This window comes from Globicephala melas, chromosome 13, assembly GCF_963455315.2.
Source record: "Globicephala melas chromosome 13, mGloMel1.2, whole genome shotgun sequence".
In the NCBI taxonomy this organism is placed as follows: Eukaryota; Metazoa; Chordata; class Mammalia; order Artiodactyla; family Delphinidae; genus Globicephala; species Globicephala melas.
This window is the reverse complement of record NC_083326.1, coordinates 71329087-71450097: the sequence shown is the minus strand read 5'-3', so window position 1 is coordinate 71450097 and position 121011 is coordinate 71329087. Positions and strand designations below refer to the sequence as shown.

Below are 121011 nucleotides of genomic sequence, written 5' to 3'. Positions count from 1 at the left end.
CTTAAGAGGAGGTCAGCCAGCTCAGGAAAGAGAGGCGGGTGCAGTAGGCAGTGATCACACGCATAGTCTCTGGAATGAGGCCAGGTTGATTGGGCAAATAACTTTTCCTCTCTGAGCCTCAGTTTCCCCATCCATACGATTCGGAGTGTGGGGAAAATGTCTTGCAGGGTTGCATGAGGATTCAATAAAATAATCCATGTCAAGAGCTTATCACAGCATCTGGACAATATTACATGACCCCCAAAGTTGCTAGCTCTCGCCGTTGTAATGTTTTATTCCATTTTTTCCCTTTTACTGGAGCTACCAGACTGCACTTGCTTTGTTATCTCTGGGGGCCGTGCCTAATTCAGACCATTGTTCCAGGAGGCTGTGCAAATCTGCTTAAATTACGTATTGGGGTTGCACCTCGAATGCTTGCTGCAATGCTGGTGTGTGAAGAAAATGTAATTTCTTTGTCTGCAGCTGATCTGGTCTTCCTTATGACATCTGTCCCAACTTCTCCCACCCCCCTGCATTGGCAAAAAACAAAACAAAAAACAAACAATTAAGCTTTACCCATGTTGTGGGTTGAAGTGTGTCCCCCAGGTTCATGTGTTGAACTCCTAACCCCCAGTTCCTCAAGATGTGACCTGCTTTGGAGATAGAGTTTTCACAGAGGTAATAAAGTTGAAATCGGTCATTAGGGTGGGTCCTAATCCAATATGACTGGTGTCCTTATGAAAAGGGGAAATTTGAACACAGACACATACAGAGAAAAGACAACATAAAGAGACAGAGGGGGAAACAGCCATGTACAAGCCATGGAGAGAGACGTGGAGAAGATCTTCCCTTCCAGGCTCTCAGCAGGAACCAACCCTGCTGACACTTTGATCCTGGACTTCCAGCCTCCAGTTGTGAGACAGTGTGTTTCTGATGTTTAAACCGCCCAATCTGCGGTAATTTGTTACAGCAGCCCTAGCAAACGAGTCTAACCCCGTTTTGACATTTTAGTCCAGGTGATAGTTATACAGGTTCCTGAGGTTAATTGTCCTCCTGCTTTTCTCCTGGGGTGGTTTTGGGCATGTGGAGGGCGGGGCTTGGTCTGATGGTCCCAGGGGATTGTGGAGGAGTCCAGAGCTCCCGACGGCTCCCTGACCCAGTGCGTGTGGAGAAATGTCTCCATTCTCCCTGGTCCTGTGTGTGTGAGTATAAGACCAGGGAAAGAGGATCTTGCCCCGGGCTTGCCTGGTTGGCTTCCCCGTGGCTCCCCTGAATATGAACCCCAGCACCCCTCCTCTGCCCTCCTCCCAGTTTGGACTGAGGTGAGGCATCCCAGCTTGTGTGAAGGTCACCTGGTCCTGCCCCACATCCATACCACATGAGAACTGAGGGTGCTGAGAAAGCCAGTGAGATGAGGCTGTGATCTAGAGAGCCCCCCTGTCCTCACTGTACCTGGGGCAAAGCTGCAAGAAGGAAGGCCAAGCAAATGTCTAGGCAGTCCTCTCTCCTGAATCCTTCTCCCCTTCTCCTTCTACGACTCCTGGCTCTGGAAAAAGAAGCATCTTTTCTTTTCCTCTCCCTATGTTGTATTCCCCTATCATCTGGTGGTAAGCCTCGGAGTTGTAGCAGGAAGGGGGTCTGCTCTGCACCCTGGCAGAATCCAGGAGCTAGGCTTTCTTTTGTGTGTTACAAGAAGAGAATAAAGGAAGTTGGAAAATCCTTCCTCAAGACAACAGCCGGCCTTTAGTCCACAGCTTTGCTGCAAATCCCATTGCGCGTGTCAGAGCAGAATATCCCATCATTCTTCCTCTTATACAACAGGTCCAACTCTCCCCTCACGCGCACAGCCTCTCAGGGCCAATTGGACAAAGATGTTGCATTTGGAACACTAATAATAAAAGCTTCCTTTTATTATCGTTTCCGGAAGAGCCACCTGTTACCATTACTTCTTGACTTTCTGCTGCTCCCAACAGGGTTTGAGTCTTAAAAAGTGGAATGAAAAAGTCATAATGATCACTATTAAGATCATTATTAACAACTTTCAACAATTATTGACAATTATTCTACATTTCACATTCGGAGGAGGAATGGAGGCTTGGAGAGGTGAAGTCTCTTGACCAAGGTGACTGGGTTGGGGAGATAGTATGGGGATGGGAGTTGAACCCACCTTTGTCTGACTTCAAGCTGTTTATCCTTGCACTAGGAAGAGTGCATCACTGCAGCCCAGGAATGGTGTTGCTGTAATCAGGCTCCTGTGCACAGCCGCATGTGATTTTCTGCCCACTTAGGTGAGCTGCTTCCCAGATTTCCGAGACCTGGGACTCAGCCAGTGTTAGTCTCCTAATGCATCTGTAATAGGATTAACGTTGCCTGGAACCCTGGGCATCCTCTCTCCCTTCCTGAGCTCTCTGCATCCCCTGGGTCAGAGGGTTGCCGGGAATTAGAGACCCATCCTGGATCTTTGGAGACTACAAGAACAGATGCTCAAGCCATTCCCCAAATGTTCCACGTGCAGTGTTGTTGGCAGCCATTCTGGCTTACAAGAGGCTTTCACCTGCCTGACCTCACTGCACCCTAAAAGTTTACTGGGACAAGGGGGATGAGCCCCAATTTTAATGAGGAGGAACCAGGTGCTCAGAGAGGTCAAGACATGTGCCCAAGCAACACAGCTAAGGAATAGCGGTGCCAAGACTAGAGTTTAGGACATGGCGGCTGCCAAGTTCTTGGGCTCAGTATTGAACTTGATGACCTGGTCACCAAGTGTCTTCTACACTTTGTGCCTCAATTTCTTTCCTTTTTTTTTTCATCTGCAAAATGGAGAAGCAGTGCAGGTTCTGAAATGAGGTGCTAAATCAGAAGGCAAGACACTTGTGTTTGCGTCCTACCTCTGTCACGGGGTCTCTGTAACTTTGAGGTGGTCATGTTCCCTTTCTGGATCTCAGCCTTTCTTTCTGAAAAAATAGGGAAGGGGAAGGAGATGGGTGTTGACAGGAATGCAGTTATCAGAAGTTAGCCTATAACAGGTGCCTACTGTGTACCAGGTACTTAAGACACACATCACTTCATCGAATCCTCCCCAAACCCGGGGAGGCTAGCATGGCTATACACATTTTATGGATGTGGAAACTCACGTTTGTGTGTTTCCAGAGGCTTGCTCTTGGCCAGACGACCTCTAAGGACCCTTTAAGCTCTGACATTCCAAGATTCTAGGCAGAGGGTTTAGACAGATCAGGACTCAAATCCTGCCTTTGCCACTTCCCAGTCGTGGGACATTCTGGACTACCAGCTTCACCTCTCTGAGTCTCAGTTCCTTCATCTGCAAAATGGGTCCATCGTGTCCACCTGTCGGAGTTACTGACATAATTGAACGATACACTACATATAAATCCACCATCCAGCATGTGGTAGACGTGGACCTTTCTGCCCTTTTCCTGCCCACACTCACGGAATGTTTGAAAGGAGTAGGAAGAATCTCTCCTCTCCCCAGCAAAATCCTTTCCCCTCCCTCCTTCCCTTCTGTTCTGCTCTACCACACTCAAGTTCCAGCAGTTGCGCTTAATTGGATTTAACTTAATAGTTTTATTGATGCCTTTTGGTTCAGAGGACGAAGAGGCCTCTGGGTAATTTGCACATTTTTAACAAACCAAATAAAGAGCTGATAAGCATAAACAAGTGCGTTTTAATTGGATTAAGGGAAAGCTTTGCTTGGGGACTGCAAACCACAAAGGAGCTGGAGAAAAAAAGGGCTCTTGGAGATTTCAGACTTTCTGCTTCCTTGGACCTCCAAAGCACTCCGCACAAGGCTCTGGTTTCTTTCTAATAAACTGCGTTCTGGTCTATTTGTGTCCATGTCTTACTTCCTACATGAGATGGCAGCATCTTTCCCCCACCATCCTTCCCCACCTGCTGCTATGCGCCATGTTGACAAGTGGTTCAAGCCTCTGCCTTTGGTCTCAGACCCACCAAAGTTCAAGCCCTTGTCCTGACTATTCCATGCTTCTCTTGAGCAATTCATTTAATCCTCTAAGCCTCAGTTTGCTGTGAAAGGGGTTAGTGGTGTTCTCTGAACTGTAAGGTTAGTGTGAGAATTACATGCTGGGAAGTTGCCTGCTTCTGAATAGGCCCAGCAAAATGGCAGCCACTAATAGCAGGGGGAGGGATCAAAGTCCCTGTTCTCATGGGGGCTCACATATCTGTGAGTCAGATATCCTAATACTTATTGTCCAAAACATCCCCAACTGATGGGGCAGGGGATTGTTTTGTCATGTGAATCCCTGCACAAAATTTAAATATGCAGACAACTAAATTCTCATACACTCCTGGAGGGAATACAAAATGGTGCAGCCTCTTTGGAAAAGTTTGGCAGAGTCTCTTTTATTAAAGTTAAACATCTATTTACCTTGTGATCTGGCAGCAATTCCATTCCTAGGTATCTACTCAAGAGACTGAAAACATTATGTTCACACAAAGACCCACATGTGAACATTTGTAGTAGCTTTATTGATAACAACCAAAAACTGGAAAGAAGTCAAATTCTATAAATTGGTGAATGGGTTAAAAAAAAAGAGTACTCGGAGTACTACTCAGGAGTGAAAAGGAATGAACTATTTACATATGCAACATTGAGTATACATCTCAAAAGCCTTATGTTAGCTAAAAGAAGCAAGACTTGTATGACTCCATTTACATGAAATTCTGGAAAATTATAATGATAGAAAGCAGACTAGTGGTTGCTAGAGGCTATGGGGTGGGGGGGCGGAGGGAAGGAATCGACTGCAAAGGGCATCAAAGAATTTTCTGGGGGGAAATGGTAATGTTCCATAGCATGATGGTGATGGTGGTGACATGATTGTATATGGTGATGGTTAAAAGTCATCAAATTGTATAGCTGAAATGGGCAAATTTTGTTATATGCAAAATATATTTCAATAAACCTGATCAAAAAGCAAAAGAAAACATTGAGCCCACGGTGGAAGACATACTGATATTGACAACAATAATAATTAAATTCCTTCAGTGGGTCGGGCTCTCCACACACACGTCTCACTTTCTAGACCAGAAAACTGATGCTCAAGAACATGAAACAACAGTTCTAAGGCCACACACCTGGGAAGTGGCAGAGCTGGGACTTGACCCTGGGAAGGTGAAGGCACCTCATCCAGGCTCCAAGACCAAAGAACTGGCCATCCTGTGGCTTGGGAATCAGGCCATTTGCTAGGGAAAGATGCAGTCCTAACACCTGAGGGGGCGCTGGTTTCTCCTTGGGGATTAGCTAACAATGACCGAATCCATGCCACCAATGAGGTGGAAAGCAGCCTCTGATAACAATAATTAGCACTGAAACATTGCTTTTAAACATTAGCTTGCTTTGAAGGTGTGTTTATTAATTAAACACTTTCCACAGCCCTGAGAGGCAAGAGAAGAGTGGATAGCTGGCTTTCCAGGGCAGCAACCAAGAGGAGGAAGAGGGTGTGATTTTCCCCAGGTCGGGCTCCTGCCAGCCTCCCATCAAGACCCAGTGGCCTTAGTCCACTTAGCCCATCAACACACAGAGAGAGGGCACGTGGTGGGTGACTGTTCTCCGAACCATAGTTTTGACAAAAGGGAACGTAGGTGTGAAATACAGTTTGAGCAAACCTCTTTCCCCCTCCAGACCTTGTTCCCAGTGGGTTGGCTTGTGTGATTCTAAGTTGTACGTATGCCCCTAGTTGTCCTATCCTAGGGATGATTGGATCATTAGGGGATCGCCCAGTTCAGTGCTCTGGTTTTACACAGGGGCAGGAGACTGGGAAGTCCAAGAGCAAGGTATCAGCAGATTTGGTGTCTGTTGAGAACCCAATTCCTGGTCTGCAGATGGCTGCCATCTTGCTGTGTCCTCTCATGGCACAGAGAAAGTGATCTAGTGCCTCTTCTTCTTTTTATAAGGGCACTAATCCCATCACGAGGGCCCCACCCTCATGACCTAACCTAATCCTAATTACCTCTCAAAGGCCTTATCTCCTGGTACCATCACACTGGAGACTGGGGCTTCAAAATATGAATTTCAGGAGGACACAAACAGATAGTTTATAGCTGTTCTTGATCCCTCATGTTAGCCAATGGCAGACAATTTTCCGGGTTATTACAAACTGAATTAATTCTTCATTTGCAAGAATCTTCCACAACACCATGAATAATCATAGTAATGATAATAAAGAGAATACGTTTGCACTTTTTATTCCCTCTGTGTATAGAGTACTGTGCCCAGTACAAGAAGTCCAGTAGTTATATTCCATGATAATCTCCAGTTTAGAGATGAGGAAACTAAAGCTAAGAGATCTTTGGCAGCTGGTCCCAAGTCACACAGCTGAGTCCAAAGGTAAGTCAGTTTAGTCTGATGCTGGAGGAGCTCCATACCCCGCTCCCTGCCCATTTCACTGAATGAGTGAATGAATGAATGAACAGCTCCCCTTTTATTATATTACACCAGGGTTTGCCAGCATTATTTTGGGACAAATCATTCTTGGTTGTGGTGGTTGTTCTATGCTTTGTAGGATTTTGAGCTACATCCTTGGCCTCCACCCAAACCAAAAATATCTCCAGATATTGCTAGGTATCCCCAGGTTTAAATCCCCCTTGATTGAGAACCACTGTATTAGAGATTAGGAGTTCACATTTGGTTTTGATTGAAGATAGGGTTCCACTGCCCTACTTTGGAAACCACTGGATTACATGATTTTTAATTTCCTACTTTAGGTCCCAAAGAGCCTAAATGTTCCTTGAAACTCTATGCAAAACTCTGCATGCATGGGTATATGTGTATGCTCACTTTTTTCTGGGGAGACAGTTCATGGTTTTCATGAGATTTATAAGCTGATTTGACACCCCCTTCCCAGTCTGATGATTAGACCTGTGAGGTTTTATGCCCCTCTTTGTTCTTTCTTTGGTCCCCCCACTCAAATTTCTCCTCCATCATCATCATGAAAGGGTCTCAGGCCATTTCTTCTCCTCCAGCACAGTCTGTCCTGGGGAAGAAGCCGTCACCCTGCCTCTGTCGGCTGGGAGGAGTGGTAGTGACAGAGAGTAGGAAGGACTTTCCAGAGAATCAGTGAGCTGTGGAGTAAGAGATTATTGCTTGGCAGTTGCCATGGGAACCTATAAACCAACCTTGCTGCTGAGAACCCAGACTTGTCTGGAGCACCAGCTTCCGGCCTTGTCTCTATCTCCTCTTCACCCGGTGGTTCCTCAACCCCAGAAAGGCCAATCCTCTGCATGATGTGTTTTCTTCCCTCATCTCCCATTGCAGCGATCTCCTCTGTGTTGACCCGAAAACCACCCCTTCCTTCTCGGCTCTGTGCTCATTTCTCCCCCTGCGAGGCAGCATTGTGGCTAAACATATGGACTCTGAAGCTAGACTGCCTAAATTCAAAGCCCAGATCTATCATTTCCCAGCTGTGTGACACTGGGCAAAGTAGTCAACCTCTCTGAACCTGGATTTCCCTCACTGTAAAGTGGGGAGACTAAATGTCCCTGTCTCCCAGAGTTCTGGCGATGATTCATACCTATGAAGCTCCTAGTACAGCGCCCAGCATACAATTAGTACTAAATAAATATTAGCTACTATCATCACTCTGAATAGTTTTTCATTCTCCTGCCTCCCTGGCCATTGTCTGGTCAGGTGGATCCTTCTATCCACTCACCACGAAGTCTGTGATAGCTGAGAGGCTGGTGGATGGTGTTAAATGTAATCGATGTATTCACTCTTTCACTGGGTCAACGTTTGCTCATCTGGGCTAGGAAGCACGTGGAAATCCAGAGGCGAAGACAAGGTTCCTGCCCTAACAGAGCTCATGCCCTGAGCACTGAGAGAGAGAGACATGCACCAGCTTACTGAAGAGATCACAACAATGGCCACGTCCAGAGTTGTTAGAGGAGGAGTTGAATTTGGTCTTTGTGATCAGGGGAAGCTGCCTGGAGGAGGAAGATCCTGAGCTGAGTCTTAAGGAGGCTTTCCAGGTAGAGGGGGCAGCATGAATAAAGGCATGGAAAAGACTAGAAATAGCACATATGTGCCTGTGTGCTTTGGGCAGTGGTGTGCTGGCAGATACTTAACAACTCTCCAAACAAAACGAAAAAACCACTCACCTGATTTGTAGCAGTTGCCAATTTCCATGGTGTAAATATTCTCACCATGGCCAATTTCAAGCTACCGATGTGATGTCACTGAATGTGAATTTGAGAAGAGATGTGCACAATGGGCTTTTGAGAGCTAGTATAAGTGGGCTGCACCACACCATCGGCTTTAGGGGCTCAGGCTGGGGGTGAGAGAATAGAAAAACAATTCAGTATTACTGGAGAGAAAATTCAGGGCAGCTAAGGGCCTGCTTTGGCTGATGACTTGTGGTTTTTCTCTGAATATCCTTTAAGAGTCCGTGATACACTCATTCAGAAAATCAACAAGCATTTCGGTCACACCTGCTGTGTGCCAAGCACTGTGCTAGTTCTAGGGATACGTAGATCACGATGCGTGAAAAGCCATGGATGTAGGGATGGTAACAACGAATCCTTTGAATGCTTCTACCATAGAGCATAGATCGGAGCCAGTAATTATCAACAAGGCAATTGTAAATACGACTTTGCCTTCCAGCAAGCCCACCAGATCCTTCACATCCACACCTGGACTCCATCTTTTGGGAAATCTGATCCAGAAGGTCTAGGATAAGGCATGGGCATTCCACGTTTTGGAAGCCCGGGGAACTCTGACTATGGGTTGGGTGCCTAACTCAGGTCTTGGAAGAGAATCTGGCCTCTAAGTTGCTTCCTGTTCCCTCTCAACCCCGACATTAGGACACACACACGTCTTGTCCCCCCCTTAGATCGACCCCCTCTCTCACTTCTGGAGGATGGTTCATTCCCCATAATTGTTTAGCAAATGACTCCAGAATACACAAAAATCATTTTGTTGCAACACATTCCGTTCTATAATGACATCATTTCAATTAGCTGGCAGAGGCCTGAAATAGAGCTGCACGGTACTGCTCGGATAAATCACCACCTTGGTTTGAAAGTGGATTTAAGACAGCCGGGGTGGGGGGTGGGGGGCGAGTGGACAGAGGGGATAAATATTTCATCATTTCTTCCCTTCTTGATGTTCTGCCAGTTTGTTCTCATTTCCACGCTTCTCCCCCTGCACGCCGGCAGATTGCAGACTGTAAATTTGAGGGGAAGTAGTAAATGTGCAAACGTGATAAATAAACATGTTGGTTTTGCGGGGACGGATATTATCATCATCCAGATTTACAGCTCTCCTCGCCTGCATGCTTTATTGCATTTGGGGAAAAGCAGAGCGAGGTTTTCATGTTACATTGATCAACTTTCTGCCCTTCGCCCCCGTAACCCGCTCTGAGTCATCTAAATATCAACCTAGGCCAGGGACACAATCCGTCTCCCTGGGAGTGACTGCATCTTGACAGGTGTTTTCTTTGGGGATAGTTATAGCTGCAAAAGCTATCATCCTGCAGGGTGCTTTTGTTTCCTCCCTCCCCCTTTGTCATTTCTCTAAAACTGAACATATTTTTGTTTTCCCAGTAGGAAAAAGTGCCAGATGGATGATTTAAATCTCTCTCTCTTCCTGTCTCCTTCTCTGCCTGTCTCTTTATATTCTACCCTCTTCTGTCTTCCATCTTCGGGACAGGTTCTGGATCCTTCGAATCCAAGTGTCACCACCAACTTTTGGGCCACACGATCAAATGACTTACCGTCCCTGAGTCTCTCACCACCCTCGGGGCCGTGCTTTTTTCTCCGGGGCTCCTTGTTGCCAATTTGTAGGGAGAATTGAGTGGGATATTTCTGTCTGTTGCCACCTTCCCTCCCACAATGTCACCCCAACTAGATGGTGAACTCTTGGGGACAGGGAGCTATGTCAGTTTACCATACCCCCACCCCCACCTGCTCCTCTGCCCCCTGTTCTCCATCTCACTCAAAGGACCTCCTTCTGGAGATGCACAGACAGAATCTTGGTGCCCCTTTACCTTCCTGGCCACCTCCCCTTCCCTGAATCCAGCCTGTCACCAGGTCCTGTGGACTCCTTCCCCAGCTGTCTCCACTCTCTCTGCCTCTCTCTGACCCCACAGCCCCTCTATTTTTTTTTTGAGTGTCCCCAAAGTGCCAGGAACCGAGCTGGTCTCTGACCGCTGTCCCCTCTCAAGAGGACCAATATAGCAGCGTCTATAGCAACTGCCCCATCTCCAGGCTTGCCCCCCGCCCTCTCAGTACTTACTGTAATAGCTAAGGGATGGGGCAGTGGAGCGCGTGCCTGCAGATTCTGTTGCTAAGGAAACCACTTCCTTGGTTACCGGCCTGGGTAGCATTTGTCTCACTGGGTCTGGATCCCACTGAGTCGCCCCCACTCTCCAGGAAGATGAGGAGGAAGAGGTGGGAGAGAACACCAGGGGTGGGGAGGACGGGAGACAGGGAGCAAGAGACAGGCAGAGACACAGAGATTAAGAGAGACAGGGAGAGAGTTGCTTGCACAAAGAGAAGCAGAAATCAAGAAAGAGATTACGATGGAAGAGAGAGAGAGATTCAGGGGTGGGAGGAAGGAGGGAGAGAGAGAGGAGAAAGACAAGAAAGAAAAGAGGTTTAATGAGCAGCTGGAAGAAATAAAAGAGACCACAAAGAGAGAAATTGAGAGCAGGAGGCAGTGTAAAGAAAAACAGTGACGGGGGTGGGGATGGCCAGAAAACAAACCAATGCAAGAGAGATGGGGGGAAGGGAAGAAAGCCTCTAGGAGGAGCTGGGTCCCTGTAGGACCTTGCCCCCCACCATCCCCTTTGCCTCCCCATCCTTTTCTCCCACCCACATTGTCTACCAGGGATATGTTTGCAGCGGCCTCCAGGGTTCCTGGAGAAATCAGGAGGAAATCCCAGCCGTCAGCAGATGCTGGGCCCTGTTTGTTCTCCTTGAGTTCTGGAGGTGTACCGGAGGTGACAGCAGGATGAGAGCCTACGTGTCCCGGCTTGCAGGCCAGGCATGTCCCCTGCCCTGGGGACCACTGGAATGCAAAGCTTTCCTTCCTCCTCAAGTGCCAGGGTTTGGGTGGCACTTTTTGGAGAGGGCACACAGACACATCAGACACTGGGCGGTCATCACACCAGCCTGGGGGATGCAGCCTCACCACACAGAAGGGCAGTTGAACACAGAGGCAGAGACAATGTTACACACCAAGATACACAGTTCTCCACAGGCAGTTAGAGTTGCACAGACATCAAAGCAATGATGCTCCCAGAACATTCTCTGTCTCTGTCTCTTACACACACACACACACACACACACACACCCCAGAAAAACATTCCATTTGTGACCTCGCCTTACATGACAGTCTATCACGTGGTAGAATTATCAACAAAACTTGTTTTTAATGATGGTGTTGACCTGAGGAATCTTCAGACAGAGGCTGGTGGCCTGAGGTGACCACCAGCAAAGAACTGGCCCAGGTCTTGGGCCAGAGTCTCCCAGAGAGAGCTGACCTCTAAGAGGGAAGGGAGGCCAAGCCCTCTAACTGCTTCGTGAAAGAAGACTAGAAATTTGCCTGGGGGAAAGAAACACGGTACAAAATACATTCAGAGCCCCCTGGCTGGGCCCCGGGGTGGCCCGAATCCTACAGATGAGGGGCTCAGGGAAGAGAACCACAGGTCCAATCCCCTGGCCCTTCTCTTTGCATGGCCACGTTCAAAGGGGTGGAATGTATTAGTCATATTCCTCTTAGAAAAATATATCTCTTTACACTCGCCTTCTCCACAGTCCCTTGGCTATCTGGGAATGAGCATTTATTTGCACCCCAAGGCTTCAGAGGTGGCTGCTTGGGGGGCTGCTCCAGACAGACTAGCAAAGAGCTGTGACCTATGGCTTCTGCACCTACATGGTGGGGGGATGGTGTAGGTGCACACATGTGGGCTGGATGTGAAATCACTGTACCCAAGGTGGCGGGGAGAGATGGGCTCCTTGATCTCAATGCTTTCTGAGATAGATGATCAGTGATTCAGGTCCTTGGGAATCCTTTGGTTTGATGTCTCAGCATCAAAAGAGCAGCGTTTGTATGGACATGAACCACCACCCCACTCACCCCGTTCCTTAACCCCCTAAGAGAAGCTGGCCTATGACCAAAGGGAGGTCTATGGTCTGGGAAGGTAGTGGGGGTCCCTTTCGCTCAGGGTTCCACCTGATTTGGAGCACTCTTGTTCTCTCTCCTGGATAGCAAGGGACCTACTGGTAGGGGTCAGAAGGGCAGTGTCAGATCAACGTGTTGGACCCCACGGTGGGGAGGTGTGTTACCAGAGCTCTCATTCTCGCTCAGATTCTGCATGTGGCTTGTGGCCGTCCCGGTGAGATAATGGTTGGTTCCTGAGGACCCTGGAAGTGGGCCACCACCTGGATACAGCTGGGGAAGAAAGGGAAAAATTCCAGCCCTCGAGGTGGACAGGAACCGGGTCATTTCTCAGGAGCACTGTGACCTGGTAGGGGGGTGGATTGGGATGTCAGTGACCCCACGCGGTGGCCCCAGTTAACCTGTTCTGAGCACCATTGCTTCCCTGACCCACCCAGAATGTCAGAAACCTAAGGCCGCAGAGAAACTTCCCAGCAATCTTTCTTCAAACAGAAGTGGCTGGGATAAACCCTGGCGTCAGTGCTTCCTGGGCGGGGCAGAGACGGGGAAGCTACGAGTGCTCAGCTCAGCACGGAGCAGAGTCTGGGCCACATTTTTCCATGTCATTCTCTTTAGCTCTTGCACCAGGGTCCTCAACACCTGCGGTGGGGCACCCTTGTCTCTGGGACACCCATCAGCTCTCCTTCCCACAAGTGGAGCCCAGAGTGGTGGGCACAGGGACACGGGAGACAGAGAAGGGTCCACGTGGCTAGAGCTCCCTAACCCAGTTGCCCCCTCCATCTCTGGGGGCGCGGTGTGAGTAGGCGGGGCGTGCCTGCACAGTCTCTTCACTTGAGCCTCCTCTGTCATGCAGGAAACTCAGCGAAAGGCAACAGCAGCCATGGGGATTGTCCCCAAATCGAAGAGGGGACTGATGGGTGTGGGCCCCCAGGGGTCTGGAGTCCCCAGGGCCTGCTCGGTCTGGACTGCCAGCTCCCCGCCCCGCTCCGACCCATCATCTGGGGTAGTAGTCGTCGGGAACGCCCGTGAGGTTCCTCCCTTTAAGGGCTGCATCCACCGTCTTGATGTAGGCAGAGATGGTCTTCTGCATGTCCGCCGTGTAGGGGTCGTACTCCAGCTTCCGGAGCCCCGAGCGCTTGAAGTTGCCGTCCTTCTGGCTCTCCACACACAGCAGTCGGTCCTCCCTGACAGCCACACCCAGCAGCCCGACCATCCGGCCCAGCTGGACGAAGAGGTCCTGCTTCAGATCCTCAAAGTGCACCACCAGCACCTTCTTGCCGAACTTGAGCCAGTCCAGTGTGTGCGTGGCCCACCACGGGGCGTAGTTCCTTACGAACTCTGGCCACTCTGTGGACAGAGCAAGGAGGCCCAGGTCAGCGGGAGGACACAGGTCAGATGGCGTTGGCTATTCACAGCAGCGCCACCACTGTTAACCCTTAGATCACCAAACTCGCCTCCCTCCTCCCACCTCGGGGCTGCTGCTTCTGCCTGGAATCATCTTAGCCCTTCCTTCTCTCTGGGGAGAATGACATCTGTCTGGTGCTTACTCCATGCCAGGCACAGACGTATATAAATCCTTGTTACTCTATTTTTATATTTTAATATATATTGATCTTAATATAGAGTGCAATAAATATACTAATAGAGCGATCAATTCACTTATTCCTCACAAGAACACTGTGAGGCAGGCATCATCGTTTTCTTCATTTACAGAAGGGGGAATTCAGGCACAGAGAGGTTAAGTAACTTGCCCAAGGTCACGCAGCTAATAACTGGCAGAGCCAGAATTTGAAACCAAACAGTCTGGCATCAAAGTCTGGGCTTTTAACTACCAAGTTATCCTGTGTAGGAACAGTTATCCTGTGCAGTAACAGTATCTTCTCACAGGATAGTAATAGGGCCTTTGTACAGAGAAGTGGAAAAAGCATACAAAATTTTCAGCATGGTGCCCTGTACCCAGTAGGTGCTCAGTAAACGTTGGCTATTATTACTGTGATTATTCTGTTCTCAGGTGAGATGTCATCTTCCCTGACTCCCCAGGCTCAGGCAGGTATCTCCTCTGGGCTGAGGGCAGTTTAAATCAGATTATTTACATTGTCATTGTGACACCTTCCTATCCTATCTTTCTTTCTTTGCTTTCTATTGAAGTATCACACATTGTTTCTTTGTGCTGTTTGTTCCCTTGCCATGGTAAAAGGACAGGATGGATTTTCACCCAGATTGGGAGTGTGTGTTTGGGATCCCCTGACTCGAGAAAGAGACAGGCTACAACAGAATGTGGGAAATTCACCAGAGAGCCCTGGAGAGGACCTCAGAGAGACAGCCAGCCAGCCAGCCCCAGGAGCTGTTGAAACTCTGATAAAGGGGAACCCAGGAGGGGGGTCTTGGAGGATGTTGGGAACAGAGAGAGGGATTTGCAGCCTCAATTCTGAGCCCCAGCTGGAGAATCACGGGGCCTGTACTCCGGAACCCTGAAGCCATACCCCCTGCTTCTCACAGGGGCAGCACCACCCTGCACCCTCCAGATGGATATGTTTACTGAACGAGGCTCAGTGAGTCTCCCAAGCTGCGCTGGGGAGCCCAGCTGGTTCTTAATAACTAAATCCTCAACCTTTGCTGGATGATGGATACCCCTTATCTCATTTAATCATAGTAACTACCCTGAAAGGAAAAGACTACTGTTCATTTGTCACCAGTGAGGAAGCTGAGGCTCAGAGACGTGAAGTAATTTGCCCAAGGTCACACAGCCGGGAAGCATAATCCAGACCAGGCCTGCCTGATTCCAGGCCCCCATCTTTCCTAGGCACCAGCAGCCTCACCCCCACTCCCTCCCACTGCCTCACACCCAGCAGGGCCTTAATAAATGGTTGTTGAACTAAATTGAAATTCCCAGCCGCCAAGCTGTGATGTGATAAAGGGCTCCTCTTTCTTCGCAGAGCACATCAGAATCTGTGGTGAGGCTCCTGCTCCCCCAGTGACCCCCTGGAATACCACAGCCGCTTGGGAAATATTTATGCTGATGACAAAGATATATTTTCTTTTTGCGGTACGCCGGCCTCTCACTGTTGTGGCCTCTCCCGTTGCGGAGCACAGGCTCCAGACGCGCAGGCTCAGCGGCCATGGCTCACGGGCCCAGCAGCTCCACGGCATGTGGGATCTTCCCAGACCGGGGCACGAACCCACGTCCCCTGCATCGGCAGGCGGACTCTCAACCACTGCGCCACCAGTGAAGCCCCTGACAAAGATATTTTTTATCCTTCAAATAGATTATTTACAATGTATCTAGCTAACTGGGCCCGTACTGTTATAAGACCAGATGTATCTGTGTGATTAGGAAAAAATCTAGCATGTGTATACTCTGCTTTACTTTTTGAGAAAGAATGTCCCCATTCCTGAGTCATCTCACAGCATCCCTGGTGATTCAGGACAACTGCCGCTCCCATGGCAGAAACCCAGATGGATGCGGAAGGCACTCAGTTACTCAGTCCATCTGGATGGACTTCCAGGCTTAGCCACTTGTGACCATCTCAAGAGGTGCCTGGAGGGTGGTCCTCAAGAAAAAGGAAGGGCCTGTCTGCATGATGGCCTGGATCCCCCAGGTGGTGCCCCTGGCCTTGGACACAGGTGGGGGGGAGATGACATGGCATCCCTGTGACTGCAAACTTCCCTGGGGTGGGAATGTATGTTGCCTGAGCACCTACTGTGTGCCAGGACTGTGCTGGGCACTTTGCACGCACTACCTCGTGCAGTGCCCCTTACAAGAAGCCTGGAGAGTAGGAATTACTCTAGCTCCATCTTACACACGGGAATGAGCCTGGCTCCTGCCCTCCTGGCAAACCCTTTAAGAGCACCTGATCTGACCATCTCCAGCACTCTTCTCGCCCCAGATCCTAGTCTACATCCGCTTACCTCACCTTCAGGTGTCATCTAAGACACGGGTCTGTTCACTGAAGACTTTGGAGTCAGACTGCCAGGGTTCAAGACCCAGCTCCTCTCCATATTGGCTGTGTGAACTTGGGGATGTCAGGAGGTCTCCTTGAGCCTCAGTTTACCCATCTGCACAGTGGCAACTGTGCCAAGAACGCCATCCTAGACATGCCATACAGATGGAATGGAATAAGATTTGCAGACCCTGGCACCAGGCCTGGGACACAGGAGGCGCTGGATAAATGTTGGCTACAACTATTCTCGATGTTGGTCCCCAGCATCTCTGAGATGCCCCAAGTGGCCCACCATTTTGGGGCAGCAGATACTCGCCCCCTCCCCACCCCTTCCTAGAGCAAAGATCCCTCACTTGGAGCTCCTGAATGACTTCGCTGGAATGAAGAACAAAAATGAAAATGAAAAACAAAAGCCCTCATTTAGCTCAGGATTCCCGGTAACTGATGGCTGCCTTCAAACTGGGTAATAAAGGCACACTGTGCCGTGGACCACTGGTGATGAGTGCTGGTTCTGCCAGAACCGTCCCCCACAAGGGCCCGGCGGGACACGCGCTGGCCACTCTCTGCTTCATCTTCCTGTCAAAGGGAGGAACCGGGGTCTGATTAATAGCTTAACTGTATTTAATTCTCCACGGAATCATTAAACACGGTCTCTGTTTCATTAAACAGATCCAGGACAATTCACCTTGTGTAATCGTATCACATAAAACTTTGCTTTGGGCCCACTCCAGGGATATCATAAAATCAATGTTATGGAAACAAAAGCCGGGGGTGGGGGGTGGGTGGTGGTGACACGAGCCTCGATCCAGCTATAACTGGGAAGGGACACGGGTGAGTGACCTCTCAGCAGGTGAGTGACCTCTGCTCTTAGGTGGGAGTAACCCTCACATTCCCGGCCGAGGGTGTCCTAAAGCAGTGATTCTCAAATTTGAAAGCTCACAAGAAGCTTCTGGAAGGAATCTTGTTAAAATGAGAATTCTGATCCAGTAAGCGTGAGGTGGGACCTGAGAATCTGCATTTCAAACGAATTCCCAAGTGATACTGACGCTGCTGGAGCAGGCAAGGGTCTCAAACTCAAGTGCCTACAGGGTCAGATGTTAATGCAAATGAGAGGACTGAGTGGGTGGGGTCCGTGGGGATGGGGTTCTTTGGGGAAGGCTCTCAGGCAGAGCACTTGAAGACCTGGGTCAGGCCTGGGAGGAAGCACTGGGAGAACGTCCCTCCCAACCCAGACTAATGAGGGGGCCCCAGGCCCCCCATAGGAGGTGTGTGTCCTGAAATCTCCTCTTTCCCATCCCCTGCAGCCTCTGGGCTCAGCCTGTCCTGACACCTCCCTTATCTTCGGTTTTAAAGCTCCCAACTGTCTTGAATAAGGAAGAGGCAAGGTGGCTCCTGGGAATTAGGAAATTGCCTAAACCTGAGACGAGGGGTTATGCCAGGAGGGGGGAGCCTCTGAATGTACCGGAATGTCAGCAACACCCCGAGGTGAGAGACAGCCTGGTAGCTAATGCCTGGGTTTGGATCTCAGCTCGCTCAACTCCTGGGGCCTCCGCCACATGACCCGCTCCCTTCCTGGGATGGTGATTGTGGCAGCCCTTCTTACCTCCTCGGGTAATTAGAAGATTTAAATGAGATAATTATTGCTAAGTGTCTGGTCCCATATGAGCTTCCCAAGTGAATTCCCTCCCTTTTTACTTGGGGCAGTAGGATGCCTGGGAGGTGGAGAACTGGACTCTAGTCCTGTCATTATGTGCCCGAGTGACTCTGGCAGGCCCTGCCTCTCTTGGGCCTCATTTTCCCCATTAATAGAGAATGAATCCATGGTTCTCAGGCCTGCCTGCACACTGCTTTAAAAAATACCAGTGCCCAGGCTCCACTCCAGTGATCGTCTGGGGTGCAGCCTTGGAACTGGGACTTCCCCACATCCTGGGATTCTGATGTGCTGCTGGGGCTGAGGACGCCTGGGTTCAGCGATCTCCCAGGTCCTTTCCAGCTTGACAAGCAGAACATCTGCTCCTGGGACAGGATCCTGCCGTTGGCACCTGCAGACTTCTCAGCCTGGCCCCAAACAGTGGTCATTTTTGATTGTTCTACAAATAAATAATTCAGAGGTCTCTTTACCCCTGGGAACAAATGTCATCCCCTGTCCAAGCTTCCACCCCCTCACTGAGAGAGGGGGTGAAGTAGGGGAAGGGACAGACAGGCCCCTTGAGCAAACTGGGAACCCAGGGCACAGTTGGTCAGGCAGGCCCAAGAGTTTCCATCAGTGACATCAGTGCTGAGAATGTGATTGGCTGAGTTAATGTTGTCCTGCCTGCTCCAGTTCTCTCTGGGGAGGGGCTGCAGCGTGGAGCAGCTGGGGGCCAGGGGGAGGGTTTGGAGGAGTGGGAAGCACCCCTGGGCCTAGAGGCTGCAGCAGCCTCGTTCCTTGAAGGTGGATGAGGTCGGCTGGGCTCACGTTCACAGAGTACTTACTTGGCATCAGGAGCTCTGAGCGGGGGGATCTGTAGCCACTGACGTTCAGTCTAACTCATTATCATAGCTCAGTGGTTAAGGGTGTGGGCTCAGGAGCAAGACTCCCTGGGTTCAAACCCCTGCCCCACCACTTCCTGGAAAAGGGCCTTCACCTCCCTGAAACTAGCTTGCACCATACATGACACAGGGTGAACTGTGTGAACCTAACCTAGGCATTAGCTACCAGGCTGCCTCTCACCTTGGGGTGTTGCTGACATTCTGGTCACGCATGGAGGTGACTTTCATTATGGTAATGGAGATATGGGTGATAACTGACATGGGATTTTGAGGAGGTTGGGTCTGACTTCGGAGCTCTCCCCACTACTGTGGGCTGCTGCTCTGTACTGAGACGTTCTTCCATTCTGGAATCTACTAAGCACCAGAGATGAACATCAAATTCAGGTCATCTTAATGAAGTTTAGTGCTCGGAGACTGACACTGTCACTTCCCAGCTATACCTGGGGCAAGTCATTAACCTCTCTGAGTTTTCCAATCCAGAGTAGTGGAGGGGGTTCACAGAATGATGATCTTAGGAGCTCATAGGTGACCTCATGGCCACTCAGCCACTGACCTTGGGCTGGATTCAGATCCCAGGAAAGGGCTCTTGAATACGAGGGTCCACTGAGTGTTTTTAAGGGTGAAATTCTTGGATCTTACTACCTCCACTTTATAAACAGGACAATCTAAGTTCATGGAGGTGAAGGCGCGTTTCTAGGAAGTGGTGGAGTTGGGATCTGAACTCAGGGAGTCTTGGTCCGGAGCCCATGCCCTTAACCACTGTGCCACGGTAACAACCTGGCTCACAGAGGGTGATGCTGGTGGGTATGGTGGGACGTGCAAAGCATACCTCCTCATCTGTAAGAAGGACCTGGACACTTACACACATGCCTTCAAGGATGCCCTCCTGGATTCCTGGCAGGAGACAGCACTAGCCCCTCGCACTGCCCTCTGCACCCTAGGGCTCCACCCCCCCACTCCAAAGCAGTACCTTTGCCCTTCCAATGGGCGTGGGCAGCGAAGCCGATGTGTCCGCCATACTTGCGGTTGAACTCCGCCATGAGGGCCTTGTAGGGGTTGCGGATGAGCAGGATGGCCGCGTCGAAGGCCTCGATCTCCTTCTGGCCACTCTCATGCGTCTTGATGCAGATGGTCCTCCCGCTGCGCCAGTGGTCCCGCTCACCTTTAAACCCTTCCCACAACCAGGGGGTTAGGGAACGTGGCACTGAGCCGAGGGAGACAAGAGGTCCACTCCACCCCCTCCCGGACCCCTTCAGGAATCCTCAGACGTTCATTTATCTACTCATTCATTTACTCACGTACTTACAGAGCACCTACTACATGCCAGGCACTGTGCAGGGAGAAAATGATTTACAGAAACATCCATGGGTCTTAGTTTTTGAGAGATAATTTGAATAGTGACATAGATGAATGTAAAGTCACTGCTGTGGTTAGAGCTACAGAAGAGGAGTCATCATGCCTACGTGCCACAGGAGGGGCCTGACAGTGATGTGCTGGAGGATTCCTCTTTGGGTGGAGTCTACATCTCTACCCCACTGATGCTGGGCACGCCGTATGACTTGCTTTGGCCAGCGGATAGGGCGGAAATGGGTCTCTGCCAAAGTCTTAGGATGCATCACATTTCTGTTCACTCTGTGTGTTTCTGCTGTCACTGTGAGAAGGACATGCCCTGGAAGCCTGTTGGCCCCAGATGGTGAGAGACCCATGGAACAGACACGGGTCCAACCTGCAGTCTGCAGCTGAGCAGCCCAGCCAGCCTGGCCAAGATCACTGACCTAGTCAGGCAGCATCCAGAAAGACTTCCTGGGAGAAGAGGTGCTTAGGCTGAGAACTGAAGGACGAGGAAGAATTTACCAATCCAAGTGAGGAGGGAAAGGTGGTGGGAACAGCAGGTGCAAAGGTCCTGTGGTGGGTGGCAAGAAGTGTGTCGCACATGAGCGACTGGTACAGGAGAGCAGAGGGCAAGAGGGGGTTGTGATGAAGAGTTTTAGTACTGGACCAGAAAGACTACACAGCCCTTAAAAGGAATTCAGCAAAAGGAAGGAGGGACCGGATCAGGTTCTCATTTCAAAAGCTGAGGAACTGAAAGACATTCTGGGTAGCTGGAGGATGCTTCTATAGCACCGACTCCATGCTGAACACTGCTCTGAGCCCTTTTCATGTAGTAGACAACTGATCCTTTCAATAATCCTTTGTGGGTTTTATCTGATAGATGACGAAACTGAGTCCCAGGGAGAGCAAATAACTTGCCCAAGTTACAGAGCTAGCGAGAGGCCCTTCCAATGGGCATGGGCAGCAAAGCCGATGTGTCCGCCATACTTGCGGTTGAACTCTGCCATGAGGGTCTTGTAGGGGTTGCGAATAAGGTTCAAAGCTAAGCCATCCTGCTGCCCAAGACTGTGCTCTTCTCCATCTTGGCCTCCCATGCCCATGAGAGTTAAGGCATTTGGATGGGCTCTTCGAAGCCAGTTAGAATGCTAATGTATCAATACTAGACCTTCAAGACACTGGCTGTGTGTCCAACTCAAATGAGTGATCTGGGACATTGTGTCACGTCTTTGGGCTTCAGTTTCCTGTATGAGGTGCCCAGCATACAGTAAGTGCTGAAGGAATGACTTAAATGGAGGGAAGGTCCCAGGCACATAGTAGGTGCTTAATAAGTGTCTAATGTTGACGGAAGCAGGTGAGGTACCCAGGACATGATACTCAGGAAATGTTTGTGGGATGTAAGTGAAGGGAAGGTACCAAGCATATAGTAGGTCTCGATAAACATGCCTAGGTGAGCTGAGCAGCACACAGTAGGTGCTCAGGAAGGGGTATTCCCATGCCCTCCCAGGGGGTCCTTCCCGAGCTCCTGCCCCCGTTCCCTGTTCCCCTCCGCCTCCTCACCTTTGTTGTAGAGAGAACCGTCGAAGTAGTAGCTGCCGGTGTAGAAGCCGGTGGCCAGCTCGATGAGGTGGCGAGCCCACGTGTTGCCGGCACCTGGGAAGCTGGCCAGAGCGATGAGCTGCTTGGACTTGGCTGGAAGGAACCTTCTGTCCATGCAGCGGTTGTCTGCAAAGGGCAGGGCACAGACAGGGGTCAGTGACAGGGGCACAGCAGAAGGAGCCTGTTTAGAAGGGACCAGGGTGTGAGTCCCATCCCTGCCACCTCCCAGCTGTGCGACCCGGTGCTTTCTGGGCCTGTCTCCTCATTTGGAAACGGGAAAATAGTTATATGAGATAATATATGAAAAAGGATAAGCACATGGTAGGGATTCAATAAAAGTCAGCCAGGAGGATGAGCCTTCTCTCCAGCCTCAGTTTCTCCCCTGTCCCACTGAGTCTCTTATCACCCCCACACCTGCCTCCAGATTAAAACTCACAAATGCCGTCCATCTGCATGGGACTGAGTCCAAGGTTTTTATCTTGACCTTCAAGCCCCGTGTGGCCTGGCCCTTGCATCCTCCCGGGCTCACGCCACCCACATGCTCTCCCCTCAAACTCCCCCACCTGCCAGCCACTTGGTTCACTGTCTCATCCGTGCTCTGCTCCTTCCTGACTTGGCAGCTTCAGGTGCACTGGTCCCTCTGCCTTCACTGCCTCCTACCTGTCTTTGACTGCTTATTATCCTGCTCTCTGCTGAACTGGACCCTTCCTTCCTCCCTTCCTTCCTTCTTTCCTCCCTCCCTCTCTTCCTTCCTTCCTTCCTTCCTTCCCTCCCTCCCTCCCTCCCTTCCTTCTCTGACTCCCTGGGCTATCATTAGTGTACTATGTCCATCTCTCTTGTATTACTTTCTGCTACTGTAATTCAAATCATTATTTGTTTAGTCAGAAACCCTGCCCATATTGTCCTTTGCTGATTTCCTGGCACTTTCCATACTATCTGGCATCCACCTAACCATCCATCTACCCATCCATCCAAGAAACATTTATTATCCTTACTTGCTTTCTCACAATAGCGCTTCAAGGGAAAAGTCTGAAGTCCTAAATTTAAATTCCAATTCTGCCATCTCCTTGCTGGGTAACCTTGGAAAAATGATGGATCTGAATAAACCTCAGTTTCCTCACCTGTAAAATGGGAATGCTGATAATGATGACATCCTGGGGGTTGGTTAGGAGGGTTAGAAGAGAGAATGGGTGTTGAGTGTTAACACAGGGCTCACATGCTGTGAGCTCTTAGTATTGATGCTGCTAGCCAGAGACCAGGTCTCTTTCCCGTCATGCAGGTTTAATCTGTTTGTTCAGAGGAGAGCAGATTTTGGAAAAAAACAAACCAAAAAGCATCTTTATCAAGCCAAGTAGGTGTCTGGGAATGGTCTTCACGGGAACACATTGCAAAAAGGAGCCTAGATGCAAAACTTTCTGGAGAGTGGTTATGTTTTATATTTTGACAGGGGTGTGGATTTCATAGGACCCAGTTGGCATCAAATAGTACACTTAAAATTTGTGCATTTCACTCTATGTAAATGCTACTTCAAAAAATCATAAGTGGGGCTTCCCTGGTGGCGCAGTGGTTGAGAGTCCGCCTGCCAATGCAGGGGACATGGGTTCGTGCCCTGGTCCGGGAAGATCCCACATGCCGCGGAGCGGCTGGGCCCGTGAGCCGTGGCCGCTGAGCCTGCGCGTCCGGAGCCTGTGCTCCGCAGCGGGAGAGGCCACAGCAGTGAGAGGCCCGCGTACTGCAAAAAAAAAAAAAAAAAAAAAAAAAAAATCATAAGTAAATATTGAATTATAATTAGTGATATGCAGACTGAAGTGTAATGATGTTTGCAACTTACTCCGAAATGCATCCAAAAATAAAAATTGAGGGATGGAGAAATGGAGAGATGTATGATAAAGTAAACAGAACAAAATGTTGACAGATGTACAATCTGTAGGATAAGTCTAGCAGGTTCACTGTGTAATTCTTTCCATTTTTTTCTGGAGGTTTGACATTTTTTCATAATAAAATGTTGGGAGAGAGAAAGAACCTGGCCCCTCAATTTCCCCTGAAAACAGAATTCTCCATTCAAATACTGCCTGGGCGGCGAGGATAAAGCTGGTTATTTTCAGCACTAAAAAGGAAGTTGATTTGGTTCTTAAGCTCCACAAATCGAAACAGATGCTGGAGGCAGTGTTGTATATAGTTTTGGAATCAGACAGACCTGTGTTTCGATCTAGGATGATCATGGCCTAGTTGTGTGACACTGAACAAGGCTCTTCACCTCTCTGAGCCCCAGTTTCCTCACCTGTAAAGTGGGGCTAATAAACCTTACAGGATTAGATGGATAATGCATGTGAAGTATTTGCAGTATATGTTGAGAAGCTGAGATTAAGAGTGCAGGCTCAGGACCCAGATTGCCTTGGTCTGAATCCCAACTCTGTTCTGTCCCAGCTGTGTGACTCTGGCCAAGCTCCTCAACCTCTCTGTGCCGAGTTGCCATATTTGTAAAACGGTAATAATAACAGCACCTATGTCATTGGACTGTTATGAGGATTAGATGAGTTAATTCAGTCTAAAGAGCTTAGACAGTACCCGGCACACAGTAGGTACTCAATAAATGGCTGCCATCGTGGACCAGACTCTTGGCGGCCTCATGAACCACATGACTCTCAAGCCACCCCAGTGTGTAGGGCCTGCAAGTGTGACATGGGAAATTGAACACCAGTAATGGCCTGGGGCCAGGCACTGGGAATGAGCAAACCCATCAATCAGGGGCTATTGAAAAGGCTCCAGTGTCGGTTCTGTCCACATCAAAGCTGTTCATGGTCACGGGATAATTAAGCTGTGTATGACCCTTCCCCCAAGCTGGGGTAACACAGTTCTGCACAGAGTAACCAACACTTCCTGGAAACTAACAAACACTCATCCTTCCTCACCAGAGTGTAAATAAAGCCAAGGGCCACACTGGCTAAAGACATTTCTGCTCACTGGGCTCTGAGCAATATTCAGCTGCCATGGAAGCAGCCGCAGTTGGCCACCACCGGTACCCCCATCAGGCCAAACAGGGGACAGGCTGTTGGTGAAGCTGCCACTAGCTCTTACAGCACCTTTGTAAAAATCAGGTAAAGGTTCCCTCCCCTTCCTCTGGGCAGATGTGCTGCCATCCAGAGTGCACGGCATGACAGGCAGAGCACAGGCTGGCTTTCAGGCATTACTTTTCTTCTAGGTTATGCCTGTGCAGTGCTCAACCTGCCCGACCATATATGGCAGTCTAGTTCCTGGGAGATGAAGAGGAGGTCTAGCCCAGTGGTGTTTTGTTAGCTCTCCAGGCTTCAGAGGGTGCGGGGAGTGTCCTTGGCACTGTGGGTAGAGGTTTCTAGCAGGGACTTTGGAGTCAGAGACCTGAAAGCAAATCATTCTTGTAGATGTGTGATTATGGCCAGTTCTCAATCTCTCTGAGTCTTGGTTCTCCCATCTGTAAAATGGGGATGGTATCATCCTGATCATAGGCTTACTGTGGGCTTCCCATCATTAAATGAGATGAAGCTTGGCATAGGACTGCACGTCGCAGGTGGACAGTTTTTTCAGATATTGGGGTAATCCTTCACGGGCTTCCTTTGGGCTGAGCATCCCAGCAAGGCACCTTTCCAAGTGCCACCACCTTTCCTGATGCCTCCAGCAGGAGAAAAGATTTTCATCTAGAAATATTATAAACACCATGACCTCAGGCAAGTCCTTTACCTGTGCTGAGTCTCAGTTTCCCTACCTGTAAAGAAGGCATAATGACTATTCCTGCCTCACAGGAAAGCTGAGGGGAATCAGTGAGAAAATGCATACGAAGGACTCAACACTGAGTCTGGCACAAAGAAAGTCCCTAAGTGCCACCGTCACCACCACCACCACCATCGTCATCACAGTCCGGTACCCCAACAGATGGAAGAGGAGATAAACATTGAGTGTGGGTTCCACTAGCAGAGGAAGAAGGATAAAAGCGGAAAGGATGAGTGAGACAGAGAAAGAGAAGAAAAAGTTACAGGTAAATTTGCAGAATCTTAGAATTGGAAGGCTAACCATCTACAGCTTCATTTTACAGATGGAGAAACTGAGGCCCAGAAAGGGGACATGACTCGCCCAGGATCATGCAGTGGGTCTGTGTTGAAGACCCAAGTCTCCTACTCCCAGATCAGATGTTTTCCCATTCAAGCTCACAGCCCCCATTACAGGAAGAGCCACCAAGGGGGTCTTCAGTATAAGGGATAGAGATGAAGGTTTTCAGAACCATCGCCCCCCGGGGGCCCTCCCTCCATTGCCCATGCAGGATCTCTAAGCCTGGCTATGCTCACCAGCCCTGCCTCTGCCCTCTGCCCTCTGGCCTGCACAGTCCTCTTGCTGACAGGCTGGCTGGAATGGACTGGCTGGAGCATCTCTGGGAGGGAGGCCGCTGGGAGAGCTTCTGGGGGTCTGCTGGGTCGGGGCGGACCTGGCTTACCTTGGACCTGCGTCTGATACACAATGAAGTAACTGGGTGTCCCGCAGCTCTCAAACTCCTCCGCGCTGCACTTCTGGGCACAGAGCTGTTCGTCCTCTCTCTCGTGGAGGGGAAATCGCGTAGTGGGGAAGCCACAGTGGCAGGCGGTGCCCGCAAGGGCTGCCAGTGGGTACTCCTGGGGATGAAGCAGGAGAGGAAAGGGAAGAAAGTCACCAAATCCCTGGACAGCCCGGACTCTGGGTGCAGAACAGGATTTGCGTTCCAATCGTCCCCTTCTCCATCACTCTCCCCAGCTCAAGGGTCCCCAAGCTTCAGCAGCAAGATTTTGCCCTACCTGCATACCTCCTGTACTATTATATTTTCCAGCTTTTTTGAGGTATAATTAAGTAAAAAATTGCATCTATTTAAGATGTGCGACTTGACGTTTCAATGTATGTATACATTGTGAAATCATCACCACAATCAAGCTAGTCAACACACCCATCACCTCACGTAGTTACCATTTTCTTTTTTGCTTTCCTGTACTATTATTCATTTATTTGTTTCCTTTATGTGTCAAGTCACTTTTTAAAATTAATTTATATATATATATATATATATATATATATATATATAAAATTTTTGGCTGTGTTGGGTCTTCGTTGCTGCGCACGGGCTTTCTCTATTCAAAGGAACTATTTATTACTCCTGAAGGTAGCACTGGTTGAGAAGTATCATCTCCATACATTTCCATACTGTAAGCCCCAATACTGCAGAAAGAAAACCACATGATTAAATTCTAACTAGGCACTCTGCCTGCCAAGAACTTGAGCCTGGGGTCGACTCTGTTTTTCCTGCAAAAGGGAGATTAGTTGAGGGGAGAGAGGTGTTAAAGATACTTTAGCACTGAAAAGCAGCTTTCTCCTGGAGGTCTTGAAAGAAAACTGAAAAAGAAAAGTTTTTCTTATGGCCATGCATTATGCCAGAGTAAATCCTCTGTGTCTGACAGTGATATGAAGCCCATGCTTTGGGAAAAGCTGTCTGAATCCTTCCTTTTAAGCCAAAGAGGATGTTGATACCTACCCGTAGCCGCAGTCTTTGCTGGGAGAGCTGCTCCTAATTGTTTTATTTGTTCTATGAAAGAGCTAAGTGGGAGCAGGCTGGGCCTGAGATCTGGAGGGCAATGGACCGTCCTTGGTCCAACTTGCTTCTGCTCAGACGCATGAAGCTGAATTCTCCCTGGCAGCTGGTCCAGGAATAATGTGGTAACAAACCAAGGTCATACCGCCGTGGCTGGTTCCGGTGAGCTTTGCCATGGTAGGTAGGTTTGGTTTATTTCTCACAGGTGTTCAATATGAGCTACAGCACGTAGCCAAAGATCAGAGAGATGCTGATACAGGTGGGTGGACCTGGGCTGGGACTGATGGTATTTTCTAGCCGGTGACCCATGTTGAAGCCTCCTCTGACACCCTAAGTCTTTCAGACCCTCCACCACTTGACACAAGCAGCTCTGGACCCCTGTCCACTTAATCCCCTCAATTTTCCTCCTGTGGTGCCCTAAGGAGATTAGAAGAAACTAGAAGAGGGAGGTTTGCAGCGGGGTCTTCCTGTCGCCCCCCACCCCGCCCACGCAACCTGCCCACACCTTTGCTTCCCTCCAGTCCTATGTGCAGCTGGACCCTCTTCCATCCTGGTTTGCCCTGTGACCTCACTGTCTTGTGTTTGTCCTCCACCTCTGGCTGATCTGTAGGTTCCTCCAGAGCCCTCAGGACAGAGGAATGTCCACCTGGAGGGGATGCCATGGGAGGGGGATTCCTGCCCAAGAGAGAAAGCTGGACAAAAAGATGGTCAAACCTCCTTCATTCTTATGAACATCGCCCCTGACCTTCCAGGATGCCTCTTGGGAGCAGAGCAAGCACTCAGGAAATGCTTGGTGACCTGAAGTGGCCTGGCTGCCCTTGAATGGTTCCTGGAAGCCTCTCTGTGGGGTCTCTAGGGTAGCTCAGAAGTCAAGAGAATAGATTTGGTGTCAGTCCCAGTTCTGCCACTTGCTTGCGCTGTGAGCTTGGGCAAGTGACTTCATCTGTCTGAGCCTTGTTTTTGTCATCTGTGAAATGGGGATGAAAATTCCCAACACCTAGCTTTGTTGTGAGAGGTAAACTGTGTGACCCGTGGGGCAGAGGGCTGCATGGAGGAGGTGCTCGGTAAGTGGCAGTTTCTATGATGATCCTTTCAGTCTTCCTGAGACATGCTTTGTGAATTAGGAGCCTTGATGAAAGAAAAGCCAAGCAGGATGAGTCAGAGCAGGTGGGGGCATTCAGCAGTTGGGGCACATGCTGAGCACCCAGGAAGAGCCACAAAGTTGGCCCCCAGCAAATGTCAGCATCATGGAGGATAAAGACCATATCTTGTTGACTTTGCACCCCCAGCACTGAGCACAGGGGCCTGGCACAAAGCAGGTTCTCATCAAATATTAGCTGAGTGAATGAATGAAATGGGCAACCACCTTCTTGTGGTTGGGGAGGGCTGGTTCTCCTTTGGACCCTCGTGTAATTAGCTCACCTTGAGTGAAGGAGGGAGCTCCTCAGACATCACTGAATGCCAGCGATGAGCCTAGCTCTGTGCTGGGTATTGGGAGTGGTCACAAAATGTTTTGGGCCACAGTCTCTGCTCTTGTGGTGTTCCCTGTCTGGCTTGGGAGGAAGGATAAACAGTCACCCATCAAGGATCTCAGGCTGAGAAAGGATCAGCCAGTTGGATCATCCAGTCCAACTGATATCCAGTGTCCAAAGTTCCGTATGCCACAGCTGCTCTGCCTCTGCTTGCATACCTCCAGTGACGGGGAACTCACACTGTCACAAGGTGGCATTGTCCTTGCCTTTACCTGGCAATCTTCTACACACGCTTCTCGGCCCAGTTCACATGTGGCCCTCATTCCTGAGCAGTCCTCACTATTAGAACAAACACACTTCTTTGGAGGGAAAGAAATGGGCCCCATGTAACTCCTACCCTCCGGATCCACATGAAACAGTCACATTCCCCCCATGTCACAGATCACAGATCACAGTAATGACCTCTCTCATCCCAGCTGGGCTGCTGCTCCTCCAGCCAAGCATCCCGTTCCTCCAGCTGCTCCACACCACCCTCCCCAGAGCTCCGTGCACAGAACCAGGCTCACCTTCTCTGTGCAAAGGTCCACACACTTGTCCACAGACATGTTGGGCATGGCAGCCGTCACGGGCAAGGCCAGGGAGAGGTTGTCGGGCCTGCGGAAGCAGCCTCGGAAGACTGCACTTCCATCTGGAGAGACAGAGGGAAAAGAACTAGTCAGATGTAGGCTGGGAGAGCCACCTTCTAGGCAAGAGTCTCGCCCAAGGTCACGCAGTGAGCCACAGTGGAGACTCATGAGCTAGAAAATTCAAAGAATGTCCTCAACCCTGGCATCTCTGTCAACAACACAGGTCACTGAGATGTTCTTGCTGGGCCATATAATCCCCTTTTCTTTGTCACCACTCCTATGTCTCGCTTTCCCATTCTTGGTGGTGGCAACTTTTCATTTAGGGAAATGACAGATGCCATGGAGGATTTTCGTGATCTCATCAGGAGAGGGTTGGGACGGAGGGAAGCAAAGGGTCCAGAGCTCTCCTGCCCCTCCTTCCAGCACTGGGGTGCCCCCTCTCCCTCCCATTGTCCTGGGCTTTAGGGGAAAAACCGGGGCCTCGGGAGCCTCTGCCCCATCAGTGCTCTAAGGGACTGATTTGTTGGAGAGATTCCCCTTCAGATAACCTAATCTGGAAACATCCCAGCTACGCAACAGAAAATTCAGAAGATGTTGCTATCTCTTTAATAGAAGTCATCCTCAAAATAATACTCAGAGATGTTGTCTTCAGCTGGGTTTACTTGAAGCTGAACCTGAGACAATGTTTTATGGCTTTTCAGGAGAAGCAGGACAGGGCAGAGGAGGAGCTAAGTAAGCATGTGATCTTGGCTGGGTCCCACCTCCAGCCCGGAGGGTAAACTGTACCACAGAGTTGGTCCCACTTTAAGGAAAGGGGCCGACCTTGGCCCTATGTGCCCCCCTCCCCAACATCTGTCATTTGGAAGGCTGCTGGGGCAAGGGGGCAGATGTGAGCCATTGGTGGTAAAGAGGATTTGGGTGGGTACCCTTTGCATCCATTACAGGTGTACACAAAGACATCAATAAGGATGCTCACTGCAGCATTTATTTAAATTAACAGGTGAAAGACTGGAAGCAACCTTGCTGTCCAACAATGAAGTACTGGACAAATAAAGTAGGGAATGACAACACAATGGGATTCTATGCCCCATCAAAAATAATGATGTTAAAGGTTACTTTAAAGAGATGAAGATGTGTTCAAGATAGAATGTTAAATAAAAACTGAGACCATGAAACTCCACATACTATAAAATATCAATTGTGTCCGCAAATTCTCTCTCAGTGTAAATCTCTGGAGGGACATAGACTAATACGTTAACAACCATGGTTATCTCTTAATAGCAGACGTGATGGTTAAGTTTTGTGTCAACCTGGTGAGGCTATGGTGCCCAGTTGTTTGGTCAGACATTGGTCTAGGTGTTGCTGTGAAGGTTTTTTGAAGATAGGATTAATATCTACAGTTCATTGACTTTAAGGAGACTTAACAGAGATTTCCCTCTAAAACGTCGGTGGGCCACATCCAATCAGTTGAAGGGATGAGGGGAAAAAACGAGGTTTCCCAGAGAAGAAGGAATTCAGCCTCTGGATGTCAGGCTTGCCAGCCTCTACAGCTGCATGAGCCAATTCCTTAAATCAATCTCTTGATTTATATATTTGCATATATCTTACTGGTTCTGTTTCTCTGGGGAACTCTGATAGGATACAGGCAATTTTTATTTCCACCTTTTTGTAAAACGCTTTCTAACTTCTTTGACAGTGCATAGTTATTTTTTAATGTAATAAAGACAAATTTTAAAAATTATAAGTGGCCCCTGTCAAATTTATCTAAAGACTCATGGTGCCCATTTTCAATTGGGTTCCACTGTTCTCAAATCTGAGCTGTATACACTTTTCTAGAAGCACAGCTTTCACATGAAATAAAGGACACTGTTGATGCAGTGAATCAAAATCAGGAGCACAAAAGTAGGTGCCATTTACTGAGCACCTACCATGTGTGATCCACTCTTCTGAGAACTTTGCGAATGCTGTCTCATTTTACCTTCCTGGGAACTCTGCAGGGTCCATAGTAAACTCTCATTTTACGGATGAGAGACGCAGGGCTTAGAGAGGGGAGGTTATGTGACAATACTAGGGACCCACTGTTAGCGAAAACGTGCTAAGGATTATCTCAGAAAGACAATGCTAATCCTTGGGGAAAAGTGAAGCAAGCTACAAAAATCAACAACTCTGATACAACTCTGTCTTCCCCTGCACAGTCCTGGGCTGGGGAGGGTCTCAGATCCCCCAGGAAGGAGCCCTCTTTTTTTAGCATATACGTATATATCTATATTTAAGTGCAGAGAAAAGGATATGAAATTACTCCCCGGGCAGAAGGATGGTGGAGGAGCGGGGAGGGAGTCCAGGAATGAAAATTTTAAATCTCAGCTGTCAAAGGCACCCTAGTGATTACCTCTACCACCTGGCACCCTGTAGCCTGAAATTGCTCATCGTGGAGGCAAATCTAGCAAGCTGAGAAGACATCTGGAATTGGGTTAAATGACTGATTTCCAGAGCATGCTGCAGGCTCCCGCCACCCAGCACCATCTCCTCCACTCCCCACCTCTCACTCCAGGCTGCTGCGAGAGGCTGGTGAGAAGTGACGGTGGTGGACGCTGTGGTCCAGGCCTCAGTTTCCCCACATGTAAATGATAGCGAGGGGGTTAGACTATGCAGTCTCTTCTGTGCAGGACAGCCCTCCATCCCCCAAATGAGGAACTGCCAGACCCCAAATGGCACTAGTGTCCCGTGGGGGAACACGGGACAGTCTCCCATCCCGTGGCCCAGGATGCACCGAGGGACGCGCCATTTCATCGGTCACCCTGAGGAAGAGTTAACGATGCTCAGAGAACGTGCCGTACGAGGTGAGGATGCGGAGGGGAGTCAGGCGTTTAAGCTAAAGATTTACAGCAATGAGATGAGAAGCCGGAAGCAGTGTGGACGAAACCTCACGTAACCAGAAAACTTAGTTAGCTGGACGCCAATCAGGTCCCAGGGCAGAGACGCTGGACTTACTCTCAGAAGTAAGGGGACTCGCCTTTTCTCTTTAGACTCCACCAGTGTTTACTGAGCCCGCACGGATGCCAGGCTCCAAGCTGGGCACGTTGGCTCCACTGAATCTTCGCAGCCACGAGCAGTAGCTGCCACGGCTGGCTCAAGGAGGCGCTCTGGCGTCCAGGGCCACAAAGCTGTCTAAGGACAGAGTGAGATCAAAGCCAAGTTGCTCTGTCTCCCAAGTCTACGCTTCTTCCAATAATAATAATGCTACTATGATGATTAGATGCTTATAGTCATATCACAGTATCATTGTTATCATCACAGCCACCATATATGGGTCACGTGCTATCAGCCAGGAACTAGGTTAAACTGTTCACACATGTGGCCCCGTTGAACCCTTGCATCATTCTGGTGGTATAAGGATCCCCATTTTTACAGATGGAGAAACTCAAGCCTCAGAGGGCTGAAACCGCTTGACACAAGTCACCCAGCTTATAAGAGGCAGAGCTGAGACTGGAATCTAAGTCTGAGATGCTTCCATTCTTGACGATCTTATCGAATGCTCTCGCCGTACCAGGCACTGTGTAAGCACTTGATATACTTTATCCTCCTAATTCCTATAAAGAAAGTCTCACTCTCCCCATTATACAGAAGGGGAAACAGAGGTTCAGAGGGGTAAGTGGCTTGCCTAAGGTCACACAGCTGACAACTAGCAGCATCTGGATTCTAACCTGGGAACGTCTGAGCTCAGAGTCCTCACACTCTGGGCTGTCCCTCTTTAAGGAACCACCCCCAGGCCCTGTTTGAGCATTTTCAAAACACTGTGACATATATTCACTCCCCTTTGACCACTAATCATTCACAAAGGCTGTCACTCTGGGGTCTCTCAACTCTGGAGTTGGTTTCTCTTTAAGCACCTAAAAATGCCTAGAACTTGACACTGAGTCTCTAGAACCATATTCAAGTTGTTAACCTGCCCCTTCCCCACCAGGACCCTATTCGACGGACCACCTTATAATCCTCCTGGGCCCCAGCTGGGGCAATGGTTTTGGGGTTGAGGCCAAGGGAGGCCCCTTCAGGACTGGTGTGGTCCTGGGTACACTGTAGGGGTGCAAAGCCCACCACCTTTTATCCTATAGGGTGGATCCTTCCTGGAGCCCTCTTCCACCACCCTGGGGGGTCTGAGACCCTCCCCAACCCAGGACTGTGCAGGGGAAGACAGAGTTGTATCAGAAGGCATTGGAGGTTTGGGGGTATGTGTGGGTGTGAGGGAACCGATGGGGCAGGAGATGCAGACCATGAGGGTAGCTTGGGCCTGGTTGTAGTGAGGGTGTGTCTGGGAGGTGGGACACTTGTGCAGTGTGTGTGACAGGGAGGCAGTGTGTGCATCTTGTGTGTGTGTGTGCGCGCGTGTGTGCGTGACTGGGTTTGTGATGGTGTGAGTAGAGATCTACCTATTTGGGTGCATGGATACTGAGCTCTGAGACCACAAATGGGCCCCCGTGGACCTGGTTCATCTGAGCGCATCTGGGTCTGTCCACGTGGGAGTCTAGGACCCTGTATGAGCAGGTGTATGTCCACCTGCCTGCCTGGCCTCGTGACAGTGGGCACCTGGCTGTGGCTGTGTGCTTCGGGCTGTGACTGTATGGTTGTGCACTGGACCTCTACGGGATGAGTCTTATCAAGGGGAGGAGACATAATCTTGGAGGCTCTCTCTGGGTTGCCTGGCAACCATGTACCAGAGAGAAGAGCTCCCCCTCTTCTACCAGAAGGCCTGGCTGAGCCTCAGCCAGCCTCCCACCGGACTGGCCCAATGCCACCAGGGTTGGGCATTTCCCAGCAACCCCTGAACAGCCAGCACCCAGATTCGAACAAAAACTTTCGTCTCCTCAGTGCAAGGCCACTTCATGCTTGAGCCACACGAGAGAGCAGAACAGGAGGGTGGGCCCCTCTGCTGGAGTCCAGCCCAGACTGAGTCTCTCCCCAGGGTGTCAAGACCACAGAGACCCTTCCACCTGGAGCCCACAGACAGGTGCCCTGGTGGTATCGGTCCAGCTCCTGCATATCACAGAACACCTTGCATACGGGTCTCTGTACAGGAGTGTGTGTGTCTGACCGTAGGCATGTGAGAGCAGGAGTCCATCCATGGTAGTCTTTGGAGTCACCTGCTATGAGGGGCTCACCCTTGGATCCTCTTGCAGATGTGACCTTGAGTAACTGAGGGCACTGGGGTATCACTCAGGGCCCTGTGAGCCCACAGGCTCTTCATCTAGGCCTCTGGCCAAATGCTCTGCCCTCCTATCACCCCCAGCTGGATGCCCGTCTCTTGGGCCAGATCAGCACGCATCTCCAGATGGCCCCGAGGGCCCAACTCTGACCCAGGGGCTCCAGAAGAGGCCATCCGGCCTGGCACCACACCGGAAGGCCACGGTACTTCCCAGGACCATGGCACTTTTCTGGATGAGCTGCCCTGGCCAAGGAGCAGAAGACCAGTGGCTCAGAGACACGAGTTCTAATCCCGACTTTGCTTCTCCTCCCTGAAAGGTGGCGTCTTCACCTGTCAAACGGGCAGCTCTCCTCCACACAGTGCACACTGGCAGCTCCACCCTGCTTCACTGACCTTGGCATGTTTCCTCTCCTTTCAGAGGCTCAGTATTCTCATCTCTAAAATGGAGGCATAAATACTGGGTGGATCATTCAGAGTCGGACAGGAATGAGATTTGTCAGTACAGTGGAAAGGACAGGCAAGGGGCTGTGAATCTGTCTCCTTACAGGAAGTAGAATTCCTACCCTGGCTTCTCCCCAGATGATTTTCTCCTGCCTTCCTGGATGCCAGGAGGCCAGACTGCAAGTGTGGGAAGAGGAAGGAAGACTGTAAGCCCAGCTCTGCTGAGACAGGTCTCCCTTTGACATTTAAGCATCCGCTAATGAGTCCCTGACCCTCCCACCTTAGAAAGCAGAGCTGAGCTGAATGCCCTGAATACCAAGTAAGGTGACGTTTTCAGAGGCCTTAAAGGGCCAGAGAGGGATCAGAAGCTGCTGCTGTGAGTCTCTCTTTGGTCAAGGTATGCACTGGAGTGGTGGGGGGAGGGGAACAGGTTTGGGAAGTTAGTTCTAGGAACAGTAAACCTGCTGGATGTGGGGTCTTCCTACAGTCTTGCCCATTCTGCTTTTGGAGGGAAACCACATGGATTCACAGAGAATTCTGTGATGTCTAACGGGAAGGTCGGACTCCCAGGGATCTGGGGAACACGTTGGAGTCCACCTCTCTCTGCAGGTTGCTCTCCGTTATGGCTTGGTGATTGGAACACTGAGAACATGCACGGTGGCCAACACGTTGAATCCTCCTGCTACCCTCATTTCCTCCATCTGTAAAATGGGTTGCGTCACCGGTTCTCCACACCAGTGGTGAGAGGTTTTCTTTTCTCTTACGTCTGAAAACAAAAGAGAAGTGGCCAGCCTGGGTCCCCTGACCTTCCTAACACTCTTCCTGTGATACAAAGAATTTTGGACTTCCACAGCAGTAGGTAGATGCCTTCCTGTTTGCAAAAAAGCTCTCGTGCCCAGCAGAAAGGGCCTTGGTTTTGAATTCAGACAGGCCTGGGTCAGCAACTTACTTAGCTGTGTGTCCTTGGACTGAGCCTCGGTTTCCTCATCTGTATATGGGGATGATTATCTCTACCCTGCACAGGTGGGACAGAAGGCGATGCAGTGACATTCACAGTGCCTGAGACCTACCAGGATTCAGTCAATGTGTCTTCCTGCTCCTTCTTCATTGCTCGTTCATGATATGTGAAGGGTGGCTAGATTGCAGGTAGGAGACACTATCAGTGCCCCATTAATACACTCCTGGCACTCACCATCCCAGTACAGGCTGACAGTGACCTACTGTAAACACCTAGGGTATGTGAGGGACAGACTGCACTTGCCAGGGAGTTAATCTCCCTGGGAGCCACCCTCAGCCAATGATGGGTGAACGCTGGAGGATAAATACTGCAGCTTCCTGCTCCTCCAATGGGACATCTCTGAAGCACGCTCTCCACCACCTCCCACAGCTCCCCGGTGGGATTAAGCCTCAGCTGTCCTCAGCAGTGACCTGCTTTGTAAAGGGCAAGTATTGGCTCCTTCCTTTCCCTTTCTCACGTCTCCACTCCCCTGGAGGTGCATCCTGGGGTCATGATTCAAGTAACCCAGAGCTCACATCCTTGTCTCTGGGGGAACCCAACTTAAAATGTCTTGGATCTTTGAGCATTCTTAATTCACAAGGGAAATCCTGCACAGAGTTCAGAGCCACTGCTCTTCACAGCCTGTAGCCTGTGAGAAGGGCGCTCCCTGGAGTTGTGCAGTACAGAGTCCGTGGACAGTAGCAGCAACCCTGAGTAGTGTCTTCCTAACGACCAACCCTTGCTGAAGAATAGCAACAAAGGTAATAATAACAGCTGTTTACTGTATGTCGTTAGTGCTAAGTATGTTACACATATCACACCTCAATTAATCCTCACAACAACTTAAGAGGTAGAGGATGCTATTATCCTGTTTTGCAGGTGGAGACCCCGAGACATAACAAGATTTGGTCACTTTTCCAGCTCATACAGCTAGTGGGGAGCAGAGTAGGGATCTGACCCTGATCTTATTTGACATCACATCCTAGGTTCCCACCTCTCTGCTATTCTGCAGGAGGCCTGCCGAATTCCAACATGGTTGGGCTCCAGAGACCCCATGCCAGCCACCTGAATTTCCCAGAAACCCTCTGAGGCGCCACAGTAGGGGTCCGAGGATCACAAAAGCCCATGCCCCACATTCTGATAATGTCAGCTCTTCATCGCCAGGCCAGCTGGGATGGTGCATGACCTCGGAAGCTTGGAGTTTCTACTAGCAAGAGGCGAGCAGAGCAACTGTTCATCAACTCCCTTTACTGGGGGCAGATGAAGAACATCCTGCAACCAGCTGCAAGTATCTGTGAAGTCCATCATCTCTTTGTTCTGGGGCTTCACAAAGATGAGGTAAATCCCACCAGGCATCAGCTTAAAGGCAGGCGTGGAAGAGTTCTCCTTGGTTTGAAAGAGGCCATCACCCCCCGGGTAATTAGGCCAAGCTCTACTGCATTAAAGATGCTGGTGAGGAGGAAAGGCAGTGAGCTGGGAGCTGTTAATGGCTACCTATAATCAGAGAGAGATTGAATTACACAAAGAGCCTAACTGTCCGAGGAGAATTCAAACCAGCTATTTTTAGGCATCACCAGCGGCTCCTGTGAGCTGTTGGAAATTCAAATAGCTTGAGTTGGGTGCTACTCGGAGTGAGTTGAGGAATTTTCATTTCAGGAAGGAGGGTGCATCACCACTACTTCATAACAGGCACTGTGCTATGTGCTTTCTCAATTTTATCTCACTCGTTGGTCAGAGCAATCTTTCAAGGTTGGAATTGTCCCCATTTTACAGATGAGGCATTTGAGGCTCAGACAGAATGAGTGGCTTGACCAAAATCAACACAGCAAGTAAGTGAAGGAGTTGGGATAGAAACAATGTCTGCCTGATTCCAAAATCTACAATCATTGCTCCCATAGCCTTCCTGGATTATGGTTCACGGAGAAGAGCAAGCCAATTCTCCCCCATCATGATGCAGAAGGAGAAAAAATTTTCTAGCTAACATCTCCTTGGCCCTACACAGCAGAACACATGAAGACCCATATGAATTATAAAATTCAGGGGTCCCAGGCATATATCAAGGGAAAGGAGAGGCCTCCAGGCCCGGCAAAGAAGGAGCTAGACATAGCCCATCCATCCAATATGACTTTCCATGGTCATCTGAGGCTCCTCTCAGCAGAACTGGTTAAAACGGAGTATCAGTGAACAAAAACTACAAGCATTGCACAACGTTTCCCTTGTAACCTTCAAAGATAAAAAATCGCCAGAACTAGCAACAGTACACAAGAGTCATCAGGTACAGTGTGACCCACGAGTCAAGATCTACTGTTTCGGTGATAACATGAGCTTCATAATACTTTCACCAAGACAGAAGAGAAAAAACAAGAGGGAAAAGTGCCGGGTCCTGGGAGAGGCTGGTCTGCAGTCATGGGGGTTTTAGGCAGCACTAAAGGATTGTCAGCACCACGGACAGCCACCCACGGGACCCACATACATATTGTATATTTTGTGTAATTCTAATGAACCTTGCAATGCGAATCTTGCAAGAATCTTTCAGGCAAATGAAATCTCTTGCAACACCCTATAAAGCCATAATACTCTCGAATCACCAGCAGGTCTCTGCCCCTGGGAGGAGAAGCTACACTTGCTGACACATTTAGCAAACTGCTGTGAAAAAATGTAAGCCAACCAAGAAGGAAGTCCATTTCTCAGTTCTTTTCTAACAAGGGCAAAGAGTCCGTGTGCCCGAGTGTCTGTGGCAAGAAAGAAGAGCAGGATGCCTGCAGACATTTGCTCTGCCAACCTTCTAATGCTCTCACTACTGTCGGAGCATTCCGTCACCTCGGAAACACGCAGGCTGGCACCCCACGCAAGGTGGACACCCCACCAGAGTGGTGCTTGGGCGATAATAAGCCTCCTTTGGATCTTCACAATCATGAAGAGTTCTGTGCCACTGCTCAGGGAAACACAATTAGGACACGGTGTTAATACAAACTAATGACTCTACAAATGGAATCTGGTTTCCACCATACCTGTTTCCTGCAGTGTTTGCTCATTGCCCTCCCTAATGTAATACATGCTAGTGTCGTGTGCCAGTGGAAGGCCTCCCTTTCTGACTTATTTGTGTATAAGTCAGATCTCAGGAATGGGAAGCCACTGAGTCAGAACAAAGGCACTGGATATTCTGTATGGTGTAGAGTCAGGACGCAGGGCAGAAGGAGAGGTCAGGGGTCAAGGAAGAAAGGAGGTAAGTTAAATCCAAGGAACACTCCCAAAAGAGAGGCAATGGGGTCCAAAATCCAATACAAGAGGTCAAGGTGTCTACAGCACTATCTAGAGTTAGCACTCAAACTAGGAGTCAGAGACCTGGGTTCCAGCCTATGCTCAGTCCCTAAGAAGCGCTGTGGCCTTGGAAAGATCATGCCTGTCCATCATGTCTAGAAATTACCTCTCAGCTTTTGCACACTCTATTCCCTCTGCCTAGATTTCTCCCCCACCCTCTGGCAATTCCTTGAGTCTGGATATCCTCCTCTTTTATACCAGGCAAAATCCTATGCCTCTTTCAAGGCCTTAATCAGTCAGCCCTGTTCTGTGGAGCCTCCCGCAGGGCTGTTCGATTTAGCCACTTGTGCTGTCTGGGCCTCAGTTTCTAAAGCCGTAAAATGAAGCATCAGTGAGGAAGGTGCTTCCAACAGGTCATTCAAAACATCACCTTTGAGGATCCTTTTGTTCATGGCTGAATACACGACTCTCCCTTTCACCTGGAAATCTCAGAATGAGATTCAGCTCAAATGTTGCTCCCGTGGCTCCTATATATACCCGCCATGCTTGAACAGATCCCACTCGTCTTGGGTCTGTCTCTCCACTAGACGGTGGTCTCCTTGACGGCAGGGACTGTGCTGTATTCCCCATTGTCCTCTCCATGCCTAATACACATGGGAGCATCAAGTGTTTAATGAACAGTTCCCATGCTCTCTCCAAATACCATGTTGCCAACTGGGAGCCCACCAGGAGTCCCAATTTGACAAACCATCTGTCTCCTTATCCAAGCCACTTCCATTCTCATCTCAGCCACAGTAGCCTTGAGATTAGCAAGGCTTAGCTTTCCTTCTGGAGTTTCCAGCTGAAGGTGCCCAAGCTTCCAGCCTTGTACAGCGACGATTCAGAACAGCTGGGGTGGACTTACAGAATCCAGGACTCCCCTCTCAGCAGAAATGAATGGGTTCCCCGTCTTCGACATAAATACAAAGATTCCTTTCTCAGATGGAACAAAACACCACTGCAGAGGCGGGCAAGCTGAGGGGCACAGCAGCATTCCCATCAGCCTCAGGGGTTTCTCACCAGCCACCACCCAGACAGCCCTCCCACTGCTACCAGGGCAAAACACACCCAATTGTAGCGGGATCTAGTGGTCTCGGTGTGTCAAGGTTTATATATTTCACCTGATGACTGAAAATCTTTGTTGGTCCATGAGAGTGTTATTATACCAGGTGATCTCAATAGTGTGTGTGTGTGTGTGTGTGTGTGTGTGTGTGTGAGAGAGAGAGAGAGAGAGAGACAGAGACAGAGACAGAGACAGAGACAGAGACAGAGACAGAGACAGAGACAGAGACAGAGAGAAAGACAGGAGAATGTTCGTATTACCCAGCCAATCTGAACATTAACCAAAAGGAGGTCTAGCTGATAGTGGCTGATGACATATGCAGCCCAATTCTTGTTATCTAGCTCAGCATCATCCACTAGAATGTTCTAGTGGCATCAGCTTTCCCTCTAAATACACACAACTTTAAGGCCATCTCTTCATATGGTCAACGTCACCATCAAAATAATGTAAACATTGGCATAAAGAAATCAGTATTGGGGATGATAAATCTGCTATCAAATTAAAACCTCATTACACTAATGGCCAAACCAGAGACTTGCTGTATGGACACCATCCAGCCTGAATTTCACACACCCTCCCCGCCCTCTGCCAGCCAGACCTGCAGAGCTGGAGGAACTGAGGCAACGATGGGGGGGCAGAGGGTGCCTCTGTTTCTAGAAATCAGCCACTTTGTAAACTGGCGGCACGCGGGACCCCGTTGTAAAGCAAAGCTTGAACAGGGCTTCAGAAACACGGGGTTTGGAAAACAGAACACAGTGTCAAGCACACCAGCAAGGAATTCTTATAAACAATGACATTCATACGGAAAAGGCCTTTCTCTGCATGCAGACAGGCATTAAGGTTCTGCCAAATCCACCTGGGTGGGCAGGCTGACATTCTGGGCGGAACTTGTCAGCTCCAAGGAGGTCTAAGGCCTTATTATTCAAAGTGTGGTCCATGGACCAGCAACCTAGCATCACCTGGGAACTCCTTAGAAATGCAGAGTCTCACCGGCTGAATCAGAATCTGCATTTTAACAAGATCTCCCTAGGGTTCATTGGAGCATTCAAATTTGGGATTCTTAGTTCTGGATTCCTATTCCTACCTCAGGACTGCATCAGAAGAGTAACCAGGACAAACCTCAGCCCTCTGTCTTTCGTCAAGGCCATTAGCTCTTCGTATAGGTCTGAAGGTCACCTTTGAGGTCACAAGACTGTGTGACCTTGGGCAGGCTTACTTAAATTCATCAAGCCTCGGTTTCCTCACCATAAAATGGAGACAATTAACCACGGTAACTGCCTGAAAAGTCTGTAGGGAAGGGAAACAAAATCAGGCTTGCAGTGGGCTCAGCACGTGCCTGGCACACGGCAGATGCTTGATAAATAGACCTTAACTGCTATTAAACACCCAGAGAGGGGACAACGGGACAATATCCACAGAAGAAGGGGTGGCTCTTGTCCTCGGCTATTCATCCCCTTCCCTCCCTCAGTTTGGAAACTGGAGAGTTTTTCCAACAAGACTGAAGCACTGGCAGGCGAGGGATTCGTTCTCTCTACAGGAGCATTAAAGACATAAGCTCTGGAGTTGGTTTCAATCCTCTGCTGTTTGTGTGACATTGAGCCTCAGTCTCTTCATCTGTAAAACGGGAGTGGGTGAATAACAGTGCGATTTCAAGGGTCATCGTGGGGATTAGATGTGCTCTCCCGTAGAAGGCACTTGGAAAACGATGAAGTGTTTGCTGTCGTCATTGTCACCATCGTTAGACACAATCTGCTTTCAGAAAATGAGGAAGGACAGGCCAGCTCAGGCTCTAGCTGTTTGTTAAGGAGGAAGAGGGGCGTGGCTGGAGGTGAGGCTGGGGCAGGATGGTGGCAGCCTTGGAGGGCAGCCGAGGGCTCAGGAGCGGGGGGAGCCGTGGAAGGTACAGGTGGGCGCTCAGGTGGGCCAGGGCAGAGAGGGGAGGGGCCGACTCACGTACACCTGCGGGCTGACTCCTGGGCCAGCTGCAGCCGGTAGACGGAGAGGCGGTTGGCGCCACCGCACACGCTGCCCCGCTCGCCCTTGCAGTCCATGTCACACTCCGCCTCGCTCACGTTTGTCGCCTGGATCTTGTGGCCACAGTAGCACTCGGCGCCGAACTCCAGCCCAGCATACAGGTAACCCCTGGGGGAGGCTGCTGTCAGGCCAGGGTAACTGCCACCATGGAGACCCCAGGGACAGGGTGACTCACCTAGTGAGGAGGCCTGGGGGACGGGAGGGCTCTGGGGACCAGGAGGTCCCAGGGGAAATGGAGAGACAGACGATGGAAGGGGAACAGGGGAGACCTCACGGGACAGGAGACAGAGGCTTCCAGGAGACAGGGAGATCCCAGAGGAGTAAGGAGACTGGGGTGGGGGTCTCCCTATCTCCCTGGAAGAGGGGAAACAAGGAAGACTTTGGGCGTCAGGGAGACCCAAGGAGATCTGAGGTACAGGGATACTCCAAGGGACAGGGGGATCGGGACTGAGAATAAGGAGACCCTGAGAGGGTCAGGGAGGCTAAGGGGTTAGAAAGTCTTGGAGGTGGGATGGGCAGGAAGCCAAGAAGGAATACAAAGAGGTCCCTGGGGGACAGGGAGACTCTGGAAGGGGACAAGACCCCAGGGACCACCTGCTTCCATCCCTGCCTCATGTCTCACACCCCCATACACTTACCCACATAGACACACAACGTCATATTCACACCCATCTACATATACCTTCAACACACAGGACACTTGACACACACACCCCTCTGGTCCTGTGGTCCCTCTGCCCCACCCACTCTCTTGCTCTTCCCTGTCTAGAGCCACAAGCCAATCATATCTGCAAAGTCCAGCCTCTTTATTCCAGGAAACATCCCCCAGGAATGATGCCTCTATGTCCCCTGAGAGGAGCTGGACCCAGGGGAGGGGGCAGGGACTCTCGTATGTCTTTGGAAGGTGGCAAAACCAAGGTCACGTATCCAGCCAAGTAAAAAATTCCTTTCCTTAAAACAACAAAAAAAATATCCAGGCACTGCAAGATTGTCAATTTTTTTTCATAGCTCTGGAATCATTTCCTAAAAAGGACTTTTAGTGAGGACCTGTTCTGTAAACAGATGAAAAGGGAAGTGCTTGCTCTGCCTCACAGGGTAGGTATGAAGTGGTGGGGGAGAGGGGAGTAGGACGACCCCTGCTCAGTCCTCTTGCCCACTGTGGCCTCTGAGGCACTTTCCAGAATCGTGAAAGCTCCTTGGGGGAGCAGCCTGCAAAATACTGGTCATGCAAGGCTGGACCTATGGGAGGTGTCAGCTCACGCCATCACTCGGGACTTCCGGGGGCTGGCTGGAGGGACAGACCCACCCAGACTCATGTCTCCAAACACCCCTACTACTCGGGTAGCGTGTGATCACACGGTCACCTGGGCAGACGCAGGAAGAGCAGCTTAAACTATCTGGGCATCTTGGAGCTGGGCCAGCCTCCTTCTTCCACCTGTCTGTCGCTGTCTCTCTCAAGCCTTGGTTCTCAGGTGCCCTTGGGGCCCGTCTCATATAAATGGACCCACTGATAGAAGGAACAGTGGACAGCAGGAGTTTCTAAAATTTCCCAGCTGGGTGTGAAAATCAGAGCAGTGGTGCTCCATCCATAGTTCCAGGACCAACAGCATCCAGTGTCACCTGGGAACTTGTTAAAAATGCAGATTCTTGGGCCCTACCTCAAACCCACCAAATCAAAAGCTGCGGGTGGGGCCCGGCAATCTTGAGAGATTCAGGTGATGCTGACGTGTGCGTCACAGCCTAGATGGAGTGACAAGCGCTTAACCAGAAAACGCCGGCATAGTGAGATGAGGGTTGAGATGGGGTAAGTCTCAGATTGTGGAAATGCAGAAGAGGCCCCCAACCTGCCTGGGGTGTCAGGAGAGACTTCTCAGAGGAGGTGACAGCCAAGGTGGAGCTTCAGAAGACGAGTCAGATCAACTCGCGTAATTCACTCTGGTTCAGCGCTGCCCACATGGGTTTCTAGGTGGATGCAGAGATGAGCCAGCTGCAGCCCTGCCCCCAAGGGGCTCCCCAGCTAGTTGGGGAGGCAGAAGCAAGAACGGGGTTTGGGCCACAGAATGCCAATAGCCTACACTTCCTCTCTTCCAGGCTCTCAAATATTTGCTTTGCAAATATTAACTCTTCAACTCCCACAAGACCTCTCTGAGGGCATGGACTCTGAAATTCACTTCTGTCTCCCCACCGTTCAATAAATAAATTAAAGAATCAACATCCTCAAGAGCTTGGAGTCTTTCCCAAGCTGGAGATGGTCCTGGGCTCAGGATTTCAATGGTGAACTGTTATGGAAGCTGATTATAAAGGGGACAGTGTGTTCTAGTCAGGAACTGAGGGAAGAGTCCCTTGGCCACCCACTTGCCCATTTCCACTCCAGCCATGCAGTGGAGCTCCTTCAGAGCTTGTGATCAGGCTAGAGCCTGAAGATGAGCATGTTAGAGGCCTCTCACAAGCCATCACACATCAGGGGACCCAGGGCACAGGGGAGGAGAAGGTCAGCTCAATCCACAGTGCCTCTAGGGCAGCAGTGCTGGTTCCCAGGCCTGGACTGAGGGTCCCAACTCGCCAGTCCTCTGGGGCCTCATCCACTCTTGGAAAGTGAGCGCCCTCCCCGCAGTGCATGTTCTAATCAAGAACATCATTTTATTCTTAGATTGGAAAACACTGTCTGGACAGGTGAGTGTTTCTCTCTGGTAGAGAAACAGTTTCTTGGCTGGTAAACCATTAAATAGCCCTGATCCCGGGCTCCCACCTCACCCTTCCCACGGGCACCACACAAGCCTCACGCTCACAGACTCACACTTGCCTGCGTGTAAACACCCACTTGTGCTTTCCCCACAATTCGGGACCCTTGCAAACATATCCACAGAGACTCCTGCACTCACTGCTACTGTTATTTAAAGACAGTTAGGTACTGGCATTAAGCTTACAAACATATGACCCTGCATACCGTACACTGCAAACTCACTCCTAGGCAGTCTCACAAATTCCCACAGACCAACTCCCTGCTCAGTTGCATGCACGTATGCATATGCACACACACACGCACACACACACACACACACACACACACACACACACACACATCACCCTTTCCTTGTCCACATGTTCATCCTCCATCATGCCCTCCCATGGAAAAAGAAAGACCACCACAGGTAGGAATCTGAGAAGGAAGGGATCTGAATGCCTGGGACACTGGTGGGGCCCTACCGTTCTGCACAGTTGTCCTGGCAACGGAAGACGGTCATCTTTTTGTAGTCGAAAAAGGACACGCCTCGAAGGGCCCGGCTCTGGGTGTCATCCAGGTAGCAGCCGATGTACTTAGCTTTGGGGAGATGAGAAAAGTCAGATTTGGCAGGGGGGACAAAGCTGAAAGGGTTTCAGGAGTAACCAGTGTGCCTCTGGCTATGTGGCCTTGTTGACCTTTTGGTACCAATTCCTTCCTCTGAACAGTAAAGTAGAAACAAGAGAGACCGAAACTCATGTGCATTGGCAGAACATGATCTATAAGGGCAGTGGTGTCCCATGGGTGAGGCTGTGGGCCCTGGAGGTCATCAGAGAGGAGGGAGGGACCTTTCCAAGGCCAGGGTTAAGGTCATGCCCCTGGGCTCTACTGGTGACAACTGGGCACCCAGTAACCCAAGCCAACATCATTCCCTAAGCACCAAGCAGATGAGACCTGCATTAGGACAGCTCTGAAGAGCCTGATAAGTTGACAGCCTGTTATCATTTCTGCAAGATGGCTTAAGGTGTTATTTTCCCTTGGAAGGAACACTGGCCTGGGATATCTCAAGATCTAGGTTGTCGTATCACTTTGATAACATTCTCGTGCTGACCTAGTGCATTTAGGCCAGTTACCTCCCTGAGGCCTAGTTTTCTTCATTGTGGGGATGAAAATATCAGCCCAATGAGGTTAACATGGACTTATTTGTATAAACGTCTCTACCACAGTGTCTTGAATATAACAGGCACAAAGTTAAGGTGAGTGCAATAAAAAACCAGCCATTCACAGTGCTGTATAAGTACTTTACAGTTTGCCCACCTTGTGGGCCAAGGTTAATGCTTTCATCCAAAAGGAAAATTTTAAATAATGTAAAACAACTATCCAAGTACAAACCATTCACTTAGTTTTCTTAAAGTAGTACACGTGTTCCTGTACTTCCTGGTAAATAGTACACAAAGATGGTACTTTACAGTTTATAAAGTCTTTTCCCATATGTTCTTATAATCATTAATTTGGACATGCACTTTGCTAACTGCTTTACACATATTGTCTCAGTGAATCCTTAGAATGACCCTGTGAGGTAAGTATTAATATTCCCACTCAATGTAGAAGAGGAAACTGAGGCCCAGAGAGGCTAAGTCACCTGCCCAAGGAAACACAGCTTATACCTGTGGAGTTAGGTTTGGACCCAAGCAATCTGGCTGCAGAGACCATGTTCTGAACTACTGCTTGTTTCTCTTTGAATCCGAGGATCTTTGCAATGACTCAGGTGCAATGACCCTTGGCATGCTTAAACTGTTTTCTTAGATGATTGAACAGAGGCCCAGAAAGGTGAAGTGAGCTGAGACCTGAAACTAATTGATGGTAGAACAAAGACTTAAATCTAGATCTATGGGACCCCAAACCAGTGCTCTTTCCACCCTTGCACTTGGAAATAACTGAAGGTTAGACCGAGGACCCAGCCAGCCCTTGGAATTAGACGGCCCTCATAGCGAATGACTGAGGGAAACATTACATGCCACTTGATCTCGTTCATGGGTGGGCTGCTGTCTATTTAAACTGTGGGCTTCTTGTCCCCCTCACTCATGGTGGAGAGCAGGGTCTAGCAGAGGATACAGGCTCATTATGGAGCAATTGTTTCCCTCAACACCACCCTGGTAAGTGCAGAATTTGTTAGCCTCGCTGGAGATGCGTCTCATCCCTGATCACCTTGAATTTCTTTCATAAGACAGAGGTGATTTGGTCAACTAAGAACAGTCCGTCCATCTTTAAAAGAAACATTGCCTCCCTGGAGCGGGCACATCAGATGGTGACAGCTCTGGAAAAGCCTACATCTTGTCACTGCTTGTTCAACAATGTATGTCCCTCCTGTGTCACAGAAGGAACCACGGCCCTGGGGCGTGGATGCTTGCTTACATCTGGGCTGGGAGTGAGAACTTCCATGGGCCATGGTGGTGACAGCTTCACACCAACTTCAGCTCAATAGGTCACTAGAGGACAGAGCGTCCAAGGATGGGCAGGAGGAGAAAAAAAAGGAGGAAGGAGAGGGAGGGAAAGGGGAAGGGGGGAAGTGGTTGTTTTACTTTGTCAGCATGAGGTCACTGTCATCAGATCAAAAACTGTGTGTGTGTGTGTGTGTGTGTGTGTGTGTGTGTGTGTGTGTGTGTGAGAGCGAGAGAGCGAGAGAGAGAGAGAGAGCGAGAGAGAGAGAGAGAGAGAGCGAGCGAGAGAGCGAGAGAGAGCGAGCGAGAGAGCGAGAGAGAGCGAGAGAGAGAGGAGAGAATATGTATTGAGTATCTACTATGTGCTATCTACTTTACTAAGTGCCATGCCTTATTTAAAAAAATTCAGTCCTCACACCCTTCTTATTAACCCATTTTATAGATGAAGAGGCTGATCCTAATAACTATTACATCTCTCTGTCTTAGATGCAAACCTTTCTTTTGGCATATGGTGTATGTTCTGACTGGTAACCACTCATGTTACTCCGTGTTACTCGTTTTTATGTAGAATTCGAAACTATGTAGTCTGCCTATGTTACCACAGCTTGGAAGTGTCTCACTTAAAATTTAAGCCCAGATCTGTCCTCCGTCCATTTTACATTTGGGGGGGGGCTTCACTTCCATTTGGCCCACAGACTTCAGGATCACAAGGGGCCACACTGAGTTCTGATGGAGAGTAACACTCGTGACCCAGAAATGCCAGGCTTGGAGTTGGGTGTACTATGACCATGGGTGGTCTCACCTTAGGGTGAGGGTAGGTGCATTTGGCCATATATGGGATAGTGGATTGTGTTAGATGAGATTTTTATAATCAAATTAATAGGAGTGCGAGTGTATGTACACACACGTCCTCTGCGGGGTTAAGGGATAGACTGTAATGGTACTGTTTGTACCTTCAAAGCACCCCCTCTTCCTATTTTTCTGTTAACAGATCTTAGCTGCCCCGACCATGAGGAGACACTGACCTTGAAAGAGCCAATCATGTTGCATCTGCCACCAGCCAGTGATTGATGGCTACAGGGAAGGGCACATGACCCATTCTTTGGATTTTTATAGATTAAAGCTGGGAGAAAGAAATCTGTTTCCCTTGGGTTATGACACTGGCATTCTCTAAGCCCAGAGCTACCAACAGCCACAATCCCTGGCATCAAAGTCAGTCTGTACAGGAGAAGAACCAAACTAAGTCAGAGGTGAGCAGAGATGAGAGTTAGGAAGAGAAGGGCACAAATCACTCATTTGAAAATCTAGCCCCTTTGGTAGTTTGGAGACAAGACACAATACATTTTCTTCTTTAGCTTAAGCTGATTGAAGATGGGTTTTTGTCCCTTGCCACCAAAGGTGCACTGACTAATATGCTGATTGTCAAGCTAAGTTGCTTAAGGCCACCCAGCTTGGAGAGTCTAGACTACACCATGTCTAGGCTGCTTTTTCCCATGTACCACATTCAGTCTCAGCTTAGGAGAAGGGCTTCTCCATCCTCCAAGAGAGGCCTTCCTGGAGGGATGATGGGAGAGGGAGGGTCTTTTGGGAGAAGAGTTGAGATTTGACCATAGGTCCAACTGCCCCTAAGCCTGCGCTTTTAAATGTTATACCACCCCTTCCCTAACCCTCCCACAGGCCAGGCATCAGACTGAGATGTCCTACATAACAGGTGCTCAAAGACTTGTTGGGTGAACAGATGACCTTCCATTTCCTCATCTGTCAACAGGAGGAAAAAAGAGATACATGGTACCTTCACTGATGCTCTGGAGAAGAATGGGCGTGTTACATACTGTGACCTGATGGACGGGCTGAGCTCTTTGGGTCAGGAAATGGATATTGAATCTGTTTCCTCCTTGTCCTGGGCAAGTGCTGGTGACTCTTTCCCCACTGACCCTTCAGTGCAGGCTGTGGCCAACGTAACCGGTGACCCTGTCCCTGGAGTTCTATCACCCTGCTAGCAATGAGCTCATCAGCAAGGGTACTGTCCAACCCACTTCCACCATTTTCCAAAGGCCCACCTCAAGTTCTGCTGTGGTGGCAGAATCTCCTGGACATGAGGTGGAGATCGAATATGTAACACAGGGACAAAAATCACAGGTCACTCGAGGGTGAATCAATGGCCGAGTTCACATAATCTGTCAGTTTATCTCTGCAGCCATCTAAATATTGCTGAAATGGCCAAGTCCTGTCCCAGTCTGCCTATTTATCTCAAGCACAGAAACCAGTGAGGGGTGAGCCCAGGAGAGCACAGGCATCTGGAAAGGAGCTCTCCTGACTGTGTTTCTTCCCCTTTCCTTTACTTTTTCTTTTCTTTTGCTTCAATTAATCTTCCTTTTCAAGAAATTTTGCTCTCTTCAAGGAAAGTAATTCGTTAAAAAGATAGCTACACATATGTTAATTTGTATTCCTCTTATTTACCGTCTGTGAGTAGATTCACAGACGGGAGGCACTACAGTGTCCTACAAGAACAGTTTTGGAGTCCACCAGATCGGGGTTCTAATCCTGACACTGCAGTAGCCTTGTAGAATTACTCAAGCTCCTGCCTGAAAAGTGGAATAGTTATGGGTTGAATTGTGCCCTTCATCAAAAAAAAAAAAAAGATAGGTTGAAGTCCTAAGCCCAGTACCTCAGAATGTGACCTTATTTGGAAATAAGGTCATTGGTGATGTAATTACCTATGAGGTGATACTGGAGCAGGTGGGTCCCGATCCAATGTGAATGGTGTCCCTGTAAGAAAGTGGCTCTCTGAAGACCCAGAGACACAAGGAGAAGGCCATGGGAAAACAGAGGTAATGACTGGCGTTATACAGCTGCAAGGAATGCCAAGGGCGCCTGCTGGTGCTAGAAGCTGGGAGAAAGGCTTGGGACAGATTTCCTCTTAGAGCCTTTGAGAGCCCATCTTGATTTTGGACTTCTGGCCTCCAGAACTTCAAGGTAATACATTTCCATTGTTCAAGACACCCAGTTCATGGTATTTTGCTACAGCAGCCCTCAGACTCTAATACAAGGGTAATTTTAAGATTGATTGTAAGATTGATCTCTTCATGGAGAAGAGAAACTGTATATTCCTGCTGAGGATTCTCCGCCATCTTGGAAAGTTGTCCTTCAAGAGGATCACTCCAGTGCTGTCTGGGTTTCCTTGCAGAGAGAATGGAATTTCCTGCTCATATCTAGGCTTCCCTGGGGTAGAAGGGATGCATCCTTCACTTTGGTCAAGGCCCATGGATCTTGCAGGCTCAGCTCAACTATCACCTCCCCCAGGAAGGCAGCCATGATACAGCCCCATGACCGAACAGGATCCCTCCTTTGGGATCCCAGAGTCCCCTGGCTTACCCCACCTTAACACTTTTCTGAAACAATTTTCCAAGTATTGTCCATTATTTTTTCAAATTAGAAATAATTTAGGCCCATTGGGGAAGAATTTTTAATAAAATGAAAAAGTGCTATCGTAGGGGAAAGCAGGATATGATGCTATATATACACCATTCTATTCTTTAGAAATACACACATAGAGGAAAAAGACAGGAAGGTAAAGGTGATACACCAACAGTGTTGACTGGGACTGTTGCTGGATGGTGGGACTCTGGGCTATTTTTATTTTCATCTCTTTTTTGCTATGTATTCTAATTTTTCTACTTTGATAATCAAGAAAAAAGTTATTTTTGAAAACATAATTTATCTTTTACTTGCCTGTCTTCCCCCAGGAGGGTGTGAATACTCCTCAGAGGAAAAAAAAAACACTGCTTGAATCATTCTCGTGTCTCCACCTCCCAGCACAGGGTGGGGCATACAGACGTGCAGTAAATATGGAATGAATGAATGAATGATTGCAGTTGGGGATTCTATAGCTCAGTGGTTAAGAATAAGAGCTTTGGATTCAGACAGAATTGGGTTGGAGTCTGCTCTGCCTCTTAGCAGCTGTGTGACATGGGGGGCAAGTCATTTACTCTCTCTGAGCCTCTGTTTCTTAATGTATGAAAAGAATTTAATACTTCCTACCTGATGTGAGGCTGAGTATGAGCACACAGTCTCCGACACAGAGCAGACCCTCTGTAATCTGCAGAGATTGCATCTTCAGCTGGAGGAGATGGGGAGTGGGTCCCCTGCTGCCCCTTCCAAAAATGCTGACTAAATATCCCCGTGTCCTTCTTTACACCCAGCACACCCTTTCTGTAATCTGGGGGGAACAGAAACAGCACAGACTTTGAAATCAAACTGGATTTGGCTCCTGGCTCTGGTCCCAACAACTGGGTCACCTAAGGTAAGTCAAATCACCTCTGTTTTGTCCTACAGAATTACAATATTAATAATAATAACCAGCACATACTAACTGCTTACTGTGTGCCACACTCTGTGCTGAGTACTTGTGTGCTGAGAAGGGAGATGATGTAGTGCTTAAGGTTCAGGTGTAAGATTCAAACCACCTGGGTTCAAATATTGGTTTACCCACTCCTCCAGCTGGATAACCTTGGGCAGGTTACTTAGCCTCTCTGTGCCTTAGTTTCTTCCCTGTATGGGGGAGTTAATAACAGTGTCTACTTAACTGAGTTGCTACGAAGATTACATGAAGTAATAGATGCAAAGGGTTTAGAACAGTGCCTGGCATTCAGAGAGCATGCTATTGATTTATCTTATATAATCATCACATCAGTCATCTGATGTTAAGTACTTTTTATCTCCCAAAGGAAACTGAGGCTCAGAGAGGTGAAGTGACCTGCCCAAAGGTGCACAGCCAGCAAGCTGCAGAACTGGGATTTGAACCCTCATTTGGCTGCTCAGAGCACAGGATTTCGCAAGCCTAGCAAGGTGACTGGCACATTGTAGGTGCCAGCTCCACCCAGGAAGTCAGACTTCCTGCCCAGCCCCAGCCCAGCCTGGGAGCAGCTCCACCCTCACCAACTACGCCGTGATGGGCTCCGAATCCTTTACAGCTTAGGTCTTGCATCACTGCATCAAGCAGAGCCCTTGCCAGCTTCAGAGAAAAGCCAAATGGGTGTAGCATCAGGTCAAAGAAGTGTCTCGTTTTTATTAGCGTTAATCTAATATGTTGTATTTCCTTGCTGAACTTGGAATAAGTTAATCAAGGACAGTCTGAATTTGTGTTTTCTTACTAAGACCACCTGATTCTAAAGCTGCCTGATGAGAGCTCTGGGGTCCAGGCTTCTTTCTTATTTTCTCTTCCTTCTCTCTTTATATTTTATAAAATACATAAGATTTCCAGAGGCAGCGGGGATAGTGTGGTAGAGAAGAAGGCTCACAAGCTTTGGAGTTAAATGGACCTTGTTTCAAACCTCAGTTCTTCCACTCACTATCTGTGTAACCTGGGGTAAGTGACCTCTCCCTGAGTTTTAAATTTTCCCATTTGTAAAATAGGATAATAGTCTCTAACTTTTTGAGTTGTTGTGATAATTACATAAGGCAATGAAGCACTTATAACATGGTCTAGCCAATAATGACCATTCAACAGATGTTTAGCTATTATTTCTACTACTAACAGCAGAAACTATTAAGTGACCTATAATTATAAACCAGGAGGTGTAATAAGCATTTTACATATATCATTCCATGCAAATAACATACGAAAAGCAAGTGGGACAGTGACTGGCATGAAGCAGGTGCTCAAGAAATGGTAATAATTACTCGTGATAGTGGCAGTGGGATTTCATTCTCGTAACAAATGGGGGGATGTTGTTATTGTCGTTGGATAGATCAACTGTGCCACTAGGGAATCATATTCTACCAAAGGACCTCGATAAACACAGGCAATTACCATTTACATAAGGGCCATGACAGGGAGTAGAGAAGAGGAACCTTCGATCAAGCCTGGAGGTGGGGCCAGGGACAATTTTCTGGAGGTGAGCTAAGCTGAGATCTGGAGGAAGAGTAGAGCCAAGCCTGTGGAGACACTCCAGGCAGAGGGCTGGCCATTCATTCATTTGTCCATCCAATCACTCATTCATTCAACCCGTAGGTACTGAGCGCCATCTTTGTTCCTGGTGCTGTCCCAGGTGCTGATAGAATGAGGTGACAGGACAGGCACTATCCCTGCCTTCTTGGAGCTGACGGTCTGGTAGTAGAGACAGACTATAAACAAGAAAGCGAGTAAAAATGAGATACTTTCAGAGAGCGGTAAGTACTGTGCCAAAAATAGAGCTGGGGCACCTGGTCCTGACCAGGCACAAGGTGGTGCTACTTTCGGACAGTCCAGGAACCTCTACAGGGTGGCCAGGTTTGCCTGAGGTCCAGGAGGAAGGGAGGAAGGGAGCCATGCAAAGATACGGGGAAGAACACCCCAGGTGGACAGGACTATCTACACAAAGATTCGGAGGTAGGATAAGACTTGGTGTGTTCAATGACCAGCAAGAAGGACAACGGAGGGGAGTGTGTGGTGAGGAGGGGTAGGAAATGTTATAACGTGAGGCTGGATTGGTGGGCCATGGTGGGGACTCTGGAATTTATCCTAAGTACGATGGGAGCATATCCTAAGGCGCAGGCTTGTGGCAAACTTTGGGGTTTGCAAAGTAGCAGAAGGAGTTTGGTGTGGCTGGGGTGAGACGAAGCTTACTGATTGGAGAAGGTAGAGAGGGAACCCACATCATGATTTCTCCGTCACTGTAGCACCTCACACCTCAACTGTGCCTACAAGATGGGGTCCCTTACCCAGGTAGATTACAAGAATTTCCTGATCATCCCTAAGGATTTACTGTGTGCAGGCAGTATGCTAAGTGTTTCCATAACCATGTCTCATTGAACTCTCCGGAGAAACCTGGCGGGGAGGGGGTCATTATTCCCATTTTACAGATGACAAGACTGAGGCATGAGAAGGTAAAGCCACTTGCCTGGACCACACGGCTGGTTGGAGTGGACCTGGACTATGAATCCAAGTCCTCCAATCCATTCTGCCACCTCCCACAATCCCCTTCACCTCCCTGTGAAGTTTTCGAAGAGGCAGAATTCTAGGAAATTCCTGAGGGTGAGACGGTAGGGTCTTCTGGAGGCTCCTGAGCCAGGTGCAGGGTGGGACTGAAGCAGGGAAATGTGCTCCCCGGGGTGAGTCCCCTCCAGTAGTCCTGCTTCCTTCCGCGGTGGGAGAAGGGGGTTTTCATAGGTTGAATCACAGCAGAAGCGTGGCACGTGGCAGGGAACACAAGGGCCAGGGAGGGTTTCCTTCTGTCCCGATTGGTCGTAGATCCTCCCAAACCATCTGTCCCAGATTCTGGAAACATCCATTCGTGTTAATCTCACGAACTGCAGGGGTTGTGGGGTCCTCCCCAGAATGCGGGTTAGATGGGGAGACATCGGCTGACTCTGGGAGGTAGTCATAGAGCCAGCATCCAGGCCAGATGGGTCTGATTTGAACTTACCACTTACCAGTTATGTGGCCCTGGAGAAGAGTCTTCACTTCTTCAAGCCTGTTTCCACGTCTGTTAAATGGGCATAAGTTCATATTCCTTGTTTAAGTCCGTGGAGTGTAGTGAAAATCAAATGAGGTAATGCACTTACGAAGAAAAGCCCTTTTTTTTTTCTTTTTTTTGCGGTACGCGGGTCTCTCACTGTTGTGGCCTCTCCCGTTGCGGAGCACAGGCTCCAGACGCGCAGGCTCAGCGGCCATGGCTCACGGGCCCAGCCGCTCCGCGGCATGTGGGATCTTCCCGGAACGGGGCACGAACCCGTGTCCCCTTCATCGGGCAGGCGGACTCTCAACCACTGCGCCACCAGGGAAGCCCAAGAAAAGCCCTTTTGGACTGTGACAGGCTAAGAAAATGCAACGAAATATGCCCAGGGCGATGAGGTTCCCCAAGTGCCATCACTGAGAGATCCAGCAAAGTGAACTGAGAAGCAATGCAGTGGAGCAGAAGCTCTGTCACTAGCTAGCTGTGTAAACTTGGGCTCTCGGTGCCTCAGTTTCCTCACCTTTAAAATGGGAATAACAGCACCTATCACATAGAGTTGTGGTGATAATTCAATGCATGTCAAGTGCTTAGAAAAGTACTTGGCCCTTAGTAAGTGCTCAGTAGATGCTAGGTGTTTTGATTTTCAAGTGTATGTAACAAGGGCTAAAAACGCCTGCAGGGTAGGGTCAGACTTTGGACTCTGACAGATTCAGGGTTCAAATCTAAGCTTGGCTGTTTACAAGCTGTGTGACCTTGGGCAAGCTACTTAATGTCTCTGAGCTTCAATTTTCTCCTCTGTGAAACCTCTTGCATGTATGATGACCGGTTCCTATTAAACACTGAACACTGGCAGCTGTTATTACGTTATTATCATCATCATCCCCCTTCCCTTCTCCTCAGCCACCTTCCAAGCCCAGATGCTCACCCCTCTTACCTCGCTCCTCCTCCTTCTCCCGAATGACCCTCCCCTTGAGGGCCCGGCTCCAGGCTCCCCCGTAGTCCACCAGCTTGGCTCTCTCATTCCCGTCCTTGCCCTTGAACCAGGGTCCATACCTGCGGGCGATGCTCGAGGTTTCACCTGTATCCCGGAAGGCTCTGCCCAGATTTAAGTCACCCAAAAAGGGCAGCTCAGCGCCCTCCACTGGGGCCCCCGCAGCGGGGTTGGCCTGGTTCTGGGAGACAGCAGGCTGACCCACAAAACCAGAGTGAAGGAAGACGAGGCTCCCAGCTGTCAGGTAGAGCACCAGGAAGGTAAAGAAACGTACAGGTTTCCTGCGGAAGTACCGCTGGAATTTGAACCAGAGCTTGGCCATAGCGGGATCATTCCGGACTGGATCGTTTCGGCTCCGCTGGGGGCTGAGGGGTGTGATCCAGGGAGGGAATGGAGGCAGGGCTCTGCTTCTCAAGCTTCCCTTAGGGATGGAGCCCCTGGGGGTCTTCAGTCTTAATCCGTCTGTGAAGGTGACTGCCAAGATCTGAGCAGAAGGGCAAGTCCAATGCCTGGCTGAAGCCAAGAGAATAGAGGACAGAGTTCACCAGCCCTCCCGGAGCCAAGGAGAGCTTCTTTGGGCCATGACAGGGGTTCTGAGGCTCGGGCCACGCAGCAGTTGGTCCCATTTTCCTACATCTTGTTCTTTGTCTCAGCGTTCCCAAAGAACTTTGAAAATAGCCATCGGAGGAGGATTTTGGGAGGCTTCACCAGCAGCTGGAGTTCGCTTCTCGCCCTTTCTCAGTTGCTCAGGCCTATAGGGGCTGGATTATTTCACTGAGGGCCGTGTCTGGCCTCTTCCCCAGCTGGGGACCAAGCTCAGCGTGTCCACCTGGCAGAAACAGAAGCTAGCGGGCTTTCATCCGGTCAAGCATTCGGGCTCAGGGCTGTCACCTGCAAAACAGCACAGGTACAGGCATAAGAAATCTCCTCATAGAGGCCAGAACTCGAAGCGTTCTTGAACATTCTCAAGGGGGGATGCAGAGTCAGAGAGGGGAGGAAACCAGCAGCTCAAAGCACCCAGCAGTGCTGGGTAGAAGCGAATCCTACTGGGTCCTGGTTTGAGGGCAAGCTTTATCTTGGACAAGCACAGGTTCTTATGCCCCACACGTTTGCATATTTGTCAAATATACACTGATTCGTGGGTTACTTCAAGGCCAAAAAGTACTTCCTAGGTCCTTGCTGAACTGTCTGCTGGACCTGGCTGGTACTGAACCAGATCAAATTCATTCATTTTTTTTTCCCAACAAATGTTTAGCGAGCACCTACTGTGTAGCAGGCACTGTCCTAGGTGCTGGAAATAAAGCTGTAAACCAGAGAGACACAGTCCCATCCCTCACAGGGCTCACATTGTAATGGGAGAGATCAAATCCATAGCCCCCCTCTTCTATCCAAGGAAGAAAAGAAGGAAGGAAAGCAGAATTATTTAGCAACATACGCATTCACTAAGTATTTATTTAGTGTCTCTGGTATGCCCTGCTTTGTGCCAAGCCTTCTATGTGTATTAATGATTCTTCCCCATGTTCCTGTGGGAAGTAACTATTTCCCATTTTACAGATGAGGAAACTGAGGACACACAGCTGGTGAGTGGTGGAGGTGGGATTTGAACCCAGGATGGTCCAAACACAAAACCGCAGCTCTGAACCCCTGCCTTTTTGACGCTCTTTCTCCAAGTGATGGTCTGGGCGTCACTTGGGAATCCAGAGACAGCCCCCGAAGCAGCAGCCATCTCCACTGCCTTCCAATGACCAGCAGTGGCTCATCCTTTGAGGGTCCCTCAGAGTGTGGTCTGAGGAGCATCTGATTCAGAAACACTTGGCAGCCTGGTTAAACATGAAGTTTCCTGACCTCTCTAACCAGAATCTCTGGTTGAAGAGGACACCTACAGGTGTAACAAGGTGCCCTCAGGTGATGGTAATGAGCACAAAGGTTTGAGAACCACGGCTTTATGAGTCAACATTCAGAATCATCAGCCAGGAGGAAAATAGAATCTAAATTAGAAAATAGAAGACTCCACTTGGCCTATGTTGTTTCATTGTACCACCAGCAGGGGGCCTCATGACAATCTTGGCCAGCGCAAAGAATTCAGCTGTCAGCCAATGGGTGATTTGAATGGTAACAGCCCCTACCAATCCAGACAGCAGCATGGGAGTTTAACTGTGGTTCAAGGTAGAGTCCAGTGTCCCTCCATATGCCATCCTATTCATTCAGGAACTAAGTACTGAGCACCTACATGCACCAGCTACTGTTGCAGGCACTTGGAATAATTAAATGAACAAAACAGCCCCAAATCCATGCTCTCGCGGGGTCAGACTATCTGTTCATCCATCCATCCATCCATCATCCTTTAATCTATCCAGCAGTCCACCTACCCGTCTGTCAAGTCACAATCTATTCACCCATCCATCATCCATTCTTTAATCTCTCCATCAATTCACCTACCCCTCCATCCATTCATCATTCATCTATTCATTAATCCATCCACCCATCCATCCATCTATCCATTCATCTGAACTGTAGCAGCCCACTCATCCATCCGACTCTCCACCCATCCATTCATCCACCCATTCTTCCATTCATTTAACAACATGTGTTGCTTGCCTACTTATGTGTGCTTGGAATGCAGAAATAAATAATTCAGAGTTGCTGCTTTCAGAGAATTCAGAGTCTACCGAGGGAGCCAACGATTTAAACAATCACTATACTAAATCACTATACTACACAGACAATGATAAATCCCATAGTAGATGTATATATGATATAGAGCAGCAATTAATATTAATAGCTAATGTTTACCCAGCACTTATTATGTGCCAGATACTGCTCTAAATGCTTACATACTCTGATTTAATCCTCATAACAATTCAGTGAGGGAGATCTGTATCTACTTTACAGAGGCGAGGAATGAGGCTCAGAATTATTAAGCAACTTGTCCAGGGCCACACAGCTATGAAGTTGCAGCTGGATTGTGAACCGAGGCCCATCTGATTTCACAGCTTGTATTCCTAACCACACGCCTATTCCGGACTTATATCCCTTTGAGAATATGGCGAAAACTACAGACATATGCCCACAAAAGAGCCCTTGCACATAAGCTCCTAGATTTTGGCTTACAATGTCAAGGGGTTTCTGGACCCCGGGGTAAGAAGCCCTGGAATGCAGGAGCCCAGAGAAGTGAGGGACTGTAGCTGCCCTGAAGGGCTTCTCCCAGGAGGGGTCTTTAAGCTGGCAGGTCTTGCAAGGGGAGTCAGCTTTCTGTGTGAAGGAACAGCAGAAGGACACCTTAGGGAGGAGGAACAGCACACGCGGCCGGCAGGGCACAGGGGTGGAGGCAGCCAAGGAGCTTAGGCCATGGTGAGAATGCAGAGAAGCGCTGGGTGGGGTCAGACCATGGGGAGCCTTGAATGCCAAGCTCAGCAGTCTGGACTGTGCTCTAACTGAAGTTTCACCAGTCTCCTATCAGCTAGAAAACCTCCAGGCAGTGGGTTGTGCCCCACGGTATTTCATGTAGATCACACACATGGCAGAGATTTCTGCAGCTGGGACAGGATGAAAAAAGGCCAGCAGCCCTCAAGGGAATGTGCAGGGGACACCAGCCCTTCCAGAGACAGGCAAGCAAGAGCATGGACTCTGGAGGCAGACCGACCTGGGGTCAAACCCTCCCTCTTCCGCCCGCCACCTATGTGATTGGGGCAAGACACCTCTTCTCACTGACTGAGGCTCCTTTCCTGGGGAGTGGACAATAAGAAGCTTGACACCACCCCCGCCCCGCAAATACTGCCTGCAGGATTGCATTAAAAATTGTAGGAAGACTGCCTGGCACATAGTAGGTGCTCAAGAAAAGCCTCCGGCCACTGTCCCTCTCGTGAGCACATGTGAGCTGCCATCAGAGTCACTTGCTACAGCAGCACATTTGCTGTGGGCATGAAGACAGCAAAGATTTCAGCTGTTCTGTTCCCTGTGGCTTTTCGTCTTTCTGAGGATATTTCTGGGTGTAGTTCTTTTTTGTTGTTCCCTTCTCATTCTTTTATATTTCAACACATCTTTCCTCTAAGTGGGTGCCAAATGGGTTTTAAGAGGATAATGAGCTCATTAGAAGCTGGCAGGGAACAGAAAGAGACTGAGGCAGCAGTGGTGGGAAGAGCGAGCGGGGAAAGGGGGGTTCTGACTTGAGTCACCCACACCATTCTGCCAGTGCCAGGAGGTGGGAGGGTCACCTGGACGGAGAACACTCTGGAATCTGAGCCCTATGTAAGTGGGACCCGACCTGTGCTCTCACAGTGTCAGCCCCAGCCTCTGGGACACAGTAGGTCCCCAAGAAACACTAGTGCAGAAAATGAGTGAGAAGACTCAGAGGACTGACCTCTCCCTGGGGCTTAAACCTACACCAATGGGTCCATGCCATGTGCCAAACGCCCCGCGTGACAGCCTAAGGGAGCCGTAAATTCAGGGCGCTGTGGAGGCAGCTCTGTGTGGTCCTGGGGTGCAGGGGCCCCCGCTGAGCCACAGTCCCACTTCCCCCAGGGAACCTTCTCTCTCATGCCCATCCATCATCCTTTCTCTCCTGTCTCTCCCTCTCTCTCTCTCCAAGTCTCTCTCAATCTCTCTTTGCCTCTGTCTGTCCAGACAGAACTGGGGAATGAAGCTGACTGCCATTGGCTGAAAACCTACCATAGGCTGAACACTGTGTTTAAAGGTTTTACAAACATCTTCTCACAAACTCCTCCCTCCTGGCAACCTGCAAGGCAGGTGTGATGGTTCCCCGTACTCCACAGCTTGTGTCTGTCCAACCCTGGGCAGGGGGCATGGCTTGGCCTCCAGAACGCCCCTTCACCTCTCAGTTTCTGTTTGTTCATTACATGCTGGAAGCCAGAATCACATTAACATCCTCTCCCGTCACCTATGGGTGTGAGAGTCGGGAAGGTGTCTTCACCTCTCTGAGCTGCCGATTTCTCTCTGCAGAGTGGGCGGCCCATAGAATCTCCCTCCCGGCGTTTAGGGAGGACTTGAGGAGATAACCCATAGGGGCGGAGTTGACACTCGTTAAAAGCTGGCTGTCATTGCTTCATATCTCTGTGTTTTACATGGGACTGCCCTCTGAGCCTCAGTTTCCCCATCTGTTGAAAGTGGTGGATGCCCCCTACCCTGCCCCCAGGGTAGTGTGAGCTGCCACGAGGGTGAGGCTGAGAGGCCCCCTTTTGCGGGCATGACAGTATTTGGTTACTGTAGTCTGTGTTTCCAGCCGGAGCCCTGGAGTGTCTAAACACAGCCTATTTTTAGCACCAGAATGAACCTCGGGTGCTGAGTTGCCAAGAGAATGATGGACAGGGCAGAGCTGCCCTGTGGGAAGGGAGACCGGGAGGTGCAACCTGCCCCATGGCTCCCTCCCTGGGAGGGGCCGGAGATTCTGGGGAGCAGGTAAGTCTGGCTAGAAGCCCAGAAGGCTGGGCAGGAGCCGGCTCTCCCTCCACAACTCCCTGAACTTGACTTGAGGGCATAAGCCCAGGCACCAACTGACCCCTTGACCATCTAAACTTGCCAAGAAATAGCTGCTGAGAAACCAGGTTTGTGACAGTTCAGTTTCTTCAGTTTTTCTCCAAGAAACGGAGAGCCCAGGCCAAATAATAACAACATCAGAAATCACTGGTATTTGTTAAGCATTTACTATGTGCCAGGCACTGTGCTGAGTATCTTATTTCCATTGCACCACTTGATCCTCACGAGAACCCTTTGAGATGGTTATTAATCTCACTTTCCCCATCCATAAAATGAGGGAAATAACAGTACTTATCTCATAGTGTTGCTGTGAGGACTAAATATTAAATTGAATTATTAGGTACAAGTGTCACCTGTTACCTCTTATTATAATTTGTAGAGAATATATGTGGTTTTGCCTCCCAATGCCCCTTTTTTCCTGGTATAAGGATCCCATTTTCCTTCACAGGGCTTCCTCATCATTAATTCTCAGCTCACATGGCTTGGGCAGAACGGAATCCCCTCCCTGGTTGCTGCAAACACTCTCGTCCTTATCTCCTGATATATGTGTACAAGAATTAACGTAGGGTGTGTATATACCTGGGAGTGAAATTGCTGGGCCCTACTGTGAGAGCATCTTATGACTACCCCGAGAAATGCTGATTTGTTTTCTGAAGTGGCTGTAGTGACAACTCCCCCCAGTAGTGTATGAACATGGCTATGGCTACAATTCCCATCAGCACTTAATGTTGTTACCCTTCTTCACTGCTGCCAGTCTGGTAGATCTGTAATAGATACTGTATGTGCCCTACCTATAGAGTTGACCTCCAAATGCCATTCGGAAGCAGCCTCAAGGAATGACTGATGGGAGTTGGTGTATAAATGCCCCAGCTCCCTAACCCCACTGATAGAATAACTCTGAGGCTGTGTTTGCACAGGCTCCTTGAGTTTCCCCAGCCTCAGTCACCCTGAGTGGTAACTGAGTTGACAGCACCACACTCTATTTGGTGTTTTCCCTTCCCTGTCTTCCTTGCCCACTCAGGGAAGGAACGGCGTTAGCGTGCTCTTCACCTAAATAAACTACTTACTCATGCAATCCATTACTTGGAATATATCTTGAGTCATCCAATCTTTTCCTTATCATCAGATGTGTAAAATATTTCCAGTTTTCATTCCTTGTAAATAAGTCGTGCTATGCTAAACCTCCCAAATGTAGATCTTAACCAGACTCCTGGAAGGCAATATAGGACCTCTCATGAATGTGAAGTGTAGGCACGATTATACCCATCTTACAGATGAGGAAGCTAAGGCTCACAGAGATTAAGTTACTTGCCCACACATACAGATAGCAAGAAGTGGGGCATGAATTCAAGTGCAGAACTAAGTCTCAACGTCATGATGTAATGGCACGCATGGTGCAGACCACCAGGAGAGCTAGTCCTTTCTCTTACACTCTGCATCTCTCAGTTGAATCCCAGCCTCAAAGGAAGGAAGCTTCCTGAGCTTGGAGACATCCCTCAAACACTTCTTCTCCAGGTAAATGAACACCCCACTCCTTTAAATCAAAGTTCCTTCTCATCCTTCTTGTTCCTGGACCAGTCACTTGGCCAGTGAAAGAGGTAATGAAATAGTCTGAGAAATACCATTATAATTGTCAGTCTTGTGGCTTTCACTCATGGTCTTTAGGAATCCAGAAATTAATTACCCCAACAAACCCTGGGGAAGAATTTCGCACCCCTACCTGGTGTGTGAACCCCCTCCAGGACACACCCTCCCACTCATGGGTGCGCTATAGTGTAATGAGCCCATCGTGCCCAGGATGGACATATTGTGTTCTTTTCTCCAGTTTTTGGCCACTCTGTGCAAAGCTGCAATGGGCACTTCTGTACATATAGACTTACTTCCTGGGTAAAAAAAAGGGGATTGCTTTCATCCAAGATTCCACATATTTGTGTGTGCACACAGGGGGAACCTTGCTCCGGGCTCCTGATCACAGGATGTGTTGCCTCCTGCATCCTCACCCAACTCCCAGGAAGAGTCTCCAGAACCCCTACACTCCCTTCCCTTGGTTTCCAGGGCAGAGACTCACCTGCCACCGCCCAGCACTCACAGCTCACCATCCATGTCCATTTTCATCTGTCTTTCCCAAAACTCGAGAAAATAAATGAGAAGGCAAAGTGCCATTAGCTTAAAGTCCTTTAACATCCAGCCATCTGCCATGATGTAATTAAATAAAAAAATCAGAGGGAACATATGGTGCCCATTATAAATAAATATTAAAATTTTGTTTCCCTGGGTAATGACTTCAGTGCCTCTTGCTCCATGGGCAAACTTTATGGCCATCATCACTTGTTACAGGGAATCAGGCTGAGCCATAGTGAGAAACATGGAAAGAGGTCATATCTAGTGTCAGACGTTTCTGGCTTGAACCTGCCTCAGCCACATGGTGGCTGTGTGATCTTCAGCAAGTGGCCTCTCTGAGACTCAGTTTCCTCGCTTGTAAAACAGGACCAATCTACTCTGCCTCACTGGGAATGTATAAGGGTTAAATGAGCTAATGTGTTTAAAATACATAGCACGTGCTAATATTTATTGAGCACCTACTATGTGACAGGCACTGTTCTACATATTACGGTTGTTTAATCCTTAGAACAATCCTATACGAAAGGTCTCATTGGTTAGCCTCATTTTGCAGATGAGAAAACTGAGGTTCAGAGAGGTTAAGTCACCTGTGCAAGGTCACACAGCTAGGAATGGTGGAGCAGAGTTCAAACCCAGGCAATCTGGCTCAAGAACCTGCACTCTTAACCAAGGGGACTCAATAAGAGTTAGCTACAGTTAGTCCTCAAAGGCACACTACACAAAAACTAGACATCGTCTAACCAGACGATCCAGCAACCATGCTCCTTGGTATTTATCCAAGGGAGTCGAAAACTTATGCCCACACAGAAATCTGCACATAGCTGTTTATAGCAGTTTTACTCATAATTGACAAAACCTGCAAGCAACCAAGATGTCCTTCAGTAGGTGAATGGATAAATAAACTGTGGTATATCCAGACAATGGAATATTATTCAGTTTTAGAAGGAAATGAGCTCTCAAGCCGTGAAAATACATGAAGGAAACTTCAATGCATATTCCTAAGTGAAAGAAGCCAACCTGAAGAGGCTACATGCTGTGTGATTCCAAATATATGACATTCTGGAAAAGGCAAAACTATGGAGACAGCAAAAAGATCAGTGGTCGCCGGGAGTTAGGAGGGGAGGGATGAATGGGTGGAGCACAGATGATCTTTAGGGTCGGGAAACTCTTATGATACTACAATGGTAGATGCATATTATATATTTGTCAAAATCTATAGAATGTACAACACCAAGAATGAACCCTAATGTAAACTATCAACTTTGTGTGATAATGATGTGTCAGGGTAGGTTCATCAATTGTAACAAATGTCCCCTCTGCTGGGGGACGCTGATAGCGGGGGAGGCTGTCTGTGGTGGGGGGCAGCAGCACGTCCGGGAAATTTCTGTACTTGCTGATCAGTTGTGCTGTGAACGTAAAAGTGCTCTAAACAGTAAAGTCAATTTTTAAAAAGGGGAGGCAATTATATACTTGAAAAGGCATGGACCCACTGGAGTAGATGTCAGTGAGCCATTTAAACTCTGAGCTGGGGAGAAGGGAGTTGCAGGAAGGAACAGGGGTGGGGCAGGGGATAAAGGTCATGATAAAATGACAGTTCCCCTTGTCCAGTGGTTTGATGAAAGGGTCACCCGATCCACTGGTCTTCCCTGTCAGGCAGCTGGCAGCCCTTCTCTGAGCCCAGATCACTTTCCTCCCCAACAGGGACTTCTAAAGAAAGGCCCTAAATCCCTATCATTAAGTCATCTGGAGTCCTCCTCCTCCAGGAGATGCTGTCTTGTGGGTCAATTAGTGCACATTTGCATAGAGGTCCTTAATAGCCTGCTAATTGTCTGGGGGAGATAATGGATGACTCTATTGGTTCTGGGCAGAATGTTTACCTAGGGGCAGACCTACAGGAGGTGGCAGAGAACAGAGAAGAAGGAAGGAGGGAGGGGAAGGAATGGGATGGAAGGGAATGAACAGAGTGAATCATTCCTGACTCACATGCAGTAAGGAGTACGATTTTGTGAACCTTTTGCTTTAGTTGTGTGCGTATATACTGGATCCTAATGTAAAGTGCATTTCTCCCTGTAGGTCCATAAAAATCATTTGAGAGAGAATAGTAGGGAAGAGCTACTTTGGGTAGAGTGGTCACAGAAGGACCTACTGAGAAGAAGGCATTTGAGCCAAGACCTGAAAAATGAGAGAGAGACAGCCATGGGAAGATCTGGGGCAAGACTCTTGCAGGCCGGGAAGACACAATGCGGACTGCGAGGTGGGAAAGCGCCCCAAACATCCCAGGAACCTGAATCAGGGGCGGGATCAGAGTGGAGAGAGTAGGGGCTGGGGAGCAGGACCCCATCCTGCGGGGGCCATGCATTCTGCTCAGGACTGTTTCTGAACTGCAGTGTGACCCACACCTGTTTCTTCTGGCACACAACGTGGGAGGAGTCCCCTAAGGACCCTCCCTGCCCCAGTGGGCTATGGCCATGCCTCAGTGGCTCAGAGAGGCTGAGAGAGTTGCCCAGGGTCACACAGCCAGGCCAGGGCTGAGCTGGTTCCAGGTTTCTTCCCAGTGCCCATGCCTCTCCCTGACAGCCCCCGTCACCTCCCACCCTACCATGACGGGTGACTTGCCGCTTGCAGGCTCCATGCTAGCCATGGAGGTTTAAGCGCTAATTTAGGAATAGTGATAGCTCTCATTAGCAACTCTTCCCAGAGAGGAATTTTCCACCAGGGGTTTCACCAGCAAGAACCACTGTCCCTACCCTCCAATCAAGCAAGCCTAGTTTTTCTGTCTAAGCCAGTGTGTAGGTGTGTATGTGTGTGTATGTGTGTGTATATGTGTGTTGGGGGAGGGGTCTCTGCCCACAGCCCATTTGTACGGGTTCAAGTTCTCTTCCAGCATGGAGCACCCAGTGCCCTTGGAGGGGTCACCGGCCCCCTGCAGCTGACTCAGAGGAGGACTAACAGGTAGGCTCAGAGCCCATCAGAGCTGGAGGGAGGACCCTTCACAGTCCCCAGGCCAGCTTCTTTACTGACAGATGCGGAAACTGAGGCTTAAAGGGTAAGGCGGAGGGACTCCCCACAGGCATCCAGTGACTTACCCAGACCCAGACCTTAAGCCTTGGCATCTTACCTGGGGAGGAAGGAAAGTGGATGAACCACTATTTATTGCACACCTACTATGTGCCAGGCCCTTCCATTAAACGGTGTCATTGACTGTCCCCAGTGACTCTGCTCGGTAGGTTGGTTTTCTCACTGTACAGATGAGGCAGTCGAGGTAGGAAAGGTCAGCCAACTCACCAGAAGGCAGAGCTGGGGAGCGGCAGAGTGAGACTCAAACCCAGGCCTGTCTGACTCCAGGATGTTAATCATAACCTCCTGCAACAGTGCCCTCCACTGACCTCTGCAGGGTGAGTGGTTTGATTAGGAAGCCCTCACGTCCAGGGGTCTTTCTCCAGGGAGTCTGCTCGGTAAGCTGGCACCCTTCTTGGGGCTCCTCAGCTGGGAATGAGGGAAGTGAACCTCTTCTAGAAGGCATAGGGGTCCCCAGACCCCTGGGGTATCTTCACCATGTCCTTCCGTGGCCCAAGGAGTTCTGGCATCCAACAGAAAGATGTCCCATCCCACGCGGGCAACCACCGCCAGAAACTGACCAACACGACAGCCTCTTGGATCACCATCTGGACACCACTGAGGGGGCACACGACCACACAGGTGCATGTGCCAACCGAGACACGCGTGTGTGAACATGTGCATCCCCCACGTCCCTCACAGCACATATGCATACGTACCCATCCCTACTGGTCCATCCCCATTTACAGCACGTGGCAGGAATCCTTCAGCCCACTTCACAGATGAGACACAGAGGGCGCTCTGTGACTTGCCCAAGAAACATGTTTAGTGTTGAAGGTAAAACAAGAAGCTGAAGCTTCTCGCTTTGACCAAACATAGTTTCTTAGCCCCTGGGATTGTCAAAAGCATAAGCCAGCACATGTCTTCAAAAGTCTAGGCCAGAGTTCCTCAACCTCAGCACCACTATTCTGAATATTGGATAATTCCTTGCTGGCAGGGGTGTGGGAGGCCATCCTGTATACTGTAGGATGTTAAAGCAGCATCCCTGGCCTCCATCCGTTAGATGCCGCTGTTGTCCTCCCACAACTCCCCAATCCCCCAGTTATGACAATGCAAAATGTCCCTAGACATTGTTCTAGATCTTGCCCTTGTGAATAAAGGAAGAGTGGACCAGAACACCACTCTTGACCCATCTGACTCCAGCTTTTCAAAGTTGCAGTCTCCAACTCTAAAGCTCAATTCTAGATTTTATCCTAGTGCTCTTTCAAAAGGTGCTATTAGAAGTTTCCATACTAGGAACCCCGACTTCTAGCATTCTGTGCTGGGATTCCAGGGTCAGTTTCAACGTTGGCAGGTTCTCTGATTCTGAAATTGTGTTCTAAGCCCCTAAGATCCCATCTCCTCCCATGTCCAGCTTGCAACTCTCCCTGGGAGACAGCCATGCCTCGCTGCCTTCCAGCGACCAGGATGAAAGATGCACCCATGAATTATATACTTCCTGTCATCTCTAAGTTGCTCAGCAATTACAGAACACCAAGGGTCATGTGCTGGGAGCAAGAACCTCCCCTTCCGCAGAGAAAAACCGCTGGATGGAAACTCACCAATGTACATAAAGATGTTACCTCTCGCAGGGTAGGTGTAGGAGTAGATTTTTTTTTTTCACTTGGCTTATCTGCATTTTCTTTTTTCACAATCAGCTGGGGTTTAGAGAAAGAGATGGAGAGTGCATGTGCACTTTGATGTCCGTTAGACTTGGGCTGGAACTGGCTTCATCACTTACTAGCACTGAGAACGTGTAGAAGCCACTCACCTTTTCTAAGCTGCAGGTTCCTCACTCATAAAATGGGATGAGGATGACAGTACCCACTGCATGGGTTGTTTAGAGGGTTAGTTCAAGTAACGCGTGTAAAATGCTTAGCTCGGGGTCAGGCGTGCTTGTGGGTCTCAGCATAATCACAATTACGGTTAACTTCATTTTTGAATCAACCCAGGCAGCTACAGCACGGCTGAAGGCACATGGGTTCTGGAATATGTTAGTAGTTCAGCTCTGTCACCTTATAAGTCAAGACCTTGGGAGGGCACGTCCCTTCTCTGAGCCTCCCTTTTCCTGAGGTGTAAAATGGGCAGGAACACGCCACTTCTCAAGGTCGCCCACAGGCATCTGGCGCCAGTCAGTGCCTGACTGTTATTACCCCATTCCGGAGGGCTGGCGGGCACAGAGCCAGGCGGGGTGGGCCTGGGGCAGAAGTTGGAACTGGAGGAGGCACCTTATCTCTCAACTTATTTCTGATTCTTCTACAAGAGAGGCCTCCCCAGCCCCAACATTAATAGGTCGCTGCTGTCATGATGTCTTTAAATTTAGAATATCCCCTCACAAACACACATCCACCCACACACCCCCAGGAATAAATCTGCCAGGGTGGGAGAGAGGAAGGTCTGTCTCATTACCGACCTTCCTCATTCCAGGAGGAAGAGGGAGGCAGGCGAGCTGGCTTGACGCTGGAGGCTTCAGCAGCCAGGGCCCTGCGGGGAGGGAAGCTCCCCTCTTCCCCGCCCAGAGTGCTGGATGGAAAGCCAGGGTGCTCGGATGCTCGATCCATGGGGCTCACCAGCAAGGCTAGTTCAGTGAAGGGGTGGACTAGATGATCACTAAGGTCTGTGGGTTTGAATGTGGATACCCCTGCAGACAGGCTGGGTGTCCTGGGTGAGATGTGCAGCCTCTCTGAGCTGGGGTTTCCTCATCTATAATTGAAATTGTTGCAGGGTCATTTTCAAGGGCATGTGACCTGTGTGGTCCCACAGGGCTCTGCACTTGGTTTTAATTGTCTTCTGTCACTGTCTTGAATTTCGTAATAATTTTTGGACAAGGGGCATTTTCATTCTGTAGTGGGCCCTGCAAAGTAGGTAGCTGGTTTGGGGTAGTTGTGAAAACGGAAGGAGGCTCGTGACTGAAATTCCTAGCCCCGTGCAGGGCACCGGGTGGAGATGCAAGCCTGGTCTCTCCCTTCCTTTCCTCTTCCTGCCCCATCTTTCAAGCTCATTCTATGACTGTGTGGCCCAGGGCAAGTGGATTACCCTCTCTGTGCCTTCAGTTTCTCCTTCGTAAAACACAAAAACAAAAACTACCTTAAATTTTCTTCTGGTTCCTACTTATTGTTCCCTCTCACCCTGGCAGTTCTAATTACAATTCACTCACTCACTCACTCATTCATTCATTCAACAACCATTCACTGAGTGCCAGCCATCTGCCAAGCCAAGGTTTGCTGCACGGGCCTGGCCTGAACCAGCAGATCCACCCACGGGGAGAGGTTATCGTGCAAAAACTTCACAACTGCATCATCTGTGGGGGAAAATGTCTCTTTCCTCATCTCATCCACAGGATCCCAGGATTCTCCCCACAACTCCAGTCTGGTGCATCTATACGAGGGAGTACCACTCAGCCATAAAAAGGGAATAACTATTGGTAGGTATTTGCGACAGCACTGATGAATCTCCCAGGCATTATGCTGAGTGCAAGAAGCCAGACTCAAAGGCTATATGGTTCATCCACATGACGTTTTAGAAAAGGCCAAGGGAAAACATTGGTGGTTGCCAGGGGCTAGGATCAGGGGAGGGACTGACTACAAAGGGCCACAGAGGAATTTTTGAGGGTGAAGGAACTGTTGTATATCTTGATTCTGGTGGTTTGTTACATGGTTGAATGTATTTGTTAAAAACTCACAGAGCTATAAACTACAATGGGTGAATTTTACTGTAGGCAAATGATACTCAGTAAGAAACGTTAAAAAAAAATATCCCAACCCACTGTGCTTTTTCCTACAATGCTGGCTGAGCCCCGAAGGGAAGGGATGCTTCCAAGAGAATCAACACCTGCTCACTTCTCATCCCAGGCTCCTGGGATGCTCACCTGGAGGGAAGGGATGGCTCAGCCAGGGCAGGGACAGCTCCCATGAGCACCTGGGTTCCCGCCGTGACTGTCATCTCATTGTCTGCTCTGCTCCAAGAACAGGAACACATTCAGGGTTATTTTTCCTCTGAGAAGTACCAGCCACAGGGTACTTTCTCTGCAGGCAGCCGCCACCCCCTGCTAGGTTTACAAAAAAACACATTTGCACGGGGTTTTGTTTTTACATTTGCTTCAGCAGCCTGGATTCTATTAAACGTGGGAAGGGCTGATTATCTGGCTGGAAGCAGCTGAAGGGAGAGGGCAGGCTGAAGGAGGATGCTTTAGGTAGGCATGCATTTCCTCCCACTCCAAGGGAGCCCTGGGGTCTCTGTGCAAAGGCGATAAAAGTGCTCACCGAAATCACTGGTGCGCGCACCAGCATTTCCCAGCCTCAGCCCCACTGACATTTGGGGCTGGATGATTCGTTGTTGAGGGGGGCTGCCCTGTACATTGCAGGCTGTTCAGAAGCATCCCCGGCTTCTGCCCACCAGCATCCCTCCACCAGACGTGACGATCAAGAATATCTCCAGACGTTGCCAAATCGCCCCTGCTTGAGAACCACTGGCACACGCGTGAAGATACACACAAGCAAGCTCAGCTCAGCATCCCTCTGCCTTCCAAGACCCACCTAAAGAGAGCACTGACACTCTCTCCTGCACCTCTGCATCCCTGGCTCTTTCCGTAGTGCCTAGAATGCACATGTTGGAGGCTCAAAGGCATTTTGTGGGATGAGCAAACCATGGCAGCACGAGTGATACTGACGGCCACCAGCCGCCTTGGTTTGGAGGACAGTGTCCCGCAATCAGACTCTGGCCACCATGCGGGTTTGCACCATGAGTCAGGTTGTTCCCACATCACCTCACCTGGCCCGGGGATCGAGGTCCATGATTATCCCCATTTTCCAGGTAAGGAAACTGAGGCACTGAGCTAGTGGGTGGTAGAGCTGGGATCTGAGCCTAGAGATGTCCGATGCCAGGGCCCAGTCTCTGATTATCACACTCCATTTAAGGCAGCTGCAGCCTTAAATATTTTTTAAGGATGAGATGGGGAACAAATAGTGACAGTGATTCCCTCCTTAACCAAACTCTACTCAGGCTTCCCTGAATTCTTTTACACATAGGTGTCTCTGCATTGTCCAATTTTATTAAGAATCCTACTAAGTCAGTTTAGCAGAATTCCCATCCTCCACATCTGATCACCTGCTAAATCTAATAGGTTTTCTCACCCTTCACCAATCCCAGGTAATGTCAGGTCACCTAGTCTGCCTTCAGCACTAATCCTGTTAGGTTGGTTTAGTCAGAATCCTTCCCTATTCCTGATGTATGCTTTTCATAATTTTCCATCCACTGATCCCCCCACCCCACCTTGCTTTTTAGCTATAAATGCCCATTTGCCCACGCTGTATTCAGAGTTGAGCTGGTTCTGTCCAGATGTCTCTTTTCTCCCATTGCAATAGTCCTGAATAAAATCTGCTTTTCCACTTCAACTACTATCCAGCTCTGGTTGTTTTTTAACAATAGATGCAGATACATGCATCTATTGTTAGATGCATGGGGGAGGGAATGTGGTTGAAAAGCAGAAAATCTGCTAAGATTTATAGAGTAAGGAGTGTGGACTTAGGTGCAAGACCTACCAGCATCCAAATCCCACTTGGCCACTTACCAGCTCTGTGAGCTCAGGCAAGTGGGGGGGGGCCTCATTTTGGCATTTGTAAAGTGGGGACAATGACAATAATACAGGACAGGATTTTTTGTAAAGATTAAACGAAATAATGTTGTAAAGTGCTTACTGGAGCCTAGAAAATGGCCTGAGCTCAATAAATATTAGTTGGATAGATACATTCAATAGGCTATGGGGAGAATGGACCCAGATAAGGTGGAAACCAGAGGGAGAGGTGAGTTTACATCAAAACACCCAGCAAAGCAAGGGTGTTTGAATCCCAGACAGTCCCCACCACACACACACACACACACACACACACACACACACACACACACACACGAGCCAGAGCTGGTTATTCCTCAATGCCCTCCTGCCCGATTGGACCAAATAGAGGTCCACTGTGTGTGTGCTGACCAATGACAGGCTGCCAATTAGGTAAGTGGCCCATGCAGGCCCTTCTACCATAGGAGTCAGAAGCCTGCTAACCCCTGGAAAGTGCAGAGCCTAATTCAGCATCCCTTGACCCCTTCTCAACAGACATGCTGAACACAGGCAACTCTGCGTTCAGAGTCTCAACAGAGACTGCCTTTGTGGGAGACACCGAGAGGCACCACTGTCCCTCCAGGCCTGACCGAGGGACAGGACAAAGGGGGACCCCCTGGGCCATCAGCCATAGAAGGTTCTGCTTCTCCATGTTAATTCAAGAGCATCCACGGCTCCTGCTGAGCAGCTGAAGAGCTCCGTGGAGCCTCTTTTCAACTGAAAACAGTAATTTGCAAGAGCTCACAATGCAAGGAGCAGACGGAATGGCACAGTTGCACCACAGCCAGCCTTTCTCACAGCCCAGAGCCTGTGGAGCCACTTCGAGGACCAGCAGCTGCTGCAGGCTGGTGGGAGGGTCTGGGGACAGGAGGAGGGCACATCTCGACAGCTCCCAGGAACAAGATGGGGCTTTCACAGTAAAGGGGCAGCCAGCATGTCACGCCTGGTGGATGTTTCCTAGGGTTGCTATAACAAATTACCAAAACTGGGGGGCTTAAAACAATAGAAATTTAGGCTCTCATAGTTCTGGAGACCAGAAGTTCCAAATCAAGGTGTCAGCAGGAAGCAGGATTGGTTCCTTCTGGAGGTTCTGAGGGAGAATCTGTTCCTTGCCTCTCTCAGAGCTCCTGGTGGTTGCTGGCAACATCTGGCATTCTTTGGCTGGTAGATACATCACTCCAATCTCTGTCACCATCTTCACGTGCATTCATTCTTTCTGTGTGTCTGTGTCTCTGTTTTCGCTCCTTATAAGGACACCACTCATTGAATTAGGGCCCACTTGAATCCACTGTGGCCTCATCTTAATGAATGACACTTACTTCCAAATAAGGTCCAATTCTGAGGTTCCATATGGATATGAATTTGGGGGAGGGGGCACACTCTTCAACCCAACATATCAGGTACTGAATTTTACTTCTGCCACTTGCAGCTGTGTGTTGGTAGACAAATGACTTAACCTCTCTGGTCCTTTCCCCTCATCTTTAAAAAGAAATCATTATAGTATTTTTGTGATGATTGGGTATGATGATGCAGTATAGCAAGTGGCTCCAGGCACAGACTCTGGAGCCAGATGACCTGCCACCAACTTGCTGTGTGACATTGAACAGGTTGCTTAACCTCTCTGCTCATCTGTTCCTCTGTCCATAAGGATGAGGAGATTGAAAGATATCATGCTCCTCCTCTCCCTCTCATAGCTCTTAAAGGTCCCCAATGGTACCACAGGGGTCCATGGGACCTCTTAGGATTTCCAAAACCCTAGAAATTATACTTTAATCCTCAAAAATGGTACAACTCTGTGCTTTTTTTGGCTGGAAATGGATTGACTCAGTGTTAGAGTCCATTCTTAAGACAAGCAGAATTCCTCATCAGTAAATATCAGTGTCTCTGATAGTTTTTTTTTAATTTAGTGAAAAAAATATTATTTAAAATCATGAAGTTTGTTTGAGAAACAGAAATATTTCCAAACACAGAAGGGAGGAATAATAAGTCAGTTCTTAGGTCTGGAGAGGTTTGAGCTCTGTGGGGTTAGCTGATATCAGCTAAAGGAACAACAATAACAGCTCTTAGTTATGAAATGCTCACCTCGTGCCAGGCATCTTATTCACTACTGTCCACATCACCTCTCATTTACCCACAAAACAACCCTATGAGGCAGATATTCTTATTACCCTTCCTTTATAGGTGAGGAAACTGAGGCGCAGAGAGGGGCAGTGACTTACCCAAGGTCGCACAGCTGTTTAGGGGCTAACTGAAGATTTGAATTCAGGTTTGTTTGACTCTAGGGCTGAAACTCTTAACCAAGCTGTTAAGTCAGCCCAGTTGACTATAAGCTTCAGAGCAGAGAAACACAATATGAGCCATACGCATAACTTAAAATGCTCTAGTAGCCACGTTAAAAGATGCAAAAAGAAACAGGTGAAATTAGTTTAACAACATATTTAATTTAACCCAATATATCTGAAATATTGTCATTTCAACATGACAGAAATATAAAATAATATTATCAGTGAGATATTTCATATTCCTTTTCTTCATGTGAAGACTGCAAAATCTGGTGTGCATGTTACACATACTGCACGCCTCAGAGTTCAGTGGCCACCATAGTGGATGGTGTAGCTCAGGAGAGCTGGATACCTGTTGTGGATTTGCAGAGCTGGAAAAACTATCTGGACTCATCGGACTCCAAGTCAAGAAGCATCAGTGCTGCTGCCCCATGGCCTCCTTATGTGGGAGGGAGGGGAGCTGAACAATTTGTTTCTCTGGCATCCAGACTAGTCTAGGTACTAGGTGACTCATTCCATGTGCCCAAGACCTCCAGCCCGACCCCCACCCTCTGGGCAGCTCCAGGCCACCCCCTCTGAGGGCCCTGCTGGGGGCTGACTGAGTCCAGATTGTTCTTGAGCCAATCTGGGCTCTTGTGGACCTCGGAACCCAGCCTAAGCCCAGGAATCCTGTGGATCAGAAACAGCCCTGCAGAAACAACTTCTGAGAGTCTACGCCTGGCTTTGAACCGCAGCTCAGACACTCCTAACTGGGAGAACTTGCCCACCGTTCTGTAACATTGGTATCATCTAATACCTCTTTCTTCACAGGGTTGGCAGGAGTGTCAAATGAGGAACTATAAGTGTCACTTTTATCTCCTGTACACTTATGTCAACCATTGACTATGTTACAGAGAAATGCTATTTTTCTCCCCATTTCACAGATGGGGAAACTGAGGCTCTGAGAGATGAAATACCTTGCCCAGCACCACACAACTAGCAAATGATGGATTCAATGATAATAGACCCTTTCTCATAAGGTGGTTGTGAGGACTAAATGAATTAGTAAAGTAAATGAAAGCACTTCGAAGAGTGCTGGGCACATAGTACATGCTCAGTAGACTCTGTCCCATCACCACCACCATCATCATCACCATCATCACCATCGTTATCACCACCCTCACCATCATGGTCATCATCAGTTACATCATCATCATCATCCATGTTATCATGGTTATCCTCATCCTCATCTTCTACCTCCCCACGTGTATTGTGAGCACAAAGCACAGTGTTGGGCACAGAGTTGCCAAGCCCACCTTGAGCAAGTTTCTCAAGCAGGTTAAGCAATAAATTAGGTTAAAGCCAACCAAAAAATGGTAAGGCTGAAAGATAATTCTTGTTTGAAACACACACACACACACACACGCGCGCGCGCACACACACACACACATATACTCCCAGGAGTATTTTCTTTGGCCAAAGAACACTGCACCACACAGCTTTGAAAATGCCTTTGGGGAGAGAAAAAGAAGTCACCCGCCACAGGTCCTGTGGAATTTATTCTCTCCTTCCCAGTACAAGAAGGCTCAGGAGCCTGTGCTCTAGAGTCCGTGAGCCGCAACTGCTGAGCCTGAGAGCCACAACTACCGAGCCTGCGTGCCACGACTACTGAAGCCCACACACCTAGAGCCCGTGCTCTGCAACAAGAGAAGCCACCGCAATGAGAAGCCCGTGCACCGCAACAAAGAGCAGCCCCTGCTCGCCACAACTAGAGAAAGCTGGCGCGCAGCAACAAAGACCCAACACAGTCAAAAATAAATAAAATTAATTAATTAATTAAAAATATGTATTATTCGGGGGTTTTAGTATTTACTTAGCATCAAAAAACCATTGTCTCTCTCTTTTTTTTGACATCTTTATTGGAGTGTGGTTGCTTTACATTGTTGTGTTGGTTTCTGCTGTGTAACAGAGTGAGTCAGCTATGCATGTGCACGTGTCCCCATGCCTCCTCCCTCTTGTGTCTCCCTCCCACCCTCCCTATCCCACCCCTCTAGATGGTCACGGGGCACCGAGCTGATCTCCCTGTGCTGTGCAGCTGCTTCCCACTGGCTATCTAGTTTACGTTTGGTGGTGTATATGTGTCCATGCCACTCTCTCGCTTCGTCCCGGCTTGCCCTTCCCCCTCCCCGTGTCAAGTCCATTCTTGATATCTGCGTCTTTGTTCCTGTCCTGACCCTAGGTTCTTCAGAACCACTTTTTTTTTTTTTTGGATTCCGTATATATGTGTTGGCATGCAGTGTTTGTCTTTCTCTTTCTGGCTTATTTCACTCTGTGTGACAGCCTCTGGGTCCATCCACCTCACTGCAAATAACTCAACCTCATTTCTTTCATTGTCTCTTTATACAGCATTATGTTTTTGAGATTTACTGTATTGATAAATATAGATGGAATTTGCTCATTGAAAAGAAAAAGAAGGCTCAGGAAAAACAGCCTCCAACTTTGGCTTCTTGGCCCCTCATGGGGGAAGATGCCAAGTGAAATAACCTCCCTTGGGTCTTTAATGGGCCAGTCAAACAGAGGGGGCCTTGTATGGGGTATTTTATTTATTTATTGTTAGCACTACTGCCAACCAAGTTTATATAGAGTTGCTATAGGTCAAGGTCTGGGCAGAACCAAAGATGCCCTCTCTGGCTGCCTTTCCTCTCACCCAGCGAGGTAGCCTCTTGATGACTTCTTTATTCTTCCACCCCTGACTCCACAAAGTTTATCAGCCCAGTGTCTTGATCCCCTCCCCAGGCTGCTCTTCTAATTAATTCTTTAAAGCCAGTGACACCAAGGTGATAATGAATTTATGCGCAGGTATTTGCATGTTAGCAGGATCTTCCTGAATTTCAAGGCTCTGGGTGGGTGGGAACTGGAGAGAGTAGAAAATGGAATTTCAAAGAAGGGAAGTAACTTAAGCACTGCTCAAACTGTTATACAGGAAGCCTCCCACTCCCAGTTCACGCTGGCCTTGCAAACTTGACATTTCTGGTGAGACCTGAGATAACTTAATCATGCAATTCTGGGCTCTCAAAACTTAATCACGCAATTCTGGGCTCTCAACAGAACTAGGGGGATTCCCTAGAACATGCTGAACTGGGACATTTGTTCAACTTATTCTATTGAGCATCTGCTATACACCAGGCACATTTCTAGATAGTGAGATAGAGGAGAGAATGAAACGAAACCCCAGTTTTGTGTATTTTACATGATAAGAGAGCAGAAGCTTGATTTCACTAGCTTAATATTCTTCCTGAATTTCAGTCATCATTGTTTTAAGCTAGCATTTACTGAACGTAGCCTTGTGTTAAATGCTTACAAAAATCACCCTATGTAATTACTGCAACAACCCCATGAGACAGGTACTACCTACATTATCCCCATTTGACAGATGAGAAAACTGAGGCACAGTGAGGCTGACAAACTTGGCCCAAGTCATTCACTGAGAAACTGGAAGAACTGGGACTTGAACCCAGGAACCTGGGGCTAAGAATTACATGGAGGGGCATCCAATCTAGTTTTGAAGTGAGAAATCAGGCTGTGACCTGAGAGATGTGTAGGGGGTGCCTGGTGAAGGAGGTGGGTCAGGAGGAAAGGACACTTGGGGGAGATGGGGAGATAGTGGCCTGGGGGAGGGTAAGTGACCTACTTGAAGACTCTAGGTTCAAAGTGGTAGAGCATGATCTGGCCCCAGGACTCTGCCTCCAGGCCCATGTTTCTGCTCCTTTTTTATACCCTTGACCTTGTGAGCCCTGCTCTCTAACCAGCTAAGCTAAACCAGGGCTCAGTAAGAGCCCAAAATAGCTATGGCTTCCAGGCAAAATTAGTGCGGAGTCAATCTTGCCCCATTCATCACTCTGACTCCAACCTTGTTATTTTCAGGCAACACAGCACTGGGAATAAGTTGAGAGAGAGAGGTGGTGGGGGCGGGGGGGGGGGGGGAGAAGCGCCTTCAATCTTGTTACATCACTAGGTTTCTAATGGAAAATTTGTTTCTTTGAGAAAGTTTTCAAGACACTGGTTAATGCAACTGCAGCATCCTTTGACCCTTGCCCCCCTTCTTCTGGCTTCAACACCCTACAGAACCCACATCTCCTCCAGCCAGCGTGGTTTGAGTAGGGTTAACCCCCCATTCAGCTCCAAAGATGAGTCCTGACTAGACTAAGCCAATCAGTTAGCCATCTCCCTCTCCCAACACAGTGATGGGCTCAGGAACAGGCAGATAATCTAATTAGAACCAATGAGACTGGCTGGGAGAAAGAGGTTCTGGTTTTTTATGGATTAGGGCATATAGGAGAAATGAGCTTGGGCTCCTGGGGACATCTTGCTATTATCGGGGCAGCCAAAGACCAGGGTAAGGTGGAGATGCAGAGAAACCAAGATATGATGGTTTTCCTTTGAGCCTGGACCAAGCCACACCTAAAGCAAGATACTTGCAGATTTTGATGGTTTGGAGCCCAAATAAATGATTCTCATTTTAGAAAGTCCGTCCGAGTTGTGTTATTGACACTTTGAATATAAAAACAGTTTTACTTGTGTCAGAGCTATTACAGGATTCTCACCCAGATCTGTGAACACCTGCGGTCTGGGCCGTGGGGAAAGCAGAAATCTGGGATGGAATTGAAGTTGGATGGTGAGGGGCTTTCTGAGACAAAGATTTGGGATGATTATGAGTCTCCAAGAGGCAGAATCAGTTCTGCAGAGAATTTAAATACAGCCTATGGCCTCCTCAAGAAAGAAGAACCGTAATAATGGTTTTTGTCTACTAAGTATCTGGCTATTGTATTTTGTGCATTACCTAATCTGATCATTCTTACCATCCGATGAGGTAGGGGTGAGTATTCCCACTTACAGATAAGCAAATTGAGATCCAGAGAGGAGAAGTGGTATACCCACTGTACTCAAGGCGCACAGTGAGGAGAGAGCAGAACTGGGCTTGGAACTCAGGTGGGTCTGTCATGGAAACCCCCGACCCTAACATGTCACCACCTCTCTAATAGCAGGTGCCCTGGGTAGAGCCTGTTTACCCTCCAGTGGACGGGTTTACTTGGAGCGTCTGTGAGCAAATGACAAAGCGAGTGAGTTTCACCAGGACCATTTTCTCCACTTAACCTTGGCAGGATTCCAAGGGCAATAAACACTCCCCCAGAATGGCAGAGGACAGTGCTGAAGCTAACAGATGACTCTGCTGAGGAGTGGAAGCCCTAACAGAATCACAACGCAGGCGCGTCCTGGGCCTTCATTCCCACTGCCAGCCATAAGATTCATGAGATGTCCCCATCATGATCATACCAAGATCAGAGTCATGGAATGAGTACTTTACAGGTACAAGAAGGTCTCAGGCTCATAGTCCCCAGCCACTAACAGCGTCTGGCTGGAATTGATCAACCTTGTTTTGTTTTGTTTTTTAGCATTTATAGTGATTAACCTCTATTTAGGGGAAGTCATATTGATTTTACATTCTAAGGTAAGTTCCCTTCTTAAGTAAACGGTTTTCATTTTTTAAAAAGTAAGTCAATTCAAATAAGCAAATGCGGCAAAAATCACAAAGGTGGTGTGCTGATGAGTTAAGTCTGGGAGATGTCTCTACCACACCGTCGTATGAACCCCAAACTTCTGTCTCATCAACTCAGCAAACGGGAGGGTCTAACAAAGAATGAACGAGGCCCAAGTGGAAAGGAGAGTGGGCCCCTCTTTCCTCTCCATCCTCTCCGATGTCCCACCCACCCCAAACCTCTGAGTCAGAAGATGCTCTGCTGGGCTGGGTTGTCTCGTAATTCCAGTTACCACTGCAGTATGGAGATGGAAGATGGGTCTTCTGGAGAGAAAGTGGATTTGGGCAGGGAAGGCATTTCTAAGATGAGCTCCAGGTTGGAGAACCAGCAGGGTCTATTAAGGCTAAGCATCTGCCTGGCCCATGACCCTGCGATTCCGTCCTCAGGCACACATCTAAAAGCAATGAGTGTTCTATCTACCAAGATGCTTGTACAAGAACATTCCTAGCAGCTCCCTACGGCCCCAAGCTGGAGAAACAACCCACGTGTTCTTCAACAGGAGAGTGGGTGAAAATGAAACAAAAAAAGAAATGAACGGCTGTGGATGGAATAAATATAGAGGGCAAAAAAGAGGAAGGACTTGTGTATGATGACTTGGGCAGGGGACAAGATATTGGTGCTGTGGGGAGGAGATATAGAGGACCCCCTGGGATATGACAACCCCATTTATTCTCTTGCGAGACAAGCATTATTACTACCTTCATTGTGTGTGTGTGTGTGTGTGTGTGTGAGTCTCCATGTCAGAGATGGAAATGGAGACTCAGAGAGACAAAGCAACTTGCCCAAGACCACACAGCACTGAAGGGGCAGATACTGCACTCTGCCTCTAGTGCTCTTTTGACTGCTCAGTCTGTCCCGGAGGCCCTGGGCAGAAGGACCATCCAGGGGCTTTGCTGTAGGCAGAAGGCTGGGGGCACCCTCACAACATTCTGGTTCGCATTTCGCTGCTTGGAGACTCGGGTTCTTCCCCAAAGTGAAACCCTGCAGCCACGTTAAAGGGCTGTCTTCATTTCTGGCTGTGTCTTGGCAGGTGGTGCTCTGGCCTTGAACCTCCTACTGTCTCCCCGTGCACTCGTCACCACCCACTCCATTCCACCCCCCCCTCCACCCACTCCAGGGGCAATTTAATCTCTGGGTGTCCAGTTCCCTGACACGGTCCAGGAAGGAGGTCAGTAGGGTCAATTGCATCATTAGCATAAATTATTGACCCATGCTGTGGCGGCCACTGAAGGACACTGTATGTAACCCATGCCGGGGCCCACAACCTCAGACGACTGGTAGGTTCAGGTTGTGCAGAGAACGCAGAAGAAACTTGCCAAGTGTAGGATGTTGGCTGACCTCGTTCCAGCCTCAGACATCCCTACAGCTGGGTGTTTGCATGACCTCAGATGAGCCTCCCACGGATGACAGGACAATTTTCAGAGGGTTTAACCTGTGCGTGATTTCCCTATATGTTTCTCTCTTCCCTACTTCAAGCAGGTATCTGATCTTGTTGTGACACCGGGCCTCAGGGATATATTTGCAGGGCAGGAAATAGAAGCAGCCCATGAGTCAAAGGCTGTTCTGCTCTCTGTAGGGGGCCAGAGGGTGGTCGCAAACTCAGATGCCTACAGGGGCCAAGGAAGAGAATGGGGGTCACATGTCAGTTGGCGCAGAAGAAGGAATGGGAGACCCCACACCCCTCTGAGAGGGCAGCACCAGGTACTCAGCTCCAGCCCAGAGTTACCTGGGCTGTTCCAATTTTTGGAGAGATATTGAACATCTGGGTTTTTATAGAAAATATTTCACTTTTTAAATCTTGGAAGCTAAATTATTAATTTAAAAAACACAGAAAAGGCAAAATTATGGAGATAGTAAAAAGATTAGTGGTTGCCAGGGGTTGGAGGGAGGGAGGGATGGAGCACAGGGATTTTTTAGGGCAATGAAGTTATTCTGCATGATTCAGGAATGGTGGATACACGTCATTATACATTTGTCGAAACCCATAGAATGTACAACACAGAGTGAACTCTGATGTAAACTATGGATTTTAGGTAATAATAATAATGTACCGCTACTGGCTCATCAGTTGTACAAATAACCACACTAATACAAGATGGTAATCATAGGGGAAACTGGGCAGAGGGGGCATGGGGGTGGGTTGAAAGGCTATATAGGACCTCTTTGCACTTTCTGTTCAATTTTTCTGTACGTTTAAAAACAAAGTCTATTAATTAAATAAACAAACATCACAAGCCAGAGTGAAACATCTGGGGGCCTCGTTCAGTCTTACAACTATTAGCAAACCCTATTGAAAGCTCATTGATGGGCCTACAGAGGGGTCTTGGGGAGGAGGCTGGGGGAGAGGAAACAATTTCTCTGTGACAGAGAACCAGGCCAGAGGTCGCAAATAAGTCCTGGCAGAGCCCCAAGGGGAGTGGGTGGACCCTTGATGCCAGAAATACCGATCTAGGCACAGACTCCCCCGTTCCAAGCTTGGCCCAGAAGTAGCAGTTTTCAGACTTGGAGGAAACAGGATAGGTGAATGGGTTTTGATGGTGACCAGGTAGACCCAGTAATGATGAAAATTAAGCTTCTTGCAACCCAGTAGAGACTCCAAGTCTAATTTGAATTCACTTAAAGAGATTTTAGAAAGTGGATGCTTCTGGCACACCTGAATTTGTGGCCTTAAATAGATTCCTTGATACCCACCACCCACACCTTCCCACCTCAATGGAATTCAGCAATCTGTCAAACCAAACTCTTAAATGTGCTGGCTCCTCCAATACATAGAGCGGGCTGGATTGCAACCCATTCTTAGAAAGGCTCTGCTCAAATCCATCCAAAATTCATCCACTGATCCCTCTACTACTGGGTCCAGCTTGTGACGAAACTAACATCTACGAAGGTCACTTCATAAGTATCCTTTTAAACAGTTTTAGCAGCGACTACTGGTTGGGCTTACAAGGTACTGAGCCAACCCGATCGGTTAACCTACGAGTAACCCATCGTGCAGGGGAGGAAACATCTCTGAGATACTAAATGACTGTTCTGAGGTTACCTGGGCGAACGTGGCAGAGCCAGGTGTGCACCCAGCACATCTTCGCCTCCTCTTTGTGATGAATTGAATCAACTGCCTTCATGGTATCTCCGTCTGACAATCCATTCCCACAATGCAAAGCCAATGAACAATTATATTTTTGGTTCACGTGGGATTGTTAGAGTTTTGGCAAGCATTTAGGAAGCATCTTAACAATAGTTTCAAAAATATTACATTTGAACAATATTTGAACAGCACAGATGGCTCATTGATGCAGAACGATGGGGTAGGGTGTCCTGTATTGGGGAGGGTGGTCAGTGTATATTTCAAAGAACCTAACGTGCCTTCTTATATATGGGGTCAACAACAGTCCCCTACATCCCCTGAATGGCCTGGGAAAGGCATGGGCTTTTAATGGATCATCTATATCTTCCCCAGACAATGTGCAAGGCAGGATGATAGCAACATTCATAGTTGTCATTTTTAATATTTATGGAGCACTAACTATGTGCCAGGCACTGGGCTGTGCCCTTTGCATAGATTATCTCATTTCAATCTCATCACAAACTTATGAATTCAGTTCTATTATTATCCCCATTGAACAGATAAGAACATTGAGGCTCAGACAGGTGAAGTACCTTGCTCAAGGTCATGTAGCTCCTATGCAGTGGCTCTGGGATTTGAACCCAGGTTTGCAGGACTCAAAGAGCCCATATACTCACCACTAATTTTATGGGGGTTTCCAGTCTATGAGGGACCTTTCAGCACACGTGGACCTCTTGACACTATCCCACACATCATACTGACTTTTATTCTATCAGTCAATCAGTCATTCAACAACCAGAGAATATACTGAGTCCTTTTTCCAGGCCTGGTGTGATGGCTACAAGACTGAATAAAATAGTCTCCCCACTAAGAGCCACAATCTATGTGTGCACATGGTGCTAGGTGAGGTCCAGGAAGAATGAGTAATGCTGGTCCTGGGTTGGACGGATCCCTACGATGCCGCCAACTGTACGCCATATTCCATGGAATCCATGTCAAAACTGGCCTTTGTCATCTTCCAGTGTCTGATTACTAACATAGCAATGGGCGTAGAGCAAATCCATATCACGTCTGAGCTAGAGGGAACCTTAGGGATCGGATTGTCCCCACCATACAGATTTGGAAACCAAGTCCCCAGGAAAGAATGAGACTTGGCTAATGTCACAGACAGATCCAGATCCCAAACCCAGGTCTCTTCACTCCCCTCTGAGTTCCTTCCACAAGAGCATTGTGACAGTTAAAGTTATGTGTCCACTTGACTGGGTCACTGGGTGCCCAGATATTTGGTCAAACATGACTCTGGGTGTGCCTGAGAGGGTGTTTCTGGATGAGATGAACATTTGAACTGGTAGCTCAGGAAAGCAGATTGCCCTCCCCAATATGGGTGGCCCCCACTCTTGGGCATGGCAGTAGGAAGATTGTTTTCCCTGTGAGAAGCTTCCTAGATCCCTTTCGTGGTGGGCAGAATTAAGACCCCCAAAGATGTCCATATCCTAATCCCCAGAACTAGTGACTCTGTTACCTTACACGTAAAAGGGACTCTGCAGCTATGATTAAGTTAAAGGTCTCAAGATGGGGAGATTATCCCAGATTATCCAGCGGGTACAACGTCATCACCAGGGTCCTTAGAAGAGGGAGGTGGAAGGGTCAGAGTCAAAGAAGGAGATGTGACATGAGAAGGTGGACTAAGGGAGAATTCACTCTCTGCCTGACTGTCTTCAAGCTGGGACATGGGTCTTCTGCCTTCAGACTCAGACTCAGACTGGACCTTACACCATCAGCTCTCCTGGGTGTCCAGCCTGCTGACTGCAGATCTTGAGACTTCAAAGCTTCTGAAATTGAGTAAGCCAACTCCTTACAATAAATCTCTGTCTCTTTCTGTCTCTGTTTCTGTCTCTCTCGGTTCTGTTTCTCTGCAGAACCCTGACTAATGCAATCACTGTGCAGGCAGTAGGCTGGGATTCAGGGCATATTTGCCATCTAGGAAACCTATTTGCCCTTTCCTGTGGCAATCCAGAGTTCTCTGCCATGTGGGATACACACACTCATAGTATTCCATGAGGCACTTTTAGGTGGTTCACATATCAAGTTTCCTTAAAATGTCAATAGTTATGTAATTATTTTAATGGGAATACTTAGAAAATTTATAAGTAATTTTTAATTAAAATTTATAATTAATTTATTTATATCGAACCTTGATTTTCCATGTATTATTACTTAGGATGAAGCTGAATAAAATAGTGAGTTGATGGAAGATTCATTTAAAGGGAAACATGCAGCTCTGGGAAAACCCCTGAAGGCAGATCAAGAAATGCTGGAGTTTGGGAACATCAGTCGTCTGAAAAAGAGATGTTAATGGAGGGGATTTTGAATTCTTGGGCATGGCAGTGGGAAGGTATTTTCCCTCCGAGAAGCTTCCTAGATCCCTTTCATGGTGGGCAGAATTAAGACCCCCGAAGATGTCTACGTCCTAATCCCCAGAACCTGTGACTCTGCTCCCTTACATGCAAAGGCGACTTGGCAGATACGATTAAGTTAAGGGTCTTGAGATGGGGATTATCCAAGAGGCACAATGTCATCACGCGAGTCTTTAGAAGAGGGAGGCCGGAGGTCAGAGTCAGAGAAGGAAATGGGACATTAGAAGCCGAGACCCGAGTGATGTGATTTCCGGCTTTGACGATGGAAGGGGGTCATGAGCCAAGGAATGTGGGCAACTTGTAGAAGCTGGAAAAGGCAAGGAAACCATTTCCTCTAGTGCCTCCAGAAGGAACAGAGCCCTGCCCGTAGCTTGATTTTAGCCTAGCGAGACCCACTCTGGACTCCTGAGCTTCAGCGCTATCAGAGAACAAATGTGTGCTATTTGAAGCCATCAAGTTGGTGGTAATTTGTTACAGCAGCAACAGGAAACACATACACCCTTCAACATCTCTAAGGGGCCGCTTACATACTCTGAGGACACCCAGAGGGATCCTTCAGTCTCCCTTCCAGTGCCCCTGCCTTCCCTCCTTCAGTAACCATGAGAACACCGTCGGCCTATGGCCACATCTGTGTGTTGAGCGCCACACGTTTGCTAGCTGAGGAAAGCCTTCCAGAATCGAGGCAGGTGGTAGCATCACCTGTCTTTCATACGCCCCTCCACACTGACTCCTCCCCTTCTCCACACTGCTCTCTGCCTTAGTTGCGATGGTCTGCATGGACCACATCAACGGGCTCTCTGACTTCCACTTGGGTTTGGCCAATACGAGGGCAGGAGATGAGAAGGTGGGTAGAAAATGGTCAAGGCATTCCCTCCCCCAGCACCATTCTCTCCCTGTGGGGCCACCAGGCTTGGCTGAGTCCCTCTACCAAAGACCACGGTCCCTCAGGTGGCCCTCTCCACACACCTTTCTCCAGGTTTCTGTCACCTCTCTCGCCCTCCGCCTTTTCAGGACTAGAGGTGGTAACAGCTCCCCTCTGGCACAAACCCTGATGTGCTGCCCCATCCCTTGCGATTTCCCCACTTCATGATAGTGAGTCATGGCTTCCCCCTGGCTTCTGCTGCGACCATAGATGATGCAAACATGACACAGACAAGTTAAGTCACTTGTCCAGGATCCAGAACCAGGCAGTGGGAGAGACAGCACTGGAGCCCAGTTCTGTCCAAAGCCCTTGGCCAGAGGTTGCCAGGGCAGCCCATGGGCTGTGGGCTGCAGAGAGCCAGGGAACAGGTTGTATTTCATTTTCCAATCTGAGTTCACGGCTAACAGCTAATGATTTGGAGCTCTGGAATACAAACCCACAGGTCCGCTTCTCTTGAACGATAAAACGAACCAGCACAGTTTGTTCTAAGTGCTTTTGTGTGTTAGCTCATTTCATCCTCTCAATGACCCCAACGAGGTAAGTACTAGCAGTAACTCAATTTTCTATATGGGGAAACGAAGATTTCCCCATATAGAAATGGGGAGGCACGAAGATTAAATGGGGAGGCACGAAGATTAAAATCACTTGTCCAAGGTTACTCGGCTAAGCAAGCAGAAGAGCTGGGAGCTGAACCTAGCTCAGCGGTCAACTATGGTAAACTGAGCCCCACGTGACCTGCGTTAGGTCACCTGCCTGGCCCCTGAGGACATCTGAGTTTGCAACCCCTTCCCTGGGTTCTTCTTCCCAGGGTAAGAAGACCGAAGACCTCCCCTCAGCCTCCTGGGATGGGCTTGGCTCATTCCTGGCAGTCATTTTCATCCCAAGCAGTCTTGGCCACCGAGAGGGGGAATTCGTCATCATCTCAAATGCAGCTCACTTGAAAGGGCTCTGCTCACGGCTGTCTCAATTGCCCAGCACCAGTGCCGCCTGACCCAGTATTTGTCCAGCCTCGTGCATTTCTGATGGCATCCAGCGCCTGGCTGGAGCCAGTGGGAGCCCGTGGTTCCCATCCCTGTGCCCACGAACACACAGAACCCTTGTTCTCCTGGCCCCCACCCTTCCCAGCACAGGCTGGACCCTTGCCTCGCTTGTCTGAGTGGGGCCTCTAACTTTGTCCTGCCTTGGGCGCCATCCCCTATGAGCCTGCCAATGGGGAAAACAAGCCACGCAGAGGCGCTTCCTAAAAAAATCTCAGAAATCAGAGCTGGCTGGGCCTCATTCTCCCAGCGCATTGCCTTCGGAATGGGCGGTTTTCCTGGGTTTTGTTTCCTCTCTTTCTCTTCTCACTCTTCCTCCAGTTTCTGCTTCTGTGCATCCCAGGGGAGGAGGGTCTGGCTAAATGTCCTCATTGTGAGAGTAACTGAAGTACCCCAGACACCTTGAGATGGGTCCAGGAGGCCAGAAAAGGGATCGACGGCCCTCTTATCACAGAGCAGCCCTCCTGATGTCTGGCCCCAGCGTGGGCAGGGGGAGGGCAGGGAGAGAGTAAAGAGAGCCGTTGGAAAGAACAGGTAGGACCTTGGGTGGGGGGTAAGGCAATTTCTAGAAAAAAAGATGAGACGTGTTATCTGGCCAAAGAAAGCAATTAATTGGCCATTAGCCTCTGGAGTAGGTTTTCATCTCCCAAACTCCCAGAGATTAGAGAGGGAACTGGATTAGTCCCAGGGGGCACCCCGGTGGAGTCCCTGGCCAGCACGGTCACTAAATATCTATGCGGTGACTTTGTGTGTGAGGCATTCTGGGAGATGCCTGGGAGGGCCACATGGAAGGGGACACCGAGCAGAGTGAGCCCGACATTCTAATCCTGACTTTGATTCTAACTGGCAATGTCTCCTGGCAAGTCCCTTTCCCTCTGGGCATCATCAATTTCCCCAGATATAAACTAAGAGGGTGGGCTAGGTGATCCTGGCTCATCCACCTCTGACCAAGCAGAGTTCTGGAACTGGAGGGTGGTGATGGGAGCACAACAGTATGAATGTACTGAATACACTGAACTGTACACTTCAAAGTGGTCAAGACGGCAAATTTTATGTGTATTTTACTGCGATTTAAAAATTGGGGAGAAAAGGTAAAAAATTTAAAAAGAATGGATTTACCATCTATTAAGTAGATAACACTATACAAAGAAGGTGGCAAATATGACAGTGCCTGCCTTAAAGGGGACACTTTACCTCAACGAAGAGAGGTTTTTTGTTTGTTTTATTCCAAAAGTCTGTAAACTGCACCCACAGGGTCAAATCCCAGATCCAGCTGCCTGTGTTTGTAAATGATGTAAAGAAGGTTTTGTTGGAATGTGAAAGACAGGAAGGCAGGGGTGGGAGGCGGGGTGGTGAGGAAGGAAAAGAAAGAAACTCTCTACAGCAGTGTGTGTAGCATACACGCTTATGTACCTTATATATATCCCCTTCCTTCTACTTGGCTAACAGAGCCCCTATCTTTCGAAGGGGGTAGCGATTTGCCAATTCTCAAGGAACGCATTATGACTGATCTAAACCAGTGGTCTTAACTGGGGGCGATTTTGTCCCCAGGGGACATGTGGCAATGCCTGGAGACATTGGTTGTCACAGTCAAAGGGGAAGGTGTCCTTGGCATTGGATAGTGCTCCAATTCTACAGTGCACACAGGACAGCACCCACAACCAAGAATTCTCCAGCCCCAAATGCCAACAGGGCCGAGGTGGAGGAACGCTGCTGTAGATGGCAGGTCACTAGTTAGACCAGTAAACCAATAAGTGGGACCTCATCGGAGCAAGAATCCTAGGAGATGGTGTGTGATACGGTGAAGAACAGTCAGAGGAGCCCCAGCGGAGCAGAGGCTGAGCCCTGGGGGCGGGATGAGAAGGAACAGCACCGTGGAGGGGCCAGGAGCCCCGATCTCAGGAGAAACTCAGGTCAAAGGAGGGTTTATGAGGCGAGGACCCAGGGTCAGACGTCAGACCTTCCCGCCGCTGCAGCAGGAGGCTAGTTCATGACTCCAACAACGGGCTTTTCTTAAGAGCTTCTCACGGAGGTCTGCCCAGCGTGCCCACTTGGCCTGGCCACAGCTAGACACACTGGGCTCGGGGCCTGACTTCCAAGAGGGGGCTGTCTGTGTTGCTTCTGGACCCAGGATGGGTCAGGATGGGATGGGCAGAGAGTCTGCCGAAGGGAAGGCCAAAGTGAGGACCAGGACCCGTTCCCAAGCACGCAACTACTGCACCCAGGGCCCGCCCACTCCTCTCTGCATCACCTCCTTCCTCTTCTGCTTCGGAGCTACAGGCGGACCTGATGCAGGATGCAGGATGCGACACTCCATCTCCTTGTCTGAAGGAGCCTTCCCTTGAATAGATTCCCACTCATCCTTCCCATCCCCATATCCACATCTCTTCCTTGGAGAGCCCCTCTTGAACCCCTGAAATAAACTGAGTCTCCTTCCTTTAGGTTCCCATAATACGCCAGCCTTTCCCCTTGGAAACGTTCATGATGCTTCCCTGAAATTATTCATTTGAAATCTGTCTGATCAGAGGGGAAGGAGAGCAGAGTGGTTAAGAGCACAGCCTTCCACATCAGACCAGTGCAGCCGGGCCAGGAGATCTAGGTTAAGGAGGAAGAGGTTTCACATGGCCAGGGGGCTTTGTGAAATTTACGAAGTCTCCTTGTAGGGCACTTTGAAATGCAGCCTTGATACTTAACATGTCAGTGGGAATCCTTTGATCATTTCTCCTCAGCAGACAAGAGGGAAAGGAAAAGCACTTTGGGGTGATGCCATTACCTAAAGTGTGAGGGGGGAGGGGTCGTGCATCCTTGACTCCTGCTTGGGAGTCAGCCTCAGACTCCTGTGTCAGACAGGTCTGCTCTACTCCTGGCTGTGTGACTCTGGACAACTCACTCCACCTCCCTGATCCTCACAATCCCCACTTGTAAAAACAGGATGACGTAGTCATCTCACGATGTTGTTAGAGGCTTTAACGAGGCGATCCATCCAAAGCACAGTGCCTGGCATGTAACAAGTGCTCAATAAACAGCAGTTGTTATTATATAACAGTATCTGACACTTGAAAAGACTCTGAACTTGATTCCTAAAGACCTGGATTCAAACTTGGTTCCACCACTCATTCCTGCAGGGTTTTTACTCACATCACTTAACCTTTCTGACCCTCCTCTGTCATATGATGAAAGGAATATGAGCTCCGGAGAGGATAAAGAAAAGGCCTGGGATCATCGCCATAATAAATACAATGGTAGTTCTATTTATTGATCCATTCACTTCACTATTTCCCAAACCCTTCCCTTGCTCAGGCCCCCATCATCTCACACTCACTCATTCATTCAACGAACGTTCATTGAGCATCACTATGAACGAGCCAAGCTTCACATTCTAGGCATCGGGGAAACAATGATGAAGGACACAGAAATCCCAGCACTCACAGAACGGAAATTCTTGTGCAGTAGTTCTCAACTTGGGGTGGTGTTGCCCCCTTCCCCTGCCAGGGACACTGGCTAATGTCTGGAGACGTTTCTTTTGGTTGTCACCTCCTGGGGAGGAGATGCTACTGGCATCTAGTGGGTAGGGAGGCCAGGGATGCTCCAAAAACTTCCCAGAATGCCCAGGACAGCACCAACAAGAATTATCTGATCCAAAATGTCAGCAGCTCCGATGCTGAGAAACCTTGCTCTTGAGAGAAGAAGTAGAGCGTAAACAAATAAATATGTCAATCATATGGTAGATTAGAAGGTGATAGGAGCTGTGGAGAAAAAGCAGAAAAAGGGTGCGGGATGCCAGGAATGGGGATGGAGGTGGTGAGAAGGGGTTGCATTTATTGAAAGTCGTATGTGGCGCAGGAGATGAAGCAGAGTCAACGATGACTCCGAGGCTTCTGGTCTGAGCATGTGGAAGGATTAATGAACAGCCCTGCCCAACTGTCTCTTTATAGCCATGCTTAACCCCTCCCTACCTGCACCTCCCACTACCAGTTCCCCCTCCATACAGCAGCCCGGGCAACCTTTACATAGAAATTTGATCCACCCCCACCCAGGTTTCCCAAATGTCCGGTGTACCACCCAGACCCAAAAGGTCATCCATGACCTACCCCTCCAGGTCCCCTAGCCCTCTCCCCAGCCCTACTCTTCTCCACCTCCAGCCACAGTTCACCTGATTCACCTCCGTAAACACACCAGCCTCTCGCCTCTCTCTCCCATCGGGAAAACTGCCTTCCACCCTCCCCATCCTTCAGCCCTGCCTGACCCTACTCCTCTTGAAGGGCTTGGTTCAGATGTCACCTCCTCCAGGAAGCCCTCTTGGAAACCCTCCACTGGATGAGAGACCTCCTCTGGGCTTTCACAGCCCCCATGCGTCCTCCACCAAAACACTGATGTGCTGGTTTGTAATTCCCTGCCTCCTGCACTGGGCTGTGAGCTCTGTGAGGTCAGGCGTCAGAAGAATCTTGCTCACCAGAGACCAACAATCCAGGTTTGTCTGGGACTGAGGGGTTCCCAGGACACTTAGATGTTTAGTGCTTAAACTGGGAAAATCCCGGGCAATCCAAAACCAGCTGGTCACTCTAATTCTATCCCTGATGCTTAGCAGAGTCCAGCCCAAGGTAAGCACAATTCGTATTTGTTTAATGAATCTTAAGTAGGAGACTTACAAATGTTTCCTAAATGGATGGAGAAAGTTCATTGTCAAGGAGTTAATAATCCAAAACCATCAGCCAGACTTCTAGAAGCCCCTGGCAGACCTGGTATATCCTGCCTCAAGCTCCAAGGACCATTACCAGTCACGGTGTTTCTGCTCTCCAGCTAGGGCCCAGGTTCAAGAGTAGGGTCCAGGCCCACCCTCCTGTCTGCACAGAAATGGAGGTCAGGGTGGTAGGAAAAGATCTGGAGCAGTGAGTCCACCAACCTAATTCTCCTGGATTGGAGGCCAGCCCACCCTGGGTCTGGCACTCAGCTGCCCCACCTCGGAGCTCCACGTCCTCGTTCTTTTTCCTGGCCCAGCCCTGTTATCTGACCCTCCATCCAGGACAGCTGATCCCCCATCTTTTGGTAGCCTGAAAAGCTAGAAACTTGAAAATGCTTCTCAGGTTTTATTTTTCTCTTTCTTTCGTAGTTTCTTTTTTATTTTCTTCTGGGGCCATCAACCCCCCTGCCCCCCAGCCCCCATGCTTATCACAGTCTGAGAAAAAGGGGCTAACTGTGTCCTCTGGCCTGGTGGCCTCTGTGTTAAAACAAAAAGTTACTGGGTTGTTTTTGCACATGTAAATTTGGACCCGTGTGGCCTTACAGGACAGAGAGGGGCACACCCCACACCACATACGATTTTTTTGCGCTGAAAGTAGAAAAAAACTTGCTTAAACAGGATAGCAGAGATGTTCTCTGCGCATAAACCAAAGCAGGGTGGTCCAGATGGAGTCCCCCCAGAGGTAATTATCTGTGGTGGTGGTGGGGGACATAGGGGGTCTTTCCATGGAACCCATGACCCACAGACAAAAGAAAACATAAAACAAAGATGTACAATTTGATGAATTATTGCACAGTGAACACACACCCATGTAACCACCTTCCAGGGCAAGAAACAGAACCTGGCCAGCGCCCTAGAGCCCCTTCTGTGCTCTTTTTTTTTTTTTTTTTTTTTGTGGTACGCAGGCCTCTCACTGTTGTGGCCTCTCCTGTTGCGGATCACAGGCTCCGGACGCGCAGGCTCAGCGGCCATGGCTCACGGGCCCAGCCGCTCCGCAGCATGTGGGATCCTCCCGGACCGGAGCACAAACCCGTGTCCCCTGCATCAGCAGGCGGACTCTCAACCACTGCGCCACCAGGGAAGCCCTGTGCTCTTTTAAAATCACCCCCCTCCCTTCCTCACCCAAGATCACAACCATCCTATTTCTTCCCTGTTTTTCTTTATAATGTGTTCACCAAGCATGCATGCATTCCTAAACTCTGGCTTCTGTTTTGAGCTTTCTGTAATTAATATTGTATAGTATATGTAATTAATACTGTATAGTATATGCCCTTTTGTGTCTGGCTTCCTTTGCTAGGCATTACTTTTGCATGACCCATCCCTCTGTGGCATGCATCTATAGCCTGTCCATTTTTACTGCTGTGTACTATTCCATGTTATGATGGAAGCTCATTTTACTTGTCTCTTCTACCATAATGGACATTTGGGTAGTTTCTGATTTCTCACACTTATGACTACAACATATATAAAAAGAACATATATACTCATTTCTATTGAGTCTATATCTCAAAGTAGAATAGCAGATTAGAGGATGTATCATGCCATTTAAGAAAATATGGTCAAGCAGTTTTCCAAAGCACGTGTACTAATTCACACTCCTATCAGCAGCGTCTGAGGGTCCTAAGAGCTCTTTTTAAATTTCAGTTAATAACCACAGCTTTTTGCTGTATGTATGTGGCAGGCTTGGAGTGTGAGCATAGGAACGGTGCTAAATGGCTTCCAGACCCCCCTCAAGTGGGCAGTCTGGCAGAGGTGACACAGGTTAGTTAAATCATCATACAGCACTGTAATCACAAACCCTGAAGGAAAGAGATGAATCTTGTAAAGTGCACAGCAGGGGAGGTCTGACCTGGCCCAGGGGAGCCCCAGAGGAATTCTCAGAAATCATGCTTCACCCAAGACCCTAAGGAGGAGTTGCAATTAACCAGGTAAAGAGGGGTGGAGGCGGAGAGGGATGTATGCTGGGCGGATGGCACGGCATGTGCAAAGGCCCTGAGGTGGAAGGGAGCAATGTGAGTTTAAGGAGCTGAGAAAACAAAGGCCCAGAGAGACCAAGAAAGTCTCCTGAGGTGACACAGCAAGTTAATAGCACAGTTGGGTCTAGATTCCACTACTAAGGGGTCCTTGGGGCCCATGGGTTAGTGTGAATGCAGCTGGCTGCCTTAGAAGGTAGGGCCCCTCTCAAGAGGCAGGACTGCTGGATTCAGGCACACTGAAGTCCAAGTCTCAGCTCCACCATGTCCTAGCTGTGTGACCTTGGGCAGATCCCTTCACCTCTCAGAGCCTCAGTTTCCTCATCTGTAAAAAAGGAGAGTGATGCAAAGCCACAAGCTTCAGGGCTGCTGTGAGTAAAAGAAGGGGATTATGCTTTGAAAGGGTCTGCCATAGAGAGGGTGCTAAGTACGTACAAGGAGCATGAGCCTCTATCTCCCTTTCACCAGGCTGCTGGGGCTGGAGTTTTACAGGAGGAGCTAAGGTTGGTGAGTACCTGCTATGTGCCCGACACCTTCTCAGGAGGCAGGAGCTATGACGACCCCCTCAGGTTGCAGATGAGAAAACCAAGGCTCAGAGAGGTGGAGTGATTTGCCCTCCGTCACACAGCAGGAAGTGGGATGGGAAAGCCAGGATCCAACCCTCCCTCACATGGAGGGATGGCAGCTGAATTACCTTTGCAGCCTCTGCAGAGGAAGTTTTATCCCAGGAAATCAACAGAGTGAAGCAGGAAATCAGAGAGAACCTTAACAATCTCAGGCAGCAAAATGAACTGCTTCTAAGCAGCCGTTCTCACTGAATCCGATCCACGGAGCCTATTACAAATGGCGCAGCTCAGAATAAAAAGGTCTTCCAGTGGTCATCCAAGGGGATGCTGACGGCATGCAGCATACAAACTGATTCAAAACAATGGGCTGGTGTGTTTTCCAAGGGCATCCCCAACATGTGCTCACTGTGGTTCAGAAAGAACAGGCCCCGTGTCCCCCAGATGGGGGAGACCTGGCTCTACAGCAGAGGTCCAGCTGAGCCCACAGACATGCTTGTTTGGTCTGTGCTGTGTTTCAAAACTGCCTGAATTGGTGACCAACATTTACAACCACAGAGATTTTGTGTAATACCTTGGAATCTTCTTGGAAAAAATCCTTGAGAGATGTGAACAAATACAGTCCCTTTTATGCCTGAGAATAAGAGTGTAATGATGTTTACACTGGATTTTCTGTCACTTACAACTAGAAGAATCCCACGAATATAAATACTATCATTATTTTCATTTTACATATGAGTAATTGGAAGCTAAGGAGATTGAAATAAATTATCCAAAGCCACACAGCTGTGAATTGGTAGCGCTTGGATGTGAGCAAGCTTTCCCCTAAACCTAAAGCTGTTAGGTCAGAAATCTTGGTTTCTTACAGGGCTGTCCCTCTGCCTCTAGGAGCCAAGAGTTGGGGATTTTAGAAACAGCCTGTGTTCAGAGCTACTGGCACACTGTGGTGTGTTGGGGGAGGCCAGGAAGGGCTGAGGAGAAGCTGCATCAAAATAAAATATATAATTATTATATAAATCAGTTCAGATGCCACAAGGAGAAAAATCAAAGCTTTCTGTGGCATTTCCCCCATGCCATTTTTAATTCTATCTTATCAAAACACAGCTGGGACTTGCTTTTCAAAAGGAAAAAACTCCCTTAATTAAAAAAAAATTCTCTGATTAAAGTTAAAATAGCCCACGGGCCATCAGGTGACAATGGAAGGAAGACAAAGGCATTTCAGCAACTTAAAGCAGATTAAAAAACTAATTTGTTGACTCTTTTTGCCAAAGCTCACCTCTCCCCTGGAAAGCTGTGTATTTTGCATAATGAAGCTAAAATCCTGAAATCACTGCTGTCCACCCAGCTCCTTCTTTGTGGGGATTTCAACGGGCTCCCACCTCACGTGGGGGTGTGGTTTCTTCTTATTGTTCTGGTCAGGGTTTAATAGACTCATTTCACTCACTGTGCTTAAAACCTTTACAAGGCTCCCCACTGCTGGAAGGATAAAGAGCAAAACACTTATGGGGCTGGCAAGGCCCTGAGAACTGTCTGCTTGACAGTGTACCAACTCTTCTACAATCTAGAAGCCTTTGGTTCATGCCACTTTCCTCACCTCAGGACCTTTGCACATGCTGGTTCTGCTATCTTCCCAACCTTTTTCACCTGATGGATCCTATTCATCCTTCAGAGCCCAGCACATTTTTCTCTCTCGAGGAAGTCTTCCTTTCAAAGGCCCTAATCTGTGCACCCCCAGTGTCAGAGACCTTCCTTCCTGGCAGTTATTTCAAGGAATTATATGCAGGTTAGTATCTTGTTTTTCTCTCCACCATCTCCACAGGGTCTGGCACACAGTAGGTGCTCAATAGAAATTTGTCCAATAGACCAACGGGTAAACCTTGGTGAAAGGGAGTGCATGGTACCAGCGTACCATGGGCTCCTCAACACTGGGGGTCTTCCCTTTGCTGCGTCCAAAGCCCCATCCCATATTCTCCCAGGTTGTTTCAAAATCTGCTTGCACACCCACCTTTGGGTGTGCATGGTGCTTTGGGGCTGAGACCATACTGTACGGAGAAAGGAACACAGGCTCTAGGGTCAGACCCGGGTTCAAATCCCAGCCTCTCTAGACTTTTAACTTATTTATTTTTATTCTGGTAAAATATACGTAAAATAAAATTTTCTACATTAACCATTTTTAAGCATACAGTTTAGTGGCACTAATTACATTCACATTGTTGTACAACCATCACCACCATCCATCTCCAGAACGTTGTCATCTTCCCAAATGGAAACTCTACCCCATTAAACACGAACTCCCCATTTCCCCCTCCCCCAACCCCTGGCGACAACCATTCTACTTCCTGTCTCTATGAATTTGACTACTTTAAGAATGTTGTATAGAGAGGGCAGACAGCAGAAGCAACAAGAACTACAATCCTGCAGGCTGTGGAATGAAAACCACATTCACAGAAAGATACACAAAATGAAAAGGCAGAGGGCTATGTACCAGATGAAGGAAAAGATAAAACCCCAGAAAATCAATTAAATGAAGTGGAGATAGGCAACCTTCCAGAAAAAGAATTCAGAATAACGATACTGAAGATGTTCGAGGACCTCGAAAAAAGAATGGAGGCAAAGACTGAGAAGATGCAAGAAATGTTTAACAAAGACCTAGAAGAATTAAAGAACAAACACCTAGGAGAATTAAAGAACAAACAAACAGAGATGAACAATACAATAATTGAAATGAAAAATAAACTAGAAGGAATCAATAGCAGAATAACTGAGGCAGAAGAACGGATAAGTGACCTGGAAGACAGAATGGTGGAATTTACTGCCACAGAGCAGAATAAAGAAAAAAGGATGAAAAGAAATGAAGACAGCCTAAGAGGTCTCTGGGACAACATTAAACACACCACCATTCTCATTATAGGGGTCCCAGAAAGAGAAGAGAGAGAGAAAGGACCTGAGAAAATATTTGAAGACATTATAGTTGAAAACTTCCCTAACATGGGAAAGGAAACAGCCACTCAAGTCCAGGAAGTGCAGAGAGTCTCCCACAGGATAAACCCAAGGAGATATACGTTGAGATACATAGTAATCAAATTGACAAAAATTAAAGAAAAGAAAAATTATTAAAAGCAACAAGGGAAAAATGACAAACAACATACACGGGAACTCCCATAATGTGAATAGCTGATTTCTCAGCAGAAACTCTACAAGCCAGAAGGGAGTGGCATGATATATTTAGAGTGATGAAAGGGAAGAACCTACAACCAAGATTACTCTACCTGGCAAGGATCTCGTTCAGATTCGACAGAGAAATCAAAAGCTTTACAGACAAGCAAAAGCTAAGAGAATTTAGCACCACCAAACCAGCTCTACAACAAATGTTAAAGGAACTTCTCTAAGTGGGAAACACAAGAGAAGAAAAGGACCTACAAAAACAAACCCAAAACAATTAAGAAAATGGTAATAGGAACATACATATCAATAATTACCTTGAAGGTGAACGGATTAAATGCTCCAACCAAAAGACACAGGCTTTCTGAATGGATAAAAAAACAAGACCCATATATATGCTGTCTATAAGAGACCCACTTCAGACCTAGGGACACATACAGACTGAAAGTGAGGGGATGGAAAAAGATATTCCATGCAAATGGAAATCAAAAGAAAGCTGGAGTAGCAATACTCATATCAGATAAAACAGACTTTAAAATAAAGAATGCTACAAGAGACAAGGAAGGACACTACCTAATGATCCAGGGATCAATCCAAGAGGAAGATATAACAATTTTAAATATATATGCACCCAACACAGGAGCACCTCAATACATAAGGCAAATGCTAACAGCATAAAAGAAGAAATCTATATTAACACAATAATAGTGGGGGACTTTAACACCTCACTTATACCAATGGACAGATCATCCAGACAGAAAATTAATAAGGAACACAAGCTTTAAATGACACAATAGACCAGATAGATTTAATTGATATTTATAGGACATTCCATCCAAAAACAGCAGATTACACTTTCTTCGCAAGTGCACACGAACATTCTCCAGGACAGATCACATCTTGGGATACAAATCATGCCTCGGTAAATTTAAGAAAATTGAAATCATATCAAGCATCTTTTCCAACCACAATACTATGAGATTAGAAATAAATTACAGGGAAAAAAATGTAAAAACACAACCAAATGGAGGCTAAACACTACGTTACTAAATAACCAAGAGATCACTGAAGAAATCAAAGAGGAAATCAAAAAATACCTATGGACAAATGACAATGAAAACACGATGATCCAAAACCTATGGGATGCAGCAAAAGCAGTTCTAAGAGGGAAGTTTATAGCAATACAACCCTACCTCAAGAAACAAGAAAAATCGCAAATAAACAATCTAACCTTACACCTAAAGGAACTAGAGAAAGAAGAACAAACAAAACCCAAAGTTAGCAGAAGGAAAGAAATCATAAAGATCAGAGCAGAAACAAATGAAATAGAAACAAAGAAAACAATAGCAAAGATCAATAAAACTAAAAGCTGGTTCTTTGAGAAGATAAACAAAATTGATAAAGCTTTAGCCAGACTCATCAGGAAAAAGAGGGAGATCAATAAAATTAGAAATGAAAAAGGAGAAGTTACAACAGATACCGCAGAAATACAAAGCATCCTGAGAGACTACTACAAGCAAACCCATGCCAATAAAATGGACAACCAGGAAGAAATGGACAAATTCTTAGAAAAGCACAACCTTCCAAGACTGAACCAGAAAGAAATAGAAAATATGAACAGACCAATCACAAGTAATGAAATTGAAACTGTGATTAAAAATCTTCCAACAGACAAAAGTCCAGGACCAGAGGGCTTCACAGGTGAATTCTATCAAACATTTAGAGAAGAGCTAACACCCGTCCTTCTCAGACTCTTCCAAAAAATTGCAGAGGATGGAATACTCCCAAACTCATTCTATGAGTCCAACATCACCCTGATACCAAAACCAGACAAAGGTACTACAAAAAAAGAAAATTACAGACCAATATCACTGATTAATATAGATGCAAAAATCCTCAACAAAATACTAGCAAACAGAATCCAACAACATATTAAAAGGATCAAGTGGGATTTATCCCAGTGATGCAAGGATTCTTCAATATATGCAAATCAATCAGTGTGACACACCATATTAACAAATTGAAGAAGAAAAATTATATGGTCATCTCAATAGATGCAGAAAAAGCTTTTGACAAAATTCAACACCCATTTATGATAAAAACTCTCCAGAAAGTGGGCATAGAGGGAACCTACCTCAACATAATAAAGGCCATATACAACAAGTCCACAGCAAACATCATTCTCAATGGTGAAAAATTGGAAGTATTTCCTCTAAGATCAGGAACAAGACAAGCCTGTCCACTCTCACCACTATTATTCAACATAGTTTTGGAAGTCCTAGCCATGGCAATCAGAGAAGGAAAAGAAATAAAAGGAATACAAATTGGAAAAGAGGAAGTAAAACTATCACTGTTTGCAGATGACATGATACCACACATAGAGAATCCTAAAGATGCTACCAGAAAACTACTAGAGCTAATCAATGAATTGGTAAATTGCAGGATACAAAATTAATGCACAGAAATCTTTTGCATTCCTATACGCTAACGACAAAAGATCAGAAGGAGAAATTAAGGAAACAATCTCATTCACCATTGCAACAAAAAGAATAAAATACCTAGGAATAAACCTATGTAAGGAGGTAAAAGACCTGCACTCAGAAAACTATAAGACACTGATGAAAGAAATCAAAGATGACACAAACAGATGGAGAGACATACCATGTTTTGGATTGAAAGAATCAACATTTTGAAAATTACTATATACTCAAAGCAATCTACAGATTCAATGCAATTCCTATCAAATTACCAATGGCATTTTTTACAGAACTAGAACAAAAAATCTTAAAATGTGTATAGAGACACAAAAGACCCCGAATAGCCAAAGCAATCTTGAGGGGAAAAAAACGGAGCCAGAGGAATCAGACTCCCTGACCTCAGACTATACTACAAAGCTACAGTAATCAACACAGTATGGTAGTGGCACAAAAACAGAAACATAGATCAATGGAACAGGATAGAAAGCCCAGAGATAAACCCACGCACCTGTGGTCAACTAATCTATGACAAAGGAGGCAAGGATATACAATGTAGAAAAGACAGTCTCTTCAATAAGTGGTGATGGGAAAACTGGACAGCTACATGTAAAAGAATGAAATTAGCACCCTCCCTACCTCCATACACAAAAACAAACTCCAAATGGATTAAAGACCTAAATGTAACCCCAGACAGTATAAAGCTCTTAGAGCAAAACATAGGAAGAACACTCTTTGACATAAATCACAGCAAGACCTTTTTTGACCCACCTCCTAGAGTAATGGAAATAAAAACAAAAATAAACAAATGGGACCTAATGAAACTTAAAAGCTTTTGCACAGCAAAGGAAACTATAAACAGACGAAAAGACAACCCTCAGAATGGGAGAAAATATTTGCAAACGAATCTATGGACAAAGGATTAATCTACAAAATATATAAACAGCTCATGCAGCTTGATATTAAATAAACAAACAACCCAATCCAAAAATGGGCAGAAGACCTAAATAGACATTTCTCCAAAGAAGACATACAGATGGCCAAGAGGCAGATGAAAAGCTGGTCAACATCACTAATTATTAGAGAAATGCAAATCAAAACTACAATGAGGGGGCTTCCCTGGTGGCGCAGTGGTTCAGAGTCCACCTGCCGATGCAGGGGACACGGGTTCGTGCCCCGGTCTGGGAAGATCCCACATGCCACGGAGCAGCTAGGCCTGTGAGCCATGGCCGCTGAGCCTGCACGTCCAGAGCCTATGCTCCGCAATGGGAGAGGCCACAACAGTGAGAGGCCCACGTACCCCCCCCCCAAAAAAAAAAAACACTACAATGAGGTATCACCTCACACTGGTTAGAATGGGCATCATCAGAAAATCTACAAACAACAAATGCTGGAGAGGGTGTGGAGAAAAGGCAACCCTCTTGCACTGTTAGTGGGAATGTAAACTGATACAGCAACTATGGAGAACAGTACGGAGGTTCCTTAAAAAACTAAAAATAGAATTACCATATGATCCAGCACACCCACTACTGGGCATATACCCAGAGAAAACCATAATTCAAAAAGACACATGCACCCCAATGTTCACTGCAGCACTCTTTACAATAGCCAGGTCATGGAAGCAACCTAAATGCCCACTGACAGATGAACGGATAAAGAAGATGTGGTACATATATACAATGGAATATTACTCAGCCATAAAAGGAACAAAACTGGGTCATTTGTAGGGACGTGCATGGACCTAGAGGCTGTCATACAGAGTGAAGCAAGTCAGAAAGAGCAAAACAAATATCGTATATTAATGCATATATGTGGAATCTAGAAAAATGGTACAGATGAACTGGTTTGCAAGGCAGAAATAGAGACAGACATAGAGAACAAACATATGGACAGCAAGGGAGGAAAGTGGGATGGGTGGTGGGATGAACTGGGAGATTGGGATTGTCATATATACACTAATATGTATAAAATAGATAACTAATAAGAACCTGCTGTATAAAAAATTAAAAAAAGAAAAGAATGTTGTACACGTGGAATGATACAGTATTTGTCCTTTTGTGTCTGGTGTATTTCACTTAGCATAATATCCTTAAGGTTCATCCTTGTTGTAGTGTGTTAGAATTTTGTTCCTTTTTAAGGCTGAATAATATTCCACTTGTGGATGGACCACATTTTTTTTATCCCATGCCGATGACACTTGGGTTGCTTACACTTTTCCACCATTGTGAATAACGGTGCTATGAACATGGCTATATTACCTGAGAAAGGGATAATAGAGCATCTTCCTCGGAGGGATGTTATAAAGATCAATGAGTGGGACTTCTCTGGTAGTGCAGTGGTTAAGAATCCACCTGCCAATGCAGGAGACATGGGTTCGATCCCTGGTCCGGGAAGATCCCACATGCCGTGGAGCAACAAAGCCTGTGCACAACTACTGAGCCTGCGCTCTAGAGCCCACTAGCCACGACTACTGAGCCCACATGCCACAGCTACTGAAGCCTGCGCACCTAGAGCCCATGCTCCGCAACAAGAGAAGCCACCGGAATGAGAAGCCTGCACACCACAATGAAGAGTAGCCCCCTCGCCGCAACTAGAGGAAGCGCGCGCGCAGCAATGAAGACCCAACGCAGCCAAAAATAAATGTATATTTAAAAAAAAAAGATCAATGAATGGAAACACAAAAAGGGCAGAGCACACGTCCCAGCACGTAAAAGCACCTGTATCAGTCAGGGACCATCAGGTAATAACAGACGGCTCACCCCAACGGTGTGACCAAGGACAGTTATGATGGGAGGGCAGAGTGTGGGGAAGCCACTAGGGGTGGGTAGTGCATCCCCTGGGGCCTGGCAACAGAGAGGGGCCGTGACCACCCCCAGACCAGAAGGGGCAGGGGAGGGAGGTTCCTGAATGCAGAGGACCGCAACAGGGGCTATCAGAAGACGCCACCGCCATCACCTGTTGTGCTTTCCTCACTGCACTCATCACTATTTAAATTGAAGCTATTCAGTTATTTATTTATGCATTTTTGTTCTAACTCCCATTCCTGGAATCACCCCTAGGACAGCAGGGCCTCTCTTTGCTCAACACTTTTTCCCCAGGGCCTAGACAGACCTTGGTACATGGTAGGTGCCCAGTAAATATTCATGCCTGGTGCATCTAAGCACTCAGTAAATATGTGTTGAATCAACGAACGTGGAATAATTCATTCACTTTTTTCACCGTGGTAGCCAAATAGCTACCCTCCAAAGATATCCATGTCCTAATTCCTGGAACCTAGGACAATGTTACCCAACATGGTAAAAGGGACTTTGCAGATGTGAGTAAGTTAAAGATCTTGAGATGGGGAGATTATCTTGGATTATCCAAGGGGCCCAATGTCATCATGTGTCCTTATTACAGGGAGGCAGGGGATTCAGAAGTCAGAGATGGAGATATGACAATGGAAGCAGAGGTCAGAGTGATGTTGGGCTATGAGCCAAGGAATGTGGGCAGCCTCCAGATGCTGGAAAAGGCATGGAAGTGGATTCTCCCCTAGAGAGTCCAGAAGGAACAGAGTCCTGCGGACTCATTTTAGATTTCTGATCTCTAGACTGTAAGAGAATAAGTTTGTGTTGTTTTACATCTCTGTGCTTGTGGTCATTTGTTACAGCAGCGACAGGAAACTAATATGCTCACATGTGAAAGCAGCATGGGATCTAAGGGGCTGTGGACCTGTCCTGGGTTGGGATGTAGAAGGCTCAGGTTCTAACCTCAGGTCTGCCACCAACCCTCTGCAACCTCGGGCAAATCCCACTTTTACAGTGTCCAGGGGGGTGGGTGAGAGGGCAGATGGGCTGAATTTACTTAGTAAATACTCATAGCAACCCTAGAAGAAGGCACTATTATTATCATTCCCATATTACAGATGAGCAAACTAAGGCACATGCCTTCCTTATTTTATTTCCTAAGGTGGTAAACTAAGGCTGTGTCAACACCGTTGACATGTGTTCATTCTGGGGCCAGGCTGAGGAGGCAGCAGCTACCCCAGGGGAGCCCTTCTCCCAGCCATTGCTGAAACATGCAAGGCCCCTGAGGCCTAAGCTTGGAATGGACACACTGTCACTTCCACCAGTGACCAAAGGTAGACACATGGCCAAACCCAAAGTGAAGGATCAGGAGCATAAACCCTGCCTGCCCCTTGAGTGGGAAGAACAGCAACGCTGCATGGCTGAGGGCGTGGATACAGGGAGGAGGGAGGAACTGGGGCCAGTGATGTATTTACCCCAATAACCAAACACTAGGCAAACCTCGGAAAGGGTTCCCACACTGCACTGCCGCGCTCTCCTCACCAGCTTCCGCAGCCCCTGCCTCATCAGCTCCTGGTCAAAATCTGGAAGACCCTGAGGAGTAACATTTGCAGTCTGTGGGGACCCCATCCCCATCTTCCCAACATCTGGACCTGCTCCAGGGAGCCGTTCATCTCTGGCAATTTCTTTCCTCACTTGATTTGTTTATTTAAGGAAAACAAGTTGCTCCTAATTAGAAACTGCTGTCGAAATGTTTGGTGCATCCTAGGCTGCCTATGTTCAGACCTTCTGCCTAAAATTATACCTGTGCTCTGAACATCTGTGAGTCTGTTCAGCGACTGGCCTAAGCGCAGGCTTCTGGTGAGGGAGACGTGGGCTATTGTGGGGGCCAAAGGAGTCGGAGGCAGAGGAAGGCATGGGCTTCAGAGCAAACGCACTAGGGAAAATGAACATCCGACATCCCAACGCTCTGCTCAGACCTGGCACCACCGATCGCTGAATCAACACTCGGAAGGTACACGCATGAGCACAGTTCAGAGGTGCAGAGCAGACAGAAGAGGAGCTTTAAAGGTTCGGAGATGTGTTCTGTTTGGACGCTCTTGGCTGTGTTTACAGCTCCGCCACCCCACACCTTTATCGCCCTGCAGACACTCAGACACACCTGCAGAGATGCACATGCTCAGAAACGCACACGTACACATGAGACACGCACAAAAGTTACACTGCCCCACGGACAGGCAAACACACGCAGAAACACACATCATACACCCAGGGACTCATAAGAAGATGCAATGCAACACCCCAGGTACACACATTCAGAAACTTCTGCACGGAGATATGCACAAAAGTCACACTGCAACATCCAGGAAGACACGTTCAGAGACACTCACGTGCACACCGAGACACACTCAAATGGACACGGCAACGAACTCACCCAGAGAAACACATGCATATACACAGAGATACAACCAAGCACGCAATGCTTCACATAGGTACACACACTCAGAAACACGTGTGTACACGCAAAGATACACAAGTTAACACTGCAAGACACACAGGTACACACCCACAGGAACACACACATACGCAGACACAATCAAATGTACCCTCTACCGCTCAGATGCACATGCTCAGAAACTCACACGTATATATAGAGACACTCACAGGGGCTCCACCATGGCAAACAGTCACACACACATACACAGAGAGAAGTGTGCAGTGCTATGCACATATATGCATTCAGAGACACAAAGGTACATTGAAAAGCATGTAGATAGATACGCACGTAAGTTTACACTTACATCATTGAACACACATGTGTACATGCACACACATGCAGGCGCTCACAGATGCCCACACAGATGTGCAGACAGCACGTACAGCTACCAAAGCATGCGCCCAGGCCGACCCGCACCGCTCCTCAAACACAGGGCTCAGCACACAGACCCTCACAACACACAGCTGCATCTGTGCAGCTAATCACATACATACAACTGCTTAACGCTCACAAGTGCATACGCGTACCCACACTCACACTGACTCACATAGGCACGCGCACACGCACACACACACACACCCATAAATCCATGGACATGCAATCTCACGAGTACACTCTCATATTGACACTAGTCTCACATGTGCCCACACACACTTAAGGCTTTTATGTAAGTCATACTCACATGCGCACACGTACACATACCTACATGAGAATGCATACATATGCACACGTTCACACACATGTGTCTACACAGACACACACATCCTACTCGGCCAGGAAAGCAAAGTGTTCATTTTCTGCATCCTGAAAGGCGAGCCCGCAGATCGAGCTAACACATGGTGGAGTTCCTCCTGCCCCAGTCCTGACTGCATGCCTGTTAACTCACTCCGTGTTGGCCAAGATGAGGTCTGCCTTCCCCGTCGAGGTTTTAGCATGGTCCCAGAGAAACCCTAGTCTGGGGAGGGCAGACATACTGGACTTCTCTGTCCTGGATCCCTACGCAGTTGCAAAGTTGAAGCCGTGGGGACAGCTTACCTCTATCTCCTGTTGTTCTGGCAATGCAACAGCTGGATGCATCCAGTCCTCTCAGACCGCCTGGGGCTCCCCACTAGGAGCTGCTGGTCCAGAAGCACTTTTATGAGGAAGCAGTGAGGGGGCGGGGACTGCAGGTGTCAGGTGATTGGAGAGAACAAGGACCCTGCTCCTCAGTCAACGATCATCTGGTGCTCAGATAGGACAGGGCCAGCCTCCCCGGGGATAACAGCACCCAGACGCCTGCACAAGACCCCAAAGCAGACAGCCTTGCTGCCGCATCCGTGTAGCTCACTAGATACACTAAGCACTTTCCATGCACCATCTCAGTTTGTTCTCCCAACACCCTTCTGAAGTAGGAACTATGAACTCCTCATTTTACAATGGAGGGACCGAGGTTTGGAGGGTGAAGTGACTGGTCACACTCAGATGGATCTGAGTCCTAGATCTCTTAAACACTAAATTACATTGCCTTCTGGGATTCTGAAAATTGCATCTGTGACAATCACTCAGGGCCACAAGAGTGTCTGAACTGGGATTTCTGAGGATACGTGAAATCTCTTCATTTTACAGAAGCAGTAATGGGCCCAGAGAGGTCTAGTGATTTGCCCAAAGTCACATAGCAAATTGAGGGCAGACTTGAAGTTCAACCTCCTGACCCAAAGATGGGGTTTCCCCAGAACATCAAGTACTGGCCTCTGACACCCTGGAGGAATCCATGGGTCCCAGCAGCCTAGAGAAGCAGCTCCTAGCCTGGCCCCAGGTCAGAATGCCAAGCAAGGGCAGGAGGTCTTCAGACTCCCACCTCATGCCTCAAGTACTGTCCAGGAACCACACAGCAATGCTATTCCCTAGAGGCAAACGCCAAGAGTGACCACAGGGCCAGGGAAATACATCTAGCTGTCAGGTCATGGCCAGAAGCACCTCCACTGCCTGCCTCACTGACCAACTAGTCCATCGATATGACCCCAGCCCTAGGCTGGAACCCTAGGGAGGAAGCATGATGCCATCTATGGGGCTGTGACCACAGGGGTGGCTCCAAAATGATCCTTGGAGACCAGGTGGCCTCTTTGGAGCATGTTTTTCATTAGAAGGAAAGATAATCTGGCCAAACTCATGAGCTATGTGCTGGGCTCAGCAGAGCCTCAAGGGGCCTGGATTGGGTGGGGGGTACCCACACCCTCAGAGCTGGGGATGCGAGCGCCAGGAGCCTCCACCCAAAATGTCAATTCCAACCTCTTTTCTGTAAAAGTCTGTACCTCCCCCAGGCTCCAGTCTGAATGGTCTCATTGAGCAGCTCAGGAAACTTCCCCCAAATCTTTTGCTCATCTAAGGAGCTGCAAGGAACGGGAGGTGATTCCCTACCGCTCCTAGTATCTCTGCCAAGGAGGTGATTCTGCTCCTGTGATGACGCTTGGGGCTGCTGGAAGGGCTTGGATAGGGGCGATCTGGCTGAACGGGCCCCCGCCCCCAGTTCTTTCTCCTCCTCCTTACACGTACACACACACACACACACACACACACACGCCAGAATGGACGTAAGCAAGACTGCAAAGGACTCTACACAGAGCCCATCACCCAGGCAGCCCTGGCTGCTGGCTCCAAATGACGGGGAATCTCATTCACCAGAGTATCACCCCCGACAAGCACCTTGTAAAGTCAACTTGAAAACACGTCCAGCTCCTTCTCCCTCAGAACTCTGAACTGGCCAAGAAGGCGGTGATTCATGAACCAAATGAGAGGGGCCCACTGCCTTCCCCCCGGCCCAGCTCATCCTGAGAAGCCCTGGACGTGCCTGCCTTGGGGACCCAGTGAGATGCCTGGAGGAAGGACGCCTGGATGAGCCGGAACGTCCAACCCTCTGCCAGAGGAGAGAAAGTTTGTCATCTACCCAGAGCTGGGCTGTCACCACTCAGGGTTCTTTACTCACCTGGCTCTGGGCACTGAATCCCAGCCTCCAGGAAGCGGCTGGAACAGGCAGCCCAGATGGGGGACAGGAATCCTTTCACAGCAGCTCTGCACCCCCTCCATTATGGTGCCCTCCTAACAGGTCCAGGCCCCTCAGCCCTTACCTGAGGGTCTCAGCCACTTGCAAACTCTGCCAGCGGAGCCCAGCAGGCGCCTGGGGTCTCTGTCTCTGTGACTCCCGCGTCCCGCTTCGTGCGCCCGCTCTGGGGGCACCTTCCCAGCTGCCAGCTGCTGCAGTGGCATCAAGGAAAGCAGAGACTGGATTTTCTTTCTCGCCACCAAGGCGCTTCCTGGCGGGCCCGGGGGTCTATTTCTCCGGGTGTGGTGCAAGGGACATCCTCCGCGCCTCCAGCGGGAAAGTGGAAGAGTGTACGTCCTGGGTTGCAGCGGCGACAGCGATGGCCTGGGACGAGGAGGCGGTTGGCGACGCCAGCTGGAGAGCCGGGGAGGCGGGCGGAGGCGAGAGGAAGTGAAAACCGGGCTCCTACGAGCCTGGCGCTCGGGCGGGCTGGCGGGCGGCACTGCGGGTGCCCCACGCCAAGGCGAGGCCCCGCGCAGGCACCCGCCCGGGGATGCCCGGGCCCGCTGTGCGCCGAGCACGGGCTGCGGCTGGGCGCGGGGCTCCCGCCGCCTCGCTTCCTTCTCTCTCGCTGCCTCCCTCGCTGCCTCGCTCGCTCCACCGGACTTCACGTCTGGAGCCCGAGCTCCCCGCGCCGCCGCCGCCGCCGCCGCCAGCAGCGCGCCTCAGCCCGGCGCGCTCCTCCGCGCGGAGCCACAGCACTGCCTACCGCTTAACTCCTTGCGTGCCACCTGGCCCTCCCGCAGCCTCCCGGGGAGCTGGGCAGACCCGGTGCCAGGCCTGTTGCGGAGCTGGGGCAAGGGCCTCAGCCTCCGAGCCTCAGTATCCTCGTCTGTAAAATGGGCTCTAGAGACCCACGTCATAGGGTTGTCTGGAGAATTAACTGAGACGATTGTGGGAAGTGCCAAGCTGCCTGGCATTGAGTAAGCACTCGATAAACGGCAGAGTATTTGTTATTGTTGCTGCTGGTTTTGTTCAAGAGGCTTAACACGTTGCCTCACAATGGTAAACCCCCAATAAATGGCACTCTGGGTTTCTTTTGGGGGTGGTGGTGTTAGTTTGTTGTTTTACAAACTACATAGGCAGTAAGTTTAAGCTGTGTGACCTCTGGCTGATCACTTACGCTCTCTGAGCCTGTTTCAGAAGATTCCTTCCGAGTTCTGTGATGTTGGACAGGTCCCCCCTCTGAACCTCTGTATCTTCCTCTGTAGAGTGGGATGGTAGATAATGCCGGCCTTCAAAGGATCTCCAGTGAAACTCTGGGAAAGGAGTCCATCTCATGGAAGAGCGACCACTGAGTGAGAGCCTCCTAAACGCCAGACACCTGGCTATGTATTTTCAAACACATCTCCTTAAGTCATCAAAACAACCCTAGGAGGCAGCTAGTTCCATTTTCATCTTTCAGATGAGAGAACTGGGGCTCAGAGAGGTTCAGAGACTCACCTGGCTTAGCACAGCTAGAAAGTAGCAGAGCTGGGATTTGTACCCTGGACTTTCTGACTCCAAAACCATTATCTGTTAAGCTTGGGACTCAAGGAGAGGCTTTAAAGTGGCCCTTTGCAGACTACTCCTCATTGAGACTAGCAAGAAGAATTCATATCTGCATTTCTTTTATCAGAGCGATTGTTTTCCCAATTATAAAATTAATTATTGTTTAATGCAGATAATTCAGAAAACACTAAAAATATGAAGAAAAGCAAATCAACCTCACTCCCATCACCCAGAGACAATGATAATTAACATCTGGATGTAGTTCCTTCCAGTCTTTCTTCTATACCTACGTGTAAAAGTGGTTGGCACAAAGAGAATCATCCACTCTGTATCAGGAGATGGAGAGGGCTTGGCAAATGCAACTCATAAATCCTTTGCTAAGGCTGAGCTCCCAGTTTTACGTGAGAAAAAGACACGTAAATGCTCACTCAATGGCGGCCATTGCTTTTTATCAGAAAGAAGTGATCTGAATAATACTAATATCGATTGCCAAGAATTGCTGAGTCCTTGCTAAGCAACAGGCACAATTACTGTTAATTCTTTACAAACATCTTAGGTGGTAAATATTGGAATTGGTTCATTGAAAGATGAAGTCACAGAAAACTGAGGCCCAGAAGGGTGAAGTCATTTGTCCAAAGGCACACAGCAAGTTCATGGCAGAGCTTGAATTAGAACCCCAGCTTTTCTGCCCACCCCACCACTGGGTGCCAGCATTATTCCAAATGGCAGACCCTCTGCACCTTTCCCATGCCCTCCTCTTCCCACCACAACTCACAACCCTCTTGCTCTATCCTGGAGACAAACCTCCTCTGGGGAGATGTCCGGGGACTGGCACCTGGTCAAGGAGCCCACTGCAGGATAGTAGGGGGTCTGAGAAGGGTGTGATTAACCTCCAGCCACTCCCAGTCCACCTCTGCCAAAGCCCACTTCTTCCTGTGCCTCCCTAATCTCCCTTAGGAATGGGAATTGGGCTCCTCACAAAGTGGAAAGAGCCGCAGGCTTGAAATCCAGCAGGTGAGGCTCAAGTGCTAGGCAAGTGTCCTTGGGTTGGTCACTCACCCCTTGGAGTCTCTGCTTCATCACCCATGAAAGGACTAATAATGTCTTTCCTGCCTGCTTCTTAGGGTTTTGGGAAAATAACAGATTGGAAAGCACCTTGAGAGTGGCAAAATCATAAATATATAACGGTGATGTTATAATCATTACTGTCATCATCATACAAGCATATAAGAACAGAGTACCATGGCCCTGTGAAGCGCTGGAGACAAGTTTGTTTTTCCCCATATGGATGACCCATCACGATGTACTGAAAGAACTGTCCTTCCCCCACTGATCTGTGGGTCCACCTTTGTTGGATATAGCATATATCCCCACGTGCACGTAGACTGGTTCAGGGCTCTCTATTTGGTTCCATTGGTCGATTTGGTTATCTTTACGTTAATATCGCATGGTCTCAATTACTATAGCTTTATAATAGTCTTGACATCAATAAAACATGTTCTTTCATCATTCTCTCTGCAAGACTATCTTGGATAGTCTTGGCCTTTTGAATTTGCCTATTAATTTTAGAAGCAGTTTATCAGGTCCCTCATACAACAACAACAAATTCCTGTTGGGTTTGGATTGGGATGACACTGAGTCTACATATCACTTTGAAGAGATTTGCCATCATTACAGTATTGAGTTTTCCAATCCCCCTACCTCACACCATATACAGAAATAAATCCCAACTGCACTGTAGATCTAAATATGAAAGGCAAAACAACGAAGTTTCCAGAAGCCTATAGCAGAGGCAGTCTTTATAACCTTGAGGGTAGGAAAAGACTTAAACAAGGGAAAAAGAGCTATTCATAAAGGAAAACACTGATATATTTCATATATTAAAATCATAAGAGCTTCTCTTCACTAAAAGACACCATTTAAGAGAGTGAAAACTCAAGGCATAGAGTGGGAGCAGACATTTCCAACACCCAGAACTATGGGCTCCTATTCAGAACTTATAAAAAAACTTTCCACAAATCAATAAGTAAAAGACAGAAAACCAAATCAAATGCTCAAGAAACTGGGACAGAGGCTTCACAAAAGAAGATGTTCGGAGAGCCAATGAACTCATTAAAAGGTGTTCAACCTAATTAGAAATCAGGGGCATGCCTACTAAAACTGCAAGGAGATACCATTACACTAAAATTACAAAAATTGACAATCCCAAGTGCTGCTGTTAGGAGTGTAAATTGCTACAAACGCTTTGAAAAATTGTGTGGCACATCTACCAAAGCTGACTATATACCGCCTCTGACCAGCATTTCCACTTTTAGGTATATATCCAACAGAAATGAATGCTTATGTCCACCAAAAGACATTTACAAGAATGTTCGCAGACAGCAATCTTTGTTGCTCACAACAGCACGTTTTAACGACACACATGAACATATCTATGAAACACAAATGGACTCACAGACATGGAGAACAGACTTGTGGTTGACAAGGTGGGGTGGGGGAGGGAAGGATTGGGAGTTTGGGATTAGCAGATGCAAACTATTATATATAGGATGGATAAATAACAAGGTCATATTATATAGCACAGAGAAGTATATTCAATATTCTGTGATAAATCATAATGGAAAATAATATGAAAAAGAATATATGTATAACTGAATCACTTAGCTGTACGGCAGAAATTAACACAGCATTGTAAATCAACTATACTTCAATAATTTTTTTTAAAACAATCACATTTTAAACTAATCTCAAATAACTCAAATGTTCACCAAAAACAGGTTGGATTCACTGTGTATAATAGCTGGTGGAATACTATACAGCAACGAAAAGGCCCAGATTCCAGATATACACCACAGGGTAAATCCAACAAGCATAGCGTTGAGTGATAGAAACTAGACACCAAGGAATACCCCTATAGGATTTCACTTACATAATGTCTGGATGAAGGCAAACTCAACTGGAGGTTGGAAGCCAGAATGATGGCATCTCTGAGGAGGATGAGCGGTGTAACTGGGAGGGAGCGCATGGGTTTTCTGGAGTGCTGGACATCTTTTCTTCCTTGATCCAGTTGGTACCTACACAAATGTTTGTGATAAGTCATTGAAAGTTATGTTTGTATATTGAGTATTTTTCTGCATGTGTGTTAATTCCACTTTTGAAAAAGCTGTTTTTTAAGTGACAATTCTTAGGCAAAACAGAAACAGGTTCAAATCTGTGCTCTGGTACCTTCTGGCCATGTGACCATGGTCAAGTTATTGTATCTCACTGAGTCTTGGTTTCCTCATCCAGAAAATAGGAACAATAATTGTACCTACTTGATGGGGTGCTGTGAGAATGATAGGGGTTCAAGTGAAATAACAGATGCAAAGCACTGCATTCAACCAATATTGGCTGACAATGATCGTGAATCATATTCTGTGGTAATATATATAAAAGTATTATGTATAAAGTAAAGGAGTGCCTGAGAAATAATGGAAAGAACTGAGCTTGAACCTCAGCGAGGGTTGCCAGGTAAAAGACAGGATGCCCAGTTAAATTTTTAGGATAAGTCTATAAGTTTACATGGGACGTACTTAAATCTTTTTTCATTGTTTATCTGGAATTCAAATTCAATTGGGTGTCCTGTATTTTTATTTTGCAAACCTTGCAATCCTAACCTCATAGTTACCAGCAGTGTGCCCTGAAGTAAGTTGCTTGACCACTCTGGCCTCGGTTGCCTAATCTGTAAAATGGGAATAAAGGTCCCTTCCAGTATTGACAAGAGAATGAAACTGATTAAATTAGATTTGTTGCCGGCATGCATCGAACACTCTGTATTTGTTCCTTTCACTTCCCATCATCTCCATCCCTCTTCTTCTGTTCTTTTCTTTCCTTGCCTAAGTCTCAGGGTTACCAGAGCTCCCCACAAACATAGTTTAGCCCCCTTGCTGGCCTTTGAAACTAAGAGATGGTGATTAGCTATAAAAAGTAAGTAGCAAAGTTGTAGGGTTTTTTGGACTAAAACACACAGTTTTGGCAGGAAGGGCCAGTCTGCTGCTTCTAGGCTCAAACACTGGGCAAAGTCTAATTTGAGGGGAGGACTTGCTCCACTCTCTGCTTATCCCTGCCATCATCTGTGCTTCAGGTTTCTGAGAAGAGTCTCATCCTCTCTCCATGCCATCTATTCCAGCTCAGAATGTTATTGTTTCTGGCTAAAGTCTGTTGCAGGACTCAGAGAAGAGAGGCAAGAAACAAAGCGATCTTTGAAATAAACTATAAAGATCAAAACGGTGATGTAAGAGAGTTTCTGAGCATAAGAAGAGGTAACACCTCTGAGCTACTTTCATAAAAATGAGCCACTAACCCATACATCACTGTCATTTGGACCCCAGCATCTAAAAATAGGATTTGCTCTCATTTCCTGAGTAGCTGATGCAAATGGAGAGACTATGAGAGTAGAGAACGGGCTGTGTCAGGCGGTAAGTAACCCCCCACTTGATGGCATTTTTCTCAAGTGGAAAGGAGGAGAACTTGCCTCCAGAAATGCTAGGCAAATCCTGGCAGAAGTCAGAAGGTTAAGATGAAGGATGCTGGAGTTAGCCCGACCTGGGATGCAGCCCCAACTCTGCCACCTCCTAGCTGTGTGGCCTTAGGTAAATTAATTAACATCTCTGGGCTTCATCTTTTAAAAAATAGAGAATGAGGATTTTGTGTGGATTAAATGATAGGCATATATAGACTGTTTCCCACAGTACATGCATTATGCACATAAACCATGACCTTTTTATTATCATGTTTCCAGATGGAGAGGACAAAGCTAAGGCGATGTGAGGATGCCATTCATTTAGGGCTCTGAACAGAATTCCAATTCAAGCATGTGTGGGTTTCCCAGAGTCAGACTTTTTTTTTTATGCATTAAGCAACTGACTCACACATCACTGTTAATGTGAGGGAAAGAGACTAAGGTTGAGAAGGGGGAATTGCAAAGGTTGCTGTGATTTTGTCCTGGTGCAGATACACAATGGAGGAGGTCTTCTAACTGCAAGGAGTTTGGGCACGACGTCCAGGGTGGGCTGGTCACTCCCTCTAACACCCTGCATTTCTGCTTCTTCCGTGGAATCTCTCTCTGCTCCTTGACCCCACCATTCAGAGCCCTACTGTGAGTTCCCAGCATCTCCCATCTCATCTGACAGCAACTGGTGCTTGGTCAACCATGCAAACTCCCAGAGATCAAGAGTTGTGTCTTTTAACCACTTCTCTTCGCCTAGCACCCAACACAGTGCTTGGTACATGGTAGGTTGTCTTAGACCATTTGGGCTTCTATAGCAAAAATATCATAGGCAAGCTGACTTATAAACAACAAAAATGTATGTCACAGTTCTGGAGGCTGGGAAGTCCAAGATTAAGTCACTGGTAGATTCAGTGTCCAGTGAGAGCTCATGTCCTGGTTTATAGATGGCCATCTTCTTGCTGTGCTCTCATATGGTGGAAGGGGGCAAGGGTTTTTTGGGGGGTCTCTTTGATAAGGGCACTAATCCCATTCCTGAGGGCTCAATTCTCATAACCAAATCACCTGCCAAAGGGTCCCACTTCCTGATACTATCACATTGGGGATTAGCTTTCAACATGTGAGTTTTAGAGGGACAAAAACATTCAATCTGTAACACAGGTGCTCAGGAAGACACAGATGAATGAATGAAACTGTCCAGTATTCCCACAGATATATACAGATTAAAAGAAAACCTGGTGTGATTAAGAAAATTCACCCATTAAAATTTCAGTAAAAGAGGGAAAGAGACATAAATGTAGAAGAATGTATACTGAGGCACCTTTTAATGGCAGAGCAGTGGGAAGAATCTAAATGCTAATCAACAGGAGAATGGATGGATCATTTCTGGTATATCCTTGAAGGGAGGCGCTATGCAGCAGTGAAATGAATGAACTAGAACTCTACGTATCATCATGAATAAACCTCAAAAATTAGTATTGAGTGAAAAGAAAAAGCTAGTTGCAAAAGGACACAGACAGAATAATACTATTTAATAAAGCTCAAAAGTCTGAAAAACAATTCAGAATATTTTTATGAGTGCATACATGTAAAAGCATAGAAACACATGCGGGGCTGATGAACATCAAATTCAGGGGATAGGTTACCACTGCTTAGGGGGAGGGAGTGGGACTGGGAGGATTCCACAGAGTTTTAACTATGTTTTTAATGTTCTATTTCTGAGATTGTTTGGTGGATGCACAGAAAATGTTCTCTGCAGTTTTTGGTGTGCCTGAAATATTTCATTAAAGAAAAAAAAAGAAAACTGAAGCAGCAGTTGAGAGTGGAGGCTAGAATAGAACTGGCTTAATTCCTATCCCCGTTCTGATATTTGCTGTGTGTCTTGAGTAAGGAATTTAGCCTCTCTGAGCTTCAGTTTCCTCAACATTACAATGGGGATAATAAACCTTGGAAGTATTCAATGAGATAATGTATACAAACGCTGAAAACCAGGCAAGCACTCAGCAAATAACTGTTCATATCATAATTAATTGTCAACAGCAGTCAATTTCAAATCATTTGAGAACTGGAAACATCTAACAAGATCACTCATTTCTAATCTGTCTTTGCAGATAAAATGGTTGAGACTGAGAGGTTGAGCAAGTCATCTGAGGTGGTGGGGTACGTGGGAGGCAGATTTGAGGAGCATCTGTGTGAGGAGGACCCCCTCTGGGTTAGGTATGGGGTCTCTGCTCCAAAGCTCTTCCTATGAAACCTGTAGAAACCCTCACTTCCTTCCAAGGGACCGATGATGGTCATATGTGAGACCTGCCAGAACTGAGACATAGACCCCAGAGGCAGGGGGGATCTGTCCTGGTGTGGCTTCACCCCTTCCTCTCCCAATCCCAAAGTATATCGATATCATCATGAACGAGATTGAGAAGAAGAATGTTTACGAGCTCATTCCTTTCTACTTTATATTTTTTTAAACAGTACAAAACCTGATACCTAACACAGACATGCATCACTCTTCACAAAAATACACTTACTGTAACTAGATGGCACTATTTGTAATAGCCCCAAACTGGAAACAACTCAAATGTCCGTCAACGAAGAACAGACAAATATTGTTGTATTCATTCAAAGGAATATGATCCAGCAGTGAGAATGAACAAACTACAGCTGCCGCCACTGCACGGATGAATGTCACAAACATAATGTGAACAAAAGAAGTCAGCCCCAGAGATATCGTCTGCTGCCGTTTATATAAAGTTCAAAAACTGCAAAACTAACCAGGCTGCTAGTAGTCGGGATAGTGGTTACACTTGGGTGGGAGGCTGCTGATGGAAGCGGGCTGGGAGGTGCTCCCAGGGGCTGATAATGTTCCTTTTGTTGATCTGAGTGCTGGTGACATGGGTGTGTTCTTTGTGAAATGCATGAGCTGTACACTTATTATTGGTACACTTCTGGACATATATTACACTTCAATTAAAATGTTCCTTGGGCTTCCCTGGTGGCGCAGTGGTTGAGAATCTGCCTGCTAATGCAGGGGACACGGGTTCGAGCCCTGGTCTGGGAAGATCCCACATGCTGCGGAGCAACTAGACCCGTGAGCCACAACTACTGAGCCTGTGCTCCGCAACAAGAGAGGCCACAACAGTGAGAGGCCCGCGCACCGCGATGAAGAGTGGCCCCCGCTTGCCACAACTAGAGAAAACCCTCGCACAGAAACGAAGACCCAACACAGCCAAAAATAAAAATAAATAAATTAAAAGAAGGCTCAACATTAAAAAAAAAAAAATGTTCCTTAATGTAAAAACTTGCCAATTCCAGTCTTTCAACCTTTATTAGTTACTGAAGCCTATGTTCCATCACGGATCAAGTCACATAATGAAGGAGGTAAGTGCAGGCCTCTAAATTAGCATCCTCTCTTAAGCCTTGACCTTGAACATACCAGCTGAAACCAGCTTTCCTTTCTGGCTCACTGAAAACGGGGATTGTCTACCCAGGACCTGGCCAGGTGGAGACAAGGGCCATTACTCAGGACACCCGATCCAGAGAGACAGGCAAACCACCCAAATTATCTGATTTGGCAGCTTCCTGGGATCAAATGACCCAGATAATGGTCAAACTGCCATGGTGACACCACACGTCCCAGCCAAAACACCCACAAGGTAGACTCTTTCCCTGGGGCCATATTTGTGGGCAGAGAGTCCTATGCCAGCCCCGGGTCTAATTTCTGCAAGAGGAGCTTCGGGGGCTCTTTGAGACTCTGCAGAGGCCACAGAGAGGTAAGCTAGTCTGGACCCCTGTGGGGCTCCAGGCAGGCCTCCTTCCTTGTCCTATGCTGAGGCTCTCCCACGGCCTCCCCCGGACACAGCTCTGAGCCACAGAGTACGGATTATCTCATTTAATCCAACAGCCCTAAGAAGGAAGTAATATCCATATTATTATTCCCATTTTGCAGGGGATGAAACTGATGCACAGAGAGGTTAAACGAGTCACCCTATAGTGAACACCAGAAAGGAATGGAATCATTTATTTTTTAACCGATTCCCTCACCAGCCATGCCTTCTGCTGCCATTACTTCCTCTTCCTTCCTCCAAGGATGCTCTTCTAGCTACTCATGCATCAGGCCTCAGGGAGAACCTCATTTCGGCGGGCAGTCAGGGAGCCCGGGTCCTCTGTGAAGCAGACACCAAGATGGAAGGAGATATACGTGGGATTTATTGAAGCAAACTTCCATACAGGTTCAAGACAGACGGAGCAGGATTCAGCAGAGAAAGGCTTCAGACTATGATGCAAGTCTGACATCAGGAAGGGAGAGGGAGAAGGAGGAAAGACTGTGCAGGAAGAGCCTCAGACACAGCACAACTGTGAGAAAGGCTTAGGCAGCCCAACTGGAGCCCCAGAGCAAAGACTACCCATTGGTGGAGCCCAGGTTGGGCAGGGATGGCCCAGGCTGCTAGTCTTCAGACCAGCAGACCCTGGGATATGTCGGCACATTTTACAGAAGGCTAAATGAGCATCGGTTTACTCAGCGCATTGGTTATGAGCCGGGGTACAGAGCGCCTCTTAAGAGCACCCATTTTAATTATTTATTGGATGGCTGTCTTACCCACTGGGCTGTAAGCTCCACACGGGCAGGAATTAACCTGTGCATAGAGCAAGGCTGGCGTGTCGTAGATGCTCACTTAATATCTGTGGACTGACAAACTCTCCTGACCAGCTCCTCTGGGTTTGTTGATGGCCACACATTTCCTGAGGATGTTCCATGCGGCATCTTTGTGATAAGGATGAGGGATTAGGTGTTGGATCTGGGTTTAAGTTCTAGACCCGGCTCTTCTGATCTGTGTGACCTTAAGCAAGTCAACTCCCTTTTTTTGAACTTTTGTTTATTCATCTATAGAACGGGGACAATAATATCTACCCATTAGATATTATTGATATTTATCTGTTTCAAAGATCAAATGAGATACTGCTATCACAGTATTTTTACCATTATTGTTACACCAGGGAGACATTTATAGACGGTTACTTTTAGTGTTCGTGCTTAGTCAAACAAATTAGAATAAGCCTCAGTCTCCAAGACATGAATGTTATCTCAGAGTATATCATTATTTCCATGGAAAAATCATATTCAACATACACTGGCACACCTTTCATAGACAGGAACAGTGCCAAGCAGAGACTGTCACATCATCATTTGTGGTATATTCAGTTATGTGTATCCGAAGCTTGCCCTTGAAGCCGGGATCCATATCTTCCTTGTCTGTGTATTGTTCACACTCAGCAAGGAGCTTACACATCAGAGAGACTCAGTAAATGCACACTCCTCATCCCCATCTGGAGGCACAGCCATGTGACCACATGCCGCCTATATTGGTTGATTTAATCCTCATAACAGCTTCCCTGTGCACCGTACTGTTCCCATCCTCCAAACAGAGAAACTGAGTCCCATCGAGGCAAAGCTACTTTCCTAAACTTGAAGAACTTCCAGGTTTCAGGCCTGGGACAGCCTGGCTCCACACTGGGGTTTTTCCACCGGGACACATGGCTGTCAGCCTGGCAAAAAGGTCAGTCCAAGATGCAGTCTAAAATGCAGTACGGCACCCTCACTGTCCCTGGAAACTCCAGCCTGGCCTCCAGGGAAATGTTCTTGGAAACCAGCCTTTCTGGCATCTTCCAGTTTGGACACACGAGTCTCCTGGGAGGAGAGAGAGCCATGGGCTTGTGGGTTGGTGGAGTTTTACCTTGGGGTTCAGGAGAAGCCAGTGTGACCTGGTTGCAGAGTTGCTCTAAGAAGCTTCAGTAATTTGAACGTCTTCACTGAGCTTTTCCCAAGCAAACACACCCAGGAGGAACCGTCCGTTAATAACAACAGCAACATTTGCAGAGCTCCTGCTACGTGCAGGTCTGAGGTCTACTGGTCTCAGGCCATCACATCCATTTGACTTTGCAGCTTCTCAACTACCATGCAAGGTGGGTATCCCTACTCCCATTTTCCAGATGGGGAAAATGAGGCTCGGGAAATAAGGTAAGCTACCCATCACAGAGATGGGAAGTGGTGCTGCTGAAACCCGGGCCCAGCCCGGCCAAGGCCTGAGCATGAGATGGGGAGAAAGGACACCAGCAGGCAGAATGGAGCCTGGAGTTCCACCACCCATCTCTGAGGCAGCTGTTCCTTAAGGACCTATTGGGACAGCCTCATCCTTGGCACCCTGTCTTGCATCACCAGCTTGTCCACCCTCCAAACCCAGCCACAGCAATATCTTAGAACACACACAGCTCTGACTACACCACTCCCCTGCTAAAGACCTCCAAACGGC

General features: G+C 48.2%; 1 protein-coding gene across 4 annotated transcripts; it reads right to left on the bottom strand.

Moving 5' to 3' along the window:
- Window positions 1-11350: 11350 nt before the first annotated feature.
- On the bottom strand, window positions 11351-109386 carry WSCD2 (WSC domain containing 2). Of its 4 annotated transcripts, none has more exons than XM_030860947.2 (9): window positions 108752-109384; window positions 55776-56723; window positions 45450-45564; window positions 42166-42350; window positions 29148-29269; window positions 25991-26165; window positions 21487-21651; window positions 19568-19768; window positions 11351-13471 (listed from the first exon to the last, which is right to left on the bottom strand). In XM_030860947.2, exons 2-9 carry the CDS (start codon window positions 56152-56154, stop codon window positions 13119-13121), a joined length of 1695 nt encoding a protein of 564 aa, XP_030716807.1. In that variant the 5' UTR covers window positions 56155-56723; window positions 108752-109384; the 3' UTR covers window positions 11351-13118. The 4 variants fall into 4 exon arrangements, with proteins under 4 accessions (XP_030716807.1, XP_060139225.1, XP_060139224.1 ...); XM_060283242.1 differs by lacking the exon at window positions 108752-109384 and adding an exon at window positions 108610-108695; XM_060283241.1 differs by lacking the exon at window positions 108752-109384 and adding an exon at window positions 106683-106798.
- Between the last annotated feature and the right edge of the window lie 11625 nt (window positions 109387-121011).

Excerpts from the sequence above, each read along its gene's own strand:
- WSCD2 (XM_030860947.2), bottom strand. The coding sequence starts at position 56,154 with ATGGCCAAGCTCTGGTTCAAATTCCAGCGGTACTTCCGCAGGAAACCT. Across the intron at positions 42,351-45,449 it reads CAGGACAACTGTGCAGAACG|GGGTTACCTGTATGCTGGGC; the intron begins GTAGGGCCCCAC and ends AGCCTCCCCCAG. Across the intron at positions 21,652-25,990 it reads GTATCAGACGCAGGTCCAAG|ACAACCGCTGCATGGACAGA; the intron begins GTAAGCCAGGTC and ends TGCCCTTTGCAG.